The 121,896-nt window shown below is 38.5% G+C and overlaps 1 protein-coding gene across 40 annotated transcripts; it reads left to right on the top strand.

Moving 5' to 3' along the window:
- Nucleotides 1-6,288: 6,288 nt before the first annotated feature.
- LOC109056663 (transcription factor 7-like 2) lies at nucleotides 6,289-94,479 on the top strand. Of its 40 annotated transcripts, XR_006161378.1 has the most exons (17): nucleotides 6,297-6,931; nucleotides 7,073-7,139; nucleotides 7,293-7,417; nucleotides 38,159-38,260; nucleotides 44,667-44,726; nucleotides 77,171-77,306; nucleotides 78,797-78,896; nucleotides 80,022-80,108; nucleotides 84,687-84,824; nucleotides 84,918-85,080; nucleotides 85,394-85,501; nucleotides 86,515-86,578; nucleotides 87,266-87,316; nucleotides 88,444-88,516; nucleotides 88,999-89,071; nucleotides 89,590-89,650; nucleotides 92,002-92,140. XR_006161378.1 is itself a non-coding variant. In XM_042767880.1 (16 exons), the coding sequence occupies exons 1-15, from the start codon at nucleotides 6,743-6,745 to the stop codon at nucleotides 89,630-89,632; spliced, it is 1,506 nt and encodes a 501-aa protein (XP_042623814.1). In that variant the 5' UTR covers nucleotides 6,289-6,742; the 3' UTR covers nucleotides 89,633-89,650; nucleotides 92,002-92,140. The 40 variants fall into 40 exon arrangements, 37 of the variants coding, with proteins under 37 accessions (XP_042623814.1, XP_042623822.1, XP_042623821.1 ...); XM_042767880.1 differs by lacking the exon at nucleotides 88,444-88,516 and having other exon boundaries at nucleotides 6,289-6,931; XR_006161379.1 differs by lacking the exon at nucleotides 87,266-87,316 and having other exon boundaries at nucleotides 6,295-6,931.
- Nucleotides 94,480-121,896: the final 27,417 nt, after the last annotated feature.

Here is a 121,896-nt window from a genome sequence, read left to right as displayed (position 1 = left end):
AGTACGTGTTTTGGTACAGGAATGTGAAATTTAAGTCACATTGAACAAGCAAACCCCAAACCTGGGTTGTTTTCCATTAACACTCAGACTTGCTGGGAACATTGGTCCGAGTTGTTTTGAGTTTGTTCTATTTTGAAACCCTGAAGCTCTGCGGTATGGGAGCGCATGGGTTTTACATCTGTTTGTTAGTACGTTCAGCTGGACACATTGTCTCCAACAGACCTGTGCTGTGACCTGTGGGCTGCCTCGCCAACACCTTCCATCGTTACAAAAACAGAATCGAGAGAACCAGTCTTTCTCTGTTCCATGTTCTCTGTCCCTTTCTCCCTCGCTGTTTCTCCTCCCTTCCATTTCTTTCCTGTCATTTCATCTTATTAAAGCACATGGATTGTCACCGTTATTTACCAAATATAGTCTGACAAAGAAGTGGGAATTTTTACTGATTGAAGATCAAAGTGGCAAAGTCTCCTCCTCAAATCCCACCCTTTCTATTAGAGCCCCTTAAGAACAGAGGAAAACATCAATTTCTCACACATCAATGGCTGCTTCATAATCAATTGAAAAAGACACTTGTATGGGGATGCAAATCTTATCTTTGTCTTATTAAAGCTTTTAGAAGATACATGCCAGGATTTAATGTTATTAAATAAAAGAGGTCGGTTTTTTTAATCTAAAGATGTAGAGGCGTTAGTAATGGTCTAAATCAAAGACTGGGGAGTCTCTTAATAACCAGCAGAGTTTTCCTATCCTTATTAATAGTGATAAAATATACTGTGATGTGATCTCTGCGCTTCTGATGCATTTTGGAGATGGTTAATGAACAAAAATAAGATGTGGGATTCATTTCCCAGCGAGAGGACGGCATGGGCGACCCGGGTGGAAAATGAGTTTTCGCTCTGACCATTAATATGAACAAAAGCTCTTGCAACTAATGTTGCTTTAAAGCGAGCACAGACCGCACTGCTTTTCCCATCTAACAACCGAGTTTTATTCTGGAGTGGTTTGTTTGTGTAAAAATATCAGCCTTTTGTTTATTCAAAAATAAAAAAAGACAACAGCTTTGCCCTCTGACCTGCCTTTGTTCGGGTCATGAATCACTTTCTGGAAGTGTAATGAGTCGATTTAATGTAAAACTTGAGCTCAAGGTTGTTGCATGCAGGAAAATATTCATTATGATTGCAGGTTGACACATCTTAAGTGAATCAGATTCATGGTGCTCCTGGCATTATGACATTACATTTACATACAAGCACACAAAAGCATCAGGTGTAAGGAAGTGCCATGCAGAAATAACAAACCACTCAATTAAAAAAAGGAAATAAAATGATCAGGGACTTTACTGGTGTTCACAGACACCGACAAAAATGCACTTAAAAAAATATTATATTCACGCAACCTACTGCTTTGATTAATTAAATGCATAAAAAAAAAAAAAAAAACTTTTTCAAAATAAAGCAATAGAGATGTACTTTGATTGGTAAAGGACGTTAGCAAGATCGATTTTCTTGCATTAATTTCTTAATTAAGCCATGGTATGAAGACTAGCAGGTGGAATCTCATCTAGGGTTCAGCAGAGAACCATGTTTGAGATTTGAGTAACTCCTTTTTCTATAGACTTTCCCATAGGAAAGAAAAAAAATCATGAATTAGATCCATTTAATATGGTTGCTGTTTGTTCTAAAAAGCAGAGATTAAATGGTGAGCAAATTGAAATTTTGATTTGAATTGAATGCTTTCAAATATTTAATCTGCGAAAAGTGTGTCTCCTTTAGAGTTTCAGAAGAGATCTAGCCTGTTTTATCTCCATGAATTTACATTACATTAATATCTCTGTTCTCTTGTATGCTACAATTACCATATTTGTTTTTAATTTAAAGAGTTTCAGAAGACAAAGCTTAATAAATCTGAACTAAGACCTCCATCAAGTTTCCTGAGATTTGAACAAGCAACCTGTGTCTATTACATTATGGATTGTTTAAATGCATTTAGAGCTGTATACATTTAATCCTGATGTTTAGAATGGAGCGGATACATGTTCATGATGTAAAACACATCCTCTGAGACTAATATCCAAAGTCTATAGTTCAGAACCATGTGCACTGTGATCTATGATAGCTGTCAGGCATTGCCCCTACTGTGTTGAAAACTTTTCCTGCTCTTTCTGCCTGGGAAACTGCCTGCTGTTTCCTGTATCTTGCTCAGGAAGAAGCTTTCGGACACGTCCTTGAACTCAAAAATAAGAGGGCTGCTGCCAGAACAAATGTTCAGCAAATAATGCATACATATGAGATCACCAGCAGAAAATAGGCCTAAAATGACATTTATAAGTGTAAATGCTTTTTGCAATTCATTTTACGTTTTTAAGTCTAAAATCCAAAAGAGTAAAAAGAAAAAAATCTCACAATCTTAAAGCTAGTCTATAAAGTTCTATGTGTCTATATAGAACTTTAAAGGGTTCTATCGCTGACTTCATGATTGGAACTCCTAAAATATGATGAAATGGAACACTTATAGTGGTTCAAATATAGATTCTTTTTTTGTTTGTTTGTTTAAATAGATTTTTAAATAATTGAACATCATGTGAACTGATACTTTATCAATTTGAATATATTTTGAACTGATACTTTTTTTTTTATGATTTATTTTTTTATTTTTGTAATAAAGTTTTTTGGTGATGAGTTAGTTTTTTGTTCCAGTGTCTGTGCTTCTCTAAATCCAGTAAGATATCTACTCAACAAATTCAACTAATCTATTATAGAGAAGCACTCATAAATGGTAAATATTTGGATAACAGAGAGCACAGCAAGCTAAAACACAAGCATTACAAAGATCCAGAGGACTTTATGTAATCATACAACATTAAGCTTTGTGTCTTCACGACAAGCTGTTGTTGACATTAGTATAATTTATACAGACTATATGAAAACTGTGGGCAGGAATCGACGGTCTGCTGAAAGAGAGAGCATTTGATGCAGAGGCTGTGCTCGAGAGATAACTCTGGGGTCATGGGTTCATCTTCTGAGTAATGTAGGTTTGGTGTGATGTCAGAGAGTTTCCTCTGTGTGTGCCTTGGCTCCAATATTCGATGTGACTGCAAAGTTTAAGAGCACATACATACACAACGATGCGCCTCTGCAGGTGGCCACATATTTGTATTGCTCCAAACCCAAACCTTGATAAATGGCAGTCGCGTCCATGTATGAAAACGTCTGCTGTTTGTTTTGGAAAACAGATTCAGTGCTCCTCCTTTCCCAAATACATTCCCACTATGGAGTATTTGACAGTCTCCGGGGGTGAGAGACATGTTCAGACGCCGTTAGTGCCATGGACAGGACTACAATATTTGAACTCACAGATGTTCTCCAAAACAAGTTTCTAGGTCTAAATGTTGATGTGGCGATCCAAGTTGGATTCACAGAACCAATGAAATGACACATCTCTGAGTCAAATCCTGTGGTTCAAAATAACAGAAAGACAGATGCGTTGTAAGCTTTGACTTTGTTTGGAACTTTAATAATCTATGAACATTTCCATTCCATCAAACCTCATTTACTCACATTCAAATGATTAGCTTGACTGTTCTGACTGTAATCTTTTCAAAATGCAGAGGATAACACAATTAGTTTGATTCTGTTTTTCAATCTGCCCTTAAAATATACATTATAAAATGAAACTTTGCATAATGTTGTAAAGAAAATAATTTCCCTTTTGTTGGTCTGTGCATGCAAAACATGAAGATCCATTAGAATCGCATAATTGTGGTTAACCACGTCATTATTCACAGGATAAAATTCATCTGAGCTCCTACAGGGGAAGAAAATGCTAAAATGGTACACAGAGGCTCTCTCACAATGGGGAAATTTGCAATTGACTAAATGCGAAAAGGTTAAATGCCAAGTTCCACTTGTAAAAATTAAAAAACTTTTTTGTTTTATTCAACTAGCTTAGAGGGAATCTGGCATAAATCATGTTGCATTCACTATTAACCCAGCTTTTAAAATGCACATATTGTTACTCTGAAAACAACCGGGAAGACCATTAACAGAGCCCATAATATGCTAATTAAGAACAGAGCCATTTCATCCAGCGCAGGAACACGCAGGCATTGTGGGTAATTAACTGTTTGCGCAGACACAAATATCTTTCCAGGTAACATTTTACACAGAAAACAGTATAGAGATATTAGGGCAAGTGTGCAGAAGTCAACGCTCGTCTCTTATTTTAATGTCATTACCAGAATAAATCTCAAATAATCATTACTTTCCATTTTTTTTTACTTACGTGTTATAAAATATTGGCACAGAAAGAATAGGTCAGTCTGAAGCGTGGTTTAACACATGGATCGGTCACAGGTTTAGATCCAGCAGGGAAATAAATAGAGCAAGGCTTGGCTTAGCAAGGCTGATAAAACGCACCCAATCTAAGTGAACTCTCAGTAACCTGCTGAGGCAATCCAGGGAGATGCTAGCTAGAAGCTCAGCTGCTTTGGTCTGGTATCTGCAGGCTCCAGGCTTCTGAAGTCAAAAAGCAATGGGTCATCTTTCAGCTGCTGACAGCACATTTTAAATACTGAGTCGTTATTGTTCAATCATATTGACTTACTCTACAACTAAGGATGCATATCTATCCAATAGATCTTATATTTATAAATAACTTCAAAGAATGTGAAGATGTGTCATGCTGCATTTCTGCAACTGTTTCGGGAGATTATTATAATTGAAAATCATATACATAATTTTTGTTATTTGTGTATATATGAAATATTATATTCTTTTGTCAGCTCTTATATTGCTGCTTTGTAATATACAGTATATGGTTGCTTATATTAAAATAACATTTTCTAATTTAATATACATATTTTTAAAACATTATATACTTTATAGGCATGCTGTATTTTTATATTCAAGATACCAATACTGTTTTTTTTTTCAAAATAATATGTTATGAAGGCAACACTGCGTGTTCCTTCAAATGACGGTGTTTCTGCATAATTCCACTATAGTGAAATTTAGGTAGGGAAAAATGAATGATGCTTTCTGATACCTGCGTGACCTTGACTCTTAAAACGAATGTAAGGAAAAGGCTCATTTAAATATGAAATAAGTAACCAAATAATGTTAAAGCGAGAAAATACTATGAGTCAGCAAGCTGATATTAGGCAGTACTAATCTTAAACACACAGGAATGTCTTTAGAAAATAATTCATAGCTCATACAATTTTTGAGAAGCCAGTTTCCTATAGGTTTGTTTAAATTTTATAATCTTTTATGATTTATACATTTATTTATGTATGCATATACTTAATTTACATCCAAAACCACCAAACCAGAAGCATATGCCCACAAATACAAAACAGTTTGTTCTTGCATTTTTGCAGAGAAAAGATGTGAGAGAAAGGATATTCAACCCCCACCTTGTCTTTATTCACATTGTGTGTGTGTGTGTGTGTGTGTGTGTGTGTGTGTATATATATATATATATATATATATATATATATATATAATATATGCATTGTATCATCATATTGTATATACAGTGCATTGTGTGGTGTGTGTGTGTGTGTATATATATATATATAATTATTAAATTATTATATATATATAATTAATAATAAATGCTTTAATATATTTTAGTATTATAAATATAGTATAAAGTTTCCTTACATGAAAAATGTGTGTTGTATGTCTGTGTATACTGTATATATTCCTATCTATAAATAGAATTAAAATAACAAATCTAATCACTCTTTAATCACTGCATGATTAAGTACAAAAGGTGAAATTTATTATGACAAGTTACTTGGATAGAAACAAAAATGCTGATATATGATAAAAAGAAAAAAAAAATCAGTACATAAAATTGCATAGTTATGTAGGATAAAGCCAGTATGTTCTGCAATTTGTCACATTTTAAAACACCAATAAAAAGGACATAAAATCGTCATATAAATGATTGCTGTTTATTCCCCCCTCGCAAATTAAGCATTTGTAAGGAAACTCATTTTTAAAGTGATGTTTTCATAAATAGATTTGATTTAGTGCAATTGAGAATTGATGGTGATTTGAGTCCATGTCTGGAGTGAGTGGGGTTATTTCAGTCCACCAACACCTCCCAAAACATCTGCAGAAAATAAGGAAGCCAATAGCTGTGAGCCGTTTTACTGCTCAGATACACGCAGACTAGTGTCTTCCGCCTATTTATGCATTAATTCCTGTACAAAAGCAAACAGGGGCGACTCGTTTTAACTGTCCTGCTCTTCACCAAAAGCTCTTTTCCTCTCCCTCTCTGTTTTTCGCGCGCGCTCTTTCTCGTTCTCGTTCAAGCCCTTTTCCCCCTCCAGTACTTTTTTCCTGCCCCTCTCTATTTATGAAAACGTCACTTCAAGTCCCTCCCTGTTTGAATCTCATTAGTTTTTTTTCTTGTGTGTTTCTCCCTGTCAATAATCCCGAATCCAGACTCTCTCTATTTCCATCCCTCTCTATCTGTCAATCAGCGCCGCCTTTGAACTGAAAACCACTCCGACCAACTTCAACTCCCTCAATCCGAGCGCCTCAGCTCCGTCTCCGGCTTCTGTTTCTGCCAAGATTGCCCTCTTCTTTTTGAGTTTTGAACACTCACCCAGCCAAACGACACTGCGAGTCCCTAAACTTAAAACTCGGGATTCGGGGATCACACCAAGATCAAGGGTTTAAAAACTTTTGGGTGTTTTGGCCCCCCGCAAAATTAGCGCTCCTCGGGAAAAATGCCGCAGCTGAACGGCGGTGGAGGGGACGATCTGGGTGCGAACGATGAAATGATTTCCTTCAAAGACGAAGGCGAACAGGAGGACAAGATTTCGGAGAACTCTTCAGCAGAAAGGGATTTAGCAGATGTCAAGTCTTCTCTGGTAAACGAGTCGGAAACGAATCAAAACAGCTCTTCGGATTCCGAGGTAAGTGACAAATAACCGCGAATCCGCGACTTTGTCCAGAACTTCACATGCACTTTTCTTGTTTAAACACGCTGCTAACTAGCTAACGATCTCCTCGCTGTGATTATTCAATGCATTCCCTGTGTTTCGTTGCATTTCAAGGCGGAAAGACGGCCTCCGCCTAGATCTGAAAGTTTCAGAGACAAAACAAGAGAAAGTTTAGAGGAGGGTGAGTGCTTGTTTTCTCTAAATCATCTTTTTGCATTGGACAACAACACGGTGCCTCGGTTCCGTTTGCTTCTGCACATACGTACAAAGTTTTTTTTTTGGGAATGTAACTTAAAACTAAAAGTTTTCCTCTTCTTTTCCCCCGCCATGTTAGCTGCGAAAAGGCAAGATGGAGGGCTGTTCAAGAGCCCACCGTACCCGGGCTATCCATTTATAATGATTCCCGACCTCACGAGCCCGTACCTCCCGAACGGATCGCTCTCACCCACCGCGCGCACAGTAAGTGTTTTTAACGTGTTTCTGTAGCCACATGCACGTAGCTAAAGCACCACGTCCATGTTTAGGGATTGCTTTGGTCGGCTCGTGAACTTCTGTCACACTTCACTCTGCACTGTACAGCTGCACGCCGCTCGCGCGGATCCACTGTCGCGCGTGGACAGAGCCGCGCGGGCGGCAAGTAACCTTACAGTGGAACGCATAATGTGCTTTCATGACGTGCACAAACACACGGCCACAGCAACTTTTAACTCCGTAATTTTTTCTTTTCATTTCTCCTGGCTATATTTACATTCTTGTCAGGTTAGATTATTTGCTTTAGATTCTGCATTTTTACAGTACTATTTATTTTAATTGTTTGTGTACTTGAATAACTAGTGGATTAGCTCGTTTGCTTTAGACTAGACATTTAAATTACAGTAGCTTGTGTTCCGGAATTTTTAAAATGGAAATGTACAAGAATGTTTGAATTTATAATAATAGTATTATTATTACTGTCGTTATTATCGTTGTTATGATTTTTGCACATGAAAAAAAAAACGTTTCTGTTATTCTAAGGCATTTAACCATCAAAAATTAAAATTTTAAGTTTAATTGCAGCCTTAATAGTTTTAAAATGAAATCATGTGGTGCTATATTTACAATCTGTGCTTTTTCTGCCACTTTGGATTTATTTACTGCTGAAGAGATTCCAGTAGAAATGACAGAAATGATTGTGACAGTTTAAACGGATGGAAACAAAGATGCTGTTATGACATGATGATGAAAACATTTTTACAGTGTGCCACATAAAATGACACATTAGTAATTTATCCAAGCTTAACATAACAGTGCTGGTGTTATTTACAGAATGCAATGCACATAAATGTTATTGCCAAAGAGCATCATGGGAAATGTTTATGGTAATTAGTGAAAGGCAGTCAAAGAATTTGTGATCATTAGAATGAAAGCACAATATTGCTCATTCCACCCTTGACATTGTGTGTAGTAAAATATTAGACAGGAGTGTCAGAATTATATTGAAATCAAATAAACATGCACATTAAGTATAATATGTTTTATATTTACATTTACATTTTGTCATGGCATGATGGACTTCTCATTTAGAGCATGCATAATGTTGAATACCATGTAATGAGAATATATGCATAATATATAAGTGTAAATACAGATTGTGTTGTTTAAATCAGCTGTGCTTAGTTATGCATATTTGTCAAACACTTTTTCTGGCACCAGAAAGAATTAATGTTGATTTAGCAGGTTGATATATTTGTTCACAATTGATATTTTATAATTTTTAAAATGTCATTACTGTAGATATAACATAATAAGAAAAAGGAAAATTGTGCAGTATGATCTTACTGTCATTTCTGATTTTCATAATCAGCTCTAGGCTTAATCTGAAACGTGAAGGTACGCTTTATGACAATGACATGTGGGGTAACCTGAAATTAAGTAAATGACTACGTTCAAAATGTACTGCTCTGAAATTGTGGCTTAAACTTCAGGTATTTTAAAGATGTTCTGCTGTTTCTAGTATCAGTGAGACATTTTTGTCGAAACATCTCTGGCTGTTTTTGTTTGTGGTGGATATTGCGTGTTTCCCAAAACATTGGTGAATCAGTTCTTCACTTGCTGATAATTTCTTTAATGCTGTAAATGCACAATTGAAACATTCACATATAAACAAAAGGACAGAAAATTATGAAAGCATCAGTATGACCACTGCAATTGTGCATAGATTAGTAGGAATATGTAGGAAGTATTTGATATATAGCGTGTCTTCTGTAGGTAGGTTGTGATGAATCTAAGAGATGCTGTTACCAGAGTTCATAGTCTGATAGTTCCTCTCCCTGCTGGGATGAAGCCCTGTCTAAATCGCTGGCTTATTCATTTTTGGCTTCAGAGAATATATATTTAGTGATATCTCACGGAAGTAAGGATCATTGTTTGATCTCCTCCCCTATATGTGGGAGTCAGTCCAGATCTGTTCTGACCCTCTAGCCTAAATATTATACCCATCGATATAGTGAATTTCTTTATAGTTGTATGTTAAAATGTTTGATCTCTTACTGCAACCAGGCCTACAGATCGTGCTGTACCCCTTCACCCCGCTTCTGTGCCATGAGGTCTGCTACCTATGAGCTGCCTGGGCGTCCGACCCACACAACTTTGAAGTTGAAAGCCGTTGTATTCATAAACGCATTACTTAAGTAGAAGATAAATAATTCACCAGAGCATCAATTAGCTGTCGCTACATTTAACGAATGCACGGGGCTTGTTGTGTTTAGCTTCCAGTGATGTAAATTTTAACATTTCTTAGCATTATCCTTCCTTCTTTTTTTTTTATTTAAATTGTATGAAACAAACAGGTGATCTATTCCAGTTTTGTTGCATTTTAAACATTTATTTATTTATTGATCCAATGTTTTGCTTTCAGTATAAATTTGCTACTGCCGCTTTTTTTATAATCTGTAGGGGTTTATTTAATGGTGGATTCCTCTCTACAGGTTGATATCAGAGATGCGACAATTTAAAAAATAGGTATTGTTTAATTTACATAGGCCATGTGTCAGCTGAATTTCCCTGATGTTCCGCTCATGCAATCGTGATGAAATGCTTTTCCCCTTGTGTGTGTTTGACTGAAGGGAGGGAGCGAGTTTAATTCGTCTGACCTCTGTAATAGCGAGAGCTGTAATAATGGGAGTTTGTATTTCCAACCACCTCAATCGGAAAATCTTCACGATGATTTGGTAGCAATTAGCAATTTGCCATGACGTTCTATCGACAATGCTTGGATTCTCTTTTTTTCCCTCACTAAAAACTGCAGACAATAGCCACTCTTCCCCCTTTCATCGAGAGCAGTTTGCATGCAGACACACGGCTGCGGACACACTCTACGTGTGTGTTGTGGTTGGAAAGGTGCTGGGTTAACTGGGTGGCTGTAGGCTAAAATCTCACCTCAACAGGTCTGTGGAGAGGGGAAGGCGAGGTAGAGCAGAGGTCTGGCCGGCTGAGTTCTGGCAGGGGGCTTTATGCCCGTAAATCCGCTGGGTTTATTTACTGCCTCTCTGTCTTATGAATGTTAAGATATTTGACGCCACCCCTGGCCCCATAATTCCTTAGGCCTGCAGACTTTTGGCAGAGGTTTCAGGTTTCAACGTATAATTATGCGTAGTTTAAAAAAGGAACATAATATAAAAAAAGACAAACTTGCAACACCCAAATGCACTCTCTGTTATTTAGAGCAAAGAAAAGGAGATGCATGGCGGATGTTTTTTTTTTTTTTTTTAAACATAGTTTTAATTTTTATAATTTTAAATGTAATTTATAATTTAATTAAAAAAATTCTAAATTGATTTTGTGTTTCAAATCAATTAATAATTTTTTTTCAAAGATGCATTCAACCCTCATGTAGCCCTGCATGGACATATTTTAATAAACCACGGCTGAATCTTTTTAGGCTAAGACGTCAATAACAATGCTTTATCGTATGGATTATGTGTGTTGAATAGCCTGTCGTGTGAGGTGCAGATGATAGTTTAATGCGGATTTACAGGGATAGACTCATACCTTATCAAATTGGCTTTACATGTTAATGGCCCCTAATTGCTATCCGCAGGGGGTTCACCGAGCTACGCGCTTGCGTTTTGTGCCACTCTGCACAAAATACACTCCCAGTTTATTTAGAAGCTTGCCATCCTTTTGTTTTGCAAATCACTTTTGTTTACAAAGAATGGCGGAAGCAAGACTCTCTCTTTCTTTCCCACTGCCACTCTTTCCTTCTCCTCCTTGTCTTTTTTTCTCCTCCTCCCATCCTACATGCAAAAAAAAAAAAAACGGTTTCTGTTTGTTAGGGTTCGATAAACACCCATAAAAAAAGTGCAATCTGTTTCGGATTTGTGCGAGTTAAGTTGGGGAGCAAAGTTTGGCACCATTAAACTGAAAGCAGGGCCTGTGAGACGTTAGCGGCGCACAGCACATTCTCAGGGCTTAATTAGTCCAAACTGTAATTGTTCATGGTCTGCCAATAGGAGTAATGCTCAGGAAGAGTGGAGTTGCACTAAATCGGCCCATGGTTTTTAAAACAATAAATCACTTGCATATTTGTGTCATGATTCAGATAGAGTCCCGACCTCTCCCATCTCGACATGTGGTAAATTGTAAAGTCAATGAATCGCAGATGTGGGTGGGTGGGGGGGTCGGAGGGGGTGGGCTGTAAAAGAGTACAGTACGGTTTTGTTAGTGCTTGGTAAATGAATGGAAAAGATTTGTGCTGTAAATATTTACTGAGATGTTTTTTTTTTTCTACTTGCTGTGCTCAATTGTCTTACGTTGATGATTTTGGCAGGCTGCTCTCTATGACTATGTGTGAAAATAACCTGGTGTTTTTTTTTTCTTTCTTTTGCTCTTTTTTTTTCTCTCACTGATTGTATTTTAAGGCAGCGTTGTGTGTACACAATGTTCTGCACTAGTTTAATAGTTAATGAAGGTTTCTTGTTAGGTTGTGGACTGTTAAAAATTTCGTAATCGTATCGCAAATAAATAGAAATAGTCAATTTTTTTTTTTAAATTTTATTGGATGCCACAGTTGAGAATTATATTTCTGTCTTGATTTATTACTGTCGCGTTTGTTTTTAAAGCTGCAAACGCAATCCTGTCCTGTAACTGATAAATGGGGAACTGCTGTTGTAAATTCTGCATCTCATGGAGCTGCATTGGCTTAGCAGCTGTGTGTTGTTGACCCCGCCCCTCACCTCTCTCCTCTTCACCATTTATTTCCATAGACAAAGTTCAACACAAAGATCGTACTGTACGTCTGGAATGCAACTTTTGTCATCTGTTAAATATAGTCCTGCTGCTGGCCTACACATTGAGGGGCTCCTTAAACATGACTCTTTCTCTCTCTGTGCACACGCACCGTGGTTCTTATATGGTGTGTGATGGGGGCGAGAGCGCCAGTGTTGAGGCCTTTTGAGGAGATCTTTAATATTGATTAATTACAAGAAGTGCAAGAATTTAATAAAATTCCCAAATCTATGAAAGTACTGAAAGTGCCTTTAATATTTAGATGATTTGGCAAATTATTTAATTTTCATTCGTAATAAACTAATAAATTTGTAAATAATTAGGTGTTAAAAGAGACAGCAATTTTTTATTTATTTATTTATTTTTGGTTATGATACCTGTTTTGCTTTTTGTCAAAGCTGTGAAATTTGCATATATTTGCATAGATGCAGTTTGATGTAGATGCATTTAAAGTAAAGCCTTCAAGAAAGAGTCAGATTGTTAGATCATTAAATATTTTTAATAATATTTTAATACATTTCAAATATTTTAAAAGTTCTTGATCTAAAATGTGATGTATAGATATACAGTATGTAAGTATGCAAGGGCTTTACTGAAATATTTTCAGGTTTATTTTTGAAAATCATTTTCTGTGATGGCACATACTGTGCCTTAAAATCCTGGCTTTAAAAAGCTGTTGAATATTTCCACCGTTATTGTTTCATTAAACACATTTTGTGACAATAGTGGGGCATGTTGTCACAGTGTATGCAGACTATTAAGCCTTTTCAGGGAAATTTTATGAAACAAGTGAAAAAAATGAAAAAGGGAAATATACAAAGATATAATATTTTTGGCCAACAAATATTGTAATTTGTATGCTAGTGTAGTTTTATTGTGATCACGCAAAAATATTGTGGAGTTGGATTTTTTAATTTGTAAGACAGAATTCACTAAAAATATAATATAAAATATTAGATTTTATAATTAGAACATTTTTGCATTTCTGCTTTGCTCTGAAGGAATGTTTTCATCTGCTTGTTTTAGAGAAGTTTACCTTGTGCAGTATGCTGGACTGGAGTGGGGGATTAGGAAAAGCGGGAAAAAGCAGGGTCAATTTGCCAGCCGTGGCATAGTGGGGGAGATGGAAGATGGAGTGAAGGAAGATGCACAAAGCCAGTTTGAATAGGGCGCATAATTGCTGCTAATGTGGGGGCAATGAGAGTGGAGACAGTTCCTGGTTAGATGTCCAAACAATAGAGCCCCCAGGCCTCACATTTATCTACTACGGAACAAAATGAAGGAAAGGAAAAACACAGCAGGGACTGAAAATCGAAAAGGAGAAGGTGACAAGTTTATAGTCATGTTTGATGGACAGGCCATGTGTGTGGCATCCCCCCTTTTAAACTTTTTTAATGAATCAGGTTAAGTTAGTAATGCTTCCTGATTCCCGCTTCGTCATCAAAATGTCGGCTGGAAGTTCTCCAGCTTAGAGGCTTGTGTGACGCTGGTGGAATTTGGTTGCACTGGGCTTTTGTTTGGATTGGAACATGCTCGGGTTGGGCCAAAGTGCACACGCATACTCTCTGGAGCTGCCATCTGACTTGTATGCTTAATGATAGGAGTGTGCAAGTTTCCAGTGAAAAAGTGTGCGTCTTGTGCTTATTGGCACGATGTCTTTTTACTGTACATCATTCATTATCAGACTTTAAAACATAATGATTGCGTTGTCATATGTCAGGTGGACCTGTAATACAGAAAACACAATGACATCAGACTGAGTACGTGGTAAATATTCTCCTATGATAAAAGACCTGATAGAGTGACCATCGCTGTCTTTGCACAGGAAGTCTGTTGCTGACATACATTTTCAATGAAACTTCTGCACAGAACTTCAACAGAAAAAACAAAAACCTATCGGGATCTATTTTTAAACACAAAAAAGGGACAAAATTTCCTTCATCAAGGCATGTTATTGAAGTTTCTAAAAAAAGATGAAGCCTGACCAGTCACTGTTTTGCTTCTGTATTTATTATTCTGCCCTGTGAAATGTTTCTCTTTGATAAGGAAATGAGCTAATTTAGTGTCACACCCACAAGTTTGTCTTCTAGCTCTGATTGCAAAATGAGATTCTATAATGTTGCATTGCAGAAGGTGAAATCCTGTTTACTTATAATAATCTGCATTAATTCCTGTAGATATGTCGGGAGTGTTTGGTATGGGTAAAGCACGTAATTGAGAAAGTAATAGGTGATAAAACTCAGCCCATGTATTTTTAATCTTCTAATTAAACTTTTAATTGCCAAGGGATAAGCTCTGAGCAGGGCCCAGAGTGTGTGCGTGTGTGGATGCGCGTATGCTTGTCTGTTCACTAATGAGTTTATTGCATGCTTGTTTCTAGCAAAGGTACTGCATTCAGAACTGAACAAATGGTGAAGGAGATTTTCTACCAGGGTAGAAAGCATCTAATCCAATAATCGGGGATTTCTATTAAGATTAGAGGTACAACAGGCCGATATTTGTATGCTTTATAAGAGATAAGTGCTTTATGAACTTTAGAAACCAAGTATTTATTTATTTTTTGGTACAGGTCTTCACATATATCAGAAGATAACCATCCCCTGCGTTAAATAATGGGTGTGTGATGGCGTGCATGGAGCCTTACATTATGCTGTTTCTCTGGCCATATCCTGCTGAATGGCTGTCAGACAGTATAGATAATATTTCAGCTGATTAGCATTGTGCTTGTCACCAGTTTTGTCTTGTTGATGTGTCTGAGGATAAATCTCACATTGAGACTCGCATCAAATTATAGGGAATTGTCTACACCTCCAGCGCACACATAAAATGTTTTGCGCACAGACTGTAGGAAATGTTGGTTGGTTTGTTTGTACATCGTCACCCTTAAGGATTAGCCTGGATCAACTGTCGCTGGCTACATCTCATTAGAGGACGGTGTGAACACTCAGTATGGTCGATTCCGAAACGCAGGGAATTGACTTCCCTTGCTGAACGAATTGTCAATTGGATTGTGAGCAAGGGGTATAATTGAATGGAGGTGTATCTTTGGCCGGCTGCCCCTAGGGCTCCGTGAGTCTGATCAGTGTTAGCCAGAGGTGGCAGATGTGGTTACTGATTGCAGCCAATGTCCTTTCACAGTGTTAAGATCTGAAAACTGTCATAGAGGAGGTGTAATTCAGCAGCCTTCCGAGTTAAATAGAGATGACGACTGCTTGCTAGTCATAGTGAATAGGGATCTCTCTCCATCGGCTATCTGCTGAATGGAAAGATTTAGCGATGAGTAGGAGTGATTTATAAGGAAAGAGAGTTTAATCCTGACCTGGAGCTGTTTTCTTTGGCCAGCAATCAGTTTAGACGATGCTGGTATAGAATAGGCAAGCAACAGTGGTGGTGTTACATTCGTCTAGATGCCCTTTAGAACCGGCAGTTTTTCTTTATCATCAGCTTTACAGCACTTGTATCTTTATGGGCTGTCGTGCTTTGCATTTTTCAAATATCAGTAAAGATAAATTGCCTGCTTTGTTAAAGCATGGGGCTTCGAAGTGGAAGATTTCAGGTCATTGAGGGGAAAAATGATCCAGCATTTGAGAGCTGTGTTGAGAACCATGAAAGCTTAAAACTCAACAATGAAGTGGTTTTGATACAGAGGCCTTGACATCTCTCAGGTTCATTTCTTTGTGGTGAAAGGTATACGTGATGATGTTTCTTAATTGTGTATGCTCTCTTAATGGTATGGGAGACGAAGATGTGAGATGTTTGGCTGTAAGCAAGAGCAGGAATTTGTATTGTGGGTTGTCTAAGCCAAGATCTTAAGGTCTGCGGGGAAGGAAGGGCCACAGTGTTTACATAGCCCAATTGTCCTGTGAGTGTCTAATGCACTACTGTTCAAACACTTGTGAGTGCACAGATGACCCCTGCAGCAGCCTTTGACACAAGTGCTGTGTCAGGCTTGCAGAGAATGCATTTGTTTATGTGTGTGTAAAAAGTAGTCACAAGTCCCATTTACTTTGGACTCTGTTAGCTGTTAGTGCCTAGTGGTTTGGATGAGTAGTACTAAAAAGCAGCTGAGCTCAATTCATCTCAGTAAGCCGAATGGATTGGGGGGTGGGGGGGTGGGGTATAGTGACAGAAGACCTACTTGTTCCATCAAAACAGACACTGACATACGGGGGAGTTATCGAACTAATTGTTGTTTGAATTACCTGTTATGATCCAATGACAAATCTCCTCCTCTTCTGCCATTGGAGCAGAAAATGTAGCCTGGATTGGCATGATGTTAGCAAGTGTGTAAACTGTGCTTCAACAAGATGGATAAATGCAATTATTGGCTAGGCCAGGAGAGGGAAAATCCATTTAAAGCCTGAAACGCTAACCAGGGGCTGTGGTTAATTCATTTGGCCAATTTGTGGGTGATGTACGAGTGTCGTGGCACATTAGTCAAGGAGAATGTGTGTGTGGGTTTAAGTATTAGTGTGTTTGTCTCAACCAGGGGGATCGGGGGTGTTTCATTGGAGCTGTCTCCTTGTGATGACTCCCCAAAACTCCTCCTTTTTCCCATCAACCCCCCTCTTCTTCCTCCCCTTGTCATTTCAGTGGATAATACAAATGGGGCATGAGCTCTCAAATGACAAAAAGATGCACTGAGAGCAAAAGAGCAGGATTGCAGTTCAAATGAGCCGGGAAGAGTGCCACGCTCCACAAGGCAGCTCACCGAACGTGGCCTAACACACCCCCGGAGTCTTCAATCACGACTAGTCAACCAACTAAATCGCTCAGGGTGTGAGGAAGCCAGGTTGAGGAAGCAGTACTGGGTCAGAAGCTTAGTCATGCTGAAGCAGGGTTCTCCTCACTAACCTAGCCTGACTCTGACATTATTCCTGAACTCTTCTTGGTTTACAATTGAGTTACAATTACCGTATAGAAACTGCTATTTACTCAAGGCATGCAAAACTGAGGCCACTGTGACGGGTGGCTTGCTATCACCTCTGCATGCCCATCTCCGCCCATCTCATTATCTTTCTGAAGGGCACTAAGGTATTGAGCAACCCTTTGAACAGAACTGTTGTCTTCCCCTTAAAGGGATACTCCACCCCAAAATAAAGATTTTATCATTAATCACTTACCCCCATGTCGTTCCAAACCTGTAAAAGTCTTCGGAACACAATTTAAGATATTTTGAATGAAAACCGGGAGGCTTGTGACTGTCCCATAGACTGCCAAGTAAAATACACTGACAAGCAGGGCTCCAGAAACCGGAAACCAATGAAATTTTGACAGGAACAGAACCAGAAACAGAAACTAAATAAAATTTTATAGTTCCGAACAGAATCGAAAATTTGAAATGGCCATTAACCGGTTAATAATGTTATATTCCATGTTCCATTTAATATATGAAATTTGCTGTCAACCAATCACAAATGCCAGTAGTACGGCCTATGCAGATGTGATGCTGAAGCCAACGAGTGAAATGTCCGCTCAGCTGTGAACTCATCATAGGTAAGTCACAATGGCAATGCACCACCCTTAGAGTTTATCTGAGGATAGTGTAAGATGAATTCAACAGACCACACGCACCTGCAGTGCTTCTGTGAATGGAGAAAACAGAAGAAATATATGTTTGCTTAAATAGGAATGGATGGATGTATACTAAATATATTTCACTTAAATCATATTGACAGATTAATGAAACGAAAGAAAAAAATGTGCTAAATAACACGTTCCAAAGTTTTTGGAAAGGAAAACGAAACAGCAGAGAGTAGTTTTCTTTATTTTGCAAAACCTTTACAGTTTTAATTATTTTGCAAAAGCTTGACAGCTTCGAATAATGTCTTGCTTCTGTATAACCAACCAGCATTGGTATGACCATCGCACCGACGCCATACGCGCACACACAATGTAATTTTGCTATATTGAAGCCTGTTCATTATCAAAATAAAATACAGTTAAAGAAACAAATAAAAAGTGACACTGCTCCGTTGTACAAAATTTGTTGCGTTCAGTGTGACCACGCCTCACTGTGCTGATATACTGTAGCCGATGTGAAGGATGATGTTTTATGTTGATGAAGTACATATACTATATAATAAATAATATTTTAGCATCCAGATATGTCGGGAATATGGAAACATTTGGATTCGTGCCGAATGAGAGAGTTAGGCATCAGCTTCACCTTAAATTAATTTGTTTTTGGATTGACGTTTTTATAGCCTAAACTTTAGACTTTAGATTTGTTTTGGAGAGAAACTAATAACTGTTTTTATAATGTTTGTAAACATTTTGCTTTAGCCTACAGGCATTTTTGCCTTCATTATTTCGGAAAGTAGTAGGGCTAATAAAATGCGACGAGAGCCACGACTTATGTTTTTTTTTTTCACTCTCAAAATGCAATCTTATACAAGTGGGGTTTTTTTTTAACAATGCAGCAAACATTTTTAAATATCTTAAAAATACTTTGATGTCTTTAAAGTGTTTATAGATTTTTTTTTTTTTTTATTTAGTAGCCTACATTTGGCCAAAATCTAGAAAAGATTATGCTGTATTGGCTGTGACTTAGCGCAGTGGGTTATTGGCTAATGTAACCAGATCTCTCTTTTTTCCTTTTCTTTTTGAGAAAAAAAAAAAACGCTGTACTTTATTATTATTATTATTATTATTATTACTATTATTACTATTATTAGGCAAATTATAGGCAAAGAAAATTGTTTTTAAAAAATAACGTTATTAACCACTATTTCTTCCACCCGAACCAGTTTCAGAACGGTAATAATATCAGAGGAGCGCAGGAACAGAAACGTTAAAATATCGATTTTGCTCGGAGTGATCCGATTGAATTTTTTTTTTAGTTTTTAAGTCAGAATAGTCCATCTGCCATCAGTGGTTCAACTGTAACGTTATGAACCGACGAGAATTCTTTTTGTACGCAATGAAGCGACGAGAATACTTTTTGTACGGGAATAAAACAAAAATAACGACTTTATTCAACAAATTGTCTCCTTTGTGTCTCTCCACATCACCGTAGCGCCATTTTGGATAATATGAGCTGAACGCAGGCAGCTTATGCTTTTCTGTGTCAGCCGCGCCACAAGGATGCATTGTTTTCTTTCAAATTAAAGCGTAAATACACATAGAAAACATATCTTTGTGGAGCGGCTGACAAAGAAGAGTGTACCCTGCCATTCTTTTTGTAACTTTACCTGGGTAAACAAGAATTCCTCTCCTGAGGCATATCAATCTGCTTGGCTTACACCAATGGTCGCCAACCCACTGTCCCAGTAGATCCTGAAAATAACAGTAAAATAAGTACAAAAATGCATTACATTTCTCCATTCTTTGTACTGTATTTTTCTGTTATTCTGGGGATCCACTGGGGCAGTAATAAAGAAAAACACATTCACGCCTGAGTCTGTCAACAGGATGTTAATAGAGGTCAGAGACACTGAAGACGAGTGCAATGAGGAGAAAATACTGTTAGCAGGCAGAGAACAAGAGCCCACTGTGTTCACGATGGTCGAAACATAGGAAGAGAATATAAATAGTGATTTGAGGGTATGGGGTTATGTTATTGTATCACTGAAGATAACTGTCCTGAGAAAAGTTTCGATGGCAATGGCATTTTCTTCTCCTCTTACCTCCAAATAAAGCACAGCTCTGCTTTGTTTACATTGGTAACCAAGGAAATAATATATCGTGTCTGGTTCATAAGCGCCACCTGCTGTCAGAGAGTGAATTTGCACCTCATTCAGACCTGCTGTTTTTGTTTCATGCAGATGTGTTTTATTTTATACAGTCTATAGTTTTATGTAGCAATAAAATAAAATAAATAAATAAAACCTAAAGTCAGAACATTCAGTTTTTGTTTTAAACCCTGAAATTATACAATCGAATTCAAAATAAAATAAAAACAACTGCTCGTGCAACATGTGTGTAGCATCTTTGTTTGGACTGTGATTAAAATGCAGTGGTTGCCTCTAATTTCAAATGGTTACAGATCTTTTTGTTTAAGGCCAGTTAAATAGCCAATAAATAAATTTGCTTTAAAAAATCAGTATCAGAATCAACCAATTTGCTAGGTAAAAAAATCTGATTCTGAATAGGCTATGATTGGTGCATCACTAATTAAAATACTTAATAAAGGGCCTCAAATTGAAAGTATAATCTGGGATGTCTTTATATCAATTCTTCAATAGGTAGATCTTGTCGTTCATAAACCTGAGGTCAGGGATCTTAGGCTTAAAAAGGTTGGTGACCACTGGCTTACACACTATTGATTTAAAGTGGATGAATATCCTCTACTCCATTAATGTAAAGTCTCATTGGTGAGAAACCACTTGACGGTTATGCAAGATTTGTGGTATGCAAACATGGTGGTCACATCCCGGAGAGCTCTATGAGGAAAAAGGCATCGGTTTACAGAGCTTGGCCACAGATTGAACCAAAGTCTTTTATCAACACAGTGAGCAAAGGGAAGATTTTGAAAGCAGAAAGGTGTGTGGATGCCCTCTTGCCCAAGAGTCTGCGCTTGGGTGGTTGAAGACATGAAGAAGGTTTAAGATCTGGTCACCTGACTGTGTGCTTCTCAGGCTGTGAGTTCAGGAAATCAGAGCCGGCAGGGAAGCAGCTGGCCCTTTGCCGTTCTCACAGCTGCTGTGCGGCCTTACACACTCGTATACTCAACTAACTCGCCTCTGGGACCGGACTCCAGGAGTGCAACCGCACACTTGAGGAGAACCACTCATGTTGCTTTTTGTGGTCAGATCTTACTGATGCTGCTTAAGTGTGTGCAAATTTTATGTTGACAGTCATTTGGTTGCTTCTGTCTTATTACAGAATAGAGAACCAGAGATGGATTGGTGGATGTGACTGCTGTTCCCTGAAGCTCTGTGGCTATTTTATAAAACCTCTCATTTCAGTAGCATCTATGTTAGTAATTTCCGGTTTCCCCCCAACTGTCGACGAGAAATTATGATTAATCCCACTGTGCATGCCCTAGGATCCCTTTCTTTTTAGGCATACTGGTTGGAATCTCAAAGTCCCCTTTGCAGCACTCTTGAGGTTCTCTTCCAGTGCTCGGTATCTACCACGTCTTCACACAAGAACAACTGCATGCAGTGTCATATTGACCAATAGTGAGGAAAGGATTAAAACAAACAGCTTGGATGTTTTGTGGGTGCTGCTTGGATCACTTTACAGCAATGGACATGCCTCTATATGCAACTGCTCTGGTTTGTAGGGAAGCTGCCAGTCTTATCAGTTCCAAGCAGAGGACAAGTATTTTAAACAGCTATTCTATACACACTAATTTGAGCTGGGATTAAACTAATTGGATTTTGTGACCAAGTTGTTGTCTTAAGCCATGACCCTGTGCCCTCTGTCTTATGGTAGCTAAGAAACAATAATTAAAAAAAAACTCTAAGTCTGACATAATTCTGCCTTTGCCTCGTCGTGTTTTATGAAATGGAAAATGTTAGTTTTATGTTATGGTGTGGCTTGTACCCCAATGGTTAAATGTTGATTTACTGCTCCAGTGTTGGGCTGAGGAACTGCTCCCATCTGTGGCATGAAGTCTAGCCACCCAGCATGGAATACGACACTCTGGGGCCCAGCCAGAACATGCACCAATCAGACATACATTAACACCAAGCAACACAACAGGTGAGCAGTCAGGCCCTGCTGCAAGCCAAGAATACAGGCTCCAAATATTTTTATTGACTTTCTTATGGCTTGTATAGTCATGACTCTGACTGAGTTTGGAGTTTTATATTAATTCTGTCAAAAACAATTTTATGGGAATTGTTTGTTTATTGGCACAGAGGTATGTCTCTTTCCCAAACGATGTCGCAATCTGTAATTTATGTTGATGGACTGATTGGGAGATTGCATAGTTTAATGCTTGGGGTGCTGTGGTCTGGGACTCTGGAAGACGCAACCGCTAATTGTTGACAGAAGCCATGGGCAGAGGAAAAGAGACAGACAGACAGAAAGAAAGAGCGAGTGAGTGAGCAAGAGGAAGAATGAATGGGCTCTGGCAGCAAGGTTGTGGACTGAAGCTTGGTTTTCAGGAAAGAGTGGATTCTTGGGATGTTCCCCAAAGACAAACGGCGGTGCTGAGCAAAGCCCATAAACCAAACACGCTCCCTCTTTTAAGAAAAGAACTCTAGTCACTTCTCAATTGCGCTTGTTATGTGGTTTACCAAACCAAGTTGGTTGGAAATGTCTTGTCTGGTAGAGGAATCATATTTTTTCGTTTGTTTTTCCCAACTCATCATAAGGGTCTGCATTTGCTTGCACTGATTAGAATATTATTCATTTAAAACAGACCCGACTTTCCACTTCCCGTCTTCACGCCTTCTTGATCTCTGTCACAGATGCTCGACAGGAGGGCACATCTGCTTTCGCTTGCTTCACGTGCAAATCCCGCTCGGCGGTGTTGTTGTGTTTTGCTATTATTTAGTAATGAATAATGATTCAATTGTTGGTAATGTAGTTGTTTGGTGGCGTGCTTTTTGATATGTGTGTTGTGTTTTTTGTTTTTATGTGTTTTTAAGTGTGTGACCGTGTTGTGGGTGTGGTGGAAGGCACGAGGCTGAGTGGTACACCCGCTGAAGGGAGGAGGAGGGGCGGCCTCAGTTCAACACTAAAGATAGTAGGCGCAACAGAGCGCTGCAGAAGTGCCAAGCTCTTTACATGGATGTGCACATGTGTGTCAAACCCCTGGCTCGTTTAACTTCAATTTAGTTGAGTAGAGCAGACACCCAAAGTCTGAGTGATCCCTGTGTGCAGGCAGTGTGTCGGAGAGAGGTGGGGATGCGGGCTCCTGCTTTTACTCTGATTTCACCTGGGGTTTTGTTTGGACTCTTGAGCCTCAGTTTCTTTTGGACACTTTCCAGAGACTACGAGCCTGGCTTTTTTCAAGGCTCCCTCAGAACTAAAGTGAAAGGCCCTGGTCAGGCCAGGAATTGGATTTCAGATTTGATCTTGTTGTGCGTAGTAAACAGAACATTAAAGGCAAGAACATGGTACCTAATGAGTGGATGCATGTCTGGATGTGTTTGAATGATGCATCCCTGTCACTGCCAACAACAAATTATATATATATATATATATATATATATATATATATATATATATATATATATATATATATATATATATATATATATATATATATATAGAAACTGTAGACTATTATTATTATTTTAATTGTATTAAATGCTAGTAATAATAGTAGAACTATAACAGTGATTATAGAAATAATAAATATTTTATTGTGTGATATTTTTTCTTCAGGATGTGGGTCTGAAAAGGACATTAAAAAAGTAAACAAAAAAGACATGATGGTGTGTCTCAATCATTCTGTCCAGCAGAAAAATAAAGTTTGGTGAAGAAAAAAAAAATGCTCAAACAAACAAAAATAACTAATTAGCATGGCAGGCTATGGCGCTGACTCTGTGTGGTTGACCGGGCATGACCGAGGTGGCACTGGCCATGGGCATAGGGCCAAACGTACAGGGAAATTACAGGGTGCCCAGGCAAGAAATAAAGCCTGTGCTGCCTCCCTCTCATATTTCGCCATATCTCTAGCATAGCTACATATTTTAGCATGCAATAACCCTTGGCCTGTTTTCTGGACCTCTTTGTCTTTTCCCCCCACTTCATTCTCTGTCTGCTTTTCTCATACAGCCTCTTTATTTCTGCCTTTTAGACCTTTTCTTACTTTCTCTTCCCCTGCCATTCTGTCTTTCTCTCTCCTCCCAGTGTGCACTCTGATTACCTCTCCAAACTGGCAATAAGTTGATTGCTTTACAGAGATGATGTAAGCCCTTGCCCTAGGGTACATCAGGTTGGCTTTCGCCTGCTTTATCTTGTAAAGCCTAAATTAACAGCTGGTTTGGTTTGAGTTCTTCTGGATCTGACTAAAGGATTAGGCCTCGTTCTCATGTGAGTCAATCTGGTTTGATTTATTGCAGGTCTATCAAAAAAGATCAATGGAGGCCCTTTTGAAAGTAAATCCTTAATCGCTCTTTGCACTTACGTGTCATCATTGTGAGTTTTCGCTCCCTCTCTCTCTCCCTCGTTCTCATTCCCTGCCTGTCTTCCTCCAGCTCTCTTTTCTCTTCGCCTTTTTTCCATCTCATCTCGGGAACACAGCGATCAGGAGTGTCAGTGGTATTTTGTTGTTTTACGGGATGGATTTTTTTGCTCTCATTAGCCATCCATCACCGCAGCTCAAACTGAAGCCCAGCTTTGCCGGCACAGGCCCCAATGGCCGCTCGCTGCGTATTTTTATCGCAGCGCAAATCTACCTATACGTGTCTACACATCCCAATGCCCGCAAAACCTAGGGATGAATGCAAGTATAATCATTTTAAAACATGGGCCCTCATTTTCAATTTTTCTTACTGTCATTTTCAGCTGTACCTTGCAATCAGACTGGTCAAAAGTGAACAAGGTGCACAACTAAATTGGGCCTAAAGAGGAGCAGCACACTGGGAGGGCACCGCAGCATAAATGGCTGCCCACTGCTCCGGGTGTGTGTTCACGGTGTGTGTGTGTGTGTTGACTGCTGTGTGTGTGCACTTTGGATGGGTTAAATGCAGAGCACAAATTCTGAGTATGGGTCACCATTCTTGGCTGTATGTCAAGTCATTCATATAACCCTTAAATGCATACCTTGGGTCTTTAGCGACCCGGGACATTATTCGCTTCCCACTCCCTCCTTCATTTTTTAAAGTTATACATCAACTTAGTATTCCTCAAGCTATTCATTATAAACAATATAACAAGAAAAATAAATAAAAGAATGTCTGTTTTTCTGTTGATTTTATTTTGTAAAAAGTGTATAGGGTCGCTAGCGACCTGAGATATGTAACAGTGTAAGTATATTTTTCCTGCACAACAATAATTAAATATCTTCAAAAGGTAACCAAATATGCTTTATTTTATTCTTTTGTAATTGTTATTCAAATATCAGGACAAAGTAATGCCATTGCAGCAGTTAGAGATCCATCCGTGTTGGATATATAGGTCCGGGTTGCTAAAGACCCTAATATGTAATAATGTTTGGCGTAACTTCCATTCATTTAAGGGTTAAGTGTATCAGTTTACTGTTTACAGAAGTCCCAGCATTATTTTTAAGTTTTTTTAATTTTTTTATAAGGAAAATAATGTAAAGGTAAATATTAAGTTGTGAAACAGAACACACAGGTCTTAAGACATTTTGAACTCTACCGTTGCATTTTAGAGTTTTGATGTTCATAGTAGGGTTGGGCCAATAGATGATGACATCGTCCATCGCTGATAGCTGACAGACATCATGATGTTAAGCTGACATTGTGATTCTCCCCTCCCCACTCCCTCCCGCAATCCACGGCATCCCAGTTCCGTGTTCGGAAAGGAAATAAACTGTACTACGGAAACCCTAAAGGGAATAAATAGCCTACGATATGGGAGGATTTATATAGTTGGGTAAGTATAGGCAACTGTTTATAATTTGCGGGCATCAGGGAGGCGCTATTGAAACCGCTTTCGATTGCGCGCTCTCATTTTACTTTCACTTTTGAGATTTGCGAGGACTCTATACTATGGAGTGGCAGTACTTACCACACATTTGACAAGATTAGATGTTTGTCATTGGTGCTCAGAATCTGCAAATCATTCACCATCATCCTATCAGACATTTCTCCTTACTCTGTTTATGTGGTAAGTGAACTTTCATGTAATGCAACAGGCTACCGCTAGCAAGCGGCTAACCTTTTAATGAATCCGTAGAACGCGTTATTTGTGTCACGCTTTGGGCACAAACCCCCCAAATACCCCCCGCCCCCCATGTCATCGTCCATCACAATGTTTCACTGTAGACATCGTCCGATGCCAATTTGGTAGACATCGCCCAACCCTAGTTCATAGTCTGATAAACTAGTGAGAGGTGGTGCAGTGGCCAAAGGCGTCCGGCTGGCACAAATTTACATAATGACAGCAAGTGCAGCAGCAGCAGCCTTTGGATGACCTGGAAAGTGAAACGGGATCTGCTTGTCTTTAATATTCCTCCCCTCTCATTCCCACTTTCTTTCACTTGTTTCTTCTCTCCTCCATTCTTTTAACAACAGGCCTATTATCCACGCTCGTTTTTTTTCCTCCCTCTCAAGGCCATGACTCTTAAAGAATCTGGTGTTGGAGCGGAGACATTGGCATGTCCTGCCTGACGGGGAGCCACACACACACACACTCTGACACATTACGACCGGTAACGGTGGTCAGACAGTATCTGTGTGTCTGTTTGAGAAAAGGATCATGTATGCTGTTTTCAAACACAGGTGAAGGGGAATGAGTAAAATGGTCAGGATTGGAGAGCAGTGGAAATTATGTTGTTGTGTACAACCTAGTGAGTGATTGAGAATTCAAGGTCCAGAGAAAATGTCTTTTTCTTTTCCTCATTAAGTGATCCTGTACCAAATGATACATTTATGATTTCAAGGACCTGCAAAAGCCGCATATAAAAGTCCTTACAACTGTAGGGTGTCCAACAGTGATTTTAGGTTTGAGAAGGATTGTTTTAGTTAATGAGTTCATTCATTTTGTTGATTTCAGTGAACCTTTAAAAAAATAATTGATTTGTTTGAGTAATCACTCAAGTGTTCACAGAAGTTCATACATGATACACTTATGTGTATATTTGTGTGTATCATTTATGTGCATCATTTTATGTGTATTGTTTGTTAGTGAAATGAATATTTAGTTAAAAATGATCACACTATAGATTAGGGATGCACCGATGTATCGGCCACCGATATTTATCGGCCACCGATATTTATCGGCCGATTTTACGTCAATTTATAACCTTCGGCATATCGGCTATATAAGGAAAAAGGCCGATATTACAAACCTATGGTTTATTAATTAACTGCGTGAAGGCACTGAGCTGTATAATGTCTGTTGCATAATCCTAGCGCTGCTGTCTGCACAATAAGTGTTTGTTAAAATCAGTATCATATCGGTCCCAAAAAATCCTATCGGTGCATCCCTACTATAGATGTTTTCTAATAAATTAAATTACTAAAGTAAAAATGATTAATTGATTTGTTCGCACAACCACTCCAGTGTTTACAGCAGCCTCTGCATCATTTTTACTTTGTAAAAAAAAAAAAAAAAAAAAGTAAGAAAGAGGGGAAGTAGTGCCCTAGTGGTTAGAGAGTTTGACTCCAAACCCTAGGGTTGTGGGTTTGAGTCTCGGGCCGGCAATACCACGACTGAGGTGCCCTTGAGCAAGGCATCGAACCCCCAGCTGCTCCCCGGGCGCCGCAGCATAAATGGCTGCTCACTGCTCCGGGTGTGTGTTCACGGTGTGTGTGATCACTGCTGTGTGTGTGCACTTTGGATGGGTTAAATGCATGAATTCTGAGTATGGGTCACCATACTTGGCTTTATGTCACGTCACTTTCACTTTTTTTTCACTTTATCATTTAAAAAAAAAATGGTAGTGTCATTAATATCATTAATATTTATTAAATCATAGATGTTTTCAGATAAATTTATTTCAAATATAGATTCAGTCCAGTGCTCATGTTTTGCCATTTTTTAAAAACCCTTTCAAAAGAAAAGTTATCAGGCATAGCAGACATCACTATTCCTGCAGCATTTCTTCTGTTTTCAGTACCGTCCCCCATTCATTCTTTGCAGACACAATTATCTTGTATTGTGGCGTGTGTGATTCTGCATGTGTGTGTGGTGCTGAGAAAAGCTCAGGCAGATCGATGTCAAGTTCAGGTGTGTCCTCCTCCCTGGCTGGGAGAACAGGGCAGAGGGGCCGAGCAGGCAGGAGGGAGGGAGTGAATTAGGGTACGTGAGAAGGAAGGGCTCGCTGTCAGCCAGACAGACCTCTTAATCCTATAGCCCTGGGGAAAGGGTGTGTGTGCATGCACGTTTAGACCTATATTTCTGCATGTGTGTGTGTGCAAAATCTTCAAGCAGGGGTTAGTTGGTTTAAACACACCTCAGCTGAGCCTATTGTACCCATGGGTGTGGGTCTTGTGCCTGTCTTTGTGTCGGTTTGTAAAGGACAGAATTTTATATGGCCAGTGTTTGCCGTAAGTCAGACATCTGATTGTATATTTATGTGAGTATGACACAATGAATATGAGGGAAAGGGGGTGTAGTAGTGGATCTGTTGTTGAGGTATGATCATACACATTTTGCACCCACAAGCCTTGGCCTTTCTCTCGGCACGCCCTCATTGTTTTCAACACTTCACTGTAAAAGACCCAGAAAGGAAGGATTGCATCACCGCAGAGTTCGTTAAAGTAAAGCACACTATTTAGCCACATTCCATACAAGCCTGCTGTCTCTAGCTTGCATTCCCACCCTCTCTCTCTCTCTCTCTCTCTCTCTCTCTTTTTGGCATAGACTTTTGCATATATCACAGGCTGCCAGGCTAAGAGCCTGGGACTTCCCCACGCCACACTCCAAGCCTTTGATCCCTTGCTTTGGAGGTAACATCAAAAGGAGAGGCATAGAAAGGCAGCTACTACTGTGAAGTTCAATGTTCAACTTGATGGCTTGGCTGAGGGCTTTTTTTTCTGTACTTCTTCCCCCAGCTGACAAAAACACACAGTTTGTAGCCAAGGATTTTTTTCCAGTGCATGTTAACCTTTATAGAACACATCTGTAAAAAAACAAAACCCACCCCCAAAACCATATAAATCTGCATGTCCGTGTCTTGCAGCCTTGCATGAAGGAGGCTTTGGAAATGGAGCCGGAGTATTGTTAATGCAGCGTTGCATCAAATAAACGAGTAGATTGGAGAGAGGATATGAGGCAGAGAAGCCAGCTTCATGCAAGTTCAGGTGCACACATCATCAGCAACTGTAAATCTGTTATTAGGGTGAAACAAAGCGTTGTAGATTGGTTTTCAGCACACTATTGCTATGAACTGAATGATTATCAGATTGATGTTGTAAATGAATCATTGCTGTTTATTTAGGTCCTAAAGCTGCTATCAAACTAGAATTTCACCTCATTCATGTACATGCAAACACAGGACAACAAAAACTCAAACTTAAGTGAAGATTGTAGAAACTGAATGTGTAACTGAATGTAGAAAAGTAGAGTAGATTCTGTGATTTCACATTTTGAATTGGTATTTTTTATGTTTATATATTTTTAATGAATATATTTTAAATATATATTCATTTTTAAATATTGTATACTTTTGTTATATTTAAAACATGCATTAAAAACAAAAGGCCTGCAGTGTGACATCATATCATATTGCCCATTGTAGTGTTAAAAAAAAAAATTGCATGCTCGGTGTCTAGTGTGACCAAGGCTTAAGATGTTTCCATGTCAGGACATGGTCTGTTTCTATTGGCTACTTAAACCACCAAAACTTTCTTGATCTGCTTAAGCACAACTGCTATTTTTTTCTTTAAATGTTTGAAAATGCTGATCCACCTTAAATTGGCATAAACCAGCATGGGCCAGATAAGGCCTGCTGTTTATTTAGTAGATTTGAATTAATGCATATAAAGATGTGTTCTTTCAGAAAGCGTCATGAGCTTGACCGTATAGCACAGGTGCATCTTATGCATCTCATGATTAGACCTCTTAGTATGTTCAGACTTCACAAGTCTGGCATGTGTTACTGTTTAGCTAAAAGTAGAGATTAGTTTTCACACTCATCCTGCATTAGTCCTAGCTGTGTCCAGCTAACTAACTCTAATCACCACACATGCACACACAGATAGACAAAAAGGGAACCTCCATCTCATCTGTGCAGAATTGAATTGATCATTAGCGAGAAGGGGGTTGCATTGAACACTGTCAGTAAGTTTATTTTTGCTTATCTTTATCCCAATGCTCTGTCACCCTTCTGTCTGTGGTTCGAGAAGACAGGTCTGTGGTTTGCCCAAGAGAGACACAGAGCCGGAGAGAGTGCATTAAAGATTCAGTAGTAATTGCTGTGTGTGATGGTGTCTGTTGCCGACGTTTGTGGATGGATGTCTGCAGTAATTAACAGAGAGGTGGAGGAGGGGTTATGTGTGTTTCGTTGGGGGGGTGTTGCATTACTACAAAATCATTACTGCAGTTTATTTGGAGGTGAAGGGTGCTCCTTGTGGGGTGAGGAGGAGAAGTTGGGGTCTTAACATCACGCCCAGTGCTTTGCCCGTAGCTCCCACCCCATGACCTTCCCTGGGTCTTATTGTCATCTGTGCCTCCTCCATTTTAATGAACTCCATTAACCAGTCCTTTATTTACTTATTTATTTGAGAGCAAAAGAACGGGCTTGTCCCTGAAGGTAGCAATGTTCTCATGGACAGATCGTTAGCATTGTTACACTTTGTGTACCTTATGCCAGTAACCATCAGTCGATTGCCATTTGTTATCAAATAGTGCAAAAATTACCCAATGGATACATCACTAACTAACAAAAGGTACAATAAGACATAAACCCTTCTGCCATTTAAATCCAGGTAGTTGAGCGCAAGATCGGTCTAAATAGACTAGCCTGTAGTATCTGTGCTACATTGAGTGTGTTTGATGTTCCCTGAGTATGGACAGGGTTTGTGTTGTGGGGTAAAATCAGAAGGGTGTCCTGTGTTGATGCTTCTGACCTGCAACCTTTTTGAATTTTGAGGCAGATAATGGTACTCAGATACTCTCAGGGACCAGACCTTATGAATATGGAGTTTGGAGTGCTTCAAGGTTTATTTGTGTGTGTGTGTGTGTGTAGGTTGAAACCTGTTTGAAAGTTGTTGTTGCTGCAGGAGGTGAATGTAGTCTTTATTTTGAACTTGAGAGTATGTACTAGTGTGGTAATTACCTCCTTGTGGTGGCCAGGGGTGACCCCTATCTGTACAGTAAAGCTGATCCAAGGCTGAGTGTGTGTGTGTGTGTTTGTTTAAATGTGAGTTCCAAAGTCCAAACTCCTTGCCAACCCAATGTTAACTCTACAGGACCTATGAGCAGGCACACCTAGCACTAAGCCCTGCGCCCAGGCTGAAGATCATGTAGCTGGTAAGTAGGTCACTGTATGAGATTCCACAGGGTAGGAATGAGAACTCTCTTGGTGTCGAAACACTGCAGGCTGTGTAAGTGTGCAGCTCTTGGGTGTGTTACTAGGCCTTAGCTGCCTGTATGTCTCATTATGGGCCCTGCTGGAGGAGACACCAGCCACGAAGACTAGAGCCTGCAGGGCTATTTATAGAGCACTCTTAAGGGGCCCATAATCACCCAGAAGAGAGAGAGAGAACAAGAGGAAAAAAAGAGTCGAAGCAGGGGGACACGCTTTTTTTGGGAAATAATCCAAAAAAATTGTTTCAAGAGTCTTGTTGAAAGAATTGTAGCAGACCATATAAAATGTCAACTTTAAGACCAAATATAATCCTCTACAGTTGCCTTCCTCACAGCAAAACAGACATGACTATTGGCAAATGTCATGTCACAAGATTAATATTCATGAGCTAAACTGGTAAATTTTATGTTCACTTAATTTTTCAGATTGTTTCTAAGGCCCTTGGGTAGAAGGAAAACAGCATAGAAAAGACACATGAACTTGTTCCTGCTTACTTGTATAGAAATATTAATGGATTAGCAATCTATATTGTATTCTTAGGGTGTACATTTCTATGTGAGCCTACATGGACTTTAATAGAGGAACCTCGTCACTCTGTCCAACTGTTTCCATGAGAGATGGTTTGTTTGTTTTACTGCCTCCTCAAGCAATGAGGACTGCTGCTCTTAAAAAACTAGTCTGCCTTTGAGGCTTGGCAGAACTTCTTTATGGCCTTATTTCTTGGTAGCATGTACACATTAACACTACCTAACACAGTCTGATCACTTCAGGTGAATCAGCTGCTGTTTGACTAATACACAAGCCAACACCTGCTACGTAAACAGAATACAAGCACGTCCATATGCGTCTCGTGCTACCGTGCTTGAGGTGCTGGATCAGATCATAATAATTTGGGAACTTGGAATGTTTTAGCTAAAAACATTTTTGATCTGTTTCTTTAAATGGAAGAGATGCTTGGGTCCTTGCATTACTGTTGCACCAAAAAAATTTAAACTGTCTTCAAAAAAGAAAAAAAGAAAAAGTAGTAATAATAATAACTCGTTACATTTTTTGTTATCCCTCTGAGGAATAGTAGAGATAGCATAAAATGGCTGTGTCATTATTGTATTGACAGTTTTTATTCAGGTAGCTAACTACAAACAAGATATAACGTAATCATTTTTGTGTTTAAATTCTTGTTCTGCTCCTATTATAGCTTGTGGCAGTGCTGAGAATTCAATGTGCATTCATGCAGTTTTGCACTGTTTTGGAACAATACATGAAATCAAGCTTGTTTATCTCTAAGCGTCCATATTCAATTACTTTTGTAGAGTATGTTTTAGGCCTAAGTTTCAAAAGATGCCTGCCTTGTCAACTGTTTGGAGGATCAGTTTTAGAGGCAGTGTGAAAGAAAAATGTCAGTGGGAGTTTATTATGAAGAGGGCCAAGGTTAGAGGCGAGGGGATAGAGGAGATCAGGCTGGGGTCTCTGGCTCTGTGCTGTCAGAGTGCTGAGAACCCCCCAGCGGTTCCAGCTTTGGAGTAAATACGGGCCCCGCGGACCCTCTCCCGCCCCGGGGCACACAAACCCCAGGCCTGCCCACATTCCAGCTTTATTTTCCTGGTTGCAGAATGCCTCAGGCAATCTGAGCTGGTGGGGTGTTCTTTTCTCTTTTTTTCCTTTATTTACTCATAAAATGTGTATTAGAAGAACTAAGCAAGTGTGAAGAGCCTTCGTGTAGACTAACTTTCAGTTTCATCTAGTGTTGAGCTACTCCTCCTCCTCTTCCATCACCTCCACCCCTAGCCCCCACCTCCAGCATGCTTCCATCCATCCAAAATGATGGCTATTTGAATGTTTCAAGCAAACATACAAAGAGAGACAGACACACACACCCAAACACATGATTTCTCTCTTTTTTTTCTTGCTCTCTCTACCTCTCTAGAGATGGGAGTCTCACAGATGGGCAGATCCCTTCTCTTTGGATCAGTGAATTTCAAAGAGCCTGTCTGGATCATTATTATGTCCTTTCCCCCAAAAAATTCTCTACTTGAGAGAGTAAGTGTATTAAGTGTTTGTCTGTATGTATCCATGCTTGCCTGTTCCTCAGCACCTGTGAACAAAACAATGGGCTTTTTATTGTTGCTTGTTTACTGGGAGTGGTATTTATCACAAATCGTATGCAAACTTGTGTGGTTCTCAATGTGAACCTAATAACAAGCACTTGTGAAAGCCCCTTAAACATACTCTTTTTAGATTCTAATTGGCATTGCCACTTTTATTTACAGAGATAGGAAATAACAAGATGTTGGGACCAGGAGATTACTTGATCAGCACTCAAACTTGGGTCACCACACTGTGCAACAGTCAATTTCAGGTGTCTTAGCCTAAATAATGTCTTGTTTTATTCTTGCAATCAGCAAGAGGTCATGCTATCACACTCTCAGAGCATATGTGGACATAGTGATATTTAGGTTGATATGATGCATCTGTCATGTGTTTTAGTAGCTGCATGTGGTCTTGACCCCTGTGCACAGATGGTCTGGGATCTTTTGGGCCTGATTGAGCATCTCTAGTGGGAAACTGGCTCACCGAGTGCTTGCTGGACCCCCTTCCGCCCTTTTGTTTTCAGGTTTCCCTATGCACATCATTAATGTGGCTGGAATGCTTTCTGATGCTTGGTTCATCCTATGCTGGAAGGCTGAAAATAGATCCACATATATCTTGAGCCTCTCTTACAAAGTAGGCATCTGATTTGTCTAATTGTGAAAAAGCCTTTGCTCTTAATCCCAAAACAAATCATACATGCAATTTACATAGCTTAAATTTGGTTAACACATTCAGTTGTGTTTGCTCTTGTTTACTTACAGTTGCAAATGCTTCCGTAATCCAGATGACTTTAACTGTAGGCCTAACATTGTAATGTGGATTTCTGGTTTGGAATGTTTTTCCATAAAAAATAAAGGGTTTCTGCAAAGGTCAGGTTGCAAAATTCAGTTTAGGTGAAAAGATTTTGCCAGAAAACCTGATTAAGCAACTTCTGGTCTCTAGTGTTTTTTCTCTCTCTGTCTTTCTGACTCCCTCTCTCTCTTTCTCCCGGAAGTCTCCAGGCAATAGAGGGACAGAGTTCATCCCTTTGGGAGGATTTAGAGGGCTCCCTTGTCTTTCACTTCATCAGAGACAATTGAGTCATTCATTCCTATTGTATCTATGCTGAGGCAAGGCAGGAGAAGGCGAGGCAAGACTTGAGGGTTTGCTAAAGGGTGGGGGAGGCAAAGGGGAGCCCCTGGTGTTGGGGCCCCAGGACAGAGTAAGCACTCTGGATACGTCTGAAGGCTGAGGGGGAGGGTACTGAGTTCTCCGGAGCTCCAGAGCAATTTGTCACATCAGAATAGCACTTGAGTTACGTGGAAGGGGGCCTCCTCGCTGGAGAGTTTTTAGGAGACAGAGAAGAGGCAGGGGGAGGTCAGAGGTCATGGCCTTCTCAAACCCAAGTGGTACGTCCGTCAGCGGGCCAGGAGTGGTGTAGGGGGTTGGGCTGTGAGGGAACACTGCTGGGACTTTGGCACTGGTCTAGGCTCAGCTTTCCTTGGCATGCTTGTAAAACTTGCAGGAGGGATTAGACCAAGGGAAAGGTCTGAAGTGGATACGCCTGTCAGAGTATGTGCACTAAGCTTTCAGCACCCACACTGGCAAGGTGTCCCCTTTCACCCCATCCACTATTTGGAGGTGGGTATGTTCAATTCAAGGCTGAGGTAGGAGTCCAAAAGACCCTCCAGGCAGGACCACAGGTCTGCACCCTGCTGTGAATCCACCTCTAATTAGCTCTGATTCAGTGCTATTCTTGAAGAGACATGAACAGTCTTAAAACTACAGTTTTACTTCGTGGGTACTTGCTTAAATGGTGAGCCGCAGAATCAGGCATTTTTTGTCTTTGGCAAAGTGGAGATTGGAATGTCCTCATGAGAAAAGTAAAATCTCAGAGGCCTGGAAAGACAAACTTCACTGATAGGCTGTAAGAAGGGAAGGCGTGAAGCTGTTTGATTGGATAGAGGAGGACAGAGAGTAAGAGCTGAAAAGTTGACCCTGATTGGCCAGATCTGGTCAGACATGGGAATGAATTTGATTCTGATTTGTGGCTCACTTGGGCCAAGTTTTGTCAGTTGATTTGGAGCCCAGTGGTTGATGTTAGTGTTGTTTTTGGTGGCCTGTTTTAATTTTAGCTATAGTCTAGTCTTTGTGTGAAGCTGTCATTTTAGTTTTTATTAGTTTTAGTCACGTTAATAGTCTTTTTAGTTTAGTCTAGTTTTAGTCGACGAAAACTGATGACATTTTAGTCTAGTTTTAGTCAACGAAAACTGATGACATTTAGTCTAGTTTAAGTCAATGAAAATGGTATTTTAGTCTCTTTTTAGTAATGAAATTATATTTAGCCCAGTCAATATAATCTAAGTACCTAGAAGTATAGACGAAACCAAAATGTTATTTTAGCCAAACCCATTTCAAACAAGGTTATCTTATTAAATAATTGTTACCTTATAGACTCAAGAATACATCCATTCCAGACACGGAAGATGCTCTGATTTGAATTTACAACATTTATTTTACCAACCAAACATGTTAGAAGTACACACACATAAATTTAAATAAAATAAATAAAAACAATAAATAAAATAATAATAAACAAAATAATTTGCTAATTTTTCTCCCAAAGACGAACCCCGGCTGGCTGGCCATCGGTCCCTTTCTCTTTGTTAAAGCTGATTTATACCAAAGTCCCTTTAAGACAAGTCATGTCACTCGGCGGCCATCTTTGAAACGCCTCTTGGGCATCCAAGTGCAACTCCTATCTCTTTGAATGGGGAAATTTGGAATTGCACCAAGGTTAATAAATTGAGCCCCAACTGCTGTGTCTACCCCACCTTTCTTTCTGTCTTTTTTTCACTCCTGTCCACCATTCCTCCTTCCTTCTGTCCTTTCTTCCTCCTTTCTTCCTTCCATCCTTCATTTCTTTGTTTCTTTCCTTTTTTCATTACCATTCAACTTAAACGTTGCTTCCTAAAAATATTTTTTTTCATCAGCCAAGCCCACATGCAAATCAATTGAATCCTCCAATGTAGTAACACAGATGGTTTGAATGCTTATTTGAATTTATTTTGTCATTCAACAGAACAGCGGTTTCCAGTGGTCAATTATTTTTTTTTATTTTTTTTTTTTTTTACCTCACTGAATGTTGCTGTTCAGGTTTCCCATAATAACAGCAGTCAGGGGCTAGTTAACCCCTGACCTGTGTATTACAACAGCCACACTTCAAGTGTTAGGAATGTGCAGACCCTCACACTTCTCCTGATGAGACACCCATGACTCAGATAGCCATAGAACCCTGAGTCCAAGTCACATGTTCACAATCAGCCAGTTGTTTCTAAGCGTCTATGGAAACAGGTTAAAAGTCCAGGGGTCAAGTTCACTTGCTGTTGGCTAATGGACTAAGGACATTAGGCAAACCGGTTTTAGGACAGTAACAGCAGGTTTGTAATAGACCCCGACATGTGATCTCCAAATGAGAGGTCACTTAGGCACACAGGGTACATGTAAACGTGTAGTCTGCCAAGCAGATCCTTCAGTCCATGGATGAAAACGGACGTATGAATTCAGAGACTCTGTCCATCAGCAGGACTTTAGGTCAGAGTTGAGGGAGATATTAGAGGCAGAAGAAAGATGGAATTATATTCAGACTTCCTTTCACTGAGTCAGCTGGATTGGAAGCTCAGACTTTTACATATAGGGATGAGTATTGTTTAAATTTTATCGATACCGATACCAATACCGATATTGCTTATCGATACTCGTACTTATAGATTATGTTTTCGATTATATATCAATACTGTTATCTATACTATTTAGTGTTGTTGAAATTTTCAAGTGAATTTTTTTTTTACTGTATTTTTACCACTATAACCACTGATTGCACGCAAACACACACCGCACATGCGCATTTATATCACACGCACGTCGAGCAAATGTCGGCCACATCCTTCAGTGAAGCAAAATTACAAGTAGCAGCTTCTAATTCACCATTAACATTGAAGTATTTAGAGGTAAAACAACGCAAGTATCGACAACAGTATCGTTTGTCCTGAGGCTTATCGGTAGTCCGGTGTTGATCCAATTACATACCGGTCCAAAAAAATAATGCTTCTCGATACCCATCCCTACATATGAATGCATTATTTTTTGGGCAAATGCCTATTGCAAAGCATATGTTCAAAATCTGTTTGCATATATATTGAGCTCTCAAAAACTTATTTGATTTTACAGTTTAAATTAGGAGTTTGAAAAAGTCTTGGAGATATTCATGGTGATTGTGGTGATTATTTTCATCTGTTGGATTTAAGAGCAATGTAAGGGTTCAGGAAAGGGCTGTTTGCATATGTACACCTGATAAAGTCCAGGTCAATCATTCACGGGGACAGTCGCTGCAGTGTCTCAATGCCACACCCTTATTATGTGTACTGGGAAAAATGCTAAAGTCCACCTGGAATTCCAGAGGCCAATAAAACATTTGTGCATGATTAATACAGGAAGAAGAATGAACATATTCACCTGAATGCATTAGTGTGTGTGGTTCAAAATGTGCTCTTTTTTGTGAATGACAAGCATAAGGTGTAAATTAATCTTAATACCAGTAGTTTCAATTTTTAAGAAGTTCCACCTCATGCATCATTCGATCTTGGATTGTTTTGACATGATTTTTTTTGTTTACTTTTACTTTCTATGTCACCCCCCCCCCCCAGATATTTTAGCTCTTATGTTGTGTTTCCCTTTGTTTTCTGCATTGTTAACATGTTTTTCTTTTGTTTTTCTCCATTTTTTTTCTTTCTGCCATCCAGTATCTACAGATGAAATGGCCCCTGCTAGACGTTCAAGCAGGAAGTCTTCAGAGTAGACAAGCACTTAAAGATGCCAGGTCACCTTCTCCAGCACACATTGTTGTAAGTAACACCCACGAGTCAATGCATTTACAAAGCTCTTTGTTCTACAGCACAGTCCATGAAAACCAAACCACTTCCGGTATCCTGTATTGTTGGGTTCTTTGGATCCTTACACTCCTCTCCTAATCCACAGCTGTCAGCTGGTCTAGTGACCTATAAAAAAACTGTAGATCAGATTGTGTTGGAATATTATATATCACATGAGTGCTTGTTTTGTAATGCGCTTGTCTGTAATATGGCTTCTTCGTGGAAATGAGGGTGAGATTTCAGTGTAGCTCAACAGTTTTTTCCCTTTGAATAGCACAAAGTGGCAGAGGGCAAGACTGTCTTTTTACAGTGGAGACAGATAATTAACGCCCATGCTAAGCATGGTTCAGGGAGTGAGTGTCTGGAGTAGAGATGCTATGTTTATTTTGCAGTTTTATATGCTGGATCCACGAGTGCTGTTATCCATGTGTTTAACTCTAAATTTTAAACTCTTTTTAAAATCTACAGACGATAAGGGCTTCAAGGTTAGCCACACGGCTGCGCAGAAAGAATTTTAGCATCTTAAAACATCACGTTATTGATTCCTTTCCTTGGACAATAGACCAAATTTGATTTTGGTCTTTCCATTGTGGTGCAGGAGTTTGGAACTTCATTGCGTTTCCATAGTTACTGGAAGCAAGAGTGCCTCCAAGGTCTTGTTTAGGAATACAAGAGAATAATCCATCGAATCCAGGATAATATTCTGTCAGAGAGATAAACACATTTTGAACATACTGGATTAAATTTTATAAGTTGTTCTTACTTTAAATAAGTGTGGGTTGTTTTGGTTGGTTATTTACCATGTTATTGTGGTATAATGAGATTTAATATTCCCAGTTACCTTTAAAAAGGAAATTAAAAGTTTTTTTTTTTTTTTTTTTATATTAGTATGTGCATATTGTCTTTTTGAGACCATTTGTGTGAGATACTCCTAAAAGTTGACAAAAAAAAAAAAAAAAAAACATTTATGCATTTTTTTCTCTTCTAGACCAAAAGTAAAAGTAGAGAATCATGGTTGGCTTTGACATAAACTAAAAACTATTAGCTATTTAAAGAGTTTTTCCCCCACTGTTGTTTAATGCTATTTTAGATAGACTACTATTAAATAGTTTTTGAGGTTGGAAAGATTTTTTTAAAGGTTTTGAAAGAGGCTTTTGATGACAAAGCTTTGAATGGTAGTGTATATATGCCACTTCAGTTTTAAGTATTATTAAGTATTAAATAATTCCTGGAATACCTGATGAATGAATTGGGAACACTACTAAGGAGCCATGTACTGTAATGCTTCTACTGAACCGGTAGTAAACTATTTTTGCATTAAAATGTGCTTTTTTAAGAGAAAGAGAAAAATGATTGTCCTCCCTCTCTGAATCATTAAATGTGTGGGAGGTAGTTAAGAACAGGCTCAGGTAAATACTGCACTTGAGTTTTATCCCTCTGACTCATGAGGCTGTAAATGCTTATCAGCACAGAGCAGTTTTCTCTATTGCCTTTTAAAACAGCCCTAAAGACCTACAGCCAGAGAGCAAATATTAATATTTTGCTCTATATGGTATGTTTAGCTATTTGGCATTTACAGTCGTTTATTTATTTGGTATGATTCGTATCTGTTTGATCAAAACCTAACAAGGTATTTTGCATTATTTCTTCATCCTTCCGTCTTTCTCTCTCTCTCACTCTCCCATTCGTGATCCTTCTCTCTTCTGCTGACGTGTGGTTGATTTGATGTTTCCTTGGTTTGCATCATGCCGTTGGTGAATCTGTCTGGAGACAGTTGGTATTGTCAGGGATAGATAACTGTGGAATGCCCTGAGCTGTTTTTTTTAACTCAGGTTGGCCTATATGCTGCAGTACGTGAAGGCCTTATCAATAAATTGTACCGTAAACAGTAGTTTCTCTAGAACACCTGCCCACCTTGACCCATGACTCTGAAGACGCCTGTCTGCCGTGGACTGATAAGAGCGCGCCGATGGGCGTGAGATAAGGAACATAAGCCGAAGTTCAAGTGACCCAACAATCACCAATGAGAGAGATACAAATGCACAGGTGGACAGCGGAAGAGAGGAGGTGATACCGTAAAATGATAGCGTGACAATGAGGTAGATGAAGTGAGAGTGAAGAAAGACACACACAGAGAGAGAGAGAGAGAGACAACAAACAAGTCTAAAAGTGTAGCTAAAAGAGAATGAGGTAACACACAAGGCAGATACTTGACATAAGTTGCATTCACACAGCAGCAAAATACAGTTGTCAGTCCTGTTTTAGAGTGCTAAATATGGTTATTTTCATACACACTTCTGTTATAAACTGCATTTTATAACCAAAATGACTCTTTAAAATTTTTATGGCTATCACAAGAACAGAAAAGGGCTTGACATGGAGAATTTGTTCATATAGAAAGTATACAAAAAACAGTTTGAGAGTCACCTGAGCATGGATGCCTGTTTCAACCTCGGGAAAAAATAAAGCAGGAAATCTTTAAAAAATATTCAATGTATTATATTAATCATTATTTTTAATTAAATGTTGTTTATAAGAAAAAAAATCACATTATGAAAAATAAATCACAGTTTTGAGATTTTTTTTTATTTATTATTATTAATCTGAGGTAGAATCCAACCACTAGTTAATAAGTGCTGTTGTCAGTCTTAAACACGAACTGTGTGGCTGTAGTCATAGAAACAGTTCACACCTGATCTTTTTTGTTACAGTCACATGTGGCCATAGCGGTGCTACACCACGCTGCTCTGTGAATAGATTACAGGAAGTGACCATCTCGTTTCTGTCCACACCCATAGAAGGCAGTGCCAGGATGCTTGAAGTACTCAAGAGTACCCCCGCAGGGTTTTCAAAGCCTGTTAGTCCCACACAGTCAGCATGCATTTATTACCTGTTCACAAGTCATGAAGAACACATCACTGCAAAGTACCACAAGCTGTTTGTCCCACAGTCATCTCCACTAACTTTTAATGTGATTTGTAAAGCCCTTTCTTTATATAGATTGTAATATAGACATGACAATTCAGACAGGTAGACTGCGAAACACATGTGGTATGTATTTGGCATCGGACAGAGTCTGAACTCAAGGATGGTATGAGCGGGGATCATGAGATTGCAATTCTAGTGGGAAGGAGTTGGAAACAACGGAACGATAGATTTACCCACATCTGTGATACATTGACCATTCGTTCTGGGATCAGTTTCCTGTTCTCATTCTCTTGCTCGACTTGCATGCACAGCTGTCCGTCAGAGTTTTCCTGTGTAGCGTTTCTCGGTGTAGGCCATATATAAGTTTGGTAAAGCCAGATGTTTGACTCACAAAATAAAGTCTGGTCAGCTTTTTATTATGGTCAACAACTGTCTGCTTACACAGGAAATGTGTTAAGTTTTTTTTGCAAAATAAGACAGAAAATTAAGTGGCAACAAATAAAAAAATAAATATAAAAATAATAATAAATATTAATAATATTACAAATTATTATTATTAATTTATCATTGTTTTTTTTTTAATTTACTGTGCAATAACCATATCCATAACAATCCAGTCAAGTCATTTTGAAGGTCGGGTGACATATTAAATTGTTAGTGGAAACTGTGTATTTGTGTTGTAAATTATTTTATCAGACTCATTTTAATCTATGGAGCCCCGCACATCGCATGCAGGAAAAAATAGTAGGCTAAATCGTGTGCACGATATACTATTTCGTTCCCTCGATTTATAAATTGTGCGCATGATTTACTAATTCGTTCCCTCGATTTGCTAAAGCATGCACATGACTTATAAATCGAGAGAACGAATTTGTAAATTGTGCGCACAATTTAGCAAATTGAGGGAAATAAATAGTATATCATGTGCACGTTTTAGTACATCGAGGGAATGAATTAGGGTACGATTTATTTATTTTTTCTTGCATGTCATGTGCAGGGCTCCGTATTATTCAGATAAAATCAGTGAAATAGAAGTTCAGTGATTGCTGGCTATCTACCATAGAGTTTAAGTTCATATTTTAATGTTACTCTAAAATAATGCTGAGGCAAAAGGATACACTCTCACACACACAACCTCATGCAGGCGCACCACACACACACACACACACACACTGACACACATTGTGATCTTGCTCCGAGTCTTGTTGAGACTGGACAATGTCTCCATTGTTTTCTGGGCTTTCACAGGCAGCAGGGGATGGCTGGAGTGTTAACTATTTCCCCACGAGGCCCCACAGCAGTGTGCATATGTGTGCAAGTGAACCAACAGCAGGAAAACGCGGGAACAGTGAGAATGTAGAGAAAGGAGGAAGAATATAAGGGGTGGAGCTTGAAAGAATAGCTGGAGGAGTCCTGGTCTGTTCCTTTATGGTAATTAGTATTTAGGAAGTGATGGAATGTGTTGTGTTTTGACAGAGCGGGACCTCCCACCTGAACCGCTGTACGATGAGGGCATGATTGCTGTTTGATGTCACAACACAAGTCTGTCGTAGCTGAAGTTTAAACTGTTCTTAAAGTTGAGTATTGAAATTAATGTTAAAAATGAAGAGTAAATTAGATTATTCACACAGATAAAGTATGCAGGACCTTTTCCCAGACCCCAGCTGAGTAGGAGTAGCGTCTCGAGCTAGCACGAGGCCTGTAGTTTTTGCTGGGTAATCTGCTGCCTTTTTTTTCGGACTGAATGGTGGTGCACCTGGACTGGCTTGACAATGGCTGGGAGGGTCAGAGGCATGCTGGGAAACCCCAGCCCCCTCGCTGTTAATGAGGACCCCAGTGTCACAGCCACAAGAAACTGAACCAACTTCTTTTTCTTCTCTCCTTCCTTTTCTATTAACTATTCCTCACTTTTCTCACTCCCTCATTCTCCGTAGGGCCTCCGCCTTTTCCTTCCCGTCTTTTTTGGTGCTGTTTGGTGCATAGTGATGTAACCCCGGCCTGTTGTATGTAATTGTAACTGGAGTTGTGCCGCTCCTGACAGGACCGTGTGAAACCAGGAGATGTCACTTGTCCTGAGACCTTATGCCAAAGCTTAAAGAACATCTCAGCTTGTGCTCTTGTAATGTAGTGTAGTGGAGCATTTCCTTAACCAAACTCAAGGAATGTCAACAAACGCTTTTACGAGGGACCTGGTGTCAAGGTCATCAGCCCTTCTGTCTTTTATATTGTTATGTAACCTTTTGAGTGCAGGATGCTCGCAACCTATGACTGTGTGTGTTCCAATTAACATGACAATTTGCAGGGCAATGTTTGAGATTAATATCTCTCAAATAATAGTTTCTCCTAGACAGCAGTGAGATTAAATGGTGACTTTAAATCTTTTTAAATTTTAATTATTCATATTTGACAGTGTGTTATTATGTTTGCTTGTGTCTTTTTTTTTTATATTTTGTTATTCATGTTTTATGTTCTTTTCAATAAATATTTTATGGTATGGCAGCTAAGAGGCCAATTGAATTTAATCTAAATAAATGTATGATTAATCTAAAAAGCAGTTGTTTTAAATGTTACAATGGAATTATGCATCCCAAAACTATTCATTTTGAGATATATATTTTTTTTTTTTACAGATTACATTTAACAGTGTTAGTAAATTCTATAATATTAGCATATTGTGCATGCATAATTTGTTTCTGTTGTCTTAAGGTATTTTGGGAGGAACGTTTGAGATGCAATACCATTCAAAATTTTGGGGTCAGTAAGATTGATTTTTTTAATTTATTTTTTAGAAATTAGTATTTTTATTCAGCAAAGATGTATTGACTGTATCAAAAATGAATGTAAAGACAATTATAAAATTACAATTTCATTTAGTCATCAAACAATTATGAAAAAAGTATCAGAGTTTCCACAAAAATATTGTTTTGTGTTTTCAACATTTATAATAATTAGAAATGTTTCACAAGATTTCAGATGGATAGTGTGACACTGAAAAGTTAATAATGACTTAGATTTTTTTTCCTCTGTGAAAAATTTAAGCCATTGCTAGTTTAACTTTTTCTCAGATGACATGGTGCAGTGGGAACGTGGTGTTCAGAGCCTCAATGCCTAAAGCCACATCAGTAGTCTTCGTGTCATTCAGTTGATGTAGACCCTGCCAACATGCTAACAATATCTTAACCTCAAATCACTGTAAATAAACATGCACTTATGTATTCTGCGTGTATTGTGTGTTGTATGCAAGATATGTTTGGGCTTGTACCTGGCAGCTGCCTGACACTGCAGTCAGAGAGGAGGAGGGGTGGGAAGGAGGAAGGAGAGGGGTGGCACACACAGCTAGACATTTTTGTGGTTTTAAAAGTCATGACTTTTTTGCCTTCATGCCCTGGTTGAGTGATGAGTGTACCATGTTCTCAATTTGTGACACGGGACGTCCGTCTTTGCCTTGCAGGGGCCCTTCTGCTTGGAATTCCCCGGACAGACTGATCTGAGTCTTCACCAATTTCATTTGGTGAGAATCCTGAATTCCAAGTTTCTTGCAGCTGGCTTATTGATTGTTTAAATGAATTACCTGCTGGAAAATCCAGTCTCAACTGGTAGCTGATTTTCTAGTTGGCCTAAACTGGTTACTTCCTGGTCCGAGCTGGTCATTAGCTACTCTGAGCTGGTAGACCATCTTTGGCTTATAACAAACCAGCTAAAGGTGTTCAGGATGGATTTTGGGACATGGCTGGGTAACTAGGTAATGACCAGCTTGGAAGAGCTTTGACCAACTAGATACCAGCAACCATGTTACAGTTTTCCAGCTTAAGCTGGGTTTTCCAACAGGGTATAGAATAGAGAATATGAAAATCATTACAATGAGAGATGTCTAAATCTATTTTGGTTTTGATTAAAGTGCAATGTTCTGCTGTATTTGATATTGTTTGTTACTGTGTTCTTGCTGTTTTTCTATAAAATGGGGTTGAATCTGCTTTGCATTTGTACACACACTCACACACACACCCTCATGAGCAGACTTGGCCCTTGTGCCTCTTGCTTGTGTGGTAATTGTAAACTGTTGCTGTGCTTTGACACCATGCTTTTTGTCTGTATCAGGATCCCTGTTAGGATATACAGTGTTTGCGTGTAACAGGAAAGCATCAGCGCCACTCCAGCAGTGTAAAATTCAGCATCTCTGGATTCTTGCAGCCCGAAATGCCTCTTGAGGTTCATCTTTGTCTGCTCGCAGGCCCCGTTTCAGCCTTGTTAATCATTTTCCTGCATCTTCCGGAATGGTGGCGATTATTTCTCTCTGATTTCTTTTCCTTTTCTCTGAAGCAGCTGGCGTGAAGAGGATGCTTTTCATTTGTAGCATCTGGGGTTGAACGTATGCCAGCGAGAAGTTAGGAGGTGGAGTGGTTTGTGTTTTTGTGTGCACACGCTCACCCACGTGTGTGTAAATGTGTACGTGACTTGGTTTGCATGGGTCGAGGTTAAGGATGTTTGGATGATACAAGGCCTTCTTCTAATTGTCCTCTTTTCCATCGACATGAGGCAGAGAGAGAAAGAATGAGAACGGCGACGAGAGTGCCTGTCTTGTTTTTGATGTGGCGCGGAGTGACGCAACATGGGGCCACTGCTCCTGAGTGTCTCAATTGCGCCTTGGCCCTCCTTGATGGACACAAACAGTGTGTGGAATTCGAAAGGGGGGCATGATGGGTAGCCTTGGTCTGCCAAAACTTAGCAGCGGTGCAAAGATCAGTGGGGCGAGCGATTGTTTACCTCATCTCCTTGTGTTTAGGTCTATAGCGAAAGCTGTGGCATTGTGGGATGTGCTTGTCTTATTTTTGTCGTGTCCCTCAGGGTCATGTAGGTCATGTCGAGATGGTAACCCTCATTCTGTGAAAAGTCTTGTGAGATTTAAATTGGAGTCCAGCAGCAATTCCTAGAGCTAAATTTCGGAGCAGCTAAAGCAAATCTCACAGGAGAATTATTGCTCCTATACTGTGTTTTTAGGATAAAATAAATGTGATTCTTGAAAAATTCTTTATTTTATTTTATATTATTATTTTTAAGGATAAAAATGACAGTCTTTGTAGTTGTTTCAAGTTATTTAGAATAATTTTAAGATTTTTTAAATATATTTTTTTTATTTAAAAAAAAAAAACATTTTAAGACATTTTTTTCTGAAATACAAAATATTTTCCTTTTTTTGTTTTAAGTTAGAAAATAAGAATAAAGTAGTTGTTATATACATTGGAATATTATATTATTTCATTGAATCTGGCCCCAAGTTAGAGTTAGTATAGCTTTCCTACTGGTTTTGGCTATTTTTTTTACTGGTTTGAACATAGAATTAGAGACATATTTTGAGTCAAATAGTTATTCTTAGTTATTAATATCTTTTTATCTTAATATTTTAAGTTTTTTTCTGGAATATAAAATATTTAACTTATTTTTCTTAAGTATGAAAATAAGAAGAAAATGAAGAAAATTGTTTAATTTTTTTTTTTAATGTTTCCTTTGAATCCAGCCACTAGCATTACCTTTCCATGGTGGTTTTCTAGTTTACTCTGGTTTGATGCTGCTAGACTTTAGATGGTTGGCTAAAGTATAAGGAATTGTTGCTGGGAAAGCTAGTTGAGTCTAGGGGCAGTATATAAAATCACAAAACAATGAATCTTCATATGTTTCATTATCTGACACTCATTGCTGGGGGCAGAAATGTTTTGTTTTCATGAAGAGTTTCTGTCAGAACTTGTTTGACAAGGTTCCACCAAGTGTTCCTTAAGTATTGTATATCTGTTTCATGTGTGTTGTGAAAGTCAAAACTTGTTTGAGCAAAAAATCCAATTGTTTGTCCATATGTGTTGACCTAATGCCTCCATGTGTGTCGCTGCTTGTCTTTGTATGTGTTGTTTCAGATAACTGGCAAGCAGATATGCAGGTTCCATGTTCTCAGTTAGGTTTTCAAGTTTAGTTGCACATGATTTCACACAAACCACAGCATGTTGCTATGTTAAGCACTCTGAGTTTACGTAGAGCACTCCTCATAGTGCGTCTAAAATAGAGAGAGCGCAGAAGGGATAGTGAGTGGGGAGGGTGCCGAAAAAGAACTGCAAAAATGTTTGAGATTTTCGTCGGGGCAAAAACTTCCACAATGACTTCCTGTGGGCTTCCAGTGGAGCCAGGCAGCATCGTGCTCCTCCTTCCCAAACTTCTGAGAATCTAAACTTTAATAGAAGTGCCATTACCACTTCCCCTCCACACTGCACCTCACTACACCTTTCTATAACACCTCCCCCACCACACACGCATTATATTCGCGAGACGGCGTTAGCCAGGACTCGTACTGTATTAGCACTTGAGGCTATTTCACAGGGAAACTTGTTTTGACAGAACTCCAGGTGTCTCATTGTTGGGTGTGCTATGGTTCAACAGATTTACCAATTAGTGTCGGGATATGGGCAGACGAGGGGAGGGGGCAGCTTTTAGATGGTGGTTTGGAAGACGTGAATGTGGGGGGACAGCGAGTGAGAGAGAGTGTGATGGAATGACATGGGGCCTCGTGGACTGCTGAAGGGGTCATATGGTCAGAGAGGGACGCTTGGTAAGTTGATATGTGACCTCCTTTCACAGGCCTGTTATAGAGTAGCTTGGGAAAGTTGCTCAGAATGGAGAAAGAGATAGAGGAAGAGGAGGGGGAAAAGATAAGGATGAAGCAAACTCCAGTTTTAAAGATAACATGCACTTAATTTCTTAAGGTTTTTTTTTTTTTAAAAACATTTATAACCTCGCTCATTAATTTTTTTGTGATATGTAGGGCCTTTCTGGACAGAATCATGGAATCCAGTCATAAAAATAAAATTTACTGTATAATGCAGAATGTCACAGAATTTGCCAAGTTTTGGATGGATAAATCAAAAGTAGGTCAGTTCACTTACATCAGAACGTGATATGGACTAGTGTTGCAAAAATACTATTTAAATATGAATCCTGCATGTTTTGTGTGACTGAATTGAGCAGACACATAGTTTCGTTTATTACTCACATACTGAAGTGTGTGATGCTTGCGAAGTTTTCAGCCTCTGCCACCTTAATATATGAGTAAATGAACACATAAACATAATCTCTAGAACTGCTCATGAGCATTTGACAATGAGCATTTAATTTGAGAAAACTATCATCATATCAAATACAAATAGAAACTTAAAGGTCTTCCCAGCAACCTGCAAACTTGAAGAAACTGTGACAGAAATATATTACTTAATGTAATGATAGTACTACTGCTACAATAAAAAAAGTGTATATATATATATATATATATATATATATATATATATATATATATATATATATATATATATATATATATAATAATTATTATTATTATTATTATTATTATTATTATTATTATTATTATTAAAACATTATTTTTAAAGGAATATTTACTTGAAAAATTATTTACCAGAATTTATTTAGCAGAAAAAAATGTAAATACACAACACAGTATTTTTGGAAATATAAATAAATAATTAAAATAATAATAAATCATTGCTTTTTTAAATAAAATTAATGAATAGGAGATGCTTTTGCTTATTAAAAATTAATGAAACGTTTTAAATGGAGTCCAGAAAATTTATGGAAAACAGAATTTGGTAAAAATAAAACTAAATTTTATGGGGGAAAAAACATTTCATAGGGTCTTACAATATAACTTTTTTTTGGACTTTTAATAAATCGCTGTTAAAGATTGTACGTTTCATGATTTCAATTATTTAGACATGCTTTTTGTTTATAAAATTTAGTTTAACCATTAAAACAGAGTCTAGAAAAATTAAAAACAGAAAAAAGCAGAATCCAGATATATAAAAAAAATGGAATTTTTTATATATATATATATATATATATATATATATATATATATATATATATATATATATATATATATATATATATATATATATAAATGGATTTCATAGGGCCGTAGATATGTCTGGTTGGCGTATCTAATTTCTTTTACTCCCCTGCTCTCCAACCCAACTTTTCTTGACTTGTTCAAATCCTATTGGTTAAAAGCTAGTATTTTATGTTATATTTTATTATTTCATTAAATTATAATTTTATCTAATTATTTTTTTGTTGGTGCTGCATAGAGACAAAATAAATATATTTATAGGCAAAATCAAAAGTAAATGGCATTTCAGGTTGACTATCCAGTCACATTTTGTATTTTTGCATTACTTAAAATACAGAATAATGAATGAGCTTATTAAAGCTTTATTCTGGGTACATAATTTGTTACTTTTTTAAAGCAATACTTTGATGCAAAATCCAAAAGCATAGCCTACTTGTAGACATTTTCCACCTATTGGTCTCCATTCCTTCTATTGTTTTTTTTTTTTTTTTTTTTTTTTGATAATTGCTGTTGTTCTTACCAATTAACTCTATTTATTTTCATTTGAGCATGCCTGTTGTGCTTCCAGGAAGTTTTAGGTGAACTTTTGAAAGGAAGTTGAAGTGATTTAGACTCCATCCCTCGGGTGGCCTGTAGAATGAGCAGCTTTTTTTGGATGTGGCTTGGTTGTTTTATTAAGCTTCTCGCTCACCACTATCCCAGATATATTCACTGCATGGTTTAATTGAAGTGAAAATGAATAGTATTTTCCATCAAATGTGCTGTTATGCAAATTGATGTTCGGGAACTCTATCATGTGGAATTTGGCCGCTGAGCGTGTGAAAGTAGTGGTGGTCTGGAACCATTGAAATCATGCAGAGTCCTGCATCACGTTCCTTTGCTAATCCATTGTTTAGGTTGGACGAAGTCCCCCCCCCCACACCTCTGTGCTTCTGATGCAAACGCTGACTGCTTTATGGCCAGACGGTTTTGGCCACACGATGTGAGATACAGAAGTTCTGTGTGTGTGTGTGTGCTGTGAGCTGTGTCGAAGTAAGTGAGAGAGAAAGAAAGAAAGAAAGGCAAAGAATTGGGGAGGGGTGAAACTGACATTCCCAAAGAACATTTATTGTTATGGCTGAATGTGCAGTGACAGTTAAAGTTTAACACCTTCCCTCTTTTGGTGCATATGTGTGCGTTGGCCCCTAAAACGCCCTTCTAGTGAGCACTTAAGCTGGCTGAAATCTCGTTTACTTCCATAGTCCTCACTGAGAGAGCAACAGGGATTTTTTTTTTTTTTTTTTTTTTTTTTTGGAAGTCAGTCAGTATCTTGATTTTGGAGCCTTTTTGCATTGTCCTCTTGCTCTCTCTCCCTCTTTAGATTGTTTTCAGATGTGCTTCAGCTCGCTTTTTGTGAGACGAACTTCCAATTTATTTGATTTCGCTCCTCTCAGCAGTTTCTTTGCAGACATCTTTTTACTGTTTATTTGCGTCTTTGTTTTTTTGATGTTTCTCCACAGTAAGTGCAGTCAGAGCCAAGATTTCTGTCTCCACTATGGCTTTAAAAAGGGAAAGATGACAAGGGTCTGTTTTTCTCAGTCAAAAACTCTCTTTGTTTTTATTGTTTCTTTTTAGTTCAGCCTTTTTTGGAATGATTCAGTGAGTTAAAGTGGTCTTGTTCTGGCACGCTGTTGCAGGTGTGCACATGCTCTCTTTATCATTTATTTAGCTTTGTTTCAGACATGAGAGGAATGTCTACTTCTGCTCGTCCGCACAATGTTGTAGTGAAAACAGATGTGTTGTATTTAGGCTTAATTTATGACAGGCAGCTAACTGGGCAGCCCTGACATGTCCAGGAGAGCCTGTCACTACTCTGACCACAAGATACTAAAGACTAAAGAGAGGCTGGTGGGATGGAAAAATAACAAATGAGAGGGATGGAATGGAAAAAAGTTTTTGTTTGCTGCTGGAAAGCAAATTTTTAAACAATTATGTATACGCTTTATAAATTGTTAACCCTAGTTAGATGTCACAGTTGTGCTGAGCACTTAGTGAACATGCTATGGGTTCCTTGAGCCTTGGTGATCATGTGGGAGTTGCAAGTTCCAATCCAGTCCCAATGGATTATAGTTAGTTCTATTTAATTGTATATTTTAATTAATTTTACTTTTATATTTTTTTTTTACTAATTTTATTTTATTTACATTTTAAATATATTTATTTATCATTTTATTTTAATTTTTTAACGTGACTTTTAATATTATTTAATTTGTAATTGTAATTAATTATTATTATTATTATTATTATTATTATTATTATTATTATTAAATCATTATTTTATTTTATTATTTTGACAATGCACATTTTGATGACTAACATGCTCAAATGTTTCCTGTCTCCTTTCAACTGTCTCTGTTAATAGAAAGTGTATAAAACCTCAGAATAATAGCTAGCACATATTTTATGTGCTTTTATTTGTTTATCAGTATTGTGAACTGAGTTCAGTAAAAATAAGGAATAAAAGGAATAAATAAAATGGCGGGTCATGATTGAAGTGAGACAGTGCGGACAGCAGACAGGAGACAAGGCTTTATTGGGAGGCTCATTAAGGACAGTGCAGCGACGTGGAGAAAGAAGCGAGCGCTTCACTGGCCTGTATCCCTTTGAACACCGGCCTACTCTTATCTACGACATGCTCCGTTCCTCCGTAACAAGACATTTTTCTTCACACAACAGATTTTTTTTTCTTTCTCCTTTACCCCTGATGCGAACAGAGGAAAAGCTGAGATGTCACCACTATCCTTAAGATACAGAGGCTGCTCCTCGCATGCCTTTTTATCCCAATTCTCCCAGCACCTGTTGGAAAGCCCAGAGACTTTCACTCGTCTCCATTTTATTTCCCCCTTTGTAAACGAATACCTTAATTGGAACTTTTTTACACTGTCTCTATGCCACATAAGATCTGTTATGGCAGCACAGCTGTTTTACAAGTGTTTTTCGAGGAGCATTCCTTAATCATTGTGTCAGACAGACGCATGAATGCTCTGAGTGGGTTTTTATGCGCTCTATAGTTTGCAGGTTATTGAAAAGCCCACTGCCTCACCATGAACCTCTCTGTATTATTTATGACATGCACATGCATGATGCCAAGAAATAATCCCTCTGGTAATTAAGACCAGTTTACACTTTATAAAACTGATGTATTTTTATGCAGTGGTTATGAACTGATCACGCAGAGAGCACAATAAACAGTTAGCATTCAAGCACTGAACGTTTCCTGTCAGCCATCATATGTTTTGTGTCCAGAAGGAAGCAAACTGATACCACATGGCTAATGTAATGTTAGTAGACCCCTCTCATCCAGACCAGCTGTAGTAAACTCTTGTCTTCTTATAAAAAAAAGCTAGCTGTAGCACGGCGCTGGTCCAGGAAGTGGAATTATGCTCCACCGTACATAGCCACACGTCTGGAGGCCCACCGCAAACTGAAACATTAGATCATTTTAACATCAAAGCTTTTTCAAAATATTATGGCTGTGCTATAATTTTATAACTAGTTGCCTGTGTGTCTAATTACCCTTTTAAACCCAGCCCGCTGCTGGGTGTTACTTTATAAACGTTTGGTTCTGCTGTTAGCTATGACTGTGTTCTTCTTCCATCCTCAGCTACTATTAGCTCGTACGCCTGTTGGAGGACGTCCCGTATGCTAATTCGAGCTCAGGATGTGCAGCCACGCTGGCTGTCTCTCTGCCCACTGCCTTCTCCTTTAATTGTTATATCTCTTCGCCATTAATATGAGCAAAAAGAGAGGCTTCTTCCATGCATGGCACATCAAAGACTACCACCCCCAGATCTACAAGTTGGCCGTCTCTTTGTAGGACAGGCTCTGGAGAAGAGTGCCGATTCCTGGCTTGTATGGGTTTGATGGTCTAATTGTAGCCCCCAGTGGACACAGCTGCATATCACAGAGAGCCAGGATCTGGTGAAACTTGCTTCATAGAGCAGAAAGCACCTATAGTAGGTGTTCAGGTTCCCTCTGCTCTAGCTGCCCGTTTATCACATGGTCAGCACCGTCTATTACTGACAGCCTGATTCCATCCCACACATCACGGGGTAAACTTCCATCTTCCTCTTTCTCTTCTCTCTGCGTCTGTCCTCTGCCCTTTTCCGTCACCTGTCATTCTCTTTTCGTAGGGGGACGTGTGAATTTCATGATTACCTCTCAGCATGTGTTAATGTTGCGTCTCGCTAAAGACCACGTTGGCCTCACCAGGTCAGGGTCCTTGCCACGGGGCTTCAGCCAGAACAAAGGAATCCGCACCGATACTTTCCGTCTAGCACCGCTGCTTCCAACACAGCTATTCTAGTGGTGATCAAAAAAAGATCTCCTCAGCTTTGAACTCCTTCCCTTTTTTTTCAGCTGTGCATCAAAAAGAAATCAATAGACGAAACTTTGGAGCGCATGTATCAGTTTTTCTGTTTCTTTCTTCCCCTCTGCCTTCATCGTTTGTACATTCTGCCACTAGAGTAAAAGCCAGTTAAAAGAGGACTGGCGGTAAAGATGACACTGTTGCGGATGTGGTCCACACTGGGAAAGGCCTCGACTGGGAGAAATCAATTCACTCGCACTGAAGAGGGTGATGCAGATTCTGTTTTTAGACTGAAATGATAGATAGGTTCTTGGTACCTAGAGACAATACAATACGTTTGAGGGTGTACAGAAAAAAAATAACGCTTTGGTGAGGTGTAGTTGTGCTGTTAAGGTTTGTTTTATCCAGCTGTGAGAAAGTGCATGTAGCTGTCTCTCTGAGCTTTTTGTGCCGCTGAACTGAAAGCACTTCTTGTGGCATGTTGAAGGTCTCAGATGGGTTGCGGTTTCAGAGGTTTGGGTCAGGGTTCTGCTGTAAGGATTGCTGCGTTAAAGCCAGAGGAAGTTAGACACTGACTTTTTGTTGTAATGAAGTTGTTTCAAATATAGATTTAAAACTTCATCTTAAATGGCAGGCAGGATACGGTAAAAACAAGTTTAGCTTTTATATATATGTGTGTGTGTGTGTGTGTGTGTGTGTGTGTGTAAATTAATACTTTTATTCAGCAGGTATGCATTAAATTGAATGAATGTTGTTGTTTTTAGCTTTCTATTTATTCTATTTAGCTTTCTATTTATCAAAGTATATATATATCAATATTGATAATAATAATAAGACATATTTCTTGAGCAACAAGTAAGCATATTGATTTCTGAAGGATCATGTGACACTGAAGACTGAAGTAATGGCTGAAATAAAATTCAGCTTTGCCATTACAGGAATATATTACATTTAAAAATGTAATGTTGAAATAAAAAAAAATATTTTAAACTGTAATAATACAATATTTCACAATATTACTGTATTGATCAAATAAATGCTGCCTTGGTGAGCATAAGAGACGTCTTTCATAAACATAAAAAATAAAACTTTTTTCAGTGGTAGTGTAAATTAAATTATTCTGTGATTAACACTGTTTTTTTAAGCCTTGAGTCTAAGCCTTGAGCTACTTTTTTTTTTTTTTTTTTTTTTTAGTCTCCATTAACTTTTATTGTGAGGAAAAGAGCAGTATGGCCATTTTTCTAGATAACTCCTTTTGTTGTCTTTGGGTAAAAAATGTGAGTAGATGACCATTTAAGTTTTTGCGTGAGCTATCCCTTTGATGATTTAACCGCTAATGGAAAATTAGTTATTTTTGCAGCACTCAGACATTACATTAGAGAAGCAGACCAGACTGAATGAATGTCTGAAGGTCATTGTTTCAGTGTAACTGTGTATGCTTGTGTGTTTGTGTGAGTGCGTGTGTATACGCCAGAGAGCGGGATGCACGCCTTTGCGCTGCGAAAGGGAAAAGATGTCTGCAGCGAGCATTCTCACTTTTCACTTTTATTGTTGTGCTTCCTGTTTTGAAAGCCATTAAGGAGACGGTTTCCTTACAGAAAGAGGGGAAAAAGACACCCGTCTTTTTGAAACGTGTCCAAGCGCAGTGCGGAGAAGAGGAGGATGATAGCGATCAGCTAACAGCCCAATAACAGGAACACAAAGAGGAAAATGCTTTGCTCCTTCACCGCTCCCTGTGAACGACAGATTGATACAGGGCTGGTTTTTGATGCGCTAATGAATGCCGAAGGATGTGCTTGTTGTTTGTTCCATCACAGCTGTACGCCCAAGTATCCCCAGCGCAATGTCACATGACCAAAACCCCAGAATGCTTTGTGACATCTGCCCCTGCCATTTTCACCAAAAGGCCGGGCTGCGTTATTGGTATTTTGGGTGTTTCCTTTGGTTTATTTCATTCTCTCTTTATCTGCAAAGTTGAATTGGGGTTGAGCTGTTCTTCATAAGGGATCTTGATGGCAATATTGATCAGATTTATGTATTCAGCACTGAAAGGGTCTTGTGCCCCGTGGTATCTAGCCAGAGGAAGAGTTCAGAGTACTTATCTCGCATGGCACAAGTAAAGCCCTGTGTGCGGTGACCTCTAACTTTTCCATTCGCTTCCCTTTCATTCATCCCGTCCCTTTGTATGGGGATCTCAGACTTACCCTGGTGACATCGCCAGGGTGTGTGAGGTCATCTGACCCCTTGACCTGTCCCTCTCACATAAGAATGATGGGCAGTCATAGTATCTCAATAATATCTCAATAATTATTTTACATTTTTAAATGAAAATAAAGTATCCTATTATAATTATAATATACATATACATTACAATATACATGATATATAATGCATATTATAGTTTTATAATTATTTATAAATAATTTATATTTTACATGAGTTATTTATATTTGTTAGTTATTCAAAACTTGTAGCTTACAATGTTTTACTTGCTTAAAATATCACAATACATTGAATAATTTTTTTTTTACTCACTCAACTTATGATCTATTCCTTTCTGATAATATTGCATGCCGTTCATCTCTCACTTTTCATGTATTAATTTTTCTGGTTATTGTACAATATGTAGCAATCTCCTTATATTACCTTTATTGTACATATGAAGTAAGACATAATTTATTCCTTTTATTGTGTCCGAATTGGTTTGATTTAGCAGTGCTGAAATCGACTTCTTTGTGTGTGTGTGTGTGTGTGTGTGTGTGTGTGTGTGTGTGTGTGTGTGTGTGTGTGTGTGCTCGGCTCACTGGCCCCGCAGCCTGGCCAGCTTGTAGCTCTTAATAAAAACCACAGACTCTAATTGGACTTAATTGCACCCTTTGGGCGTCATAAGCTCAAGTGTTACTAAACAAACTGCAGGGTCTGGAGGCCGGCATGCTGCATTTGCTACAGCATTCCGCCATCTTGCCATGTGCGTGTGTAACATGTAGCATGAGCCCAGAGAGTGTTTGTTTGTGGCGCTCAATGAGTTTAGACTTGCCGAGTGCCACTGCTACTAGAGGACGAGAACACACAGGTCTAAAATGATTCACACATTTACTTTCGCATGTACTCGCTCTACTGGTGTGTCAACCGGCGATAATTCACCCATTGGTGAACCTGGTTCAGCCCTCTGCGGTTAAATATCGCCTGCCAGGAACATTTAAGGAGGGTGTTGATGTGTGCTGTGCCAGGTGCTGAAATACTTGTCCGTCTTAAGACTATAGTCCCTATAAGTGTTGGGGAAGCAACTTTGATTACAAATTCATTGTGTGTGTGTGTATGTGTTTATATATATATATATAGGATATATATTATATGTATATATATATATTATATATATATATATGTATTATATAGATATATATATATATATATATATATATATATATATATATATATATATAATATATATATATATATATATATATATATATACGCACACACACACACAATGAATTTGTAATCATATATATATATATATATATATATATATATATATATATATATATATATATATATATATATATATATATATATATATATCTATCAGGACCCAAACTTGTTAATTTATTTACTTTATTTTATTTTTTTTTATTTAGTAATTGACCTATTTAGGTGAACCATTTCAACAAAATGATTATCTCAAATGAATGAGATCTACCTAGTTTTTGGTCTACCACTAATTGTTTCCAAAAGTAGCTTGTTACTGGAAAAGCTACACTATTTTGAAAACCGCTAAGCTTTTGTGATAAACTCTAAAATCATAATGTAGTTAGAAGTTGGTAACACTACTACTTTTAGTTAGTACCTTCCCATCACAGGTCCCTAGTTCTTTTGGTAATTGACACGGGTCTGTAAGTGATCTCAGTAGTGTGTTTGTTTGAAGCTGTGAGCGTTTTTGTGTGTTTGCGTACAGATGCTCTCTTCCAGGCCATGCGTGAGGTGCGGCGGGCCGTTCTCGTGGGGTGCTCTCAGGGGTCACTGCACACAATCGATTGAGGGATCCAGACCAAATTCAATCATTGAAATGGCAAGGCCAGCCGTGTTTCAGCAGCACCACTGACCCTGAAACCGGGAGCCAGAGTAGAGTGGGATAATCACTGTGAGAGTGCCATGTTCCTTTAGCGGTTCGATCGGCCGTGCCGCGTGTCCATCGCACCCCGCCGACAACGTGCCGCCGCAGAGCGTTCACCGTCTGTTATCAAGATTTCCCAGATTTTCACGTGGACAAAGCCTCCATCTGCCCGTACGAAATGCATATTCATTTCTCTGAGATGGAGATAATTAGGAGTCGCCTGAGGCTGATGAGACTATGGTGGGCATTGTTGTAAGGGATATTTGTCACAAAAATTTACTGACACTCATGTCATTCCAAACTGGTACGATGTTCTTTCACAAAAAAGATATTGTTTTTCTCCTTACAGTGAAAGTCAGAGGGGTCCAAATCAACACTGGACCCCATTTACTTTCATTGCATTGACAAAAAATTTTAGACATTTTTCAAAATATCTTTTTGTGTTTTTCTGAAGAGAGAACATCATACAGGTTTGGAACAACATGAGGGTTAATGTTTTTCATTTTTTGGTAAACCATCCCTTTAAAGATAAACTGGCTCACTCAGTGGTTTGAGTTTGAGGGTGGGACTACCGGTTTGTCCAGCCAATGGTGGACTGGTTCAGGAACTCTGTTACATGTTGAATGCAATTTCATTTGGTGACCGTGGCGGCACAGAAATAACTTTCTTGAAGTTCAGAGCGAGGTGTGTAATCTCAAATGCTGTCGGCAGACACAAACCATGAAGTTTGCAAGGCTCTCATTTAAGGCCTCGTACAGCAGTGCTGGGGCCTGTGCCTTCCCTGTGGAGGGAAAAAACAGAACACATAATTAAGATATATGACCCGGCTGGGTCAGAATATAGCCATAGACTTAAAATATAGTGAAGCAGACAAGTCTCCGTTAATCAGTGGTTTGTGGTTAGTGTTTGAAAGCAACGTATATGAGACTGCTCAGAGTTTGTGTGTGTGTGTGTGTGTGTGAGGGGGTGTCTTCTTGTTTTAAACGGTCTACGCAGCTATAAAAAGGTCTGGAGGAGAGTGCAGGCATGTGTGTGTGTGTTAGTGAGGAGTCCTCTGTGAGACAAGCACTGTGTGTGTTTATGACTGAGCACACAGCTCTATTTGCGTGTGTGTGTGTGTGTATATGTGTATGTTCTCTCCCAGGTTGCTCTATGGTCAGTGACCCATAACTCTCCCTCTGTTCAGCCTCCTAGTCCAGACTGTCGCTGTAATAAATAAGCTGAGCAGGTGTGTGTGTGTGTGTGTGTGTGTGATCGCATCCTTCAGTGGCTCAGGAATTATCACATTTGCTTCTGCGTGTTCAACTCAGTGTTTTGTCACCCACTAATGTTGACTATCCATCAATCAGAGGGGCGGAGCTGAGGAAATGAAGATGGATTGAATTCGTTTTAGTGTAATGGTTGGCTATTGAACAGCCCCGTAATTACTCTGTCAGGAGGATTGAACCATATCAGCGAGAGTCTAACCTTAACACTTTTACCCTACTGTTAATTACGGCGACTCTTATATGGGCAGATTCACCTCATGTCTCTCCTTATAATAAATGAATAATACTGATGCCGTAACAAGAATTTGATACGTCTTGGTGCGGATTTTTTATATTTTTTAAATTTATGGACAATTCCTTTTCCAAAAATAATAATTACTCAACAAATTATTATTATTATTATTATTATTATTATTATTATTATTATTATTATTATTATTATTATTATTATTATTATTATTATTATTATTATTATATTAATAATGTTGAGAAATTAAACAACTTATTTTAGTTCTTAATAGTTTTATATATAATATAATTTTATATAATAATAATGCTACAAACTATTTATTATTATTATTATTATTATTATTATTATTATTATATGCTGAACATTTTAAGACTTTGGTAGAGGAAAGATTATGATTTGTTAGGATTATTATTTTTAGTATTATTGTTATAATTATATGTTTTTAGTATTATAGGTTTTTAATTATATTAACTATAATAATAATGTTGACGAATTAATTAAAGTTTTTTTTGTTAAACTGGCTGTATTTATGAGCATTGGTTATGGTATTTTTTTGTTAGCTTTATTTATAAGCATAGGTTCGCTATTTTTGACACTGCTGAATTCTAACAAATGATGTGAATTTTTGTTTTGATGATTGTCAAGTAATTTGCTATAGCATAGCCTTATTAACATTTATCAATAACTCGTCATATTTTAGTCATATTTTGCTGTTAAATTAATTGAATTTGTGCAGTTATGTGTCATTTAAATAAAAATGACTTTTCCTGTTGTAAATAACAAATAACAGTGTGGAATTGCATTGTAGTAGCAGAGAGAATACCCTCATGCTATTTGTACATGCTGCACACTCCAGATTAATTGTCCTTGATGAACAAATGCTTATTCAAAAGAAAGGAGGAAAAAAAAAAAACGTGAGAGGTCCCAATCCAAGTGTACCGCAGTGTACTCTGTATACTGTGGGAAATTAAAATTGGGCTGAAGTGTTTTTAATTAAATAAGTCAGAGAAACTCCAGGAAATGGCTTAATTTCATATTGAGACACATGACTTGGGGATCTTAGCGAACCAATTAACCTCAGCGCAGCTCATTAAAAAGCTGTTTTCATGGCCAGGAGCTGGAGACTTATCTGCCAACATAGGACATGAAAGCAAATTTGTAAATCCCAAACTCTAAAAGTAATTGAAAAGGTAGATGCAAAGGGTAGTTCTAAAGTGACATGGCTGTGCTAAAATTAACTAAAAAAAATAGTTATTAGAAAAGTAATGGTAGAAGGAAGCAGAGCTGATTTTTAAGGTTAAATTAGCCAAGGGTTGAGTACTAACTAAATGAGAATAGGATCCCCGGACTGTGGTTAAATGTTTAGTTCACAGGAGAATGGCTGATTGTATTAATTTGTGGCACATCCCTGTGAAGTCACTAGGAATTTAAAGGAAAAATGCTTTCTGTGCTTCGATACTTGAACATTCCCATTGCAATAATGTGTAAAATATGTTTTTTATTATATGTTGAATAAGCTGTCTTATTTATAGACCACAACTGCACATTTTGTTGGTTTAGCTGAACTAGTAAGTTAGCTGAATTAGACCCGGGGTCACTGCCCTCACAGACCCCACTGAAACCTCATCAGGACGGCAGAGAAAGGAGTTCCTTGGTCCCTCAATCCCTGTTTTTTTTTATTTTAATTTTTTTTTTTTTACCTCATTGAAAGTCCATTAGTGTCAGACTGGAGGACATTACTGTCACTATTTTGATTATTTAGATGTAGGCTAATCATTTTTAAAGTCAGGTCGGTGGTCTGACCAAAATCAGTTGCTTATTAAAGTGAATTATTTAATGGGTTAATGACATTTGAAGATTTTTAATGTAAGGTTTGTTTTTGTGAATGTATGTGTGTGTGTGTGTGATTCAGCATGTCAGTAGAATAAGAACAGTTTTTGTGAGGGAAAGCCATCGTTAATCTCAAGTGTTGATTGTTAAGAAAAACTCTGCATTATTGAAATAATCCATTTTCTTTCCGAGCCGGAGGTCAAAATACTCTTTACATTTCATTTCAGCACTCCCTTTGAAAGATCTTCTCACTGATCCCCTTTGGTGATCAGTCATTTGATAAATGTAACCTTCGTAATACCCCGCTCCGAGGGGCAGACGGACAGGGAGCACAGACGGGCACGGGACATGTATAGGTTACACCGCCGCAGCTCCACGACACCCATCCAGCGTTCGCTAGAAGGCAAATGGCATCCGAAATCTGATTAGGCCCCATTATAAAGAGTGATATTTTCATCCCGGCGATTCTCGGTACTGTGTCAGTATTCTCCACTGTTGCAGTGCCGGGAAGAGCCCAGTCCTTTGACAGATAGTAGATATCCCAGCCGTCGCTTGTTTGGACATCGCTGTCTTTCACGACGTGAAAAAAACAGACAGCCGAGAAAATAGGAAGCAGCTAAATAATGTCAAAAGATCAGAAATCAATGGGCTGGAGGAATGTGATCCTACTTCTCCTCTCATATGCACTCCACCAGAGTGTTTTTCCAGGGCCACTGAAGTTGCTTGTGTTCACTCCCTTGGAGATGTAACATAAGCATAGGGAAGCGGTGTAATAATGTTTGGCTATCAGCAAAAATAACCTTTTACTTAAAGGTTACTATCAGAAGTTTATTGAGTTACATGCTTTTTATTTACAGGGATATAATAAAAGGATGGAAAGCTCAATTTATTAATGCGCAGTATCGTGTTTCTTTGAATTTTGAGATACAAAGGAATAACAGGAAACTGATCGATAGTATGACAGAAAGAGCAGGAATATATATATTTATATATATTTATATATATATATATTTATATATATTTATATATATATATAATGTTAATTACTGCATTTTTGCTATTTGTTTTATAATTTTTTTATCAGGAAAATATTGATGTTTTAGTCGCATGTTCTGCATTGTGATCTGTTATAATGAGAGAGGGAGAATGCAGCACCATTATGCTTTTGTGTCACCAGTAGAGTGCGGGAAACATACACAGGATTACAAAAAAAAAAAATTCTGGACATTTCTGAGAGATAAATTTAATTTCTTTGCTATTTGGAGGTCTCCTTTGAAAATTGTAATGAACACATTCAGAAACCGGAGAATAGATTTACTCTTAGCTTCAAATAAGTCTGTGTTATCGTACTCTGTCATTCGCTCCTTCCTATTTTCGAGCTGCTAATTGATGTTTTTGATGTCGGCGAGAAAATTGAAGAAAATGTCATGTGTGAACCAGCGCGGAAGTTAATAAGATTGACTTCGTTGACGGAATTCACAATGAGCAAAGGAAAGCCGTATAATAGGGCCCCGCTGCATCGTCCATACATCTTCGAATGGGATGAAATCGACACCCGCCGAAGCTCGGGGTGGAAAGATAGAACATTCGGGATGGCTATTCTTTTTCACATTGTTTTTTTTTTCTTCCTTTGTGGTTTGTTTTGTTTATCTCTCTGCACTCAGAGCATCTGACTGGTGTGCATAAGCAGCTGTGCATCCTGTAGGCTCCTGCCTCGAACCAGGCCCAGCAATTCGAAGGAACTGTCTCCCAGGGATACCCTCCCACTCCAGACAATACTTATTCTTAATGCTGTTTTGAGTTTGAAAAGGCACGGGGCTTTAAAAAAAGGTTAGATAAAGATATGTCTAAGAGATGCACAGATATCAGTTAGGGTCAATGCATATGCTTGGCCGATGTGGAAAAGAGCTTAAATTCAAATCCCCTTGAATAAAAGGATTGAAGCACCACTACGGTCACTCCATCTTTAGCCATTTATCGAACGCTGGCCAGCAGCCGAATGAAATCCATTGTTTGTGACGTTTGCATGCGCGTTTTTGACATTTTCTGTTTATCTTCTGAATTTCACCTGCACACGAGAAATTACAAAAGTAGTTCCCTTCAATTTCAGTTTTTGTCTTTAGAAAATTGTTTGTTTGGGTTTTTTTTTTCCTGTCAGTTGGCAATATGGCTAGGTGTAATGGGGTTCTGTGTTTTTAATTAGGGTGCGGATTAGCTGAGTTCGGTTCACTGGCTCTGATTATTTTTTTCCCCGCCCTTTAGGGGAATGAGCTAAAACCCTAATGCGGCCAGTACCCCCAAGCGGTCCTTTTTTGAAGACACCGAACAAAAAATACAAAAAATCGTAGACTCTGCTAGTGTTCTGCCCTCCAAGGACCCACAGTAAGGGACATTATTCTCGGAATAGCCAATTAATTCCACTGGCAATGATCGGTTAGCGCTTCTCCCGGCCCTCCTCGCCCCCCGTGCTCCACTCGGCATTTGAAATGCTAACACAATGAAATATTTTTCTATTGGTTGGTGTCCCTTGGCTAAGCCACCGCCGCGGGCAGAGAATTTCATCGACTGATGAGACCAGAGGCGGACCCGATAAAAAGGTTACCTGTACGTGACATACACTCAAAATGGCTAGCACTACCTTGAACTCGAAAGTTCTGTAACTTTTATTTGACTTCTCATCGTTAGCGAGGCAGCACTTCTGCGCCCGTGGAGAGTCGAAATGAAGGACGGCTACTTGTTTGTGTCCGCAGAAGCATGAAACATCCTTGCTCGTTTTTCGAAAGTGTTTCGTCATTTTTTTGTTTCGTGCTTAATCTGCTTTGCATATTAGCTAGCTATTTTAACGTTTAAATAATTAGCGTCATAAATGTGACGTCAAAGATGTTTGATCATAAAAGCATCCTTTCGAAAAACCACATATACGTTTTCCACATAGAAAACGGTTGCGTTAAATTTACTATTTCCGAATGGTTGCCGTATCACCATAGCCTAGGCTTTGTGTTGCAGTCTGGATGCTAAGAAAAGAGCAGTAGTGCACCTGTCATATCAACAGCTGAGTGATGGGGAGGGTGTCAAGGAATAACGGGGAGGAGGTATGGAGTTTTTTCTCAAATTGTTAGTTGAAGTAAAAGTATGGTGTTGGAATCCCCCCTCCCCACCCCCACGACAGACACAAACACCATAAGCCCCTCTCTCTTTTTTTGCAGCACACCCTCTCCCGCACACACACACACACACACACACACACACACACACACACACACACACACATATATTTTGCTGTCTACAAGGAGTGAGGCAGGTGGCTCCCCATGGCTGCAGCTTCATGTAGAAGTGCTGTTGGTAATTCCAGCCGACATGACAGCTTCGCCGCAAGGCCTGGCTCTTTGAGCACCATCTCTGCGGCAGCTCCCTCTCCTGTTTCTCCTCACTAATTGGTGAAAGTTCTCTTATATATGCTTGTGGCACAGGGCTTTTTTCCCCTCCTCTTCTTCTTCTCTTTCTCCTTTTTTTGCTCTTGCCTCTCCTTCCACCCATCATCACCTCTTATGTATTTTTTCTTTTTGTCACAATGGAAGTGATAACTTTTAGTTAGATATTGCAAGTGGGTTAAAAATGATATGTGCGCTGTAGGCATTTTTTCGCTCTGAATTTCTTATTGTGTTTTTTTGAAAAGCAAGATGTGGAATAGGGCCATGGTTTGACATTGGTTCATGGCAACAGAACAACAGATTTGAATGGAAAATAACTACAGATTTTTTTTAGCATGCAGTCCATTAAAATAACTTTATACCTGAGCATTTTTTAATTTATTCTTTATTTACAGAATATGGCAATAAAACAGCTCAATTAAATTGATTTAGGCTTTTGTTTTTTCCCCTTTATGCATGTTTTTTCTTTTTTTTTTTAATATACATGCATATATTTATTAATGTGAAAAAAGAAAAATGCATACAAGAGCCATCAAACCATTTGTCAGGATTTTCATTCTGCTCCGTGCAAGCTGTCATGTTCCCGAGCTGTGTTTAAATCCACTGTCATCTCCGGCTGAAGTGCTTAACACCCCCTCTTTGATTTCTCCTTTAACTAAATACATTAGTGCGGAGAAGGAAAGACAAAAACACAAAGCAAATGTTTAAATATCTCCTATTTGTCATCTGTTTATGCTTTTAATTACATAGACACAGCTTAGCGCTAGCACTCGGAGCCAAGGCACGCTCCTCTTGAGATTTGGAGCCGGAGTACAAACACTGTCCTTCCCATGATTAATTTAGTTGTTAATATTTAAGATTTATTTTAGGCAAACCCTCTAGGCCAGAAACTTATGTGCAAACCTGAGCCTTTTTTTCCTCTTTATGTTTATAAAAAAGCTCATTGAAATCCATTTAGTAAGATTCTTAATAGGAAGAAAAAGAAAAAAAAAAGGAAAGAAGAGATAAAATCGAGGCTGTTGCCTAGAGTGAAATTTAAATGTGTTATATATTTTTGTCCATGAAACAGGACTTAAAAGGACCCTTTTCCCTACGTTATTTGTCAATGCTGGCTAATCGTTATCAAGTGAAATGGTAATATTAACTGCTATCTCCACCCAGTGGCACGAACATAGCGGTGATCAGCAGAGCGCAAGTGAGATGTGAGGATTTGCCAAAGGGATCATATTTTATTACACAATAATGTTGTTACTGGTGCATTTTTAACATTGTTAATATTCTCCCCCACCTCTCAATATGGTGTTTACACTTTGTATCTGTAGACAGCACTGCTTATCGTAATTTAATTTTAATGCAATTAGATTTACATGTGTTTGTATATTCTGAGCCGACTGTGTGTGCATGTGGACCTGTGTCTTAAGCTCTGTGCATTTAGCTGTAATTTGGCAGGTAAGTATAAGTAGTGGTGGTTGTTCTGGAGGAGACGGGGGTTGAGGATCACGCTGGACTGGGGGTCCGCATAAGCGGATCGGCGACGAGTGGAACTGGGGGTTCCTCTGAAGCTCCCTCTCTTGCTTTGATCAAAGCAGGTTGTTTTATGTGGCTTGTGCGAGACTTTGAAGCCACCGCGTCACCTACGGCACTCACTTCATCAAGTTCACCCGTGTCTTAATAGCAGATCAATAAGTTTCAAAGTCTGAGAGTTAATTTGATACCAGTGCTGATGTGATCGTGCTGGGTCGACACTCTCGGGCTCACAGCGGCTCCCTCTCCGCGTCTTGCCGCTGTTCTTCATGGCTCACACAGACACACACTCGCGCATCGCACCTTCTTCTCCCTCTCTCTCGATGCGCATTAAGGCACGGCGTCTTTTCATCTCTGCCCGTTCTTCTCTACTTGACATTGATTCATGCAAACATCGCATTTTCAAGTGCTGCATTTTTTAATCTCTGCACACTGCATTGTGTATCTTGATTTTGGATATTGTGGACTGTTGTGGATATTGTGTTACAAGGTGTATTGTGATTATTCGTTTTCTATTAACAATAAAGCTGCTTAGATATATTTGTTCTGTTTTTAATAATTATAATTTTTTTTTAATTTTGTATTTATACTGTTTTTAATAATGATCATTTAGATTTGAAATTTAACAAGAAGCAGATAAGAAAAAACATTTCTGTCTTTGATTCTACAATTTTGAATAGGAAAGGATTAATTTAAAATCGAAATATATAGTATACATTTTTAAAATGCAATTAAATAAATATACAATTTAATTTTTTTAATTTAATGAGTATTTGATATTGAACATACTCTGTCATATAAACAAAAATAAAAATATATTTCAAGGAAACTAAAACAATCTAATTTTCTGTTGACATTGATAAATAACTTGGCAAACATAAATGTTTAAATAAAGTAGAAAAATAAAGAGAATTAAAGGGGAAAAAAATTATACGCAGATCACAGCCGCGGTGGCATTTGAACATTAAAGGAAAACGTCCAAAAACTGAAATGGTTCTTAAGCGGCTTTTCTTATTTTTGGTAGAGAAACGTGGATGTATGGACCACCCTTGGGTAAAGGGGTCAGGGCAGCACTCCAGAACAAAAGACCAATTTAAAATGTTCATCTAAGGGTTGCTAATGGTATTAGGCGACTGACCGATGGGCAGCGGTAGCCTGCCGCACCACAGCTTGACCCGAACCCACACTGAATCACTGGCCCGACAGAATTTGTATGCTCGCATCTGTCATTTTACAGCCCCCATCAATAAGTTTTTTTTTACTCTGTTATTTTTAGGAATAAAGAGCGAGAAAGGAATGTGATTGAGAAATGATCCTAGATTAAGACATTGTTTCTTTTTCTTTTTTTATTGTGTTTTCTGGTAGTAAAGCAGCTTAAAGCTGGTAAAGAGAAAGTTCTCTCTCTAAAAATATTTTCTTAGAATCACAATTACTAACAGATTGTAAAGAACATATACTAAGATTTTTATATTTGTCTCTATGATTTCATACACGGCTGTGCTGTTTGCGATGGACCATATAATAGGAACTGATTTGCTTTAAATGGAATGTTACAATTTATTTGAATACTGAAGGTAAGAATAATCTTGATCAAATAATTTGATCAGTTTATATATATATTCTTTCAAAATTTTCTTTCTCATTTTGCTAAAATGATTGTCTTTATATTTGTTGGTGCCTTTTGATGTTTGTTGTATTTTATTGACAGTAAGTGTTTAGCAGTTTTCATTTCTGAATTCACTGCTGAGATGTAGCTGTGAAAATTCTGAGCTGTCTGTGTGGTCTGGAGCAGCCGGCTCTGCACCGCGGAGAGCGGCAGAACATGCTGTTCAATTATAATAATAATGATGAGCTTGAATTTCTGTTGAAAATTGATAGGTCTTCTGTTTGTTTTTATATCGCTTAGTTTATCACATTTTTTGCTGGTTTTATATGATGCATAAAAATGTATTCTAAAAATAGGAAAACCAGGAATGTTTTTGACTTTAAATTTGGAGCTTTGCATTTTATGTTTTGTTAAATTGCTTCTCTCTAAACAAAAAAATAGAAATGATGAATCTGATCACTGCTTTTTTTCTGGTGTGTTTGCACGCGCACAATGAAATCTTGCTTCATTAAAAGTGTATTAATCTGGTCCCTTGTCTCTGGTGGGAGGCTTATTAAGATGATGTTTTTTTTTTTTTTTTTTGTTGTTGGGGAAAAAAACGTCTTGCAGATTTGGTCCTTGTCAGTCAGAAATAATTGTGTGCTTAATCTCGTCCCTGATGGATGACTTGGAGTTCAGCAATGGGCCAGCTCCAATGACAAATACAATATTAATATTCATTAACTGCTTTGACAATGCTAATTTTGATGCGGTAGTAAAGGGCTTTCTAAAGTTAGCGGCCAAAGCATCAGAGCTGCGCAAGGTGGCAAGATAATTTGTGCTGGTTTACTGAGCTGAAGGCTTTTAAAGTCTAAAGCGGAAAAAGGGGGTACCACAAAAAAAAAAAAAAAAATTAAAAGAGAAAAGGAAAAAAAGTTCAGACACATTGGAAGCCAGGACTGCAGAAGTAATATGATCAAGAGGGTGCCACACAAATTTGACACCTCCGATGCTGCATCTTTGAGCAAATATTTTTCCTTTTCCTCTTTTTTTTTTCTTTCTTTTTTTTTTTTTTTTTTTTTTTACAAAAAGTTGCAACAGAAAAAGGAACATAACATGGTAAGTCAGCACATTCTGCTTTTTGTTTAATCTTTTTGATCTTTTCAATTATCACCATTTGAAGATCAATAGTGATTTTTTTCTGCTATGGTTTAAAGGCTCACAGCGGTGGTTTGGTGTATGATCGGATCACGGCTTTAAGAGTGGGCTACCTCACTTCAAGCCATCAGTTGGCCATGCTTAATTTTTCTATTGCTCGTCTTCCAGAAAAGCAACTAGCTTGTTTTGAATTTCGTCAGTTTTAGCAGTTGTGGTTAATTTAGCCTTTATTTGTCTCACTTTTAAATTCGGGCACTTACTTTTTTCAGTGTGACGTCTCCAAAGATGCTCTTGCAAGTCGAAAATCTCAGTGCCCTGCCAAGTACAGACCTCTTTAATTTATAAATGTCAGAGCCGTCTTTTAATTTTTTCCCTCGGCTTTCATGCGTTTTCCGTCGCTTGTTTTTCCACATCAAAATTGTTCGCGGGGCGCGACAGTCAGGACCGCGGGTTGATTGGAGTGGTGGCCGTCGCTAGACTCTCCCAGTCGGATCGGATTATTCGCTCTTTGGCTCCTTCTGCACTTTTTTTATATTTGCGTTTTATTTTCGCCGGCGCTGTGAATGGAGCGTGGCATTGGGGATTACTGACATGACGAGGGACACCCTGCTGCTTGAGTTTAGCCAAGTTAGGGCAACTCCTATAGAAGAGCCTCGAGTACCATTATGTTTGCCAAGCCGCGCAAAGAGGAGAGGGAACTGAAAGCCTCGCGCTCTTTCTCCTTTTTTTATTGTCCTTTCAACTTATCAAAAAAAAAGAAGAAAAAGAGATGGACTCAAAATAGCTTAATAAAGATGATATGAAGATGAGCAGGGAAAAGAGAGAGGACGAGAAGGGCTCTTTTCCTTTCCTGGAGAGTGAGAGAAGGACTAAGCCGGCGTATTTTGTTGAATAGCTGGAGGAGAGCAGCCAGTCTGGGCTCCTAGGACCTTGCTGAAGGTGGCCAGCACCGGCTGCCATCGTCCGGGCTGTGGGTTGGGGTCTCTGGGTATTTTGTGTTATCGGCTCAGGCAATCAGTGCTGGAGGGCTGCTGTAGATGTGGTGCTGCCCTCCAGTGGATTAGTGGATGACATAGTGATGTGCATCTTGTTGTAGTCAAAGCGCTATGGCGAGTGCCAGCATGCTTGTTTTAACCAGGAACCCAGCAGCATCAGGACCCTATTCCATATAGAGCCTATTTAAATGGTAAGATTTCACATTTTCATGTCACATTATTCTTCAATTTGGATTTGTTGAGGGGGTTTTATTATTTTTTGGCAGCTACTTTTGGATATTTTTTTTTGTTTGTGTGTATGTGCCTGACATTTTGCAATTTATATCACTTAAGTTGTTAAGTGACAGCTTGACACGATTTCATAAAGAAAGGCTGTTGAGTTTGATTTCATTGTCTGACAGTCTCTCATGTTTTTTTTTTTTTGCAAAGAATTTTATAAATGTTTTTCAAATCTAAATTGTTATTTGAATTATAATACAGTATATTTAAAGAAGCAATTATGTTTTCGATTCTTAAACTAATAATTTATCAGTGTAATTAAATCTAATATTGTTAAATGTTAAAGGCAATGTTCAAAGAAACATTTTGAAATGAATACAAAATTTTTATACATACAGTATAACTATACTATTTATATATACAATTTTTAAATCATTATGTGTATTATTAATATATATCTCATTCTATTTTTTAATATATTTTTAAAAATGACTATTTTAAACTATCAAATTTTGAAATGCATCTATTATAAATTCTATTTTTATATATAAAATCTTTATTTATTATAGTTAATTGAAATTGTTAATTTAATTTTTTAGGGATCAAAGTAAATTCACAGATTATTTTCAGAGGTCACAATTAGAAATTACCTTGCTTATTTAGTGGAAATCATTTTAATTGAATGTTCCTAATAGTATTACATTTATTCAATTATGCATTTTTCTCCTCATTATTTTATCTCTTTTAAAAACATGACTGTAAATTTTGTCTCTTAATGTAATTGTTGATTTTTTTTTGTTTTTTTATTCCTGCGTTTGGGTTGTCATCATTGTGGCGGGTGTTTGCCGGCTGCTGGTCAGCGGCGGCCGAACTGCTAGTTTACTTAAGAAATTGCACGTGTGACAGAGGGGGGCCGTGGGAGCGTGGCGGCCCGGCTGAATAGAGGGAGGGGAGGCAATTAGCTGCCACGTTGCTGGGGCTCTTACTTGTCAGGCTGGCTTTTGTGTGAATCCTGTAGAGGACATTCCCAGGGTTTTGTTTGGTATTTAGGGCCGAAAGACAGCAGCCGAAAAGCGGCGAGGAGAGAGGGAGGGAAAATTTAAGTGCTGAAAAATAGCAAGTGCACTTTCTCCGTTTCAGGAAAATGGAGGTAATTATTTTTTCTTTTAAATGTATGAGAAAAATGTAATTGTACTAAATAATTTCAGATGTAATGACAGATGGTTTTAGATTTATTGCAGTGTATTTGAAAATGTGAAATTAAAAGGTTTAAAATAGTGAGATATTTGTGGCTTTATAAAAAATGTTTTAATTTGAAATAAAAAACGAGGGAAAAGATACAAATTTTAGATTGTGATAAAACAGAGTTTGATCAGATGGAAAGTTTTTAATTGGTTATTAATAAGCATTCCTTATTCCATTTATTTATTTTAATTCCTTGTTTCTTGGTGAAGAATGTGAATCCAGACAGTTACACATATTAAAAAAAAAATTATTTCAAGACAGCAAAGAAAAATAAAAAATACACACAAATAAAAGAGAGGATCTGTGGAGTAGGTGCACCAAAGGCCTATGTAGTTTTGTCAGGGCAAGGCCATGAAGAGTTAAATGTAGGAGCTTCTTTATTCCCCTAAAAAAGAAAAAGAGGGAATAAAACAATAGAAACAAGACCCCACATTGATGTCACATCCATGTCAAAACAGAGACAAATACCTTTCTCCCCTTTTCCTCCGTCCTCCCCCGGATGGTGGGCTTAGAGAGGGGACTGTCAGAATCACACAGATAAGTGACTGCTTGCCACACTTTGCTGATCTTGCCCTCCCTTTGTGGATGTTGTTTTCTCTTGTCTTTTCTCTCGCTCTCTCTCTTTCTGTCTTCTTCCCTTGCCTTGCTCGCTTTACCTTGTTGTAGTCAAGGCTTTTCAAGCTGCTAGTTCGTCTTTGGGCATCCTGGAGGCACTGCAGAACACACACAAACACACACACACACACAAACTTGGACAGACACATGCACAACCATAATAAGCCTTTTTTTTCCTAGTGTTTTTTCATGTTTCTTTGCTTGTGGGAAGACATCTCTGCAGCTCTGATAACTATCAAGTGAGATTTCTCTTCATCTTTTTTAAAAACCGTATCGTTTTGAGCTGGATTGACTGACCGCTAAAGGGAAACCCGACGGAGAAATGAGTGATTATCCGCTGGCGGAGGACTGGCCTTGCCGGACGTCCTGAGACGCAGCTCTCACTGTGATCCGCAAAAGACCCACTCCAACAAAAAAAAAAAAAAAAAAAAGCGGCCCTGCGAACAATGGCGTGCACGTGAACTTCTGTGTGTGTGCGACCCTTTGGTGTGGGACACACACATGCGCCCGCTTAAACACAATAGCAGTTTTGGGAAAGAAGCTAAGGTTGAAAAAGAACAAGAAGAGAGGGAAGAAAGGAGAAATACTCTTATTCGTTGGCGGTAGTGAGAGGTGGAGGACAGGGGAGGGCCACGGAGCTGCTCATGTACCCGAGAGAAGGCCTTTCACTGGGGCCGGAGGAGAGGGGAGGAAAGACTGGCTCTCTGGCCTCTGGGCTGGCTCTCCTACAGCAGGTTGGCTGCTGGCAATTCAGTCTTAATGCCTGGGTAAGTGCTTAGCATTAATACACACGCTGTTTTCACACTCCTGTGGCCTTTTTAAAATCTTCTTACTTCTTTTGTTAGACATACTCAGTGTTAGGACTGTGTTAAAGGATGCACTGTCATTTTATCTGCCTCAGAGTGGCTTAAGATGTCTGTGTGTGTGTGTGTGTGTGTGTGTGTGTGTGTGTGTGTGTGTTTCATAAGGAAGAACTAAGAGATAGATAGATGGATATGGCATTTGAAGATGTGCATTTAGTTAAAAAAATGTCTGATGACAGGGTTGAGGGTTTGGAAAGGAAGTGAAGTCATAATATATGAACAGAATGAATATAGCATAAGTATTTTTGGTGCTTATTTTTAGCCTGTGGCTTTGATGTTTGAAATTTGAAATTTGCATTAAAGAGAATTAGTTTGGTTGTTATTTATTTTTTCTTTATTGCTTTAAATTGACAAAAAAAAAAAAATCTTTCATTTACTTGATGCAAAAATAATTATTCATTAAATAATCCTGCACTTTTATGTTGTTTTCAATTTCATTAGAAGCAATATTATGTTTTCTTAATTTTTTTAACCAATTTGATTTACAGTTTTCTTTATCATAATTGTTTTTATATGAAGGAAGCAAAAAATTGCCACTGTTTTTCTGTATTAAAAACAGAGGAGGGAAGTTGCTATTTATATTTTCATAGAGTGTCAAAGTTAGGCATGTCTGTATCCATTTGTGTGTGTGTGTGTGTGTGTGTGTGTGTGTGGTGGGCGGATGAGGGTTGTTATAGTGACGGTGACATCATCATAGTTCCACATTCTCTTGAAGTTCTTCTGTCTCATTTCGAACGGCATCTATTTCTTGCTCATTTGAACATTCCCATACATAAACAAGCGTGGATGTTTTCTGCATTGTGTCCACTGTGCTTGGATGCGAGCCACTGGCACGTACACTTCTCGAGTTCAAGTTCTTGGCAGCTTTTTCTGCTTGCTCTGGAATTTCGCAGGCCTGAGAGCCCCTCTATCCATCATGAGGATGTCACACCCCCTGCGTGTCCCCCCACCCCAGCCCCACTACAGCTCATTAGAGCCCACAAGCTCCAGTGACAACTCATCATATCATGCCGTAAAGCGGAGAGAAGCGCTCAGGCCCTCAGGGGCCACAAGGTCGCAACCTTCACATTTTGTCTTTAAATTGCTCTGCAAGGTGCCACCAAGCGGAAATGCAGCGCCAACAGCTTTTTCCTGCTGCTGTCCGGCCCTCTGTCTTCCTCTTTTTACTTGAATCTCTTCCACAGGCCTCTCACAGAATAACCAGCTACCACTAATATAACCAATTTTTTTTTCTAATAATAAGCTGATGTAATATTTACTTTGTATCAGTTTTCTTATACATTATAAATTGTACATTTTAAATTTATTATTATTTATTGAAATTATGATTTATTATGGAAATGTATAGTAAATGTACATTTTTCTAACTACGATCCAATCTTAAATATTTAATTATGAATTTCTATGAATTTTTTATTTTTTTTCTAATATTAACTAAATGGTCAGGATTCTCATACATTTTAAGCTAAACATTTTACATTAGAATTATTGTGATTTCTTTAAATTATAATTTATGGAATTTTAGAAATGTTCTAACTATGTTCTGCTCTTAAATGTTTAATTTTAAAATAAAAAAAACTATGAAATTATATTTTTTTTAATTATTGTTTAAATATTTTAAAAAAATATTTATTTATTTATTTACATTTTTGCTTTATTGTAAAGTGGCCTTGAGAATTGTGAAAGTCGATAAATGAATTATAAAAATATGAATAATTATATGTATATAAGTATCACTACTACTACTACTACTACTACTAAATAAAATTTACTGCAAATTGTTAATAAAATGATCATGGCAGTCTAAAGATGCCAAAGGGTGAGTGCATGTGTGTGTGAGTGTGTGTGCACACAACTTGGTTTGAAACGAGAGAGGAAGAGAGAGTGAAGGACAGGATTTGATAGACGCTGCATCAAAATGAGTGTGACATGCTCTTCTAAGACAAACAGGCCTCTCCATGGCCTCTCCATTAAAACAGGCCAGGCTTTTGTAAGACCACCACTAGGGGTCACGACCCCAAGCACAAACTGTCAATCTTATTGGTTCGGAGGAGGGTACGTATGTCTACAGATTTACTCACACAATCAACGGCTATTCAGACAGATTTGTTTTTTTTTTTTGTTTTTTTTTTTTCAGGAAATCTAGTTTTCTTTTAAATTATTATCATTATTATTATTTACCTGGTTATGTGAATTAGTCCTTTAGCCTTTTTTCATCTTTGAAGTTGTGATGTTTGTGGTGGGAGGTATTGGCAAACTATTAAACAGGAAGCAGCCCGCTTTCTCTGCACATAATAGGGAAAAAGACGCCCACATATTTTCTTTGTGTTCCTTGTGTGGGTTTATTGTGTGTCTCGCTGGACCTCCGTGTGTCAGTCTCCAAACTTGATGAGTTGTTTAGAAGTAGGGTTTTAAAGAGTGCTTATTCTGCGATTGTTAGCGTCCGACAGTATGCGGTTGTCCGCGGGTATGCACAGGCGCATACGTAGGTGGTCTTCTTCACTCCCCTGAGTTGCTAGAGACAATTAGCTATGTCTGGAAGAACATGGTAAAGCCATCGTACAATAGCAACGGGGTCAATAGAGCCAGATTTATTGTGAAGCTTTTCTTAAGACTGAAGACTTAATGGACTTGAATAGCACTCAGAAGGGAAATTGTTTAAAGAATGTGTTTTTGTATGGTGATTATCCATTGTGCCATGTTTTTTTTTTTTTTTGTCCTGCTGTGTGTCTTGTCTGGAAGGCATCATGACAAAAAAGAAAAACCAAACAGAAAAGTGCTTGCGTGTTTTAAAATAAGGCCTAAACGCAGGTCCATGTCTTTCTAGAAGGCGCGGTTCTCCCAATGTAAAGAATAAAAGTTAAAGAAATTCCATTTCTAGCTATTCCAGTCTACCTCCTTTTTTCTTTTTAGGGTCTTACTGATCCATTCACGGGATGGGCAGAAACGCTACTGTAGCGAACCGCAACAGCGTGCTGCGCTCCCTAGAAGCCAGATAAACGGGATGCCCGGCTATTATTCGTGTGGCTGTGTGGCGTTTGAAAGGCGTTCTGTTAGACGCAGTGACTGTGATGTAAATCATTTGGCTTGTCTCTGGGTGAATGTGGCCGCAGTGGACAGCCATTTGGAGCTGTCCCTCAATGGAGAGGCCTTGGACAAAAGAACTCATTTAAATGGCTACTAAAGCCTTTCAGCGCAGGGAGAATTGACAACATTCTTTCACATCATTACTGAAGGGGAGGTTATGGGGTAGCTCGTGGTGGAGGGGTGTGCAGCACTCGTCAGCTGTGTTTGGCAGCTGTCATCATCCTGTCTGTTTTTCTGATGATGGGTCTTTCTTTTTAAAATGTATTTTTATATCATATCTCTCTGGTTGTTTTTCTCTGTGGCCTTGCGCTTTCCTTTTCTCATTTCTCTTTCTGTCTCCACACTGTTTTCTGTTCTCAGGGGCCCTGAAAACATCCCCAGAGCCCCTTTTCTTTCCCCAAGCAGCTCTGTTCAGTTCATTAATCTTTCATTGGGAGTATGGCAGAGCGGAACGCCCCAATGCTGAAAGCGGCCTCTCTCTGTGCCTCTTTCTCCATGTTTAGAGGGATACTTCAACCTCTCAGGCCTGGGCCCTGGTGTCCTTCCTATTCTCAAAGCTTAGATATTTTAGTCCTGACAAAAGGATGGCTCACCTCTGCTTTTGTAAATCACATCCTGACATCCAACACCATTGGTTTTGTAACAACATCTCAAGTGCTGGATTTAATTTGGCACGTTTAAATAAAGACAGTGTCCCCTATGTGCCCTTTTCCGTCAACTCAAATGTGCTGTGGGACTTGCACAGCTGTCAATCAGACACGCAGGCGCCTCAAAACCCGCATGTATGTGAACAACTTAGGGTGTGAGATGTTTTCCTGTCAGTCGGCTCAGTTTGTGCCAATTTATGCAGCGTCTACGGAAGCAAATCCCAGTCCACGTGTTGCCCGTCAAATCTACGGCATGGCAGTAATCTGGTTAGGTCGCGTGTACTGGGAATACACTAATGCCAGGCCATGCCTCAGCACCCCTCTGCTCGGCTGTAATCTTGGGTAATTGAAAATGGGGCCTGTGCCACTTAAGAACACAAAGAGCAGATTACATAGCTAAAACCAATTTGACCAAAATGCAGAAATGGATTTTCTCTCTTCCCCTCCACCCCTCCTCTCCTATCTTTTATGATGCAAACCCTTTCCAAAATCAGACCCTGAAGGAAGAGGAAGGGGTGGGAGCGCGAGATGTGGGTAACCCAGAGAAAAAGGAGGGAGAGCGAGAGTGTGCTTAGAATGACTGTCATTTGGTTTATTAGGTGGTTTCTGTGATTGTAAACATGATGCTTTTTGGGTCAGAGACACGTAATGCAATCAGGCTTTTATGTATCCAATGACTGTTTGAATCAATATTGTGTGCCTCTGAAAGTGTTTTTAATTACAAACCACACTGTTCTGAGAATGGGCTTGTGGTTTGTGATGGATGCATAGTTGAAATTGAGGCGCCGGTGTGTTTCTGCCTCAACCCAAACATGTATTAACAGCTGCTGCTTTTTCTTCCCACCCCCTTCCCTCTCTTTTTCTGTTTCTTGCCAGTCTAATAAGGTCCCCGTGGTACAGCACCCTCACCATGTGCACCCGCTCACACCTCTGATCACCTACAGCAATGAGCACTTCACGCCTGGGAACCCCCCTCCACATCTACAGGCAGACGTGGACCCCAAAACAGGTACATATGCATGCACGTCTTCCTTTACATTCATGAATTTCAAAACAGGCAGGACGAAACCCAAGGCTAACCTTCAGGCCTGTTAACTAACCTAAGCTATTCAGGCGCTGTCACGGTTGCACTGTATGATCTCGCCAGTCTGTACTACTGCATTCACAGATACCTGGTAAAATGCATCAGAGCGTTTCAGAGTTGTCTTGGCTCAGAGCCAAGATTGCACCCCTCCTTTTGTGTTCATGTTGAGATGGAGCTGTTGACCTGGGTCGGTTAAGCCTGTGGAGCCACTTGACTTCTGGGAAATGTAGCCGGGGACCTCTTGTTACTTAACTGTGGGATCCCGAAGCAATTCTTTTTCTGATTCTGAGAAACAAAATCTCAGTTTTTGCCCCGTTTTGACATACAAATCGGACAATTGTTTAATCTAGATTCCCCAACCAGGATGAAAACTGTATGAGCAGGAGGTGTACCAGGAAACTCGATTCTCGTCTCAAAACAAAAAGATTTCTGTTCAGCTGTGATATAATGTCATTTGGTGGTATGTTTCAGAATCAGATTATCGCACAGAGAGGCATTTTGTTCTTCTGTAACACTATACAGTCGAACAGCTGCTCTTCAAAGCTGTCAGCAACCTGCATGTTGACTTTAAGAGGGCTTTTTCTGCTCTCATAATAAGACCTTATCAATAAGGGCCTCTTTAAGGACTCAGAGGCTGTTTAATGTGCTGCTTAATGGCTCGCTTAATTGAGTTTAGAGTTTAATTAATTAACCAATTGTATTAAGACCGCTGTATGCCGTGCCAATGTGCTGTGGAGGCATTGTTTTCCTCCTGCGCAGCTAGCATCAGCCAGCAGTATCAAGCAGAATTTTTACACTCGTTTAAGTCGTTTACCTTTAGAATAGAGTTTTTATTTTTACTGAACCATATTTAGTAGATTTTAAGGCAAAATAGTATCAAGTAGTCTAAATGAGTCAGTCCAAAGTCAGCTAGTTTGTTAGCTAGAGGTTTATTTTGTCATCCGTATCGTTGCTAAAAGCTCTTGTGAAAAGTCTAAAAGCAATATTGGGACTGTTTCCACACTTGAACAGACATCCACCGCTAATGTGTCAGTCTCTCTTAACACGTGCTGCAGTGTTTGTGTTGTTGACTTGTGAACCTCAATTATCGCCCGTTGTTAATCCTCTGATTCGATAGACAAATGTGACAGGGCTCTGTATTTTTTCTCCTCTCCCCCGTGTGCCATACAACATCGTGGCTGCCTCCACAAGCTTTGATCAGAACGTGTGATTTAAAGCTGTGCATGTGAGCTCAACCTCCTCCCTCTGATGTTGACTTTGTTCAATTGTGTATCTCACAAAGGATAAATTTAACACTTAAACTTCATCTGGGAATTTCTGCGTCAGGACAAGAGCAGAAACATTTGCACACCGTTCACACACACACATCTCTTTTTTTCTTTATTTTTTTTTTTGTTTTTTTATTTTTCTTTTGGGGGTATCAAGGCCTCCACATCCTCCAGACATATCCCCCTACTACCCCCTGTCACCTGGCACTGTAGGCCAGATTCCCCATCCGTTAGGATGGTTAGTACCACAGTAAGCAGCCCAATTTTATTCCTCTTCTTTCCTCTTTGTGATCGTTATTAATCTTTTAAAACTTTAGTGCTTACTTTTTAGTGGTGTTATAACATGATGTACAGTGGGGTCCAAAGTCTGAGATCTTAAAAATGCTTTTAATTAATTAATTTTGAATATAATTTAAAAAAAAGTGTTTATTTTATTTTACAGCTTTTATATTTCTAGGGTTCAATTTGATTATGAATCACAGATATATATATTTTTTTTTCAGGAATCCGACTTTTGGCCACCACTTTATATATTGTGACACACTTCTGCATTTGTTCAAATATGTTGCATTTTGTTATTGTGTATTTTATATTCACCAGGCCTCTGTCCACTTTGCTGTGGGCCTCTGGGTATTTAAGATGCAGTTTGAGACTTCGACAGTCACATAACACAAAAGCTAACTCTTAACCTCTGTACAGTTTATTCATTCTGGAAAGGCACCGCTGGGGCCCACAGCAATGCACCCATGGCTTTCTTCATCCCCTAAACTCTAAATTGTGGCAAATGCTATTTTGCATGTCTCTGTATTGTCCAATTAGAGTAATGAACTGTGATTGCCAGTATTTTACCCACAATTCCACACGGGGGGCTTTCCCCCTGGTAACTCTTGTCAACACTTGTTAATATGACAAAAGGCTACAAATTAAGCTCTGTAATTTAATGTTTTTTCACCGCGATCTAAATACCGAGAGAGGCCCCAAGCGCAGCCACGGCCCTTTGATTCTCTGCACTTTATTTTGGTATAAATTTACATTCATTATTGTTTGTCTTTGGATGTGTAGACCTCAATTAGCGTGATGGCTCCATTAAAGGGGCCGGTGCTTCGTCTTTAATTAGCACAACAAAACACCTAGTTTCAGCTCAGGGAGAGGGGCCTCCATCGACACCAAGCGCAGGGTTATGAAATTTAATTAGCCATTCCAATCAGATTTGTGGCATTCAAATTGTTCAGAGTTTGCTTCCCTTTGATCTGCGCTCTGCAATCCCCTAGATTTTTGTTCTGATCAAATGAGAATAAAGCCGCATGCATAAAGAGTGCCCTTTTTCTCTTTTTTCATCCCTTCCTTTACCTCTCTTCCTTTCTTTTTTTCCTAGGCAAGGTCAGCCAGTTTACCCAATCACGACGGGAGGTTTCAGACACCCCTACCCAACTGCCCTCACTGTCAATGCGTCCATGTCAAGGTGAGTTGAGCCTTGGGACGGCCGACTCGCTGAGAATGCAAGCGTGTCAAAAACCCTGCAAACTTCTCCCTTAAGGAGAGACAGCTCTCGCCTCAGTGTTCAAAAAGACGGTCCCATGCGATCCGCTACGTATTCAAATATTAATTATTGTTATCATTTTATAATGAGACCCCTAAAGAACGTTTACCCCGACTGAATGGCAGAGAACAAGAGGACTGTCAATTTAGCTACAGTCACATGCAGAAGTAAAGAATCTCTTCGTAAAATGCTGCAGATTTCGGGGGCCGTCGTTGGACTCTGAGTGAGAGCTTTGTGTGGGCTCTTGGGGTCTGGTTCAAGTGGCAATTTGGACGCAAATGTCCCCAAGAGAGCAATAATGGTTGTGTGTGTGGGGGGATTGTGGGATATGTGTGTGAGCGTATGTTTGTTTTAACTGTCACAGTGATTGCTCCCTTGTGACTGTTCCTCATCTGTTATGTGAGAAGTGGGAGGTGTTTGCTGTAGATGACAAATCGCTGTTTGGTTTATTGCTTTTATGTCATTTAAACATAAATGTGAAATGCAACAAAGGCAAACCGCTTCATATGGTGGTCACTTTCTTCTGCATATACTCGGCCTTTCCCCCCTAATCTGAAACATATGATACTCTTTTCGCAATGATGATGATGGTGGTAGTGCTGAGGCTAGCCAGAGAGGCACAGAGGCAGACCTGGTTTATAGTTTCCAGAAATGGAGACCAACTCAAGCTCAGCCTGTGTCTCCAGACAGGGACAAACTCCTGTTTAATTGCAGTGTGATTGGAAAAGCAGCTCTGGAGGCCTGGCGAGCTTGGACCAGCGGACGTTGATGGATAAATGTGAGCAGGGAAGCAAGAACGGGAGGGAGGAACAGGGAGGGGTTTTGTGCGCCTTAAACACTGGCCTTGGTTTGAGCATTTTTGAAGGGAGAAAAGCTTTGTAGAAGATACTCAATGAAATGTCCTGTTCAGGAAATTAGGATATTTAACATGCTCAAATATTGGGCCCTCGTTCATGAAACACGACTGGAAACAAATTGGTGTGAATTGTCAAATTTGTGTCATTCTTGCATAAATTGTTGCATAAATACTGTATGTCAGATTTACTTGAGAATGATTTAATGAACAGTCCTAAATTATTCGCAAAACTATTCTGGTGTAATTATACATTTTTGTGTACAAAGTATACTTATGAAAAACGTATTCTTGAAAAAAAAAATATTTAATCAAACGAGCAGAATTAATTTTTGTGTATATCACTTGTTAAACATTTTTTCAAGATTCATTTTCATTGATACAACAAATCTAGTAAAAATTGCTTTACAAACAGTTCGCTCTTAAGTACATTGACATATTTATGCACAAAAGGTTTTACAAACAATTCATTCATGAAATGAGCAGAACGAATTTCAGTAAAATCATTTGTAAAATCTTAAAGAAAAACAACTCATTAAATGCAAAAAAAAATTACATAAGAATAACTTATGAACATTTCATTCTTGAACCGCAAATTACTTCAAGAAACATGAGCAGAAAAATATCTTCATAAGTAAATCATAAAACATAAAGTAAATTATCTTAGTGAATGCAGCAAATTCACACAAGAATGTTCTAACAAACAATAACATTCATTCTGCTTGCGTGAGTAAATGAAGCCCAATCTTGCACTTGCATCTAGTATATTTTCATCATCCTCACACAGTTTAAAGTGGTCAGGCCAAACATAACAGCTCTGAAACACAATATTTAGCTCTGTGGTGATGACCTGAGTGCATTGGCAGCTGCTCTGCTTATGAGCACAGGGTCTTTGCAGCTGGTCCTGACTCTTAAAGGTCCATTTTATTAACAGCTGGCTCTGAAACCAAGCCTTACACATTTGACACCAACAGCTTTCACCCTGTGTGTGTTTTGAGGTCTCGGCTCCATAGAGAAGTCGTTTGTACCCTGCCAAGGCCTGAAATGAGCCCATTCTGCCTGCTCCACCGTCAGGCGCCCGTGTGGGTCTGCAGCCTTTGCTCCAGCACTGGACCTTCACTTAAGTGACAGCTGATTCTGTTCTAACGAGGCCTTTATATTGTGATCATCCTATTTCCAGTGCAGGCTAATTGAATCTTCTGAATGGGGGCTAGGGGGATTGGTAATGTGCTGGGGAAGAGCTAATGCATTTTGATAATCTGTAATTGAATTAGCATAGATTAATAAGTGGTGGTCTTGTGTCTCTGCAGAGGGAAGGTGCTTTAGCATGTTTGTGTCAAAACCAACGGCGTCCTCTGTCATCGGCCTCCTGCGCAAAATAATGAGCACCAGGAAAAGGCTTCATTAATTGTGTTTTTCTGTGAATAAAGAGGGCAAGAGAAAGAGGGAGAGGGAAGTCTTGCTTTGTCTTCTTTCACAGTCAGTGGACAAGAACTCCAGGAGGCCTCGGGATTAAGAGACACCCATATGTTGCTCTCCAGTGCCTGTCTTCAGCTCAGAGAGATTCTGATGGCCCTATCTGCTGCCATTTATTATGCAGTTAGCACACAGGGCTTCATGTAGCGATCTGCTTTTCACCCAGGTAACACTCCAGCCTCCTAAAAAATACATTTCAGATCACGAACGGCATGGACTCGGATCCGGCAAATGAGCTACATAGTTTTGATAATGGGGTTGGAGTCGTACAGGTGTATCGGCCGTTCTGGGTGACAGGGGGAGGAAGTGTAGGCCCCTTGGCCCCTGCACGTTCCTGCCCTTTGATATGTTCCTCCACCTGCACCTCCGCTCCCATCCCTTCTTTTTCCGCAGAGGAAGAGAAAGCGAATGAGAGACAGAGCACACCAGCGGGGTCATTATACATTAAACAGGCGCCGAGGCCATCGCTCCGATTGGCAATTAAATGGCACTCACTGACACTCGGCTGGTGTGGAAGAAGATTGAGACATTGGACCCTGCAGGGGCCCTTCTCTGCACACCTCTGTCTCGTTCTTCCCTCAGCAGGGCTAAATTGGTGGCAGGCTCCGCTGCGTGCTGATGAGCGGAATGATGCCCTGCACTTCAAAGGGATGGCCGTCATGTTTAAACCATAACCTGGGCCTCGCTATGGCAACAGCAGCACGGGTGGGGGTGGCGCTGATGGGACAGTCAGGAGGAGAAGGAAGGAAAAATTGGATGGCGGAACAGAGGAGATTTTAACAATGCAAGGACAGAAAGAGAAAGAAAAAAGGTGGGGGCTAATGATCACGGCACTGCAGCCCCTCAGTAGAAGCAGACGGGTGGCCCGGATGACATGGCACAAACACAAATGTGTCAGGGATGAAGGGAAGAGAGAATAGGAGAAGAGAGATTGGGGGGAAACACAGTCCCCAGAGAGAACCTCCAACAGAAACTAGTTGTTCCTTGTGAGTTTACGCTCATCATTATATTCTGGCTCCAAGCCATATAGCCACACTCAAGCAGATAATGAGCTGTTTGAAAAAAAGAATTATTCCTTCTCTTTTTTTCATCATCCACCATTCTTTCTCTCAAATTTGTGTACGGCCACGCACAGCTGGGATGCACTACACACACACACACATACATACTCAGGCACAGATATGTTCATTTTTTACGCTCAGGAATTTATTCTGCTTTCCTGCAGATCTTTATAGAATGCTAGGGGGATTATATTATAGATACAGTATGTGCAGTATGTAAATAGCCAGGGGGCATTTTAGTTTGATTTAAAGAAAATAATCAAATTGCAAATAAATGAGAAGAAAATGACCACCCTAAATGGTACAGAATTGACCTCACTAATTAAAAATATTACTTTGAATAAAAAAATATGTCAGTTAAAACAATTTGACCATATTTAAATTATTCATAAATGCTTCTGGTATGTTTGTCATAAGAACACATTATTTGAAAGGAAAAAAAAAGCATAATATTTGATCTTTTTGTCAAAATATGGTGTTTTCTCCACCACTGAAATGAACAAGAACATGTGGGTAGCAAGAAATAATATTAAGCAATAACATATCCCACTTTTTGTGATATAGTCAAATCCAAACATTTCGATGTTAAAAAACCTTTTGATATATTCTTTTCTAATGTTTTGGTCATTATTATTCGTTTTTGTGGTCAGATTATAAGTGCATGTTATTCAGAAGAAAAAAAAAAATTCCAATCAAAAAAATGTAAAAAGATTCTCTGCCTCTGAAACAGCTTTTCTGTTCTGCTTATGTGGCTGTGTGGAAAAAAATATATGAATAATATTAACCAATAATTTAATCATAGCCCACTTTTTATGATCCAATCAAATCATCATGGGTAAATTTATATCCTGCCTAAAATATCTTCCATCTGTTTTGTTTGATTTCGAAATGCACCACATTTTGGAACAAAAATGCTTTTTGTTTCATGTTGTGAGTTCTAGAGCTTGGATTTGTCATTTATTGCCGTTTCCTTTCTTCCACATAACAGATGTATTAGATTACTGCTGCTTTGTCTTTATAGCCACTGTAATGTGTCAAATCTTTAGCTCATGAATGTGTGTGTGTGTCCATCCATCATTTCACCCGTGTCCACTCTGACGATTTACACAGTCTTTTCTCCTCCAGGTTCCCTCCTCACATGGTGCCCCCCCACCACAGTTTGCACACCACAGGGATCCCCCACCCAGCCATCGTCACACCCAACGTCAAGCAGGAGTCCTCACACAGTGACATCGGCTCCCTCAGCTCGTGAGTTCACTTTACACTTTTCAGTTCTCTATCCATCCAATAAAGTCACAAGCTGGTATGAACACGCTAACATCTGATCCCTCCAATTGGCAGGAAACATCAGGATGCGAAAAAAGAGGAGGAAAAGAAGAAGCAGCCACACATAAAGAAACCTCTGAACGCGTTCATGCTTTACATGAAGGAAATGAGAGCCAAAGTGGTGGCAGAGTGCACACTGAAAGAGAGCGCAGCTATCAACCAGATCCTAGGCCGAAGGGTGAGCGCCACACACTAGACTAATTACAAGACTAAAACATCATACTGTCTCAACTACTAAGACCACAGATTGCAGTGTTGTCGGCGGTGGAAAAACACTGCTTATTCACATTTCTATTTCTATATAATTGTAATCTTGCTCAATGTTGCTACTGAGTAAAAGTACAATACCAGGGGAAGGGGAAATTTTAATCACTGTGGTTGGACTGCTCATGGAAACACTTCTGTGTTATTTGAGCCTAAAATATCAAGTGGTCTCTTCCTCTGTGATAGCTACACTTTTGACAGATGTCTGTGTGTTTCTCTATGTGCAGTGGCATGCTCTGTCTCGAGAGGAGCAGGCCAAATACTACGAGTTAGCCAGGAAAGAGCGACAGCTTCACATGCAGTTGTACCCCGGCTGGTCAGCACGAGATAACTATGTAAGTTTTTAAGTTTTCAACAAGTAACAATCCTTTATTCCCTCCACAGGGGCCACAGAGCATTTTAGAGCCATCTAGATGTGTATTTTACAAACCATGTGACGATTACCCAACAGCCTTTGGAGAAAACTAAAACACTCAGACTTAAAAAAAACTGCTGGCTGGTCTTTGCTGGTTTAAGCTGGTTTGGCTTCCCAAAACCACTCTAAAACCAGCAAAACAGACAAGCTGGAAGACTTTAGATTTATTTTAGCTGGATCCACTGTACATGTGCTTTTCCTCAGTACAGTCAGATCTGATTTTTCCCCGTGTGCCGCGCAATTTTCCTCTGCTTTCATTAGTATTCCGCTGGTTCACCTAAAAAGAGAAAGGCGAGCTGAGATCAGAGTAATTAAATAACCACAGGGCCTAAACGCCTCGCAGCTTTGATGAAAGAGGACATCTCTCTCCGCCGCTAGAAATGGGGAACGAGCGCACCGTTTACTGTTTCGCCAGAGTTACACGCCTGACAAACGGCCCCACCGCCCAGCCTGTCAACTCTCCTTGGAGTCTGACCACTTTTCTTGACTCGCCTAGTCAAAGTTCCTCAACCGGAGCAAGATAATCGCTCTATCCAGGCCCAACCTTGGCCTCAATGCAATCAGCAGTCACGGACACGTCCGGCGGAACCGTAGCCCATTTTCGAGGAGGACAAATGCAATAAAAGTTCTCTCGCTCTGCTCTTCCCCTCCAGTAAACCGAGCCGCTCAGAGAAACCTCAAGAGCTTCCAATCGTTTCACAATGAAAGGAAAACTAAGCAGCAGCAAGAAAACAAGAAATAAACAAAAGGAGAGAAATAGGACGAGGGGAAAGATAGGGAAAGTTCTGTTTTGTCCTGTAGTGGCATTTCAAACCTTCAGGCTCTTATATGAATAAATAAATCAGTGAAAACATTGGGCTCTCTTGTTCATTTCATGTCTCGGTCTTTTCTGCAATATAATAACTAAGGTTCCTGTCTATTTCTCTTTTTCTGGCGGGTAACCATCAGGGGAAAAAGAAGAAGAGAAAAAGGGAAAAGCAGGCAGGAGAGGGCAATGGTAAGTGAGCTGCAATTATCTCTCATATTAAAGCAGACCCATCATCTGTCACAAGTGTGACATCTCAAAGATGAAAGTCCAGCCTTTTTTTTTTCATATCTCTTTTTTGTGCCTGCCTCATTTTGTATATAGCTATGCTACCCAATGCAATATTTACACGATAGACTGCTTGTTATCCCCCTCCCCTCCCCTTGCCCTATGTCGAGCGTTAATAATATTGAATATGCATGACCCCCCCACCTCCTCCCCTCCAACCAGCTGTCCCCCACCCCTTGCCCAGCCCCCCTCCAGCATTTATGGTACTGTGATATGTATGTTTTGAGAGTGTGAGAGTTAATCACCCTTGTGACTGAATGCCATCCTCCGAATGTGCCGCCCATGCTTGTGCTTTTGTGGTTGTAACTTTGGGCTGTGCCTGCTGCATGCTTTTTAAAATACCTGTTTATATAGTAATAATATAATAAAGATTTTTGTTTGGTTGTTTGTTTGCTTTTTTTTAAATTCACCCACATCTTTCAATTAAGGAGGTTTGCTGATTACATTGATTTGATTCACTTGACCGTTCTTCTTTATGATGCTGATTACTGTGAGATATTGTCCAGGAAGAATGCAGAGTCATGTATTTGCGGTCTCTCTCCATCATGGACACCTTTTGAAGGCCTCTGTATCTTGTTCTTTTTTTTCCAGAACACAGAGAATATTTTCCAAACCCTTGCCTTTCACTCCCTCCGATTACAGGTGCTAATGTCATTTTGAGTCTTAAATTACTAACTTGCTTTTTTCTTCTATTTTGGTTCTTTATGTATTTGTTTATTTGTGCTTGTGCAGTATATCAAATATATAATGATCTTTCTTTAATGAAAAATGCTCCGTATTTGCTATATATATATATTTTATTTGCTAAGCTCAGGAATTCTATTGAAGAATACATTGCTTTATTTTGCTCCTTTTCAGTTGTTTCCTTTGCTCCATTTTTCATTATACATATACTTTCATCAAAAGATGCTTCTATGTTAAAAGTCATATATTATGATGTATAAAAAAATCCCTGATTTGGTAAACTCTAAGCATGCAGCTGCAATATGTTTATAGGAAAGACCTCTTTATGCTAAAAATAACCAAAGATGTTGTTATCAGGGTAAACCTCCTTAATCTACTCTACTGCCTTCAATAGCTGCCCCTGCCTCCTCCACGCCCCAGCATGATTGCGGGCTCTGCCCTGTCTCCTCCTGATCTGCTCCACTTACAACCTGCCTTCACCCTCCTCAAAGACCCATCTACCCGTGACCTTTGCCCTGGTGCTCAGGTGGGCTGTTTGAGGTGGATGAAAGCAGACCAGGCCTGTTTATGAAGCAGCTTCGTAGTGTTTCCCTGGCTTAAACTAATGCTCCGCCTCCATCTTATAGCTCCTCCCTGCTACTGCTACCTCAGCAACCTGTCCCTGTCACCTCCTCTAGTCTAGAACAGCCAAATAATGTCCGGCAGACATGTATTCATATCTGCTGCATCCTGCAACGCTTACCTTTTAACAAACGAGCATTTATTTACCCATAAAGAGCCTTGGTAATGAAAGGCATGCACTGTGTGCTGATGTATTGATTTCTGTCATCATTTACTTTCACATTTGTTTCTTGCAGTTTTACATTTTTTTAATTATTTGTATTACTAACAAACTATGGTCAAATATGACTGTAAAGAAATTACTGCACATTTGATTGCTACTACTTAAATTTATCTGTAGGGGAAAAAAGACTTTTATAGAGCTCGTCAGATTCATTGGATTCAATTTATCTCTCTTTCCGCTCTCTTTTCTGATTTCATCTCTCCTCTGCGCTGGCTTCCTCTTCCCTTCTTCGTCCCGTCAGATCTGAGCGCCCCAAAGAAGTGTCGTGCACGCTTCGGGCTCGACCAGCAGAATAACTGGTGTGGGCCATGCAGGTGTGTATCTGGTGTGCCGGCAGGTGTGCTAGAGCAGGTGACAGCTGGGGAACTCTCTCATTGGTACCTCCTCCCACTTTTCTGGCTCTCTCAGACTCGCATTCTCTCCACGCCACTTCCTCTGCCAATCAGCTTCTGCAAATCTGGGCAATGGGTTTTATTTTTCATTGCTAGGTGGGATGGAAGGGTTGTGTGTGTGGTTGTTTTTGTGTGAGTGTGTGAAAAAGGAGTTCATGTAGAACTCCTTGTTGAATTGAAAAGAGGCGGGGTTAAATAAAAAAGGCAGGGTTTATTTCCCTCTGTTAAGGGGGAGGGGTGTGGCCAGGGGGTTGAGATGAGCTGGTCATGGTAAGTTTTTGAGGAGGCATGGTACCAAAGTCCACAGCTGTATCATTTGCTCTAGCTCCATGCCTTTTTGTGTCCAATGACGTGTGCTTTTTTTTCTTTCTTTGTTGTGTTTTATGTTCCTCTATGGATAACAGATGCAAATACCCCTAAGAAGTGTCGTGCCTTGTTCGGGCTTGACCAGCTGGGTTTATGGTGCAAACCCTGCAGGTATATTCCCAGCCCCACTCCTGGGGAGAACGTCTAAATTACGATGATGATGATTTTAAGATGACACAAATCAACTTTTCTTCTCTTGAAACATCTTCCATGGATTATATTTTCCTACTTCAATCTCTGAGGCCTCGTTACAGTTTATGTTTTACAAAAACTTTTTTCCAACTTGTTTCTGTCCTTTTCTGACTGTAGAAACACTTCAGATGAACTGAAATCCTCGGGCAGAAAATGACTAAAAATAATTACAAAGGCATTTTGGTTTAAATTTCAAGTCAAGCATAAACTTTTTTTGTATTAGTATAATTTATTATTACTGTTTATTCTGCCCAAGGAACTAATCTGCTGTTTTGTACTGTTCTGCCGTACCTGGTCACTTCTGTTAGAACTGTGTGATGTAGCCACTTGTTTTGTGGAGGGTAGGGTTGGGGTGATGCCATCTCATCCCCCCTCTCTCTTTTTTTTCCTCCCCTTCTTCTTCCCTCTCCACTCCTCTCTTATAACCCTTTATTCAGTCCCAACCTCTTGTCTTTCTGTTCTAATACAAGCAGTCTTTGAATTGGGAATATGTTGATGGTAGGTATTTGTTTCTGCTAAGTAATACCCTTTTCTGTGTCATGCTTATCCTCTTTCCTTTTCACCCTTCCCTCATCGTGGACATCAGACGTTGTGATGTGGTGTTACTCCTCTTTCCGTTTTTTCTACTTGCCCAACTGTATCCCTGTTCCACCAATTTCATTATCCTTGCTAGTTTAGAAATCCATCTGATCCACTCCTTCTAGTCTGACCTCCTTCAGGAACAATGGAAAGCTTCTCAGCTTTAGAGAATACAGTATGTGACTCTTGGATGTTGGAAGCAGGGTCCAAAGTTCACGTTTGCCATACCTGCCAGTGGGGGGTAAATTGAAAATGCAAATACTTACTTAAATACTACTAATATTCGTATTTTATATATTTAAATTTCATTGAATTAATTGTATAGCTAAAAGGAGAATTGCTTTAATGCTAATTTTTCCTTTAGATGTTTTTTTATAAGTTCAACATTGTCTGAAAAAGTATTTCTCATCTCTCTTTTGGAGACTGTTGAATCTCTTTCATTTGATTCGCTCATAAGGAAGCAATATCCAGTGTTGTTGTTCGTACTTTTAAGTTGAAACCGCGCAATATTTCGCAATTTCTTGGAGGAAAAAAAAAAATCTTGCTAGCCAGTAACGGTTTTATTTGTATGGGTGTGTGTAGCTGGAGTTGCTGAGGTTGTATTTTTTGAGGGGTAGTGCCATTCATCAGCACCTCTTGTTATTCAGAGGAACAGCCTGTGCATTTTTTGGGCTGTGCTGAGAGAAACGTGTCTTGATTTAGGGATCTGTAAGGTTAAAAGACCCCACTCAGCTCTGTTTCCTGAAAGATGCATCTGGATAAATTCCCTCGGAGCCCCATAAATCAATAAGGAACACAGTGAGATACTTAGAATCAATATGGCTCTTAAAAAATGGATATTAGCTTATTTGCCACTGTTTGACAGGCAGTTAGCACCTTGACAGACCCGAACCGTTCCTAAATTCACAACCGACCTCCTCACAAAAGCACAGAGTAGCAGGCAGATCAAACAAACACATCTCTGCCTCTGTTCACCCATATTTGACCCTGAAGTGCCATGTCCCCTCTGTATTAAGTCGTGCATGCCCACCATACACAAAGTGGGATTAAGTGGCCGTGACAAGATTTCCGTCCTTTTTTTGTCATTTTTCTTCATCATAGTGTGTATCTTCCTTCCTGACTGTCTTTTTCGCACTTTCGTCTGAAACCAACATGCATAACAGCAGGCAGGGGTATGACTTAAGAAACAATCCTTACCTGGCTGTTATTTTCATGACGAAACCACAAAGAAGTTCCAGGTTAATTGATCCCAGTTCTCCTGCAACTCTCTAGCTCCCCCTATCTTTGATTTAATTCCCTTTTATTTTACTTTCTATATTTGTTGCTCTTTATTTTCTCTTTTTGGAGTTAGCCTCGGCTGCATCACTGAGCTCGCCCTTTAGGCAGGATAAAGAGAGTTTTTGGGGAGGAGGGGGGTAGGGGTTGGTCAGGTCAGGTAGGGCAAGGTATTCTGAGGTTTTCCCTCTCTCTCTCCATTTCTCTCGCGTTCTCTCACCCTATCACTTCTCGTCTCTCTCTCTCTCTCTCTCTCTCTCTCTCTCTCTCTCTCTCTCTCTCTCTCTCTACCCCTACCTCACGGCGTGCTGGCTTGGCGCTGGTGAGATGTGGCTGGCTGGAATGGCTGGCCGTAGGCGTAGCAGACGAGGGAGGGTCCTGACCCGAGCAGAAATGCAAACATGGCACCACGACCTCTGTGCAGAGCGCTCACATATGTCTTAGGGGCAAGCTGAGAGTAGCGCTTCCTCTCTAACCTCTTACCCCACCATCTGAACTTCCCCTGAAGGAACGCAAGGAAAAAGACAGCAAAAAAGAAGGGAGAAAGAGGAGTGTAATAATTCAAGCTGATGTGTAAACCGGATGGGATCCCCTCGCGGTTTGCGAAACCGGGGTGGAGTTCTTTTGTTTAGAGTTGCGTTGCGCCGCCGAAGGAAAACAAAGAGAGATGTAGGCCTCACCTCTTTCATCATCCTCCTTCCTCATTCTGTCTATTCATCTTCCTCTCGTCCTCCCACTGTCCTGTCCTCTCTGCATGTAATCGTGTGACACCGTGTGAGAGCGAGACGCATCTGACCCTAATCTTGTCCAGCTCTAGCGTCCATTTCCATGCAGAGTCTGACAGTGGGTCCACCAAAAGTTGCTAATGAGATCAGCATGGGTGTCCCGAATTTAAGATATGTGCATTTAAATGGACGTTACGGCTCTGTGTGGTTCACTCTAAGGTTCAGACAGAGAGCTTCAATGTGTCCCCTCTTTTTTTTTTCTTTTTTTAGGAGAAAAAAGAAGTGCATTCGCTATATTCAAGGTGAAGGCAGCTGTGCCAGTCCTCCCTCTTCGGACGGAAGCTTACTAGACTCCCCCCCATCCTCCCCCTCCATGGTCTCTCCCTCCCCATCCTCGAAAGAGTCCAAAACACAGACTGAACAAATGCAACCTCTCTCACTGACTATGAAACCACCCCCCCTGCTCACGTCGTCCCAACACCAACACATCTCCATGGCTCCACCCTTAGCTCTGTTGGACAACTCCAGGGTGGGCAAAACATCCGGCTCGGCACACAACGGCTCCTTGGAGCCCTCAGACATGTCGTCGTCCCGACCCACAGGCTCCACCTCCTCCCGGCCTACATCGGTGTGTCATTCCCACTCTCTGCTGCCCAGCTCCGCCACGACGCAACCCCTTTCACTCGTAACAAAGTCAATAGACTAGCTTTGTTGTTTTTTTTAAACCAGCTTTCTCTCTCTGTCTCTATGTCTGTCACGCGTCTTGTCTTTTTTCATTCTGTGTTCTGATTCTCTTGTTTTTTCTGTGCGATATGGCTTTGAAAGTTCATTGGTCAATATTTGACCTGTCATTATCTAAAAAAAAAAATGAAATTATTATGATTAAATATTGATAATTAAATACACTAAGTTCTAGAGTATAGCTTTGTGAATCTGCCAAATTTTTTATGAATTTTTTGGGGTTTGTTTTTGTTAATTTCTTTGCTTTTTTTCGGCTGTACAACAGCAAAATACATAATTGTTATGTAGTTTTACATAGACATGTTTAAAGACAGATATACAAAGTAGGTGAGGATTCGGTGAGCCCTTTTCTCCAAGAATTGGTTCTCCTTCATTATTTGTATTAAATACGAGCTTGTGAACCAATCATTTTACAGCTGTCCAAAACTCAGAGGGCACGAGGACTATGGAGACACCTCTCCGACTGAGGAACAACTTTAATCGTGATGTTACTTGTTCTTGTTTAAATGTACAGAAATATGGGGGGGGGGTTTACTGTGTTAATATGCATTGTTCCATTGCGTTGTCTGTTTTATCTTTCTTTTTTGTCGTTGTTTACCAGGGGGAGGGAGGTTGACTCGGGTTGGGGTGGGCAGACTCGATTGGATGGGTGTTTTGGGGTGGGGGGTGGGTTTTTCTGGGGATATTCAATACAAACTGTCACAATGCTAGGACCAGTAGTATTTATTGCTTTAGAGATTGCTTGTCGTATCTTGTATGTTGTCCCTTTTTGAAATCTTTTCATTTTCTTAATACATTGTATAAATATTCTTTTTCTTAACGTAAGCAACTTATATATATATATATATATATATATATATATATATATATATATATATATATATATATATATATATATATATATATATATATATATATGATCCATTTTTACAAGGTTTTGAAGTTTCAAATGTTTTATTGGTTTAACATGAATTTTTTTTTAATCTTTTTTTTAATTATTTTGTTGAAAACCAGGATTCCACCTATACTACAGTGTAGATTCTCAAAAAAAACAACAACAAAAAAAACCTAAAAAAGCAAAAACGCAAAAAAAAAAAAACCTAAACAACAAACAGACATATGCACAACTTAATTTCTAGAAACATATCTATAAGCCATTTTGCAACAGTTGAAAAGGAAACTTGAAATGTGGACGGTGGGTTCCATGTCTTAGTCAAATTTCGTCTCAAGCCCTTCTTTTCTATTGCACAGTCTCATCTCCGTCGGACTGTAGAACTGTGTGCAGATTTTTTCCCGTGCCAAAATTTGTGATAATTTCCTCTCCTCCTCTTATGACGCTGTAGGTTCTTTCGTTGTCCAATGTTTGTTTTTTCTTTTCATTTTCAACCATAATTTGCTGTGACGTTACATAGATTGCTATGTATGTAGTATAAATGTTGCTATAACAAATGTGTTTGGTAGCAGATTGTCAAATAATAAAATTTTAACTTAAAAGACGGACGTCATACTGTATAAACCCTCAAGGGCCAAATTATGTATATTAGGAGGTTCATAAAAAACTATTAAATACTACAAAAAAACACAAACTGCCACTTTTAAGTACACTACTACATATAGGTAGATAGAAAAAATAGGCATGTTGATGTTGCAAGAAGCTGTAAAAAAGCTACAAGAGAATCATTCATTCGGTGCCATTGTAGTTGACATGACGCAACTGTAACCCGTCGATTACTTCTCTGGTTTATTAAGATGCTAATGATGAATAGTTTGAATGTTTCCTTAACGGCTGTGATGTTCCTGTTCTCTTTTATGCTCTTATATTTTATTTTGGTTTGTTTTTATTTCTTTTTCTTTTTTTTTTCCGTTTTGTTTCGTTTTGTTTTCCGTTTTGTTTTCCATTATTTGAAATGGTTCCCAAAAACCATGTTTTGTAATGAATAAATGTTAATGCTGTACAGTCTCTGTAGCATGCAGTTCTGTATTAATAAAAGCGAGTTAGTATGTGAACTTGCCTTCTGTCGTCTTCTGCCCTTCATTTGAGTAAAATTGGCTAAATATATATAAACTTCAATATTTTAAATTATATTTTTCTTTACATTTCTTTTAATTGCAAATATTTAAATATTAATTGGTATCAGTAATTAATTTTATTTTGTTTGGATTAACATACTGCATTTTAAATATTACAATATGTCATGTGGCATTACCATAACATCTAGACCTGAACAACTGTTTAAATAATCTATAATATTTGTCAAAACCATAATATATGGTTGTTATTTAGTCTGATTTCTTTTATAAAATGGCATCAACAGCACTGTAATAAAAGTCAAGAATTTGACTGAATAACGATCCATATTTGTTCAATAATTTTAAATGTTTATTAAATACATAAGAGCCAGGGGTGGAACCAGCACACACACACACAAAAAAAGTCTTATCTAAATGAGGGTTGCATGCTCTCTGATAACAATTACAGACAGCAGTAATGATGATTAATGCAAATGAAACCGGGCCAGATCAACCTGAAGTTAGAAGATCCTTATGTTAAGTTGTCTACAGCTGCATGGTTTCACTCAGGGTGGAATTCAGCAGAAAGCCCATGCCAATATCTGTTACTTTAACTAGCCAGAGTAAATCAGTCATTTGCTTGTGGCTTCAGAAGTAATCAGAAGTAGTATTTTATATTTTTATTAAAAAGGAAGACCTCTAGAGGAATGTTACATGTTCTTGCACATTATTTTCTTTGATTTTACAAATCAAAAAAGACACGGTCCAGCTGTTACACAGCAGTAGTTAGAGGTGCTAGATGTCATGTTTTTTGAAACCGAGCAAGCAGACGTGGTGAGCCGTTGATGTATTCTATACAACAAAACATCCAGACCTTGCTGCCTATTAAACAGACATTGCTGTTTTCTGATGTAACTGCAGTATTTTGTTACTCATATCCAGCGATGTCTGTTAGAAGAAAAGTTGACTTGATAAGGATCATTTAGGTCCATATGCTTTGAATCTCTAAAAGAATAAACAGACATTTTATTTATTCTGCTGCTTTATGTTAGGGTCACTGTTGAGTCTCAAACCCAAACATTGCCTGTTCTGTCCAGAAAAGCAGTGGTTCGTTTTTTCTTTTTCTTTTTCTTTTCGAGGACAGTCCGTATCATCTCAGTCTGAATGGATGTAAACAAACTTTACATCAGTTGATTCAGACCACTATTCAACAAAACTGTTCAAACCCTCTGCAAAGCTTCACCTTACAAGAATAGCAACAATCCTTCAGCATTGTTCCCAAATGTCAAAAGATCAGCTCAACAGTCTCTGTGTGCTTATCCACATTGCTAAGGGAAATACGAGTGCATGTAAAATATAGTTCAAAAAGATTTTTATTACTTTCATTGTAGATTTTTTATAATAAAAAAATGCATTTAAATATATGCATCTATATGTAAACAAAATGCAGCTATTGCTTGTGAAACATTATGTACAAAAGTATACGTGAAGGTCAAGAATGGAGGAGACAATAATTTATTTATTTATTTGTTTGTTTATTTGTGAAATGGCTTGTTTGGCGTTTTTATACCAAAGGCAAAATATGAGGATACACTTTACTAATCGTTCAGCTCCTTAGGAACTTTTTTTTTTTTTTTTTAAGAGGTAAAACTCTCAGAATTATTCATGTTTTTGTATCCATATTTTATACGCAGTTGTATTTCTGTGCAGCTTTTAGTATTTCGGTGAATTTTGTTGTGTAGTGTCAGCTGCCACTAAATAATTTTTGGTATAGTCATGAGACACATCAGTTTATCTCAGTCTGTTTTATTGTGATGGGAATAACACTTTATTTATATACACATGGATTTTGAAATTCACATTGTGGCTTGTGGACTTTCATAGTGTATCATTAAAAACTGATCTATTTAAATTATGCGTTCTGCAAAACATTGCATGTTTATTTAGACAAAACCCCAACGTGGCATTGTGTGTTTAATAAAAATGCTGGATTCTTGCTCATCCAAACATTAATTCACACAGACACTTTATTTAGGCTGTGTTTAGTTTTCCAACACAGCCCCTATCCACTTTCTTTAAGCACACTTCCTCTGAAAATAGTCATTCTGCCTGTCCAAGGCTGGTACAGAAGGCTTTTATTGCTAAAAGATGCACTCAGGGTGGGTCCATTTACCAAACTACCAAATCTAAAGTAATTACAGTCTGCTTTAGTACACAACTCCACTATATGTGGTTGTGCTGAAGTGCCTTGTGATGTTCTATGTTAGGATTCCCTCTTAACCTTGGAAGGACCATCAATTCACCTTTTGATTCCATTATTACAGTTCAGCGAATTTTCTTTCACTTCATAGGCACTCTTGGAGTGTTTTGTATATTCTCTAAATTAGATGCTGTATTCTTCTCCTTTATCCCAGTGAATGACAGCGATCTGTTGAAGATCTGTCTGAGAGGATGTCAAGCAGATGGGTTGTTATTACTTATTGCTGAGAGACCAAAGAGGTCAAATAGGTTTTGGACGGATATATTTAGTGTTGTTAATGTTCTCAGAAACCTTGGTATCTTATGTACTGTATAACAAGTTTATTTTACCAATAAATATTTTATTTACATATACAGTATACAAATGTTGCAACTGTTGGCAACTGACATGTATACTTTATTTTTATTATTAGTATTATTAGTATTATTATTACTAGTTTTTCTTTCTAGACATTTTCTGGATTTATCCAGTTAAATAGATAATTATTTCTTATGATATTACTTAGCAAAGTTAATTCAAAATTTAAGAAAAAAAAAACATTTCAAAATATCTAATTTGAGTTATTTCAGATATCTAATTTCAAATATTAATTTGTTAGTGTTTAATATAGTTAATTCAATAAATAAAATTGATTACTTTCATTGTTTCCTGCCCCTCTTGTTGTTTACATTGAATTCTATTTTTTTTTTTTTTTTTTTTTTTTTTTTTGGACAACAGACAAAGGTTTGAAAAATTATGTCAGTGTCAATGTATAATTTTTATTTATTTTTAATTAAGGAATAATTATTTTAACAGTTACATTTCTGCCATTGTTTACATGTTGATTTTTTCTTCTTCTTTTTTTTTCTGGACAACAGACATGATTTTAAAAAATACATTTCAAAATATCAAATTTCAGAAATGGCATCACACAAAATATTTCAGAAATATTCTCAAATATCCAGTGTCAATTTATGATTTTCATTTAGTGTTTATTTAAGGAATAGTTAATTGAACAATTACATTTCTGTCATTGTTTAATGTTGTTTACATTTTTATGGATAACAAGTGTGATTTAGAAAAACTTTTTAAAATATCTACTTTCAGATTTGGCATCAAAATTTTTTAAACATTTCTCAAATATTCAGTGTCAACTTAAGATTTTCATATAGTGTTTAATAAAGGAATAGCTAATCCAACTACATTCATTTAAATTTCTGCCATTGTTTAATGTTGTTCACATTTTCTGGACAACAGACGTGGTCACAATGATCTGCTGTTGTATGGACAAAAGTGATTTCACTGCTGGAAAAAAAAAGTCACACTGATTTGAAACAACATTAGTGTAAGTAGACTGAATACAATTTTCTTTAATTAGCCAGTTGATACTAATTATTATTTGTGTTTGGGGTCTGTATTGTATATTGTTGTAGGCTCTGATGTGCTTTCACTAAGCCACATGACCTTACTCCTTATGTAAGTTTGCATGCCCTTTGTAGATGTAGCCTGTGATGAACATGCCAAGAAACAACCTCTTGCTCCTCCATGCTTCATCAGTTCTGATGGTTGGTTGTCAGTGTAAACAGATACCATACAATAGTAGAGAAAAGACAGCAGTGTATATTTTGTGGCATGAGAAACAGGAATGATGTTATGGAGTGGTCCGCTGCTCTCGTCTGTGGCAGGTATGACATGGACATGTTGGTTAATAAATCATGACCAGGTCAAGGGGGAAGTAGATCAAGCACAGGAGAGAGGAAAAAAGGGGGAAATGAAAAAGAGAAATAGGAAGAGGTGATCATAATGAGTGGCTTCCTACTGTCACTTCATCCGGTTGTCGCCTCAAGCTGTCAGTACTTCCTGGGAGACTCAATACTTTTTAAGCTCGAAAAAAAAAAATTGAGTGTATATGTGTGTTTGAGAGAGGAGACAGAGACAGGGCCGGAATCCCACAGAGGCACTGTGTACTTTGGTAATGAGATGAGTGTTGCTGGTGGCCCGAATCTGCTGGATGACGGGACAGCTTTGGGTGGAGGAAAAGATGAGAAATGAACTGACAGCAGAATGGTAATTCTGAGCTGAGGGGCTTGTGATAGCACCTTCACTGCTGCCGTGATTATGCGTCACACTTTACAGTCAAATGCAAAACATCACAACGAGGGAAATGCGCAGGGATATAAAGCGAGTTTCAACTTCAGGCTTCCATATTACACACCTCAGGCACTTATTACAACAAATATATGCAATTCATATTTACATTGATCAGGTCCCACAATTGTGTCTCGCCCATAAATGACATCATTCTGAGATTATTGTCTTATTCCAAACCTGTACAACTTAAAAGAAGATGCTTTGAAGAATGTTCACGCTGCTTTGTGACAAGACATGCTTTTGGTTCAATACAGAAATCTAAAGTTTTCTTAACAGGAGTAGAAGAGCAGTTTTTAAGCATAATTCATAAATTAATCGTATTAGATAGATAGATAGATAGATAGATAGATAGATAGATAGATAGATAGATAGATAGAGTAAATACATACTATATATATATATATATATATATATATATATATATATATATATATAACATATTATAAAAATATAATACATTGTTACAGACACAATCAATCACTAAAGAAAATAGCGCTAAAGTAAACTAGTGTGTGGTATAGGAGCAAAAAAGTGCGTCTTTGATAGTTAGAGAAGGGGAGTCAGGCGTATAGTAGGTGGCATGTGTTGCTTGATATGCTGGGAGTTTTTGAAAGGGCTGTGAGTGTGTGACTGCAGTGGCCCGCTGCAGTCCTAATGATGGCAGTATGTTGTGAGCTAACTACCCTCACTGTGCTACAAGCCCTCGGGCTAATGCCACATCTCTCCGTCAAGGCCTTCCTTCATCCTGATTTACTCAACCTTTCCAAAGACACACACATATAGATACACACACACATACACGACAAATAATTCATAATATGTTGAGCTGAAAGTCTGCAATAGAGCATCATTAGACAGGTTTCGTAGTGGAGTGACATTCTTGGCTTCCGCTGCTTGGTCAGGGTTTTTAAAGTGGGGACTTAAAAAAAAAAAATCAATTATATAAATAAATGGTAAACAGCAGTTTCTCATTTCCACTATAGGGAATAGTTGATTTGATTCCAAGGTTGTACGATGACATCTGAAGCGCCTCATTGTGGAGCCCTGATGTCACACTGAGGTAAGTCCCACCAACTTGATTTGAGTGAATAGAGTCTAAAGATGGATAAAGCCCAGTGTCCCAGCAGAAGATTGTTTGGGAGAAATTTTATGAATTAAGCGAAAAAATAACCATGGTGGTTTGCTTAACCGTGAAAAGAAATGATGCAATCTAGGTATAACATTACATTCCACCATAAAACAAAAGCACGTAGAAATCATAATTTTGATAATGCACCAATTTCATTTTTAGCCCATTCACCATTCACTGAAAATGACTTGAAAAGATTGCTCGGACAGGTTGAAGTGATATTCGACACTTCCAAGAATGTCCCTCATGCATCATTTGCTTGATAGGTTTGTTTGGCATAATGAAGAATCCTAAACATACATATTGAGTTTGATCTCTCACTTAGTCCAGATTGATTTTTCTCTTAAACACCATGGTCCAGTGCCTTGCTTCAACTGAAGAGGCGAAAATGAGGCTCTTTGATTTTAGCTGAAAAATTAAAGAAGCTAGAGATGGAGGGTATCAGTGCTCTGGGTCGAGAGAGAGTACGACCGCCTCTCTTTGATGTGTTACTCATTTATCTGTGTGTCAACAAAGAGTGAAACGAAGGAATTGTGAGAGTTTGGAGAATGGCAATCATGCATTTCAAACCTGCTCAGCTTAGAGCAAGCCCACCAGGCATGTGGCTAGGTGATTTCTGTCCTGCGGGCAAGAAGAGGGATTTTACAACTAGTTTGACTTTTTCAGGGCATGCAGAAAGAAAGGTAGAAAAGTTTATGGAGGGGAAGAAGCTGAGGGCTTGTGCACATCTTCCGACTGTCGAGTTGCTTGTGTTTGCCTCGCATTATGAAATATTTGCTTACCTGAGAGATTTAACTACGGTAACTGTGTTTAGGGCCTTACAGTATAAGACACAAAGATGCTTTCCTACAGCCAGACTTTCCAGAATATTATGTTCTGTTTAACCTTAAAAAATTTATATACTTGTAAATATGTATGTAATGAACCCCAAATGGACAAAAGGTTAAGTATCATTAAAGGTCATACATTTCCTGCCGGGTGGTAGCTATGATTAAAACAAACAGAACATAATAAAGTATATTTGAGTATATTTGAAACAAAATATTTATAGAAATAATACACAAGTAAAAAAAAATTATTTTTAAATCTGCCCATGGGACAATCACCCAATACATTTGAATATAATTTTCTATTATATTGACAAATTGATGACATCAGTATACAAATAATTAGAATCAATGTTTTTGTAACACCCCACCCCCACCCACACACACAATTGTTGCAGCATTGATTGTGTAATATTGTATTATGCTCTTTTTTAAAACAAAACTTGAGTGAACTTTTTGTTTGCTGTCAAAAGCACAACATGTGATGGTTGAGCAGAATTGCATAAGCATTACTAAATCTTGCCTCACAGTTGTAGAGACAATTGCTGTGCTGAGTTTTGGAGAGTTTCAGTGGGGTCTGATGATTGCATTGGGTAAGAAATCTGGCTGTTAGCCATGAAAGGAGAGCTGAGAGTGAAAGCATTAACAATAGCCCATTAATGTGTAATAACTGGGAAACTTAGTACTCTACAGATAGTGTGACAATGCCCTGCTGTTATTTAATTTCATTTTATACCTTTTTATGCTATAGTGGCAGATACTTTTCTTGTGACATATAATGACATACATTTTTATGGAAGCTAATTTCCACTAGGGAATTAAAATAAATAAATAAAAATGAAAAGAAATTGCAACTTTTTATCTCACAATCTTTTTTTTTTTTTTTTGGTAAATATGTATAGAAATGAACCGCATACGGACCAAAGTTTAAGACTAAGTACCATTAAAGGTCATACATTTCCTGACAGGTTGTTTCCTGGTGGGTAACCAATTTTTCTTACTTTCATTTTGTGGCAGAAACAATTCTCACAAATTAGATTTTTCTTTTCTTGCGATTGTGAGATAACTTCTCACATTTTTCGTCACTGACGTTTGAATTGCTAGGTGATATCTCACAATTATTCTCAGTCAGATATAAAGTTGCCATTAAATTTTTTTATCCCACTGTGGAAATAAGCTTCCATATATTTTATTAGATTTTTTTAAAATGATAATTATATAACAATTCTGGCCAGTAATGATTATTTATGAATAATTATTGACTTTTTAACAATTAAAAATGTTATGGCCGATAGCCGCTAAATTTTATACTATTTTCTCTAAATAAACTCAATAATAATAATATTAATAACCATAAAAACAATAATTTTAAATGCTATGAGTGAATTTAGATTCAGACATCACAACACTATAGTGTACAGTATGAAAGAGTAGCAAATCAAAACTAATAAAATTTGCTTCAGAAGTTTTATTTTACTTAACAGTCTAAAAAATTATTTTTATCAATCCAAGCATGCGAGAGAGGAAAAGGGTGGGGGGTTTGGAGTTGGCCTGGGGGGCCCATTAAGTTGGAAGTGGTCAATAATGCCCACTCCTCTTCACCCTCATGACTGACAGATGTAAAATAAAGCTACATGACTCCAGGGAATATGTTATTGACTCATGCTCTTGGTAAAGAAGCTGTTGAGTGGGTAAATTAATTTCCAAAAGCCCTCTTCAGTCTGACAATGGTTATGTTATCATTGTAAAGGGCATGTAGTTGTTAACCCCCGAGGTGTCTCTCTTATCTGTTTGAGCTGCTTAGTCCTCGCACAAGCTAACCAGATTCCTCCACCAACCTAAATTCTGCATTGTGCCCCATAACAGAATGCATCTTTCTCCTTTTTTGCTCCTCTTTTTGTCTGATTAGTCTGCTGAAGAGTTGTTTTGAATCTTGGAAGTCTGCACTCTAACTCAAAGAACAATGTTTGCGTGTTTTTTTTTTTTTTTTCGTTGAGAAACTGTAATTCTCTCAGTCAGGGGGCTTAGTATAAACAGACATCCCCGGCTTTAATTTTGGAATCTAACAATTCCTCATTAGCTGCTTCTTGATCTCACTAGAGTGGCTCTCGCCAGCCTCTGCCATGTTCCTTCCCTCCCTTGATTCATTGTGGTGACAAAAGTCCTCCTACACGTTGTAACAGGGTGTGATCGCTTTCACAGAGCTACACAGGAGCCGTCAGCAGTAATCTCTTTGCTCTGCCTCTCTCTGTCTGATTCCACACTCACCGCACCATGAACATTCTAATTGTCTCTCAGTGTCTGTCGCGCTGTGCTGCATAAAAGTAACGTGACACCAAAAAGTTGAAAATATCAACAATTTAAAGTTACCCAAAAGTGAAAATAATTCAATAAAAAACAAATAACAATAAAATACACATACATTTTTTTGTTGTTGAATATCTTAATGATCTTTAACATCAAGTTCTTGCAGGTTTCAAAAATTAAACCCTAATTCAGTTTTTTTTTTTTTTTTTTACTTATACTTTTTTTTATTTTACTTATTTAGTAGAAATTCTCAGTTTGTTGGTACTATTGTGTCTGAAAAGAAGGACCAACAAATGCCTCACTACACTAAGCTATAAAGCAATCATTTATTTATTTTAAATACTATTAATTTAAAATTTAATTTATTAATAGATAAATAAAGAATTTTATTTATATCATTTTATATTAATTTATAAAATTAATATTTGTATAATTTGTTTTAAATGTATTTTTATAGATACGTGCCACTCACTTAACAGGTCTGGATTTGGATCCAAGTTATTTTAGTACTACTGAGATACTATTATATATTTTTATTAATATTTTGAATTTTGAAATTTTCCAAGTTTTTGTAATTTTATGTTTTTTTTTTTATTTATTTTAATTTTAATTTTTTTATTTTTGTAGTTTTGTTCCCATAGCATTTTTATTTGTATCAAGGTTTATTTTATTATGGGTAATGAAATTATATATTTTTAATGGTTTTAATTTTAGTTTTAGTTTTAGTTAAGTGTAATAACTGTGGTTTGGATGGCTATAGCATGGCCCAATTAACCTGGTAGATGCCGAAGCTAAAAAAAAATGACTGAAAAGTGTACTATATCCATGTATTTTTTTGTTTTCAAGCAACATATCAATCATTTTCAAACAATATATTTCTATTATTTAATAACTGTATAATAAGTTTTAAGAATATTTTACCAGCACTTTATTCATATTTGAAGGGGCTCTCAAAAGTGTGAAGTGGACAGAAAAAGAAAAAAGTGGGGTCCCAGTGGTCTATACGGGCATTCTTCATGCCATAATTTTTATACACTAGGGAGGACTGGCTTATATTTTTGTGTGACAGGTTTTGAACATAATGCATTGTCAAATAATTCACAATATGGGGTTGGTGACACAGACACACTCTCAATATTCAAATACAGCGTGGCTCATAAACCTGGCCACCTCGACAGTCTGTTCTCCATCAATCAGCGGCTGTCCCCATCGCTTGCCACCCATATGAATATATGAACGCAAAAGCAAGCAGAATGCAGTTATCTTTTTTTTTCTTGGATGGGAAAGAACAAATACATATTTTATAGTTGTAATGATAATGCCAGTTTAAATATAGGCCTATAAGAATTTGGAAATGTCTCTCACTGAATTCACTGAGGCATCACCCTACTGCTGTCGTATTACACACAAAAACTAATGGCATGAAACAAATCCTCGCATCACCCCAGTGAAATGAACAGAACGGAGGACATTGGATCATATGGAAAGAATGAAGTATATTTAGGAGAAATGACAGGTGTGTGTCAGGGGGAATGTTTATTTATCATGCCCAGTGCTCCTCAGATAGAGATGGATGGCGTGGAGCAGAGGCTGATGGGTAGAGACAGGGTCTCAACGTGGTCCTCTCCACAAATTAGATTCAAAGGGAAAGGGAGCATAACAATCTGAGAAAATCAATGGTAAACAAAGCGAGAAGGAAAAGGGAGACTCAACTTTTAGGCATACATGATCAGCACATTGGCCAAATGATGTCATCCATCAGAGTGGACACAGCAATTTGCCATCTATTTCCTCATCCATCAAACCTGATGTGTGTGAGTCTGTGCATATTTGTGGGTGTGGGTGTTTGCACAGGGTATGGAGGCAGTTTTGGGAATGAAAGAGAGGACAGATAGATGATAGATAGATAGATAGATAGATAGATAGATAGATAGATAGATAGATAGATAGATAGATAGATAGATAGATAGATAGATAGATAGATAGATAGATAGATAGATAGATAGATAGATAGATAGAGTAGTTTGTTGTGTGAACAAAAGTAGCAATAGAATTTTCAGATGTCAATATGTGCTGACTGATGTGCTTCAACCCCACATTGCAAATAAAGATAAATACAGAGAATCCACATCCTGTATCCCACAACCATGTATCCACAAACATGTACCTTCTTATTCAATCTTCTTAGATTCAGTATTTTACCTTTACTGTATGTAGTTTTCCTTTGTTTTATTTCACTAAGCACTGCATGAAATCATTGTCAAGCTTCTGGTTTCAGTGCTATTGATTATCGTTGTCTCAATTTTGTAGCCATAACAAGACTTGATCGATATCTGCAGTAGATAAATAGTTCCTGTTTGTGGTGTAATGTGATAAATTGGTCCAGGTCCATGCTCATTAATGTTGATCAGTTTAAATGACTTTTGCATAAATAATACAAATAAAGTATTTACAGTTAAATTATAATATAACTAATTTTTATTTAGTCGTTTAAACTAGAGTAATAATGTAGATTGTTGCTGTGGTATGAGAAGATCACGCTAGACCTGGTGCATGTTGCACAAACTTTCTCTCTTTATCGTGTCCATAAATCCAACATAACGTCTGTTCTTTGCTGAAACTTACCTGTGGATGTTGCCGAAGTGAAGATATGGTGCGTGTATCCAAACATCATGAATCCTACTATAGCGAAGGAATATCTTATAAATATGCCATGCCAACATAAAGCCTAATATTATATAATACTTCCCCACTAGTAATTTCAGTGATTTGCACACACAATCTACAAAAATGTTTAATTTTTGTTTTAATAATTCACTATTCTACAGCCATGTTTAAACAACACATGCACACAGCAGATACTGTGCAAGATTTGTGCTGTGCAATGAGGTTGCATGCTTGAACCAACAGCTTAATGTTCCTGCTGGACATCCTGCTGAAAACCTACACACATAGCAATGACCTGTCAATCATTCTTCTAATGCATGCATAGGGATGGGCTGACGGAAGAGGATTACACTGCCATAGTGACATTTATCTTAATGGTGAACATAAGCTTAGCAGACATAAAGATGTGTGTTTATTCATATCTGTGCACCCATGTGTACAGCGCAGGGCTGTAGAATGAAATTCAGAGGCCGCGCTCAGTGAATCGCTCTCCACAAACAAGAGTGTGAGGCATTTCACAAAACACAGACATAGTACATGTGGTATTATGGATCGAAAAGTCAACAAAGCAGTTAAATTTGGAGTGGTACCAGATTAAAGAAAGAGACAGGTTGGAGGAAAGGTCACTGTAGGACCTTGGGGTAAATTGTGAAACATTAAATCCATGAGTACACACACACACGCAGAGGAATAGATATGTTATGGGAATGTAAGTTTATCAGGTTTCTGCAAGGTTCTATAAATTCTTCCTCATGGCAGAGAATTTCCCTTGTGTGCCATCCACCTGTGTGCTCAGTATCTGCCCCAGGGCAGCTACCATACCTCCACACACAAACACAATACGTGTGTGAAAACACTTGCACATGAGCCTAATCTTAGTGCTGATCAGGCAGAATTTATAGGTTAGGCATATATAATTAATTTTATTAATTATTATAAAGCGATGCCTAGCTTATACTCAAGGTAAATCCATATGTTCTGTTTTAACAAAATAATATTCAGCAAGGTTGCACAAACTTGAACAGAAGTGACAAATCTTATGCAAAAATGTAAATGTACAATGCAAAGAATCCTGAAAAATGTACCATGGTTTTACAAAAGTATTAAGCAAATGAAATGTTTATTGAACATCAGTATATTAGCATAATATTAGCATATTATAATAATTTCTGAAGGATCATGTGACACTGAAGACTGGATTAATGGCTGTTGAAAAATCATATTGTCCATCACAGGAATAAATTGCATTTTAAACAGTTATTTAAAATTGCAATAGTATTTCACAATATTACTGTTTTTATTCCTGAATAAATTAATGCAGCTTTGATGAACATACAGGACTTCTTTCAAAAACACTTTTAAAAAATCTTAACCAGAACCTGGAAGTGTCACCACCAAGTTTTGTTTGTAAACAGTAACAATGTACCATTTTTTTTATACCTATACCTGTTCTTTTTTTCCCCTGATATAATATATGGCTATTTGCTTTCTTTAAGAGCATTCAATGTGAACACCTCGACAGAGGGACAAGAACCATGTCATCACTCTGCAACCCACATCACTCCTCCATGAACTTCTGTCTTTCTTTACCACCACAGCACATAAAAAAGAGCAATTGAGCTCCCTTCTTCCCGAGGTCAAAGACCAATGTCTGCCTGTCAGGACAAAACAGGCTTGGGGCACCAGGTTAGATCAGAAGCTGTGGCCTGTTGATGGGGTGAGGTATGATCATCTCCGATGAATTGCGCTGGGGGGTGAGAACAACTGGTGTGACAGCACACGGGCGATGAGCTGTGAGGGAATAAGAGCTGACATGAGGAGATTCAGGGTGGGTGAGTCTTTCTGTCACTACCTGACACAATGACACTGAGGAGAGACACACAGAGAGAGGAAAGACAGAGTGTCAAAGAGCATGTTAGGAAAGGAAACAAAAAAGTTTAACAGGTGGAATGAAGAATAATAGAATGAGAGAGAGAGTTTTTACTTAAAAAAATTTCTTAGTCAAAAATAACTTACCTGATTTCACCTTTCAACTCTATTTTTAAGTCAATTTAATATCATTTATGTTTAAATGACTTTTAAAGCTAATTTGGTTCAACTTAAAAATTTAAGGCAGCGACAATTTTTTACAGTCCAACATGGTAATGGTCCAAGTAATGTTTTTAAGCACCAAATCAGCATATGAGAATGATTTCTGAAGGATCGTTTGACACTGAAGATAAATTTGCTTTTGTCTAATCATGATTAGCTTAAATAAACATGAATATGTGGTCAAGACAATAAAAACAGCATTGTTTTTATTCTGAAGCATTAGGGAGGATTAAAGTAAATCAAATTGTGAAACAACTTCATTAACAGCTAAATGCTTACAAAAACATTATTCATAACGATGCTAAACTCTTATAATAAAGGAATGTGGTGCCTTGAAAGATAAATAAACCTTTTGTGTGTGTACCTAGTCTGATAAAATCCCTTTACTTTTCAGTTGTCTATTCACTGATGGAGCAGCTGCTACTCTATGTTCACAATGTACCAAAAAAATAAAAATAAATAAATAACAACATTCCAGACTTATTTTCATAGCAAAGTGCATTCAAACAGACTCTATTCTCCCTAGTTGCTTTTTGTTTTCTTATCTCCAGGTTTACCTCTTCTTCTTTTTCCAGTCCATTTTTCTCCTCTCTTAAAGTTTGTCAATATGGGCTTGACCTCTATGGGCAAACCATTTTCTGTGATGTTGAACCCAGCAATAGCCTTGAACACAGATTTAAATTAAACAAGGGAGAACACAGATTGTTGTATAATTCATCTGGACCCCCCGCCGAGATTTCTCAGTTCAGTTATGTTACTGTCTAGATTGGAATTTCCTTTTTTTCTTGTGTTTGTGCAATACACAATGTGGATCCTGGCAGGGCCCTGCAAATTACCTCTTTAAACATTCATTTGGCTTAAGCAAGAAGAGAAGGAGAAAAAGCTCTTGATTTCATATACAATGAATAAGTTAATAAAAAGGGATTTTTTTTCATAACACACTTTTTCTTTTTTTCCCCCTCTCATCATTCCCTCAGAAATCAAAAATATGTCTGAGGGAAAAAAAAAATATGCATGCACAAGAATGTACGCGTGCACAGACATACAACAACAACAAAAAAGAGAGGGAGAGGAGAGAGAAAGAGAAAAGGGAAGGATATGCCTCACAGGCTCCCTCCTGCCTCCCAAAATATCCAGCGCGGGAGCCGTGCGAGGCGGCCCGCACTCCCCTGAGAGCCCGCGCCGCTATCATTAGCGAGGGAGACGGCAAGCTCAAGTGGCATACAAACTTCAGCAAAACGTCAAGTGAGAAGAGCACGCCAATGCCGAGCTGGCAAACTCCACCAAATTAATACTGCTGAAAATAAAAGGCAGGACAACTTTCAACCAGCCAGTGAGGCAGAGTGAAAAAGAAATGTGAGAAGTATGAGAACGGATGAAAGGCACAGGGAAGAAAGTATGGGTCTGTGCTGGGTTCGCACATAAGAGACACGTTCATTTTGGAGATCTGTGCCGGAGCTTTTCTCTACCTCAGCGACTTGGCTGGCATTTGAAGGGAAGAGACACTGAGGATGGGCGCTTTTCTGATGAGGTCATCAGCAGGGCTCAGGAACAGAAAACTTTGTATCGCTCAAGTTTGGCTATTAGTATTCCACTGGAAATAAATGAATCCCAAATGGAAATCTCAAACGAAACACAACTGAACACCCGTGGAACCCAGGAAGCTTTCAGTAAAAAAGAAAACACAAGTGTACATTCAGTTTTCAGGGGTGTCAAATAATATAATGTGAAGCTTTGGAAGGAAGTAATGCTATAATAGTATAAATGCTCTTACACCTTAAAACACAATCAATTATACATTTTTTTTTTTTCAAGAAGTTGCCCATTCAGTCAATCATAGATAAACTATTCCAAATAATTTTCTTTGAAACTTTACACTGTGTTAGAGAGCTGCACTGAGATGAACATATTGACTACCTTCTAGTTTGCTGGGAAGGAGGTCATAGCATCTGTGCTGCAGGCCTTTAAATGTGTATTTTCAGGTGTTTTACAGATGGTCAGTGAGGTGAAGGAACAGCCCAGGATCAAGAAACTTTAGTATGAGAGGGCAGCTGTGACATGATTTCAGTATCTATAAAGTCAAAAGTCAAAGCTTATGTACTGGAACAGTGTGATTTATATCCCTGCAACCCAGTATCGCAGTTTTGTACATTTTTCACCCAAAATCAAAATATGTCTAAAAAACTTTAAAAGTTATGTTAGTTTTCCATGATTGGTCAAAGATGTGCATAACCTCTGCAACGAAGACTGGAGGCACACACAACTGCCACTGGAATGGAATTGCCCTTTCCCAGCCCAGTAGCGATCGGCGACAGCATAATCATGGACGTTAAATGACTGGTTGAGAGATGCTGCAGAATTTAGGCTAAAGCTCTATACAATTCAGAGCCATAATTACCAGTTAGGTCTAAATAAACAAACAGCACTCTGACTGACCGCTCTTTCAGGAACATTTTGGCTGATGGTGCTGGTGATTTCTCTGATCTGAATAACATTTCTAAGGCTACAAGTTCAATAGATATGCATTTGCATTTCTCAAACAATAAAAAAGTGCTGTCATATGTAAACATCTTTCATTAATTATAACAACCCTCAACTCTGCCTACAGTATTTCGATGAATACATGCCTCTAAACCTGAGGCTATTTTTTAGGAGTTATTTTCTCAAGGAATGGAAACAGTTCACTAGAAATACATATGTTAACGAACCCAACAATTTCCTCATTTTTTTATATATATACATATTTTTTTACTCACAATTCCTTGAAAACCAACTGAGGGAGCCAATGGCCTGACCAAAGCTACAGCATGGCACTAAACTGAGACTGTGTCAAGATTTTTTCTCCCCGCACCAATTTTAGAACCGAGAATAATGGCAGTGGAGAAACTCTGCAACAGTGACGCTTTCTCCGAAACGAATCTGTGGATCTGCACCACACCGCCACTAAATACTCTGAACACAGCCTTCCTAGAAAATTACATGTACTATGAGGTGGTTAAGCTGAGAAAGCTCTGTTTTTGATGGTGGTTGGGAGGATCAGTTGTCTCCTGAAGTGAAAAAAAATGTAAAAAGTAATTCTTAGAGGTGCCACTGCCACATTGTAAGTAAATACACTGATTACACACATCATTTATTCACAGTGGTGGCACACACACACACACACACACACACTTATTTTGACATACGCTTGAGACCAACACAGCTCATGTTTGCACCATCCAGGCTAAAAAACAAAACAAAAACAGTTTATTGTTCAATACAACTTCCTTTTTTCTCCACCAAAGCATTCGGTGGATAGCAGCAACGTTAAATAAAAACCTGGGTGTTTGACATTAAAGAGATCAGTTTAGCGCTATCTTGCTCTGAGATACAGTCTGCTATTTATTGTTTTAAGTAGTTTCTCTCACACATGGGTGATACCGGCGTGCACACAGATCCTTTCAACACAAGTGATGCCACATCAAATGCTTCTATTAGCTAACCTCAACAGGTTCGGGCAGGAAGTGTACGATTAAACAATTGAGCTTCACAATAGTCTGCAAACCCAACAGAATTATTAAACAGCTACTGGAGATAACCATGCACTATTTATATCTTCCAAAGGTCTGATTGCTTTTTTGTTTCAGAGGAGTTATATTTTTATTTCAACTGTATTTGCATGTGAATGTGGTACATCTATCTTCTATTTTAATCTGTGAATAAACAAAAAATTTCAATTTTTGACTTGAAAAATAAAATATTAAAGCACCAAAGACTTCATGTTTCCTTAGGGAACTACGCAGAGTTATAATAACCTCTCTCTTTCTCTTTAGAAACTTTTATTCATGCAATGGCAGCTGTAGGTTTTTTATTTTGGACTGCTGGCTGAACCAGGACTCACTGCTAACTGGAGAAAATATCAAAATCAAAGTCCCCTTCAGTTCCATCATATTCACAAACACTGATAATCACTTTCCCTGGCTTTTTCTCCCCACGTAAAACATCTTATTTGCTTTGATTCTGCTGTTTAAATGATTAGCATGGCAGCTCTGCGGAGACGGGGGCTGATGGCGCACGATGTGTGTGTGTGTGGGGAGTGTGTGAGTTGCGTCTCCTGCTGAGCTCAATGTACTGGGTTTGAATGGAGATGAGTTCACTCCGTCACATCACATGCATATGAATACATATGAACACACACTTCAGCACACTTACACACTCAGGACCACACTGTATGATGTATATACACAACAACAAACTAGTCACTTTCTTTCTAAAATGCAGCTGTTGTTCCATCATCTGTTAGGCATCTATAACCACATCTAATCGCCCGTATATGAGCTAAAGAGCCTTACAGTCTCCATGGTGACAGTGGGCAGCCAACAGCTCAGGAGATGCTCATAAAATAATGACAAGACACAGAAGAAATGATGGTGTAAGTTAAGTTTAAGCAGGAGCAGGATAATATATATATATATAGAGAGAGAGAGAGAGAGAGAGAGAGAGAGAGAGAGAGAGAGAGAGAGAGAGAGAGAGAGAAAGGGAGAGAGAGAGAGAGAGAAAGGGAGAGAGAGAGAGAGAGAGAGAGAGAGGCTATATATGTATATATATCTTTGTGGCAGTTAATTAAAATGTTTTGTACATAAAAAAATAAAAAATATTTGGCCTGTGTAATACATATAAAGTTTATTACACAATTAATATGAAATATTTATTTATTTCAGACTTTAGCAAACTAAATATTTGTGGATAATATTACATTGTTTTAAATTTGAACTTGAAAATTAAGACATTGTAACTGTAATACTCAATTATATGCTTATTATTATGCTCAATTTTACTTAGTCTATTTTGCAGTTTATTCTAAAAACCAGTAAGGTAATGTGCAAATAGTGTTACAATTGTTTCATCACTACATATCACTAAAGCACAGAGGTGGACAAGACATTGAATATAGCAGAAAACTATATATATATATATACATGTGTGTGTGTGTGTGTGTATATATAAAATATTATATTAGCATACTATTCTCATTTTCACCTGCAATCAATTACATTACATGGTTACTTGTAGCCTAAGGCTAAATTAATTAATATTTGCTTAAACTGAATAATATTGGGGTAAATAAATATAAAAACAATGATACAAAAAAATATATGCTTTTAATTTTCATTTTACATTTATAAGTCACTGCCGTTTTCAAATCTCGTCGAATTTCCCTTTGAAGGGAATTGAAAAGTTTTGGTCTCCTATATTTCTTTGTGATGTTTCCGAACGGCGTGTTGTCGGCGGCTTTAGAGGGGTTTGTGGGAAACGGAGAAGTGCGTGTTTGTCTTGTACTTTACCGCCGCCAGGTGGCCGAACGATAGAACGAGCACCCGCAGAGAAGCACTGGAACTGTTTGAAGCTCTGGGAACGCAGCCATCCCACTCCTGTCCTACACGATGCGAGCCTCTCTTCAGTTTGTAAGCATAATACAGTGCACAATGAGTAGCTAGTTCAACTCATAAACCTGCCTATAGACATGAGAACTGCAGCAAACAGCACACAGTGGCATGACAATCCCCCTTGTTTTCTACATCCGAGCGTCCAGCAATATCAAAGCAAACGCTCACTTTTACAAACACAAATATAGCTCACGAAGCCAACACAAACATCTGATTACTGACAAACTGTTTCTCGGTGTATCCACTTCGCTTCTAATCTTGCTTGGCACCGATGCCTCCATTTATATTTGAGGATAAAGCAACAGAAGGCAGAGCAGCCACCATATATACGACTGGAGCCCAGTGTGTCGTAAGATAGGCAGGCCAGCTCTCTCTCTTCCCATCTTTTCCCTCGTAGCATCCGCACCATGAAAGCCAAATGAAGCGCAGAAAGAAATGAAAGTGTTTATTTCCCACCCAATTCCCTGCCAACATCTGTCACTGCCAGTGCTTTGCATTTGTGGTTTGTGTTTGTTTTTTGCACAAGTGGGTGAGTGTGTGTGCATAATTGTGCCTGCGTGCTGTCCTGCATCCTTGTCTACCGTTCTCTCTGTTGATTACCCTCCCTACAGGTGTAACACTTTCTCTCTTTCCCACCTCCTGTCCATCTCTGCTTCAGCCGCACGCTGTCTATCACCGTCCAGCCTGACCTCACTAAAATAATGAATCCCTCAGATAAGCGTTTGTGAGCGGCAGACTCAGCTTCATATTAGTCTGGTCCTGTTCTCATTGAGTAGGTGCACGGAGACACCATCTCTCGACCCCAATACCACGAATGAGGCCCTTTCTTTGTGAAGAGCGGAGGAAAAAATGTCTCGCTTTTTATGCCTCTGGCGCTCACACACCTTCAGCTAGACTCTCTGGGAACCGGCAGCTGAAAGTATGAGGGTAGAGAAAGAGAGAGATTGTTGGGGGGAGAAAAGAAGAAAAAACAAAGGAAAAAAAAGAGAAGACACCAGAAGTGAACGTCTGAAGGTTGCGAAAGACTTCTAAACGCGCTAAACTTGCGCCGTTAGTTGGCTGCAGTCAGATCAAGGTATATATCGTCGCCAGTCCATCTTTATTCTGTCAATGAAGTGATCGTCGGTAGATGGACAAACCAGGTCTGTTCCAGCAATCAAAACCTTTCCCACATTTGAAAAACCCATTATCTCCGAAAGGAGATCCAATAAGCAGCAAAAGTGGACCCCGAGATCTTGGATGAAGCAAGGGTGACTATGAACGCTATAAATTTAGAAACACCAGCGTATTTTTCGAGTGAGTGTCTATGTGCAAAGTCATAATTTTCCAGTTTAAGTGAATGTTTGATCTCAACTCGCCTTAATACAAAACTTTTTTTCCCGTTTAAATTAAGGCAAAGTGCGTAATTTAACGTTGTTCAAAATAGCCCATACTCCTAAATAATTAGGGTCAACTTCTTTTTATTTGGTGAGTAGCCTTATAGCTACTAATAGGTTAAAATAAATAATAAATAGGCTAATATAATTATTTTATTGCACGATCAAATCGAGGTTTAGCCTAAATAGGATATACGCTGTTGTATATAAAACAAATTTTGTTGTTTGGTTATTTAAGTTTTTCTTTGAAATATCGTTTAGTTTAGTTTGTTACTTGCTGTTTTGTTTTTGTAGGCTAATAGTTACATTTACTAGCAATTTATTTGTAAAAATTGTTCCTACAACACGTGTAGCCTAATGCTGATTTGAGATAGAATTATTTTATAATCTTGCTATCTCAAAGCTTTCGTTATAAAATAGTCCATTCCAACGTTTAAAAAAAAACTGTAGCAACAAGTCGAAAACTGCAATATTGCAGTAGACCTATTATTAAACATCTTCTGCATTTAATCCATTCGTGACTTTTACAAAATAATTTTCTAAATAGTATGAATGTGTGAATTTAATGTAATCCGCACTTATTACATTCTTTATGTTGTCATTGTCATGCAGTTGTGTTGCTACTCAGCCTTTCACAAATCATCTCCCGTACTGCCCTCATTAAATATAAAAAAAGTGTTCATTGGATGCGCACTTCAGAACCCATCCGGAAGCAGTAGGTCATCTAGTTACTTTGTGCTTATTATATTATGATTACAGTGAATTTTCACATAGCCTACTAGCTGCACCCTAGTTTGCATACTTATGCACTATTCTACCCAATTTTATAGTATAAATAGTGTGATTTGCGTATTAACATGGACAAAAAGACAAAAACTTCAAATACCAGGATGATGCACATATTTAACTGAAAAACTGAAGTGTGAAATGTCGGACAGTTCATGCGATCATCTGTCGCAGCTTTCGTTATCTTGGGGGGGTTGGGGGGGTTTTTTAATACGTTTTTTGTTGTTGAAATAATATTTTTTAGATGAATAGGACAGTAGATTACATAGTGCATAGTATGTCATTTGAGACACAACAGGCCTACTCTCTGATGAGGGACCATGGAATCATCCTAGTCTTGGACCCCGTTACGGCACCCCTGGTAGTACCTGCAGGGGGAATAAAAGATATCGTGGCCACAAATTAAGCATTCATTCACACAACTGAACTGGTTCCCTTGTTGTAGTTATATTGTGGCAATGCTGTTCTACATTGTGGCTACAATTTAACCAAAATGAGGGAACAATGAATAAATTGTGGGAATTTATTAGTACTACGTGTTTATGATTTAACTAAAATGAGGGGGGAAATCATAAATTGTGGAAACAAATTCTTAATTTGTGGCAACTATTTATATATTTTTCCCACAAGTCGTTGCTGGCTCTGTAATTACACTGACATTCCTATTAATCTCTGACTGAAAGTAGATTTGAAATCTAAGATCTTTGCTCATGTTGATCCAATTTCCTAAACTGTAAATGCCATGTAACTAAGAGACCAGAGTTTTGTTTGGTGTCTAGTGGTGCACTTGATGTTATTATTTATACAATTAAATAATAAAAATTGTAATAACTTTAAATTTAATGAAAACTATGCATTATATTGTCTTTCTACTTATGATAACAATGCAGGTAGTGCCTGAAACTGCTCTTTGGCAGCTAGTTGTTTCAAAGCCTTATGTATGAGCAGAGCTATTCTTCAACCAGCCCTCTCCAGCACAGACTGTGTCCACTTTAACTGGCCTTTAAACAGAGCCTTTTTCCCTCCCTGACTGCTGCAATCCACGGCTCAGATAAGATCTCTCTATCTGCCCGGCGGCGGGCCATTCGTCCTGCAAGAGCTTTGTCCTGCGTGCTGATAAGGATGTTTTCTCCTCCACAGTTCTGAACCGCTACACTAGTATTAATGATTGGAATGCAGTCTGCTTCCACCAGCAGCCGCCAGGGATCGACCTCTGCACTCATAAACAAGTCTAGGTCATTTTACGTCTCCTCGGTGTATGTATGTGTGTGTTGCACAGGTGTTTCAGAACATATGTTTAATTCTATTCAAACCGGCCTGGAAGCTTTCCAGTATCAGCTTTAAGTTCACCGTAAACATAGCTATAAAATATCTAAATATTGTCAATTCATAAAACGAAACGCATACATGAGTGTAATCTCCAGAGATACATGCTAAAAGATTATATTAGCTAAGGCAGTGCTGGGGCATACCTTCACATCTTTAGCTGGATAAACAAATCTAAACATCAAGACCTTTGTCACCCTGGTTTTGGGGTTTGGTCTCTACAGGGCCGTATGGTGTGAAATCTGCTACTTAGCCGCGGCGCTGCCAACACATCTGCTATTGGACTCTAGCCAGGTGCATCCAACTCTTAAATAAAAAAAGAAATGTGTTTGGGGAAGAAAACAGCTTTGGGTTTACAGAGCCAGTGTAAAATCTCTGGCAGCCAAAACGCAGCCCTGAAGTTGGGGATGGTAAGGCAGTGAGTAGGCAGTGAGAAGTCATAGATCACTGTCAGAGCTCGGCCGAGAATAACTTTTTTTGACATGCTTTCTTCATTGGCTCTGCAATGGGAAAGCACTTTCTCTCTGTATCGCCCAAACATCTGCAAACTGTTGCTGAGAAGGAACCCAGAGGAAAACATTTACTTAACAGAATACTAATTCTTTCAGGCCCCAGTGTCAGCACTTCGTAAATAACAGCAAGTGTGCAGGGCGGGTTTTTCACTCATGCACATGTGGAATTGTTTTTTCAAGGGAAGTCTGGGAGAACTATCGCTCTGCTACCGCTGTGAGCAGCACATGGTTTAAAAGGGGAACAGCACTCTTACTCATACCACTCTCTCATCCTCGCTCCCAACCCCTTTCTCCCTGTCTCTAAGTTCTATCTATCCACAGTCAGCCTTTTCTGTTGACTGTGGCTAGTCACAACATACCCTGTTCTAATGTTTCAAATCCTGTGCCGAGTTTTTCCAGGAGTGAAGAGACCAGACTCGATGTGAAAAGCTCAAGTTATTGAAACAGAGCTATATCAAAGCAGTGAAAGTATAAAAGCCACAGTATTAAAGGACCTTAAGTAGATGGTAAATGACAGACTTTAGGAATCCTGTCAGGCCACAAGGACTTCAAAATCTCAGGCAGAGCTGGGGCGCAGGTGCTCAAAAAAGAACCGTATTTCGACATAAAATGTGTACAATAAAGGGGCTCATCCTACACTGTAAATACCTTTTTCCCAGCTTAAAAATGTGCTTCATGTGGAGATACAAATATTATTTAATATGACAAAATCAATCTGACCACATTAGATTACTCTAACAAAAGTTAGTTCTGTCCTTGCTATATGTCATTGTATTTTTTATTATCTATGACAGCATTTAAAGAGGTCATGAACTGCCTTTTTATTATTTTGTACTGTTCTCTGAGGTCCACTTATAATGATAAGATTTTTACATAAAAAAACCCATAATTTAGAAGTAGGCCTAATAGGCAATTTTCTGTCGTGTTTTGACCCCCCCTCATCAGAACGCTCTGTTTTAATAGTAGTGGACTGTAGACTCGGAAGTATGAGCTACTAATTAAAATAAAATTTACACACAGTGTTCAGAGGGGTAATGTAATAATGATAATCTTACTTGTTTTCCTTATTTTATTTTTGCCTTTATTTTATATAAAAGGATATATATATATATATATATATATATATATATATATATATATTTGATTAATTCGATATTTGTTACAGCACAGCTACCTTATAAATGGCGTCATGCATAAAACAGTCACTTGCAATTTTTTATCTTATGAACTCGGCTTCCCAGTTTGAACACAACGTCCAATGGGAATAGCTCAGAGCCAAATAATGCACACCACCTAATGACAGCGACTGTGGTTAAGAAAAGAATAAGTGACAGAGACACATGCATAATTCAGTGGTTTTAAGGCAGCTTAGTGGAAGTAGATGAACAGCAGCAAGAGAAAAAGATACGTCCGTGTCTGCCTCATCATCCCTTCCTCATCCTCTCCCCTGACATCTCTTTCAGTGCCGAGCCTGATGCAGGCCAGAGACCGCTGAGAACAGGTGAACATGCAGGCACAGGGACCAGATCATGAATAAATGAATGCAGCACACCACAATAATTTGCATCTTTAAGGCAAAAAAGTGGCACATCAGCGCTTTGTCTGCTGAGAAGTGGAGAGGCGTGCTTTATTTATTAATTTTTTTTTTTTTTTGAGAGTGTTGTTAGTTTGCTATTTAATAAAATGTCTTTCATTAACAATGGCATTCCAAAGGGTGTCATTGGCGATGCTGAATGCTCAATGTGTTCTCTCACAGTTTTTTCCCTTAATTAGGCTCTCACTGTTCACATCATAATGAATGCTGAAATGCATTTGTCCTTGCCTAATCCCAGGTACTCATTTTTGAGGTTATTATGCAAATCGATACTGTTTACAAACATGAAAGCTGGCAGTTGGCTTTTGATCTGCGGCAGAAATACCATTGGTTATCGATAGCTAAAGCCCCCTCTGCAGGTGTCATGTCAATAACAGCAGGATCGATGGGGCCTAGTCATGGGGGGATTAGGACCGACGGGTCTCTAAGGAGTATTTAGTCTATGAAGACCTGGACACATTGCAAATTCAAAGCCAAACCATATTGCTAACTGGCCTTTGGAGCTTGTCTCCAGAAACGCAGCACACACAAATTAAGGCTAATGGTTCTGCTGAACAGATTTTGACTGCTCGGCATGAAATATGTTGGGAGAGCATTGCACTACAGACCATCAGTATCAAATTATAAAAGCAGGCACATTTCCTGGCTGATATGTGCATTTAAATATCACATACCAGAGTCTAACACTCTTTCCTTTTGTACTTACCTGCAATATTCCAAATTGCGCTTTTCTTTCTTTCTTTTTTTCATTCAAGTCATATGTCGGTCTCAGTCTACTCCTTTGCTTGCTGACCCTTGGCTCATAATTACTCTTTTCCCTTGCTTGTGTTAATGTGTAGGCAATCCCCACAGAGTAAAGGATTGTGGGTCAGTGGCAAAGTCAAGAATGAGAGCATGATGATGTTGCAGGGGGTATTTAGAGAACGCACTGTTGTTTTGCAGCTAATCAAAATGCAATAAGACCCTGTTTCCTGAGGTCAAGGATGTTTCTGAATGTTAATGAGGTGCTATAGAGCTGTTATGGAGGTTGTGGCTTAACCACAAAAATATACAAACGGTGCACTGGGAATAAATTAATAATGATAGTCAGTTTTGAAAAGGCAAGATTTTGAAAGAGATCGTTTATAGAAAAATCATTTACTCATGGTCATGTCATTTCAAATCTAAGTTTATTTCTTCTGTAGAACACAAAATTTATCAGTTTTTATTTATTTATTCATTTATTAATATTTAGTTTATTTGTTTTCTTTGAAAATATATTATTTTGTGTTCTGCAAAAGAAGGAAAGTAACATTTAACTATTTTTATATTTAGTTTTTTTACATTTTTTTCTTATATATATTTATATATATTTTTTTTTTTTTTTTTTTTTTTATTTAGTACATCAGCACATTTAAAAAATAAACATGAACACTAGAAAATTATAGGCTGTCTCATACTGATGAAAATATGATGTTTTCCATTAAGCGAAACTTCATCATCACTGATTAAGAAATTATCACCACACATTCCATAAACATAAAATAAAAAGTATCAACATAAAGCGGACATAAACATAAAATAAAAAGCATTACGACACCCAAAAGTAACACTAAGACCATAAATGAATAATGCTAATCAATTTAGGAGCAGAAGAGGTATGACAGCAGCCAGACCACCAAATATGTTTGTGGTGATGTTTTTCACATGTATTTAAATTTCCCTTTATAAGGGGCTCTGCATCACATGCTTGATCTAATATTAGAACACATACACTCTCCAACACATGCAAACTTCTCAAACCCAGATTAAACTTAAACATGCAATCATAGAAAGATGTACAGTTTGTGATTCAAGCATATAATGACACCCACACAGTCTGAGCTTTGGAGAAGTGGATGTTGTCTGAAAGACAACAGACTGGGTTTGCAGCTCAAAGATAAACTTAAATTGAGTTCTAAAAAGTGAACAACGTCTGAGAAAGACTATCACAGTAACTGATAATTGCAGAAACAGGAGCAGCGACTGATAGAACAGTGAAATGCAACGGTTCTAGAGCCCCATTTACCACACTCCACACTTGTCTTTCAAACAACCTTGACAAAACACACCATCTCTCAAGTTTGCACTTGAGTGGGAAACACAAAAAAGGCAAAGAAACTGTCGTAGAGAGGATGATGAATACACAGAGTTTTGTTTTTCTTTCTTTCAGTTTTTGTTTCTAATTAAGTGCGAGAGACACTTTGTGAAGCTAAAGTTGGATGACACAAGGGTACACTGAGGGACACAGTCACTTTAGGAAGATTTTCAAAGTGCCAAGCACAAATAGAGGTTTGCTAAGTCATAACGGCTAATTGATACAAACTTAATGAATTCGGGAGTACAGAGACAGATGCTTTGTGGAATGCGGCAGATTTCTGTTACTGAATGCCTCGCGTTGCGTCGCACATCAAGACACCGAGAACATTTGGCAGGTCACAGAGTTACACAAGGAGAGGGGAGGCTTGCGAAAGTGGGAAAAAAGCCCATGCGAGTCGTTTGTGTCGGTGTGTGTATCCGTGGTATGTCTGCTCTTGAGCTTCCCTGTTTGTTTGAACACTCCGTCTTTTGTTTGGGCTTTCGAGGCTCGCCAGCTCTGTGGCTTGCAATTAGCGCTCAGGCCTCAGGGACCTAATTAACCAGTGCAATTAATTCACTTCTTATTTATTTATTTTTTTAATTCTGTACAAGTCACCCTGACATTTGTCAGCCAGTCAGGAGGTGTTCATCGTAAGAGATGATTAGCTCGTTTGCAAGCTCTTCTTTCCCCCAGGTGGTGGTTAGTCGGGGGAGGAGGGGTGGACTGCAGAGGAATAGGGACAGTGATGGTGGGCTCACGTCTGCGGGGAGGCAGGCACTGGAACATCGCAACTATGGTGATGAGTGGAAGCGGGGGTCCACTGACCTTTCATCGAGTCCACGATCAATATGGCACGAGGGCCGGTGCCTTTGACGAGCAGGCCTT

Source organism: Cyprinus carpio, chromosome A12 (assembly GCF_018340385.1).
Source record: "Cyprinus carpio isolate SPL01 chromosome A12, ASM1834038v1, whole genome shotgun sequence".
In the NCBI taxonomy this organism is placed as follows: Eukaryota; Metazoa; Chordata; class Actinopteri; order Cypriniformes; family Cyprinidae; genus Cyprinus; species Cyprinus carpio.
This window is presented reverse-complemented; position numbering and strand designations above follow the sequence as displayed.

What these genes read in the sequence shown, in the direction of transcription:
- LOC109056663 (XM_042767861.1), top strand. Translation starts at nt 6,743, where the DNA reads ATGCCGCAGCTGAACGGCGGTGGAGGGGACGATCTGGGTGCGAACGAT. An exon ending in TCTCACCCACCGCGCGCACA is followed by an intron (nt 7,418 to 38,158) that starts GTAAGTGTTTTT and finishes TCTGCCATCCAG; the next exon opens with TATCTACAGATGAAATGGCC. An exon ending in CGTGGACCCCAAAACAGGTA is followed by an intron (nt 77,307 to 78,796) that starts CATATGCATGCA and finishes TTCTTTTGGGGG; the next exon opens with TATCAAGGCCTCCACATCCT.